Source organism: Schistocerca cancellata, chromosome 1 (genome assembly GCF_023864275.1).
Source record: "Schistocerca cancellata isolate TAMUIC-IGC-003103 chromosome 1, iqSchCanc2.1, whole genome shotgun sequence".
Lineage (NCBI taxonomy): Eukaryota > Metazoa > Arthropoda > Insecta > Orthoptera > Acrididae > Schistocerca > Schistocerca cancellata.
Window position 1 is genome coordinate 179,069,354 of NC_064626.1, and position 144,179 is coordinate 179,213,532.

The following is a 144,179-nucleotide window of genomic DNA, read 5'->3' on the forward strand; positions in this document are numbered from 1 at the left end:
TCCATCTCGATCAGTTCATCTCCTGGTGCAACCAGTGGCTCCTCAAAATCAACCCTACTGAAACACAGGCAATAATTGTAGGCCAAACCACCTGCAGCTTCCTTCCCCACGACTTTTACCTTACCATTTACGATTGTCCTATCCAGTTAACTCACACTAAAATACCTTGAACTAATACTTGACTGCTGATTAACATGGAAGTATCATCTACTAACTGATCAACAAAAAGCCCATAGTAGACTAAAATTTATGAAACTACAAAGTGGACAAACGTGGGATAGCACCCTTCAACAATCCCCCACACCTATAAAGCCCTAACCTGACCCATCTTCTGCTATGCCAGTGTGGCATGGACTTCCACTCCTTCCTCCTTTCATCATGCCCTACAGATCTCAAGCATCAAACATTAGACCTAGCCTCTCAGATTCACTAACCTTCCCCCATCCAGATCCTCTACCAACCCATCAAATTCTACAGCCTACTCTTACTTATTTAACACCTCCAAACTGCACAATCGATCAGTCATACTGGACCAAATGATTCAACCTTACGTTACTAGCTTCCAAGGGCACTGAACCTGACTGTATGTGATTATTTCTTCTGTGGGATTATAAAAGATTCTGTTTATATGCCTCCTTGACCAACAAGAGTGAATGAACTGAGACATCGCATAACAGCAGCTGTGGAAGCTGTATGTCAAGATGTGCTCACTGTAGTGTAGGAACAATTTGAATACTAGATTGACATATGCTGTGCCTCTCAAGGGGAGCATATATGACACCTATTAAAGGTATTGAAAAAAACTTTTTTAAGTTTCCCATTTATCAAAATTCAAATTTCATTGTATATGTTCATTAGTTTCAGAAATTTAGGGATGCCAAATCGGATGATTCTTTTTGATACAAGCTATATTATGTTACCCATAAGATCGACATTACCTACCCCTCTGGTTTCTGCACTGCTCACTAATCCCCATACTCTACCATACCTCATGCACCACATTCCCCCCAACACTACATGCCGGCCGCGGTGGTCTAGCGGTTCTAGCGCTGCAGTCCGGAACCACGGGACTGCTATGGTCGCAGGTTCGAATCCTGCCTCGGGCATGGGTGTGTGTGATGTCCTTAGGTTAGTTAGGTTTAAGTAGTTCTAAGTTCTAGGGGACTTATGACCTAAGATGTTGAGTCCCATAGTGCTCAGAGCCATTTGAACACTACACCTACACATCTTCTCCCAACAAAACTTTAAACACCTTTCCTTACCTGACCATGAAATCCACCCTGATATACACCCATCCTACCAGATCTAAGAGATCCCTACAACCCACCCCTCATGAGGGCTCTCTTCCCCTCCAGTCCTCTCCTCTCACTCCCTAAGTTTGGGTTTGGAACCACATCCCCCTTCACTCTTCCCCCATCCCTTCTACAAGCATCCAACTACACAAACACCCTCATATGCATTGCATTTACATGCTACATCCCCCTGGCAGTCTATTTCCACTCATCTCTTCACTCATATCTCTTTTAATAAGTCACACATCGACCTTTTTGTTTTATTTATGCAACTGTCTAATCTGGTTGTATATCTTCATGTACTACACTCATTTTCCATTCAACTGTGTCTATATTTTAATAAATCACTGAATCTTTTTTTTATATTTCAACTTATGCAACTGCCAGACTGTCTTTTTATTGTGAAACTTTTATTTTTGTCAGACTCTGTGTTCAGTTTTTATATCATGTTTTTTTAAGGTTTTCCTCCCATATGGCGGATGAAAAGTATTTGTATGGAGTGTAGCCATGTATGGAAGTGAGACATGGACGATAAATAGTTTGGACAAGAAGAGAATAGAAGCTTTTGAAATGTGGTGCTACAGAAGAATGCTGAAGATTAGATGGGTAGATCACATAACTAATGAGGAGGTATTGAATAGGATTGGGGAGAAGAGAAATTTGTGGCACAACTTGATTAGTAGAAGGGATCGGTTGGTAGGACATGTTCTGAGGCACCAAGGGATCACCAATTTAGTATTGGAGGGCAGCGTGGAGGGTAAAAATCGTAGAGGGAGACCAAGAGATGAATACACTAAGCAAATTCAGAAGGATGTAGGTTGCAGTAGTTACTGGGAGATGAAGCAGCTTGCACAGGACAGAGCAGCATGGAGGGCTGCATCAAACCAGTCTCAGGACTGAAGACCACAACAACAACAACAACAACAACAACAACAACAATGGCTGATGAGTGACAAATTGTATCCTCTGACAGCCGACCTACTGCCGATATGGGATGGGGGGATGAAATAACAAAAAGAAAAAAAAATATCATTTTGAGAGTTGGTGAGCCAGACCTTAAACAAATTTTGGAAGTCAGTAATGCAAATATACTTGCAGAGCGGGGGTGCAAGGTGTGACGCAGCGTGGGTATGGACAAGGGCGAGGTTGTGGGTATGGGTTGTGGTTGTGGGTGTAGGGCAGTGGGTTCTACATGCAAAATTTGTAGAAGTGCAGGGAGGAAGCAGGAGTGAGGGTCGAAGAGGAGTTCGGAGGGTGGTGATGTCAGCGAAATATAAGAAATGTAACATTCATGTGGTGTGCAGCTGAGACTATCAGGCATGGGCGGATGCATCGTGCAAAATGTACAGAAACAGGAAGGGGTGGAGAGGCCTTCCCCTTCTTGACCTTGGCACATGGGAGGGATTCCTGGAATGACTTTGGGTTATGGAAATCTCATGCTGCTGTCAGCAAAATATTACATATGCAGTTGTCTCAGCTGTAGTATGTTACTGCAGATAAGAGAGCATTGATGCTGACATCAGCACAGTCTCTAACAGAACCTACAGTGACCTGCTACTGACGACACATTGTATCATAAAAGCAATTAATTCTTCTCCATTTCTTTTGACATTATAACGACAGATCTACCCAAGCTCTTTATGCCTCTCCATTTTTATATGGATATTGTAGACCACTGCTTGCCACTAACTGGTAATCCATTCAATGTAGGTCTCCACGTGTGAAGCCATAAAATTTCTCTTCTGTGTGAAGTAGGTAAGACACTGCTTCCTTCTTCCAATTTTGCACATAATACAAGCTTTGTTCCAATTCTCTGTATTTTTTTTATTTTTAAAATTTTTTTTAGGAACTACGGTCTTCCTAAGTGCCTGTAACGTCAATTGTAGCGTGTTAAATATATCAGTAGACCTCATTGTCCATATAGTTCTAGTTCTGACAACACCAATCGCCTTGGTCATATTATTTTAATTCAAATTTTTGCTTATTTCCTGTAGTGTGTATTTTAGGTTTGTTCTCTGCAGTCTAGAACGAAAACGGTACATGTTATAATATTGACAGTATGGTGCAAAATACAGACCCAAAATTAAGACCATACACGATAGCCCAAATGTAGACCATTACTACAACATATTTTCTGAGTGCATTACAAAACGTCTAAATTAATGATATTAAACCTAAAGATTTCCTAAAAGCTAAAGTTACTGTTAACACATACTAGAGAGAGAAGACTGATCATAAACACAGAGACTATGGGAAAAAATAATGAATACATACCTGCAAAAGTTTTAAGATGGTTGTTGACATTGACTTTATGTTGGGTACACTCACTTGTGAGAATGAACTGATTTAGCAGTTTACAGAATAGCTAATGTGGCATGCTAGACTTTTAACTGCTCACAAATATTCTTTGTTGTCTGAGGCACTAGGCACTACAATACAGGAATATATATGCACAGCGTAACTAAATTAATATGAGTGTAGCTCTGTCAACTGATGGGAACACAGAAGCAAATCCATTCTGCGCACACAGAGCTGCTGTGATGGCCACAACATAACAATGCTGATCGCAGCAGGCCTGGTGGCCTCTGTTCAATCTGCAGCACTTCATTCGACTACAGCGTGTCCACTCTGAGCATTCACACTTGAACAAGCCATGTCTAAGTGCAGTGTGCTCGAGTGAGTACAATCGAGCAAAATCCCCAAACTGCAGACCTCTACAAAAAACACCAGACAAACCAAGCAATTGTTCTGCTATCCTGGGTAGTTTCAAATACTTTCTCATAAACACTACAAAAATTTGACAGTTCAATACAATATGTCACGTTCTTCCCAAGTTAGAAATATGTCCCAAGTTAGTTCACTTTAGGCTAAATCAATCTTAGCAGACATTAGAGCACATCATTATTTTGCAGAATAGAATGTTACTCTCAGTTTTTGTAAAATATAACACAGTCGCCTCTCGATTGTGTAATTATTTATTTGTACCACCGATTAGTCCATTTTTATGTTCATGGCCATTATCAAGTGGAGATAATTGCACTTTCTCACTTGGTACTGGCCACACAATCCAAATTGCAATATTGGATTTTACAAATAAATACTTTGACAGTCAAAAGGCGATTGCTATGGCAGTTACAAAATTTTACATGACTAATCAGAACGTTAGAAAAACATTTTCCAGACACAGTCATTACCACCGGACTACGAGGCTCACCCACAAAGTGGAAAATATTGTCATCTGAATCGCGTGCTTCCAACTAAAAAAAAAGATCTTTCCGCTGTATTATCTCGCATTTAAAGTTCACCTCCAGGCCAGTTGGCATGCCGCTGTTCTTCTCTGTTTCTATATCGAACTCACCTTATATTTTGGTGTTCTCTGCAGAGTTGCCGATATATAAAAGCGCTACCTCAGAAACAATATTTGTATTTTAATTGGCAGAAAAAGAATGTTGTGTGAAACAAAATGATATGAAGATGTTTATTTAATTACATTTTGTGTCAAAATTTCGAATTTTTAAACATTTGCTGACAAGTCACATTTATATCACAGACATAGAGTGTCAGATTGTTATATCTGCTTTTAAGTATAACTGCATCCCGAAATTATTTCCCTAACGGCACAAGGCACACCTCTAAATTTTTATTCTTTGTGCTTTTGGGACCTTCATGTTTTTTAGTATATACATGTTTTCTCTCAAGCCACTGAAATGAGAGGTCATTCACACATTTAAGGTGTTATGCAAAATATTATGGAGCAGTTATTTCCTGAAGCTGTTTTGAACTTTATTACATACCTAATATGAGTAAATTATTTTTTAAGTACTTCACAACAAGAAAAAAATATTCTCTCAAAATAACATCTGTTTTCATTACATTTTGGCGTATCTGCATACAAATTTTGATCAAATGTCTAACATACTGCAGTCTTGTGTATTTCCCTCCTCCCCCATACCGATCCTTAAATAATATTCGGATACACTGCAGTAAAATATAGATCAACCACGATAGTTTATTTATTGTCTCAGGTCTTGTAACCCCTGACTGTTTGAAATGCCTTGAAAGTGTCTTACCCCTAGAAATTCTGCAAAGCGTTCCTTAGAGAGGAACAATTGGCTTGTTCAAGTTGTGAATGAGACGACAAAGGGTTACTGCAACTTGTGTCAATGTGAACTCGTAGGGAAAAGATATGATCTAACCACATTAAAACAAAAAAGAGCACTGCGCTATGAAACTGTTCTCATCTGCTCGCCAAAAGAAATTTAAATATCAGCCCATTATTAAGAATGAGAAAACAAGTCATACTGAGGGAATTTTTGCATTTTATATATACAGTGTGGTCCACTGATCGTGACCAGGCCAAATATCTCACGAAATAAGCGTCAAACGAAAAAACTACAAAGACCGAAACTTGTCTAGCTTGAAGGGGGAAACCAAAAGGCGGTATGGTTGGCCCGCTAGATGGCTCTACCATAGGTCAAACGGATATCAAGTGCGTTTTCTTAAATAGGAACCCCCATCTTTTATTACATATTCGTGCAGTATGTAAAGAAATATGAATGTTTTAGTTGGACCACTTTTTTCGTTTTGTGATAGATGGCGCTGTAATAGTCACAAACATATGGCTCACAATTTTAGAGGAACAGTTGGTAACAGGTAGGTTTCTTTTAAATTAAAATACAGAACGAAGGTACGTATGAACATTTTATTTCGGTCGTTCCAATGTGTTACATGTACCTTTGTGAACTTATCATTTCTGAGAACGCATGATGTTACAGCGTGATTACCTGTAAAAACCACATTAATGCAATAAATGCTCAAAATGATGTCCATCAACCTCAGTGCATTTAGCAATACATATAACGATATTCCTCTCAACAGCGAGTAGTTCGCCTTCCGTAATGTTCGCACGTGCATTGACAATGCACTGACACATTTTGTCAGGCTTTGTCAGTGGATCACGATAGCAAACATCCTTCAACTTTGCCCACAGAAAGATATCTGGGATGTCAGATCCGGTGAACTCGCTGGCCATTGCTTCGACAACCAATCCACCTGTCATGAAATATGCTATTCAATACCACTTCAACCGCACGCGAGCTATATGCCGGACATCCATCATGTTGGAAGTACGTCGCCATTCTGTCATGCAGTAAAACATCTTGTAGTAACATCGGTATAACATTACGCAGGAAATCAGCATACATTGCACCATTTAGATTGCCATCGATAAAATGGGGGCCAATTATCCTTCCTCCCATAATGCCGCACCATACATTAACCCGCCAAGGTCGCTGATGTTCCACTCGTTGCAGCCATCGTGGATTTTCCGTTGCCCAATAGTGCATATTATGTCGGTTTACGTTACCGCTATTGGTGAATGACGCTTCGTCGCTAAATAAAACGAGTGCAAAAAGTCCCGTAATTTCTCTTGTGCCTAGTGGCAGAACTGTACACGACGTTAAAAGTCGTCGCCATGCAATTCCTGGTGCATAGAAATATGGTACGGGTGAAATCGATGTTGATGTAGCATTCTCAACACCGACGTTTTTGAGATTCCCGATTCTCGCGCCATTTGTCTGCTAGTGATGTGCGGATTAGCCGCGACAGCAGCTAAAGCACCTCCTTGGGCATCATCATTTGTTGCAGGTCGTGGTTGACGTTTCACATGTGGCTGAACACTTCCTGTTCCTTAAATAACGTAACTATCCGGCGAACGGTCCGGACACTTGGATGATGTCGTCCAGGATACCGAGCAGCATACATAGCACACGCCCGTTGGGCATTTTGATCACAACAGCCATACGTCAACACGATATCGACCTTTTCCGCAATTGGTAAACGGTCCATTTTAACACGGGTAATGTATCACTGAAACAAATACCGTCCGCACTGGCGGAATGTTACGTGATAACACGTACTTATACGTTTGTGACTATTACAGCGCCATCTATCACAAATTGCAAAAAGTGGTCCAACTAAAACATTCGTATTTCTTTACGTAGTACACGAATATGTAATAAAAATAGGGGTTCCTATTAAAAAAACAAAAAAAACGAAGTTGACATTCGTTTGACCTATGGCAGCGCCATCTAGCGGACCAACCATAGCGCCATCTGGTTTCCCCCTTCAAGCTAGACGAGTTTCGTTCTTTGTAGTTTTTTCGTTTGGTGCTTATTTCGTGAGATATTTGGCCTGGTCACTAGCAATGGACCACCCTATACACTGTGTATTGAAATCAATCTAGAAGAAACCGATAATGGAATGAATAAAATGAAAAAAATGATGCTTCCACTTTCTAAAAGATTTATAAAATGCAGATTCCTCCTCCTCAAGTTCTTTGTAGAATGTGTGAAATTCTGCTTCTGCGCCACGTCATAACATTTTCCGGACACGCACTATTTTTGCGTTTTTTCGCACTTTCGTCTTCCTTCTATAAAATGGAAGCTATCCCTGCAAGCTGCAAACCATCCCAATACGATACAAGTCTGTCTTCTACATAGCAGTTTAGTAAACACAGACACTTTAGAAAGTACACTTCACTTGTAATGGATACTATAGGAAAAAGCGTCGTTACCGTACACTGTTTTTATATACCAAGATCAAATTTTCACATAGCTCCTTAAAATGACTCTTACGAAACATCGAAGCACTTCATGATCTTTTCTTACTAGTAGGCTAATAATAATTTGTTGGGAATGGAATCCCAAGATGTACCAGCTCGGAGAGTAATTTTTCTCTATGTTAATCGTACTTTTTGCAATCAAAGATCGAATGATTAACGTCCCCCGTATCTGAGTTGTTGCAGTCACAGATGTCCGAAGTTCTAAGATGAAGACGGAATAAATGAGCAGGAAGCTTCTGTGATTAACTCTCATTCTCGTAATTGCAAAGATCGCGCTACTGTGTGCAGGTGTATCGTGAAATCAAGGTAATCTTGGTAGGTGGGGTTGTATCCATTTATAATATTTGCCTTTAGGTGTAGATGCTTGCCATTCCTCCTCTCACTGGTATCAGATTTCCATTTTTAAGTGATGCAAAAGGAATGCACCAGAGATCGCAGCTTCCTTGGTCAAGTGGTCCACAGATTCATTGTACCTTTATGAGCTTTAATCCAAAGGAGAAAAATGTTTTTGTTACGACGAAAGCATACCGTTATTTCGTGACGTGACGTAGCAGCTAGTGTGAATACTAGGTCTGTGTTTGAACACTACTCCAACAGTTCGAACAATTTACGTCACAGTTCGGAAAATCTCGGGTTCTGTTTGATCTTTTGGACGGCCTGCGATATAGTGACTTTTGTTGGAACTATGACAACGACCTGTCTTAGCGTTTTTAATACTCTGTGCATTTTAACAATAAAAACAATTATAAAATACGCACTACAGTATTTTCTAGGGTGCAGGTCATGCGGAACGACGGAAACTAATAAACAAATAAAAGATTATATATCATGATTCTGTTTGATTCTTCGAGCTTTCGATTGTCCCGCGTTCTGGTCAGATCTGAAGGTACTATATCCAAGACAGATCATTCCGCTGTGTTTTATTCTCGCGATAAAAATTAGTCACTTCGTGATTCTTGAGTTTCTCCCGGCGTATTTGATAATCAAAATATCCACGGGTATGCTGCCGGTCTATAGTGTCCAACGGGCACAATATTTCGGCGATCAAACATGTCGCCATCATCAGGTGAACTGACGGACTGAGCTCCTGTGAACGTACCGGCACGGAGATCCGTACGCTATGGCTGCTCAGAGGGAACTGGGTTCGGTCGCGGCGGCGGCCGATTTAAATACCCTCCGCCCGCGGCGCGCTCCCTCCGCCGTCCGCGCCCAGCGCCACGGTCGCGCGGTGGAACAGATTGCGACGGCGTCTGAGATGACGTCGGTGTGATGGCTCTGTCCGCCGTGGTCGTCACAACTATACGTCTGCTCGATTTACTCTTGATTAACCCGATCGCTGGTTCCCAAGCCTTGCTAAGATTATAGCCACAGTCCCGGTTTATGAGGTCGTCATTGGTGCGAATTTCGATGGCCTCTCTAACAACGCTGTCCCAGTATCTCGACGTCTGTACCAGAATCCTCGTGCGGTCATACTCCATGGCGTGATTTTCCGACAAACAATGTTCAGCGACCGCCGACTTGCTCGGATACATCAGTCGAGTGTGCCTCTGGTGTTCACGGCATCGATCCTCGACGGTACGCATCGTCTGACCAATATACGACTTGCCACATTGACACGGAATCTGGTACACGCCGGCCATCCTCAAACCGAGGTCATCTTTGGCGCTCCCCACCAGTGCACGAGTTTTATTTGGAGGACAAAACACAGTTCCGACCCGGTGTTTCTTCAGAATGCGGGCGATTTTCCCCGAGAGTGCGCCTGTGTATGGAATAAATGCAGTGCCTACCTCCTCCCTCGTGACTTCATCCATCTCAACAGGTTGTGCTGCAGTGGTTGGGCGGAGAGCACGTTGAATCTGCCACTCTGAGTACCCATTTTTTCGAAATACAGTTCTCAGATGTTCCAATTCCTGGGGTAGACTCTCTGCGTCAGAGATAGTGCGCGCCCTATGTACTAGAGTTTTAAGTACCCCATTCCTCTGTGAAGGGTGGTGGCAGCTGTCTGCATGCAAATACAGATCAGTGTGCGTAGCCTTCCGATACACCCCATGACCAAGGGTGCCGTCAGCCCTTCTCTTGACCAAGACGTCAAGGAAAGGTAATTTACCCTCCGTTTCAGTCTCCATAGTGAATTTGATGTTGGGGTGTATGGAGTTTAGATGTGTAAGGAAGTCAAGGAGTTTATCCATACCATGTGGCCAGATGACGAACGTGTCGTCCACGTAACGGAAAAAGCAAGTAGGTTTCCATACGGATGACGACAGGGCTTCCTCTTCGAAGTTCTCCATGTACAAATTCGCTACCACCGGTGAGAGTGGGCTACCCATGGCGACTCCCTCCGTTTGTTCGTAGTATTCTCCATTAAAAAGAAAATACGTGGAAGTCAAGACATGCCTAAAAAGTTCAGTGGTCTTCTCATCAAACTTCTGACTAATCAATTCTAGTGACTCTCGCAGGGGTACCCTCGTAAACAAGGAAACGACATCAAAACTCACCATGATATCTGACTCATCCAACCTGAAGCTATCAAGGCGTTTAACAAAATCCACGGAATTACGGATGTGATGAGGGCATTTACCCACATAAGGACTTAATATTCCCGTCAGGTATTTGGCCAACAAATATGTAGGTGCCCTGATGTTGCTGACAATGGGGCGTAATGGTACCCCCTCTTTGTGAACCTTCGGGAGTCCATATAGTCTAGGCGGTACCGGACCTTGGGGTAACAATTTCTTAGCGTCACCCTCCGGTAAATCTGCGTCTTTGAGAAGCGCCCTCGTCTTGTTCTCCACCTTCTTTGTAGGGTCAACGCTGATCTTCCGGTAGGAATCGTCATTTAGCAGGCTCTGCATCTTATCAGTGTAGTCCTTATGGGAGACAACAACTGTAGCATTGCCTTTGTCAGCTGGTAAGACAACAATTTCAGAGCGCTCCCTCAGATCACGAATGGCCGCCCTCTCTTTACTGCTGATATTTGACTTCATCGGCTTGGATTTCGTCAACACACGACAAGTTTCACGACGTATTTCCTCGGCTGATTCTGGCGGAAGTCGAGCTGCAACCTGTTCAACAGCACTAACAATTTCTGCGACCGGAGTGAACTTGGGGGTGGGAGCGAAGTTGAGACCTCTCTGCAAAACCGAGACCGCATCATCACTCAACACCATGCCACTCAAATTGATGACAGTCTTGCATGGAACCTGCAGGGATGGTTTGTCAAGGAGACGTGAGAACTTAGCTGTTTGACGTCCTGTAGCCTTCTTATGGGCGGAATCAGCTGACACCCAGGTGACACCATCAATCCAATCCCAGGAACAAGAAGTGAACTTACTAGCCAGTTGCAAATGTAGTTTGAGTAATTCCTGTGAGATAAACTCAAGGCTCCGGCGGGTGAATTGCACTCTCTCACGTACCAATGCGAGGCTGGCTCGTTTCTTGATTCTTTTAGCTGCTGCAGAATCGATGTGATGCATAACCTTAACAAAATTTGGAACAATATTCTCGGAACGACATCTCTTTAGAAAGGCAAGAGTACTTAGCAAACGACATCTACGGTGGCGCAACTTTTCAAATTTCTTCATGCTGCGATACATCTCCTCCCCGTAAAGGTGTATGATGTGATTCTTGAGTTTCTCCCGGCGTATTTGATAATCAAAATATCCACGGGTATGCTGCCGGTCTATAGTGTCCAACGGGCACAATATTTCGGCGATCAAACATGTCGCCATCATCAGGTGAACTGACGGACTGAGCTCCTGTGAACGTACCGGCACGGAGATCCGTACGCTATGGCTGCTCAGAGGGAACTGGGTTCGGTCGCGGCGGCGGCCGATTTAAATACCCTCCGCCCGCGACGCGCTCCCTCCGCCGTCCGCGCCCAGCGCCACGGTCGCGCGGTGGAACAGATTGCGACGGCGTCTGAGATGACGTCGGTGTGATGGCTCTGTCCGCCGTGGTCGTCACAACTATACGTCTGCTCGATTTACTCTTGATTAACCCGATCGCTGGTTCCCAAGCCTTGCTAAGATTATAGCCACAGTCCCGGTTTATGAGGTCGTCATTGGTGCGAATTTCGATGGCCTCTCTAACAACGCTGTCCCAGTATCTCGACGTCTGTACCAGAATCCTCGTGCGGTCATACTCCATGGCGTGATTTTCCGACAAACAATGTTCAGCGACCGCCGACTTGCTCGGATACATCAGTCGAGTGTGCCTCTGGTGTTCACGGCATCGATCCTCGACGGTACGCATCGTCTGACCAATATACGACTTGCCACATTGACACGGAATCTGGTACACGCCGGCCATCCTCAAACCGAGGTCATCTTTGGCGCTCCCCACCAGTGCACGAGTTTTATTTGGAGGACAAAACACAGTTCCGACCCGGTGTTTCTTCAGAATGCGGGCGATTTTCCCCGAGAGTGCGCCTGTGTATGGAATAAATGCAGTGCCTACCTCCTCCCTCGTGACTTCATCCATCTCAACAGGTTGTGCTGCAGTGGTTGGGCGGAGAGCACGTTGAATCTGCCACTCTGAGTACCCATTTTTTCGAAATACAGTTCTCAGATGTTCCAATTCCTGGGGTAGACTCTCTGCGTCAGAGATAGTGCGCGCCCTATGTACTAGAGTTTTAAGTACCCCATTCCTCTGTGAAGGGTGGAGGCAGCTGTCTGCATGCAAATACAGATCAGTGTGCGTAGCCTTCCGATACACCCCATGACCAAGGGAGCCGTCAGCCCTTCTCTTGACCAAGACGTCAAGGAAAGGTAATTTACCCTCCGTTTCAGTCTCCATAGTGAATTTGATGTTGGGGTGTATGGAGTTTAGATGTGTAAGGAAGTCAAGGAGTTTATCCATACCATGTGGCCAGATGACGAACGTGTCGTCCACGTAACGGAAAAAGCAAGTAGGTTTCCATACGGATGACGACAGGGCTTCCTCTTCGAAGTTCTCCATGTACAAATTCGCTACCACCGGTGAGAGTGGGCTACCCATGGCGACTCCCTCCGTTTGTTCGTAGTATTCTCCATTAAAAAGAAAATACGTGGAAGTCAAGACATGCCTAAAAAGTTCAGTGGTCTTCTCATCAAACTTCTGACTAATCAATTCTAGTGACTCTCGCAGGGGTACCCTCGTAAACAAGGAAACGACATCAAAACTCACCATGATATCTGACTCATCCAACCTGAAGCTATCAAGGCGTTTAACAAAATCCACGGAATTACGGATGTGATGAGGGCATTTACCCACATAAGGACTTAATATTCCCGTCAGGTATTTGGCCAACAAATATGTAGGTGCCCTGATGTTGCTGACAATGGGGCGTAATGGTACCCCCTCTTTGTGAACCTTCGGGAGTCCATATAGTCTAGGCGGTACCGGACCTTGGGGTAACAATTTCTTAGCGTCACCCTCCGGTAAATCTGCGTCTTTGAGAAGCGCCCTCGTCTTGTTCTCCACCTTCTTTGTAGGGTCAACGCTGATCTTCCGGTAGGAATCGTCATTTAGCAGGCTCTGCATCTTATCAGTGTAGTCCTTATGGGAGACAACAACTGTAGCATTGCCTTTGTCAGTTGGTAAGACAACAATTTGAGAGCGCTCCCTCAGATCACGAATGGCCGCCCTCTCTTTACTGCTGATATTTGACTTCATCGGCTTGGATTTCGTCAACGCACGACAAGTTTCACGACGTATTTCCTCGGCTGATTCTGGCGGAAGTCGAGCTGCAACCTGTTCAACAGCACTAACAATTTCTGCGACCGGAGTGAACTTGGGGGTGGGAGCGAAGTTGAGACCTCTCTGCAAAACCGAGACCGCATCATCACTCAACACCATGCCACTCAAATTGATGACAGTCTTGCACGGAACCTGCAGGGATGGTTTGTCAAGGAGACGTGAGAACTTAGCTGTTTGACGTCCTGTAGCCTTCTTATGGGCGGAATCAGCTGACACCCAGGTGACACCATCAATCCAATCCCAGGAACAAGAAGTGAACTTACTAGCCAGTTGCAAATGTAGTTTGAGTAATTCCTGTGAGATAAACTCAAGGCTCCGGCGGGTGAATTGCACTCTCTCACGTACCAATGCGAGGCTGGCTCGTTTCTTGATTCTTTTAGCTGCTGCAGAATCGATGTGATGCATAACCTTAGCAAAATTTGGAACAACATTCTCGGAACGACATCTCTTTAGAAAGGCAAGAGTACTTAGCAAACGACATCTACGGTGGCGCAACTTTTCAAATTTCTTCATGCTGCGATACATCTCCTCCCCGTAAAGGTGTATGATGTGATTCTTGAGTTTCTCCCGGCGTATTTGATAATCAAAATATCCACGGGTATGCTGCCGGTCTATAGTGTCCAACGGGCACAATATTTCGGCGATCAAACATGTCGCCATCATCAGGTGAACTGACGGACTGAGCTCCTGTGAACGTACCGGCACGGAGATCCGTACGCTATGGCTGCTCAGAGGGAACTGGGTTCGGTCGCGGCGGCGGCCGATTTAAATACCCTCCGCCCGCGACGCGCTCCCTCCGCCGTCCGCGCCCAGCGCCACGGTCGCGCGGTGGAACAGATTGCGACGGCGTCTGAGATGACGTCGGTGTGATGGCTCTGTCCGCCGTGGTCGTCACAACTATACGTCTGCTCGATTTACTCTTGATTAACCCGATCGCTGGTTCCCAAGCCTTGCTAAGATTATAGCCACAGTCCCGGTTTATGAGGTCGTCATTGGTGCGAATTTCGATGGCCTCTCTAACAACGCTGTCCCAGTATCTCGACGTCTGTACCAGAATCCTCGTGCGGTCATACTCCATGGCGTGATTTTCCGACAAACAATGTTCAGCGACCGCCGACTTGCTCGGATACATCAGTCGAGTGTGCCTCTGGTGTTCACGGCATCGATCCTCGACGGTACGCATCGTCTGACCAATATACGACTTGCCACATTGACACGGAATCTGGTACACGCCGGCCATCCTCAAACCGAGGTCATCTTTGGCGCTCCCCACCAGTGCACGAGTTTTATTTGGAGGACAAAACACAGTTCCGACCCGGTGTTTCTTCAGAATGCGGGCGATTTTCCCCGAGAGTGCGCCTGTGTATGGAATAAATGCAGTGCCTACCTCCTCCCTCGTGACTTCATCCATCTCAACAGGTTGTGCTGCAGTGGTTGGGCGGAGAGCACGTTGAATCTGCCACTCTGAGTACCCATTTTTTCGAAATACAGTTCTCAGATGTTCCAATTCCTGGGGTAGACTCTCTGCGTCAGAGATAGTGCGCGCCCTATGTACTAGAGTTTTAAGTACCCCATTCCTCTGTGAAGGGTGGTGGCAGCTGTCTGCATGCAAATACAGATCAGTGTGCGTAGCCTTCCGATACACCCCATGACCAAGGGTGCCGTCAGCCCTTCTCTTGACCAAGACGTCAAGGAAAGGTAATTTACCCTCCGTTTCAGTCTCCATAGTGAATTTGATGTTGGGGTGTATGGAGTTTAGATGTATAAGGAAGTCAAGGAGTTTATCCATACCATGTGGCCAGATGACGAACGTGTCGTCCACGTAACGGAAAAAGCAAGTAGGTTTCCATACGGATGACGACAGGGCTTCCTCTTCGAAGTTCTCCATGTACAAATTCGCTGCCACCGGTGAGAGTGGGCTACCCATGGCGACTCCCTCCGTTTGTTCGTAGTATTCTCCATTAAAAAGAAAATACGTGGAAGTCAAGACATGCCTAAAAAGTTCAGTGGTCTTCTCATCAAACTTCTGACTAATCAATTCTAGTGACTCTCGCAGGGGTACCCTCGTAAACAAGGAAACGACATCAAAACTCACCATGATATCTGACTCATCCAACCTGAAGCTATCAAGGCGTTTAACAAAATCCACGGAATTACGGATGTGATGAGGGCATTTACCCACATAAGGACTTAATATTCCCGTCAGGTATTTGGCCAACAAATATGTAGGTGCCCTGATGTTGCTGACAATGGGGCGTAATGGTACCCCCTCTTTGTGAACCTTCGGGAGTCCATATAGTCTAGGCGGTACCGGACCTTGGGGTAACAATTTCTTAGCGTCACCCTCCGGTAAATCTGCGTCTTTGAGAAGCGCCCTCGTCTTGTTCTCCACCTTCTTTGTAGGGTCAACGCTGATCTTCCGGTAGGAATCGTCATTTAGCAGGCTCTGCATCTTATCAGTGTAGTCCTTATGGGAGACAACAACTGTAGCATTGCCTTTGTCAGCTGGTAAGACAACAATTTCAGAGCGCTCCCTCAGATCACGAATGGCCGCCCTCTCTTTACTGCTGATATTTGACTTCATCGGCTTGGATTTCGTCAACGCACGACAAGTTTCACGACGTATTTCCTCGGCTGATTCTGGCGGAAGTCGAGCTGCAACCTGTTCAACAGCACTAACAATTTCTGCGACCGGAGTGAACTTGGGGGTGGGAGCGAAGTTGAGACCTCTCTGCAAAACCGAGACCGCATCATCACTCAACACCATGCCACTCAAATTGATGACAGTCTTGCATGGAACCTGCAGGGATGGTTTGTCAAGGAGACGTGAGAACTTAGCTGTTTGACGTCCTGTAGCCTTCTTATGGGCGGAATCAGCTGACACCCAGGTGACACCATCAATCCAATCCCAGGAACAAGAAGTGAACTTACTAGCCAGTTGCAAATGTAGTTTGAGTAATTCCTGTGAGATAAACTCAAGGCTCCGGCGGGTGAATTGCACTCTCTCACGTACCAATGCGAGGCTGGCTCGTTTCTTGATTCTTTTAGCTGCTGCAGAATCGATGTGATGCATAACCTTAGCAAAATTTGGAACAACATTCTCGGAACGACATCTCTTTAGAAAGGCAAGAGTACTTAGCAAACGACATCTACGGTGGCGCAACTTTTCAAATTTCTTCATGCTGCGATACATCTCCTCCCCGTAAAGGTGTATGATGTGATTCTTGAGTTTCTCCCGGCGTATTTGATAATCAAAATATCCACGGGTATGCTGCCGGACTATAGTGTCCAACGGGCACAATATTTCGGCGATCAAACATGTCGCCATCATCAGGTGAACTGACGGACTGAGCTCCTGTGAACGTACCGGCACGGAGATCCGTACGCTATGGCTGCTCAGAGGAACTGGGTTCGGTCGCGGCGGCGGCCGATTTAAATACCCTCCGCCCGCGACGCGCTCCCTCCGCCGTCCGCGCCCAGCGCCACGGTCGCGCGGTGGAACAGATTGCGACGGCGTCTGAGATGACGTCGGTGTGATGGCTCTGTCTGCCGTGGTCATCACAACTATACGTCTGCTCGATTTACTCTTGATTAACCCGATCGCTGGTTCCCAAGCCTTGCTAAGATTATAGCCACAGTCCCGGTTTATGAGGTCGTCATTGGTGCGAATTTCGATGGCCTCTCTAACAACGCTGTCCCAGTATCTCGACGTCTGTACCAGAATCCTCGTGCGGTCATACTCCATGGCGTGATTTTCCGACAAACAATGTTCAGCGACCGCTGACTTGCTCGGATACATCAGTCGAGTGTGCCTCTGGTGTTCACGGCATCGATCCTCGACGGTACGCATCGTCTGACCAATATACGACTTGCCACATTGACACGGAATCTGGTACACGCCGGCCATCCTCAAACCGAGGTCATCTTTGGCGCTCCCCACCAGTGCACGAGTTTTATTTGGAGGACAAAACACAGTTCCGACCCGGTGTTTCTTCAGAATGCGGGCGATTTTCCCCGAGAGTGCGCCTGTGTATGGAATAAATGCAGTGCCTACCTCCTCCCTCGTGACTTCATCCATCTCAACAGGTTGTGCTGCAGTGGTTGGGCGGAGAGCACGTTGAATCTGCCACTCTGAGTACCCATTTTTTCGAAATACAGTTCTCAGATGTTCCAATTCCTGGGGTAGACTCTCTGCGTCAGAGATAGTGCGCGCCCTATGTACTAGAGTTTTAAGTACCCCATTCCTCTGTGAAGGGTGGTGGCAGCTGTCTGCATGCAAATACAGATCAGTGTGCGTAGCCTTCCGATACACCCCATGACCAAGGGTGCCGTCAGCCCTTCTCTTGACCAAGACGTCAAGGAAAGGTAATTTACCCTCCGTTTCAGTCTCCATAGTGAATTTGATGTTGGGGTGTATGGAGTTTAGATGTGTAAGGAAGTCAAGGAGTTTATCCATACCATGTGGCCAGATGACGAACGTGTCGTCCACGTAACGGAAAAAGCAAGTAGGTTTCCATACGGATGACGACAGGGCTTCCTCTTCGAAGTTCTCCATGTACAAATTCGCTACCACCGGTGAGAGTGGGCTACCCATGGCGACTCCCTCCGTTTGTTCGTAGTATTCTCCATTAAAAAGAAAATACGTGGAAGTCAAGACATGCCTAAAAAGTTCAGTGGTCTTCTCATCAAACTTCTGACTAATCAATTCTAGTGACTCTCGCAGGGGTACCCTCGTAAACAAGGAAACGACATCAAAACTCACCATGATATCTGACTCATCCAACCTGAAGCTATCAAGGCGTTTAACAAAATCCACGGAATTACGGATGTGATGAGGGCATTTACCCACATAAGGACTTAATATTCCCGTCAGGTATTTGGCCAACAAATATGTAGGTGCCCTGATGTTGCTGACAATGGGGCGTAATGGTACCCCCTCTTTGTGAACCTTCGGGAGTCCATATAGTCTAGGCGGTACCGGACCTTGGGGTAACAATTTCTTAGCGTCACCCTCCGGTAAATCTGCGTCTTTGAGAAGCGCCCTCGTCTTGTTCTCCACCTTCTTTGTAGGGTCAACGCTGATCTTCCGGTAGGAATCGTCATTTAGCAGGCTCTGCATCTTATCAGTGTAGTCCTTATGGGAGACAACAACTGTAGCATTGCCTTTGTCAGCTGGTAAGACAACAATTTCAGAGCGCTCCCTCAGATCACGAATGGCCGCCCTCTCTTTACTGCTGATATTTGACTTCATCGGCTTGGATTTCGTCAACGCACGACAAGTTTCACGACGTATTTCCTCGGCTGATTCTGGCGGAAGTCGAGCTGCAACCTGTTCAACAGCACTAACAATTTCTGCGACCGGAGTGAACTTGGGGGTGGGAGCGAAGTTGAGACCTCTCTGCAAAACCGAGACCGCATCATCACTCAACACCATGCCACTCAAATTGATGACAGTCTTGCACGGAACCTGCAGGGATGGTTTGTCAAGGAGACGTGAGAACTTAGCTGTTTGACGTCCTGTAGCCTTCTTATGGGCGGAATCAGCTGACACCCAGGTGACACCATCAATCCAATCCCAGGAACAAGAAGTGAACTTACTAGCCAGTTGCAAATGTAGTTTGAGTAATTCCTGTGAGATAAACTCAAGGCTCCGGCGGGTGAATTGCACTCTCTCACGTACCAATGCGAGGCTGGCTCGTTTCTTGATTCTTTTAGCTGCTGCAGAATCGATGTGATGCATAACCTTAGCAAAATTTGGAACAACATTCTCGGAACGACATCTCTTTAGAAAGGCAAGAGTACTTAGCAAACGACATCTACAGTGGCGCAACTTTTCAAATTTCTTCATGCTGCGATACATCTCCTCCCCGTAAAGGTGTATGATGTGATTCTTGAGTTTCTCCCGGCGTATTTGATAATCAAAATATCCACGGGTATGCTGCCGGTCTATAGTGTCCAACGGGCACAATATTTCGGCGATCAAACATGTCGCCATCATCAGGTGAACTGACGGACTGAGCTCCTGTGAACGTACCGGCACGGAGATCCGTACGCTATGGCTGCTCAGAGGAACTGGGTTCGGTCGCGGCGGCGGCCGATTTAAATACCCTCCGCCCGCGACGCGCTCCCTCCGCCGTCCGCGCCCAGCGCCACGGTCGCGCGGTGGAACAGATTGCGACGGCGTCTGAGATGACGTCGGTGTGATGGCTCTGTCCGCCGTGGTCGTCACAACTATACGTCTGCTCGATTTACTCTTGATTAACCCGATCGCTGGTTCCCAAGCCTTGCTAAGATTATAGCCACAGTCCCGGTTTATGAGGTCGTCATTGGTGCGAATTTCGATGGCCTCTCTAACAACGCTGTCCCAGTATCTCGACGTCTGTACCAGAATCCTCGTGCGGTCATACTCCATGGCGTGATTTTCCGACAAACAATGTTCAGCGACCGCCGACTTGCTCGGATACATCAGTCGAGTGTGCCTCTGGTGTTCACGGCATCGATCCTCGACGGTACGCATCGTCTGACCAATATACGACTTGCCACATTGACACAGAATCTGGTACACGCCGGCCATCCTCAAACCGAGGTCATCTTTGGCGCTCCCCACCAGTGCACGAGTTTTATTTGGAGGACGAAACACAGTTCCGACCCGGTGTTTCTTCAGAATGCGGGCGATTTTCCCCGAGAGTGCGCCTGTGTATGGAATAAATGCAGTGCCTACCTCCTCCCTCGTGACTTCATCCATCTCAACAGGTTGTGCTGCAGTGGTTGGGCGGAGAGCACGTTGAATCTGCCACTCTGAGTACCCATTTTCTCGAAATACAGTTCTCAGATGTTCCAATTCCTGGGGTAGACTCTCTGCGTCAGAGATAGTGCGCGCCCTATGTACTAGAGTTTTAAGTACCCCATTCCTCTGTGAAGGGTGGTGGCAGCTGTCTGCATGCAAATACAGATCAGTGTGCGTAGCCTTCCGATACACCCCATGACCAAGGGTGCCGTCAGCCCTTCTCTTGACCAAGACGTCAAGGAAAGGTAATTTACCCTCCGTTTCAGTATCCATAGTGAATTTGATGTTGGGGTGTATGGAGTTTAGATGTGTAAGGAAGTCAAGGAGTTTATCCATACCATGTGGCCAGATGACGAACGTGTCGTCCACGTAACGGAAAAAGCAAGTAGGTTTCCATACGGATGACGACAGGGCTTCCTCTTCGAAGTTCTCCATGTACAAATTCGCTACCACCGGTGAGAGTGGGCTACCCATGGCGACTCCCTCCGTTTGTTCGTAGTATTCTCCATTAAAAAGAAAATACGTGGAAGTCAAGACATGCCTAAAAAGTTCAGTGGTCTTCTCATCAAACTTCTGACTAATCAATTCTAGTGACTCTCGCAGGGGTACCCTCGTAAACAAGGAAACGACATCAAAACTCACCATGATATCTGACTCATCCAACCTGAAGCTATCAAGGCGTTTAACAAAATCCACGGAATTACGGATGTGATGAGGGCATTTACCCACATAAGGACTTAATATTCCCGTCAGGTATTTGGCCAACAAATATGTAGGTGCCCTGATGTTGCTGATGTTTATCTCACAGGAATTACTCAAACTACATTTGCAACTGGCTAGTAAGTTCACTTCTTGTTCCTGGGATTGGATTGATGGTGTCACCTGGGTGTCAGCTGATTCCGCCCATAAGAAGGCTACAGGACGTCAAACAGCTAAGTTCTCACGTCTCCTTGACAAACCATCCCTGCAGGTTCCGTGCAAGACTGTCATCAATTTGAGTGGAATGGTGTTGAGTGATGATGCGGTCTCGGTTTTGCAGAGAGGTCTCAACTTCGCTCCCACCCCCAAGTTCACTCCGGTCGCAGAAATTGTTAGTGCTGTTGAACAGGTTGCAGCTCGACTTCCGCCAGAATCAGCCGAGGAAATAAGTCGTGAAACTTGTCGTGCGTTGACGAAATCCAAGCCGATGAAGTCAAATATCAGCAGTAAAGAGAGGGCGGCCATTCGTGATCTGAGGGAGCGCTCTGAAATTGTTGTCTTACCAGCTGACAAAGGCAATGCTACAGTTGTTGTCTCCCATAAGGACTACACTGGTAATATGCAGAGCCTGCTAAATGACGATTCCTACCGGAAGATCAGCGTTGACCCTACAAAGAAGGTGGAGAACAAGACGAGGGCGCTTCTCAAAGACGCAGATTTACCGGAGGGTGACGCTAAGAAATTGTTACCCCAAGGTCCGGTACTGCCTAGACTATATGGACTCCCGAAGGTTCACAAAGAGGGGGTACCATTACACCCCATTGTCAGCAACATCAGGGCACCTACATATTTGTTGGCCAAATACCTGACGGGAATATTAAGTCCTTATGTGGGTAAATGCCCTCATCACATCCGTAATTCCGTGGATTTTGTTAAACGCCTTGATAGCTTCAGGTTGGATGAGTCAGATATCATGGTGAGTTTTGATGTCGTTTCCTTGTTTACGAGGGTACCCCTGCGAGAGTCACTAGAATTGATTAGTCAGAAGTTTGATGAGAAGACCACTGAACTTTTTAGGCATGTCTTGACTTCCACGTATTTTCTTTTTAATGGAGAATACTACGAACAAACGGAGGGAGTCGCCATGGGTAGCCCACTCTCACCGGTGGTAGCGAATTTGTACATGGAGAACTTCGAAGAGGAAGCCCTGTCGTCATCCGTATGGAAACCTACTTGCTTTTTCCGTTACGTGGACGACACGTTCGTCATCTGGCCACATGGTATGGATAAACTCCTTGACTTCCTTACACATCTAAACTCCATACACCCCAACATCAAATTCATTATGGAGACTGAAACGGAGGGTAAATTACCTTTCCTTGACGTCTTGGTCAAGAGAAGGGCTGATGGCACCCTTGGTCATGGGGTGTATCGGAAGGCTACGCACACTGATCTGTATTTGCATGCAGACAGCTGCCTCCACCCTTCACAGAGGAATGGGGTACTTAAAACTCTAGTACATAGGGCGCGCACTATCTCTGACGCAGAGAGTCTACCCCAGGAATTGGAACATCTGAGAACTGTATTTCGAAAAAATGGGTACTCAGAGTGGCAGATTCAACGTGCTCTCCGCCCAACCACTGCAGCACAACCTGTTGAGATGGATGAAGTCACGAGGGAGGAGGTAGGCACTGCATTTATTCCATACACAGGCGCACTCTCGGGGAAAATCGCCCGCATTCTGAAGAAACACCGGGTCGGAACTGTGTTTTGTCCTCCAAATAAAACTCGTGCACTGGTGGGGAGCGCCAAAGATGACCTCGGTTTGAGGATGGCCGGCGTGTACCAGATTCCGTGTCAATGTGGCAAGTCGTATATTGGTCAGACGATGCGTACCGTCGAGGATCGATGCCGTGAACACCAGAGGCACACTCGACTGATGTATCCGAGCAAGTCGGCGGTCGCTGAACATTGTTTGTCGGAAAATCACGCCATGGAGTATGACCGCACGAGGATTCTGGTACAGACGTCGAGATACTGGGACAGCGTTGTTAGAGAGGCCATCGAAATTCGCACCAATGACGACCTCATAAACCGGGACTGTGGCTATAATCTTAGCAAGGCTTGGGAACCAGCGATCGGGTTAATCAAGAGTAAATCGAGCAGACGTATAGTTGTGACGACCACGGCGGACAGAGCCATCACACCGACGTCATCTCAGACGCCGTCGCAATCTGTTCCACCGCGCGACCGTGGCGCTGGGCGCGGACGGCGGAGGGAGCGCGCCGCGGGCGGAGGGTATTTAAATCGGCCGCCGTCGCGACCGAACCCAGTTCCTCTGAGCAGCCATAGCGTACGGATCTCCGTGCCGGTACGTTCACAGGAGCTCAGTCCGTCAGTTCACCTGATGATGGCGACATGTTTGATCGCCGAAATATTGTGCCCGTTGGACACTATAGACCGGCAGCATACCCGTGGATATTTTGATTAGTCACTTCGTTTGTTCGGCATTTAATTCTTGATCAATAGTCTTGATTGTTTCATCTGAATACTGCCGTCTGGTTCTCAAACTGATTAAAATGTGGTAAAGAGTTTTTATCTGTTATTCAAATATGTAAACAGGGATTGAATTGTTTATTTGCAACCTACTTGGTAAATCATTACCGCCTCTCATAAACAAATGAAATATTAAATTTTCCTCTGTCAAGCAATGTTTTTTGCAGGACAAAATTTTCGTCTTTGTCTATTACCTTTTTTTCTTTATTGTTATTTGTATACCTGTACAAATCAGGCAGGCTGGCAGCGGCACACTACGCCGCTCTTCAGCCATAATGTTCACAAAAGCATAAGAACGAAGAATGATAATGAACATAGTGACGGACAAAAGAGAGAGGTCACAGAGACACAAAAAACACGGAGTCGTTCACATGTGACGATAACAACACTGAAAACACGTTGACACGGCGCACAGAACACTGATGAATCCGACGGCACAAGTGAACGGAGTAGCGGGATGGCGGACACCAAAAACACTAAACGTCGTCACACACACGAGACACAGAAGGCGATGATCTCCAGCGCGCGAAAGTTCACTATGCGTGTGCGAGTCCGGGGACCTGCCAAGAGAGGAGGAGGAGAAAGGGGAGTGGGAGAGCGAGAGGGGAGAGCAGGGATGCCACGGGCAGTGGAGAGAGGGGGGTGGGAGGAAGGGGTAGGGGAAGCCCGGGGGAAGAGCGGTGGAGGGAGGGGACGGTGGAAAAGGAAAGAGAACGGAAGAGAAGAGAAGGGAGGGAGGGTGCCTAAAGAAAAGGACACCGGAAGTGGGGGGTGGGGCAGGATCAAAGTTGATAGGAGGGGTAGATGGAGGGGACGAGGACATCATCAGGGAGGGGGAGCTGGCGGAAGCCCCCTTGGGAGAGGGTAAGGAGGGTGGAGAGATGGAGACCGGGTGGGACGTGGGAATACGGCCGCGGCAGCGGGCGGGGGTGAGAGAGGATCGGGGAGATAAGCGGGTGAGGAGGATCGAGTTTACGGGAGGTGTACAGGATCCGTATCCTTTCCAGGAAAAGGAGGAGGTGAGGGAAGGGGATGAGATCGTACAGGATTCGCGTAGGGGAGGGGAGACGGATGCGATAGGCGAGGCGGAGAGCATGGCGTTCAAGGATTTGGAGGGATTTATAAAAGGTAGGGGGGGCTATTACCTTTACTTAAAAATTGACATAAATGTTTCTCACATCCACGCGTACTGTATGAGAACGCGTGTTGTAAATTTGTTCAAACGCAGTAGGCGTTTGTGGAGTGGTAGGATTTAATTTTGTTTCCTCCACCGTTTCACGAAAATGTGAAATTAATGCAGAGCCATAGCTTATTGTTTCAGCTACTTCGTAGTTTCTTGCGTATTCCTTGAGCTCGCGGCGCGCGAGTCAAATATCTCGTGATCGTTCGAACATGCTCGATACTGTATGGAGCGCTGCGGCGAATCGGGGAATATCGAGCCTGTCCGAATGCGAATATCGTTTTTCCAGCCCTAGTGAATACACTACACCATGACGTCACTATGCTGTGAATCGAACGTGAATAATACACCTTGTTTTAATTCAGATTTTGGAACTTTTCTTGTGGAAACATTTTCCGTTTTTGAAGAGGTGGGACACTGTTCTGGTCGGAGGACGCATTGGCTATCGATGTATTGTATGTGTCGTAATGTCGTTCGATAAGAAATTTTGAAAATATGGCGTGGTGATGTTTTGGACATGTGACAATGAAAATTTGCTGCTGTGTAGAAGTTATAAGCCGTTACGTCAGTTTGAGTTCCTTTACAAAAGTAAGTTCCTTGCGTATCTTTTCTGGTTGAGGTATTTGGGCATGTCAGATTGTGAAGTGCTCCAGTAGAGGATTGGTTATGGCTGTATGAAAATTAATGATTATGGAAAGAGCTGCTTTTCCTGTAGGAGACCATATGATTTGCAGATAGGAAAATATGAATCAGTTTTGAACACTACCAATTCTCAAATACATCTGCAGTATAATTTGCTTCTTCACATGAAAATATGTCGACTGTTTTGAAGAGGTACTCATTGCTTGTGAACACATGTTGTATAGCCGTAGTGTTTTACATAATGTTGATGTGTAGATATCGTTATCGTACAGATTGTTATTTACTAACTGCGTTGTCTTATTTCCAAGTTTCCTTAATTGATCTCGTACAATGTTTTACGGTTTCAGGACAGTACTCGTGTCTGCCACGTGTGTCTATACGATTATTACCTCAAATTACTGGCACGTAGTGTTAGTGTAGTATGATACAGAAAGGAACTATAGGCGATTTCGCCTTCCACCCATGTTATCATTCTCATCTCTTAGGATTCCCCTGTGTAGGTGAAGCTGTAAAATTTAGTTTCCATCCTTTATGCTGTTTCTGTAGACTTTCATGAAGTGTTTTTCCTAAAAAGTGACTCGTATTCTGTTATGACGGTAAGACTGCTCATGCACTAGACTGGTGCAAACAACAGAAGGATACTTATCACGCTTCCCCAAGTCGAATTTTACGCTCTTGTATATCAGAATACCTAGACAAGGGCACAAAGGAGTTTTACAGGGTAAGGTCTGCCATGACTTTATTGTTTGTTTTCCTTGTAGAGAATTCTCTTTGAATCCCAACATCACTGCAACTGGTAATAGTTACCTATGTTATGCCTCCTCCCGTGTTTTAACCTTCTGCAAAACATATATACATGTTTTGGTACCTTATAGGTACCAATAACATCATCTTAATTTATCTTACAGTAATGATAATGTATGAGAGCCTTAAACATGGAACAGATGTTGCCAATGACAAAAACAGGTGTTGCCAATGCTACATATCAAGTTCATACAAAACCAGCTTTATTTGGTTATTCACAAATGTTTCCTTCTCTGAATCAAACTGTCACCAATCTATAGTGAATTCAATTGACACGTAAACCTGTCGGTTACTGTTATTGAGGACTAAATTTATTAAAACGTTTTCCTTAATAGGAAGTTGTTTGTTGTTTTGAAGACTGATTGCATTCAACTCTTCATGCTATTCTCTCATCGGGTCGACAGAAGCGTCCGATCCCACGCTTCGGCTTTGACCCGTGACATAGGGGTGTTGTCGTGCGCGACGTATTGACGGCGCGGAGTTTGGTTTGAGTGTGGCTGTCTCCAGTTCTGTTTTATCTTATTTTGTTTACTTTTCTGATCTGTTTGTTCTATCTCGTGAGATTTTTTTTAAAATTTAAAAATGCTTATTACTTATTTTAATTATTTGTTTCCTCCAATTTCTGTTTTAGTTTATTATATTTATCTTTCTGATCTGTTCGTTCTATCACGTGAGATTTTTTTAAAAAAAAGACAAAAAACACTAATCAGCTACTGAATCATCTTTATCTTCTATGGGTTGCAGGGGTTACGACCCCTGGGGAGGTGGGTGGGTATTCATGCATGGCTGTCTTCACTTACACGTTGTAGCTACGCAAGGCATCTAAATTTGTTGATATTTAGTTTGCCCCCCCCTCCCCCACCCAAAACACCCCATTTCCCGCGCTTATCCCGTTAGTGTCATTAGGCTTCTTGTGAAAAGTGTGTTTGTTTGTTTTTGTTTCCGCCATATTTGTGACGTCATGGGTCAAAGCAGACGGGCGGGATCGGACGCTTCCGTATTTCCCTCTCATCAGCTGCACTGTTGTTTTCCCAGACAGTGTCCTCAGGATTTATATGTAGTCCTAAAGGCATTGTAGCAGATGTGCAATTGACAGAATATCTTTATCTTCTAAGATTCCCTGGGCTACCTACAGACCATTCACCAAATACCCCAAGCAGGTAAAGCAATACAAAACATACAGGACACATGTTATATACTCTTAACATCAGGGTAAGGAAGTAATAGTCTGCTGAGTATCTTGCCATGTGAAGATACTGGGAAATGAGCAAGCAGACACAACAAGGGATGCATGCAAGGGAAGTAAGGTACTTCCCTGTGCTATACCCATAAGTGCTATTACGTTGTTGAGGAAGAAAGTTAGGTGCAAGGAGAATGTGTGCTTGAGGTAGAAAATAACAAATTAAGGCTGGTGAAGCCCACAGTTTTGCAATGGAAAACATGATTCCAGGCTCGCAGATAGGAAGAAGTGGCTGCAACATGACAGAAAAGGACATCAACCTTAGACACAGAAGACCTTCTCCAGCAGGGTCACCCACCAGTGTGTAGTGCTTACAGTGTACCTATGTCAGAGCACCATCTCGTACTTTTTTGCATTTAACATTCTGATATAAGGACAGCAATTATTCTTGATTATGATTTGTCCACTGTTTTAAGTAACAATGAGGCAACTTGTTTGTTTTCTCAGGACCCCTTCTCAAACTATAAGGCAGGTTATTTTAATGTATCTCGGAGTGGCTGGTTCACTTCATTTGTCAGTGATCAAGCCATATGTAACTATCTGAATCAGATTTACAATTTTGACTGTGTCCATGTCTCCTTTAATACATATTGTGAAACTGAGATTTGGGTTTTTATTTAAGCAGTCTTAATATCCATGAATAGTACTGCTACCCAATATTTACTTCTCACAGTGGTTGGTTTGTATGCGGTCAGCGAGCCACATTGACCAGGGAATAATTTTTAGCACTTCCATAAGGTAATTCTCATTTTATTTAGTATTTCATGTCATGGTGGTATTCTAGTTTTGTTTCAGTGTGAGGAAAGGACATGAATGTGTATGTAACATACTAATCCTTGCACATTTTTATTACCTGTTTTAATGCATTGATAAGAAACCATGGTCTTCTTTCTGACTGCAAACAATCTTTCAAGTTTGTATTAGGTTGGTGCGTAAGTTCGTAGTGGTTTTGTTTTGCATGTTGATATTCCAGCTGCTGTGGGTTTATTTATTGTCATTTTTATTTGTAGTTTATTGTTGCTACTTGAGTTTACATATTCTCATTTTGTCATTTGGAAATAGTGAATGGGGTGGAACTAGAAAAATGAGTGTCAAGTGGAGAAATCGGAACATTTCTGACATATTATGTTCCTAGAGCTCAGTAGAGGGGTGACAGCAGCAGAGGCAGCCAGAGACATTTGCTTCATTATGGGGATAATGCCATGGGACAGAGCATGGCAAACCCCCCAGGGGGTTCACAACTCTTTTGTGGACACGTGCGTAGCGAGCACGGGACCCCGAGCTAATGTGGCCCTCCTTCCTTTCCGGGCTGCATACCTTCCCTTTCCTCATCCCTCCCCCTCCCCCATCTTCGCCCCCCCCCCCCCCATCTCTGGCTCTTTCCTTCCCTTTCTCCCCCTCTGGGAGTATGGTTTGTGCCTACGTCCGGAGACGGACGCTCTAAACTGTTACAAATTCCTTGCTTTCTATACTTGCAAGTCTTCGTCCTTCCTGTGTCCTTCTCTTTTCCTTCCCGCTTCTCTCTGCACTTTTCTCCGCTGCGGCGATTGAGACCCCTCTTCTCTTTTTTCCTTTCCCTTTCTCTTTTTTCCTCCCTGTGCGTGTCTGAAGGCCGACCCACACACTTCCATGCGTAGCCGGTGACGGGGGTAACGTGTAATTCCCTGCCCCGGGTAGACAGATAGGACACGTACGTACCCCCTGGTAACGGCCAGGCCCAGGGAGGGGTGATTACCTGTGCTGATACCTTCCGAAAGTGCCGATTGGTCCCTCCGTCCGTTTGTCGGGAGGTGTGACCTGAGGTGTGAACAATCACCTAAGGCGGGAGTGCCCTCAGTGAGGGCCCCCACAAGGGAGGAGCGCGCCATCGGAGACGCTGGTAATCATGGGGGATTCTTCCGCAATGGTTTCCTCACCTTCCACTATGTCTGCTCACAAACGAAAGTTCACTGAGTCTCAGCCACAGACAGTTCTTCCATCGTTGCCACAGTTCCTTGTTGTTTCTCGGTCTGACGAAGGTCACGACTTCTCCACGGTCAACCCTTTCATTATTCAGAAAGGTGTCGACGCAATTGCAGGTCCTGTAAAGTCTTGTTCCAGATTACGGAATGGCACCCTGTTGTTAGAAACAGTCAGTGCCCTCCAGGCACAAAAATTGCTGCGTACTTCTCTGCTCCACACCTTCCCTGTCCGGGTGGAACCGCACCATACCTTAAATTCCTCGCGTGGAGTCGTTTATACACGCTCCCTCGATGGATTGTCTGACGAAGAAATTCAGCACTACCTGTCTGACCAGGGCGTAACGGCTGTTCATAGAGTTATGAAAAGGGTTGACATGAACATCATTCCAACCCGCACTGTCTTCTTGACATTTGACAAAGTTCAACTCCCATCGAAAATCAAAGCAGGCTATGAAATAATTTCCGTTCGCCCTTATGTCCCAAACCCTACGCGTTGCTATCGGTGTCAGCGGTTCAATCACACCAACCAGTCCTGTTCCAATCCGCCCAAATGTGTTACGTGTGGCAAGGATGCCCATGAGGGTGCTTGTCCAACTCCATCCCCTCGCTGCATCAACTGTATCTGTGACCACGCTGCTTCCTCTCGAGATTGCCCCATTTTTAAGGACGAAAAGCTCATCCAGGAAATAAGAGTGAAGGAAAAGGTGTCGACCTTTGCTGCTCGAAAATTATTCGCCAGTCGACAGCCCACCGTGCCTCAGGCAGGAAAATACAGCACTGTCCTTGCTTCTCCTCGGCCAACAAAGGAGGCGGCCACGCAGACTTGCGACCTCACTTTTAGTGCCACGGTCGTCAGATCGGCCAGCGCAAAGATCGCCCGTTCAACCTCACCACTTTCTCCTGTCCACTCTATGGCTCACCCTTCATCGGGTTCTACTAAATCTCGAGCCCCAAAGTCCGTCACCAAGCCTTCCAAAAAAGAGCATACTCATGAAGAGTTTTTACGTACTGCAACTTCCCAACCATCGGTTCCTCCTTCATCTAAACATCATACTTCTAAGAAGGCTACAAAGAAACCCAGTTCCTCTCCTTCTCCGCCAAGGCGTGTCCCATCTACAGCACCACCTGGTGGAAATCGCCCTCGGCCGTCTTCTGTGTCGCCGAGGCGCACTGCTGGTGGCCGGTCAACCGGTCGATCGCTGGTGGCAGGAGCTGCTCCTGACCAACCTATGGATCAGGATCTTCTGCCTTCGGCTGAATGCCATTCCATGCTGTCGGTCGCTAGCTCCGAGCAGTCTTTGAGTTGATAGCACCTTTGGTCACATTCCTCCATTTTCTGTTCACCCCATGTCCATTATCCACTAGAATATCCGCGGCATTCGAGCCAATAGGGATGAATTGTCGATCCTCTTACGATCCTACTCGCCGGTCATCTTCTGTCTTCAGGAAACAGTTGCGTCCCCATGACCGCTTTGTTCTCCCTCATTTTCAGTCCGTCCGATATGATCTCCCCTCTGTTGAAGGCACTCCAGCCCATGGAGGACTCATGATTCTTCTCCATGATACTCTCCATTATCACCCAATCCCCTTAAACACTTCCTTCCAAGCTGTCGCCGTCCGTCTTTCCCTTTCCGGATACACGTTCTCCCTTTGTACTGTATACATTCCATCGTCCACACCAATGGCACGAGCTGATCTCCTTCATCTTCTTGGTCAGCTTCCACCCCCCTATTTGCTGGTTGGGGACTTCAGTGCCCACCACCCGCTTTGGGGATCTCCACATCCTTGTCCACGTGGCTCCCTATTGCTAGACGTCTTCCACCAAGCGGATCTAGTTTGCCTCCACACTGGGGTCCCTACATTTTTGTCTGCCTCCACGACAAATTTATCTCATTTGGACCTTGCGGTCGGTACTGTTCCGCTGGCTCGGCGCTTCGAATGGTTCGCCCTTGATGATACACACTCGAGTGACCACTTTCCATGTGTCCTTAGACTGCAGCCTCAACTGCCATATATGCGTCCGAGACGCTGGAAGTTTGCCCAGGCCGACTGGACACTTTTTTCGTCTCTAGCGACCTTCGATGACCGTCACTTTCCCAGCGTTGACGATGAGGTCACACACGTTACCGACGTTATTCTTACAGCTGCGGAACGTTCAATACCACGCACCTCCGAATTGCCCCGGCGCCCCCCAGTTCCTTGGTGGAACGAGGCATGCCGTGACGCAATACGCGAGCGGCGACGTGCTCTCCGCGTTTTCCGCCACCATCCTACTTTGGCCAACTGTATCCGCTATAAGCAGTTCCGTGCGCGATGCCGTCGCGTCATCCGCGATAGCAAGAAGGCAAGCTGGAAATTCTTTATTAGCTCATTTAACACCTTCACTCCCTCCTCGGAAGTTTGGAGTCGGCTTCGACGGTTCTCAGGCGCGCCTAGTTTCTCCCCGGTCTCTGGGCTCACTGTCGCGCATGATACATTCGTGGACCCCGTCGCAATCTCTAACTCGTTGGGTCAGCACTTTGCTGAGATTTCGAGCTCTTCCAATTACCCGCCAGCGTTTCTCCCGAAGAAACGTGCAGCGGAAGTGCGACCTCTTGCTTTCTCCTCTCAAAATTGCGAAAGCTATAATACTGTTTTCTCCATGCGGGAACTCCAACATGCACTCTCTTCTTCTCGCTCCTCCGCCCCAGGACCGGATGGTATCCACGTCCAAATGTTGCTGCATTTATCAACCCATTGTCTGCATTACCTCCTTCGCCTTTATAATCGAATTTGGACCGACAGTACTTTTCCCAGACGATGGCGGGAAGCTATCGTCGTTCCCGTTCCGAAACCTGGAAAGGACAAACATCTCCCCTCTAGCTATCGCCCCATTTCTCTCACAAGTAGTGTCTGTAAGGTTTTGGAGCGTGTGGTGAATTACCGTCTAGCGTGGTGGCTGGAGTCCCGCAGTCTTTTAACACCTGCCCAATGCGCATTCCGACATCATCGTTCTGCCGTTGACCATCTTGTTGCTCTCTCCACTTATATCATGAACAATTTTCTCCGGAAACGCCAAACAGTAGCAATATTTTTTGATCTGGAGAGAGCATACGATACCTGTTGGATGACGGGCATCCTCCGCACACTGTTCTCTTGGGGCTTTCGAGGTCGGCTGCCCCTTTTTCTTCGCGAATTTATGGCAGAGCGCACATTTAGGGTGCGGGTGAACACTACTCTCTCCCGTACTTTCTCCCAAGAAAACGGGGTACCCCAGGGCTCCGTGCTGAGTGTTGTACTGTTTGCCATTGCCATCAATCCAATTATGGATTGTCTCCTTCCTGATGTCTCGGGCTCCCTCTTTGTGGACGATTTTGCGATCTACTACAGCTCTCAACGGACCAGCCTTCTTGAACGGTGTCTTCAAGGATGTCTCGATCGCCTCCACTCTTGGAGCATCAAAACTGGCTTCTGTTTCTCTCCCTGTAAGACCGTTTTTGTTAATTTTTGGCGACGTAAGGAGTTTCTTCCACCCTCCTTACATCTAGGACCTGTCAACCTTCCGTTTTCAGACGTCGCTAAATTCTTGGGTCTTATGTTTGACAGAAAACTCTGCTGGTCCTCCCACATTTCGTATCTTTCGGCTCGCTGTCTGCGATCCCTCAACACCCTTCGTGTCCTGAATGGTACCTCCTGGGGAGCGGACCGAGTGGTCCTTCTCCGCCTCTGTCGCGCCTTAGTGCGCTCGAAATTGGACTATGGAAGCATAGTCTACTCCTCTGCTCGGCCGTCTATTCTTCGGCGTCTCGACTCTATCCACCACCATGGATTACGTTTAGTGTCTGGAGCTTTTTACACCAGCTCTGTGGAAAGTCTTTATGCTGAGACTGCTGAACCTCCGCTGTCCAATCGGCGAGCAGTCCTTCTGAGTCGTTATGCCAGCCATCTGTCATCCATGCCTGCTAATCCAGCCCATGATATATTTTTCGACGCCTCCTTTGATGTAGGGTATGCAGGCCGCCCCTCCTCCCTACTACCACCGGGAGTCCGCTTCCGTCAACTGCTCCATTCTCTTCCCTTCTGCTTTCCTAAAACCTTCTTGACAACTTGGGGTACAGCACCGCCTTGGCTCCGTCCCCGGATCTGCCTGCTCCGTGACCTTTGTCGATTTCCCAAGGATGGTACCCCTTCACTTGTTTATCGTCGGGCATTTGCTGCTCTCTGTGCACAAATGACGGAAGCCACATTTATTTACACCGATGGCTCAAAAACGTCGTTAGGTGTAGGGAGTGCCTATGATGTTGGCGACACCCCAAATCACTTTCGGCTTCCCGACCAGTGTTCGGTCTATACTGCGGAGCTTTACGCTGTTCTCCAGGCTGTCCACTACATCCGCCGCCATCAGCGGATACAGTACGTTATCTGCTCCGATTCTCTCAGCTCTCTCCTCAGTCTACAAGCTCTTTACCCTGTGCACCCTCTGGTCCACCGGATTCAGGACTGTCTGCGCTTGCTCCACCTGGGGGGCGTCTCGGTGGCGTTCCTCTGGCTCCCGGGACCCGTTGGTATCTGCAGAAATGAGGCGGCCGATATTGCAGCCAAGGCTGCAGTCTCTCTTCTTCGGCCAGCAATTCAATCGCTTCCCGTCGCCGATCTCCGGAACGTTTTAAGTCGTCGTGTTGTTCATTTGTGGCGCGCGCACTGGTCGACACTTCCCCAAAATAAATTGCGGGACATAAAAACTCTTCCTTGTGCTTGGACCTCTTCCTCCTGAACGTGTCGTCGGGAGGAGGTAATTTTAACTAGACTCCGGATAGGGCACTGTCTTTTTAGCCATCGACATCTTTTAAGCGGCGATCCTCTCCCACTCTGTCCCCACTGCTCTCAGTTGTAGACGGTAAGACACCTTTTAATTGAGTGCCTCTATTTTACTCCGTTACGCGCCCGTCTACAGCTGTCACCTGATATATCGTCAATTTTAGCAGATGACACGCGATCGGTCGATCGCGTTCTAGAGTTCATTCGTGCCAGTGAAATGACGTCAGTCATTTGAAGTTTTTTTTGGGGTACCCAACCCCTTTCTGTAATGGATTTTTAAGCCTTCCTTCTGCTTTTAGTTTCTCCAATTTTATGACTTTCGTTCCCACTGCTGCTGGTTTCTATTTTAGGTTTTTTACTGTTTCTTAAGTCCCGGACCGGGTGCTAATGACCTTAGCAGTTTTGCGCCCTAAAACCACAAAAAAAAAAAAAGGGCATGGCAAGAAAATAGTTTTCTCATTGTCAGTAGGATCACTTTGAGATTAGTGACTCTCCACTTTCACGAAGACCTTTAGGGTTTGATGAAGATTGTGTAAACACATTAATCCCAATGATCCACATCAGTGTACTCAAGAACTGGCAGATGTGAAGAACTGCGGTCATTTCACCACCGTGCAACATTTGCATGCAATAGGGAAGGTTCAAAAGTCGGGCTTATGGGTACCATGTGCTCCGAGCCAAAATCATAAAAACCAGCATGTGCCATATGTGCATGTCTGCAACTGGTTCATGAACAACACTGACTATTCCCATCCTGTATTGTCACTGGTGATGAGACAGTGTCTCTTTATGCGAACATAAGAGAAAGAAAGGAATGGTTGATGCGTGCATCCACAAAAGATAATGATATGCATTCATGGCAAACGTTTACTGTATGGTGTGCTATGAATTGTTTCCCCGAGGTGTAACCATCACTGCTCTCATTTATTATCCACAACTGAGTAGTCTTGAAGTTGTACTGCAAGAACAATGACCAAAAAGACTGTATGAAGTGAACCTACTCCACAATAATGCCTGCCCGCATTCTGCTAGACTGACAAAAAGCACTATACAGAAGTTCATTTGGAAAGTCAGACTGCACTTAGGCCTACCTTATTCACCTGATCGTGCGCCCTCAGATTTCACCTTTTTCACTTTCTTTCGAACAACCTTCCGGGAACTTCCTTTCCGGGTGAAAATGCGCTGTGAACATGGCTTGATGACTCCTTTGCTTCAAAATCACACGATTTCTACAGTTACACAATCGAAAAGTTACCCCAACCTTGGAAGTCTTTTCTAAACAGTGAAGGATAATATATTATTGGTGACTAAAGTCTATGTTGTGTGTATCTGCTGTGTGTTGTAAATTTAGGGAAAACTGCTGTGAACTTGTGCCCCCAGTAAGATTGATTATGAGGAAAAACTTTATTTTTGCATAGTATTTAATTTATATTCCGCGATTTATATTCTATTTCATTGAGTGCCCTGAAATCATCATCATCAAAAACTTCACCATATTAATGTAATAATTCGCCAAAATAGAGGGCAGATTCCCACTTAAATTTGCTTCTAAGCTCTCATCGCAATATAAAATGCACTCAGTTAACATGTGCAGTATAGTGATTTGTATGCCACAGGCATTGCAAACTGGGAGGTGATCTTACCTGTGTCTGAAGCCATGTATTAGGGAACAGTCCTCCATTTGGAGGCAGCTCAGGTATACTTCATCCTGTCAGACTGACTAGTAAAATGTGTGCAACAACCAAATAATTGTCTTAATCAAGTCAGTTTATTGTCCCTCATTGTCAGCCACTCCCCTTCCCCACAGTTACAAAACTGAACAGCAAAATGATAGCACGCAGTTGAATGGCACATTGTTTCGTGTCATGTTTGCAGCAGGTCTCCTTGGCTGCTTAGTTTCCTTGCTCAGTTTCCCAGATTCCCTTATGCCTTGGTAACCAGCAGGATGGTGGGTGTCCAATTTGTTTTGTGTCTCCTTCCCATGGGTCCATTTGTTGCAATGCTGGTATGGCACCAATGGAACTGGAGCAAATGAAGTTTTGCTTTGCAAATACCTCATCTGCTCTATTGTCTTTAAGATTCCATATAACTCTGCAGTAAATATTAAACCTTGAGTACACGATGGTCTGGGAACATAACTGAACAGTTCAGGGGAATCTCCTTGCCTCAGTGTACATATTTTGAAATCCTGATAGCTCTCTGAAATATTGTAAAACAAAGATTTACAGGTTAAATGTGGAATGCAAGTCTTTCTTAAAATTTGTCATGTCTAAAATAATTCTGAACCTCCTGGGAAGATATGGTGGAGATCTGCTCCAACCTCGGTATAAAACTTTAAAATTAGCCACACTTGCTTCTAAAAGGAGCCTGATTATCAAACACTTGGATCACAAGACGCAAAAGAATTAAAGATATTAGCTGCCAGTGGTCATTGATTTGTATCAACGGGGCAAGTTGAAAATCTTTGCTGAACTGGGATTAGAACCTGGGTCTCCTGCTTACTAGGTTAATGCACTGACCACAATGCCATCTGGTCACAGTGGTAACCACAACTTTCACGATCTATCCAATCGTGCCTCCTGTCAGACCGAAAGTCTTAACCTTATACCACACACTATTGTTATAGTGCCCCTACCCGTTAGCCTCATTACTTGCAGCATCCGCCAATTCCTGGAAGATTTCAAGTGTGGTATGTGCCTGCACTGAAGAGGTCATTGGTTGTCATCACCTATAAACTGTCTGCTCCGATAGCTGAGTGGTCAACATGATGGATTGCCATCCTATGGGCCCAGGTTCGATTCCTGGCTGGGTCGGAGATTTTCTCCACTCAGGGACTGGGTGTTGTGTTGTCTACTTCATCATTTCATTCCCATCCAACCCGCAGGTCGCCCAATGTGGCATAGAATGTAATAAGACCTGCACCAAGGTGGCAGGACCTGATTCGCAAGGGGAGCCTCCCGGCCAATGACTCCAAACACTCATTTCCATTTCATCACCTACAAACTTGTATCACAGTTACTGGAATACTGTAATACAGATTCCCTGTTTCATTTGATAAAGAGGGAACCTTGCGGTATAAAAATGTTCCTGTATTCCCTAGGTGGGAGGCTACAACAGAAATTCTGAAAAACCACAATTGACAGTTCCACTCAAAGCATAACTTTGTGTGTGTGTGTTTGTTTGTTTTAGTGTAAATTAGTGAAGATGTGAGTGGAGAGTAAACAGAGATGTAAGTGGAAGGGAAGGGATTAGGAGCTGTAGTTCAAATTTGGGAGGTGGGGGGAGTAACGATTATAGGAAAGAAACTAAGAGGAGATGGTGGAAACACATTTTTAAATATCATGCCAAATTATTAATTACATAAATAAGGTAATTTAGCATTAATACAGCTTTTGTAGCCACGATTCTGATTGTGTGTTTGACTTCCTAAAATTTTCGTTGTTTATTTCCAAGTAGAGAGAAAAAGTTTCAAAGTTCTCTCAAAAGTCGATAAATGCAGAGATAGAAGTTAAAAATTTTGTTAATATACACATTCAAATTGGTTTTTCCTTTTTTAACACTAATTACAAAGATTTTGATAAGCAGAAATGCAAAACACCAACAAATGGCATTGAAATACAACACAAAATATTGACTACAACAATTCTAAACTGGAAATTTAATGTCCACTTTCAACAATGTTCTTACAAAACTTTTCTGCAACTTCTGATATGTTAAAAAGCTTTGTAAGTTTAAAGCATAGTTTTTCTTTTCCTTGCTGACTATGTTCTTTTTTTCCTAGGTGACTGTTTTCCATACTTCCTATCTGCAGTTTCTGGATTTCCATACCTCATCCTGTACATGACTTCCATTCTTTGCATCTTATACTGAGAACAAGATCCTCTTCTTAGACTTTTCATCACTCGCTGAGCAGTTATTCTGAAAGGTACCTTAGATTGTAGGGATTTTAGTGGAGTTGACTTGAGAGCCTTTGCTTCCCAATCTTTATTTAATATTTTGGCAACACCGTGTAGTTGCAGTATTTTATAGTATTCCATCATTGAAAGAATATCTTCCTTTTTGTGGTATCTTCATCCACTCTACCAAACACACCTTTGACCGTGAAAAGGAAGATAATATATGAGCTTATTAGTTTTTCTGCTTTCTTCCAAAAATAATATATGAGCTTATTAGTTTTTTCTGCTTTCTTCCATGTAGGCCTTTAGTATGAACATCATTACAGTATTTTTATGTTGACTGGTACAGGAGTCCTCAAAGCTTCTAAGCTAATCCAATAGAGCAGAGGCTACTTGGTTGCACCTTTCAGGTGTTTCAAGCCATGTCTTTCCCTTGTCTGTGCTTGGGAATGAGTCTTAATACACAAATTGTGTAATCCAACCTACTGAGAGCTTTGGTATCGACTGATACTGTTGTACATCAAAGCACACTTTAATCACATTTGGATTTTTCTCTTTTGTTATTGGACAGAACTTTTTTGCATGAAGTTTGTACAACCTATGGTTTGTTAATAATTGATACTTTTTCTCCAGATCTTGTTACTGTTGAGACTCTGTCTTGGGACATCCTGGTTTTGCTTGAAATGCTGTGGCATGTGCAGGTACTGTCTGGCCATTTTTTTCCTTATGCTGTACTTTGTTGACACGATCCTTCCTTTTTGCTTCTTTCTTCATATTCCTTCCCCCATCGGAGCCGGCTTGAGCTGTGCAATAAACAGAAGTTAATGTTGTATAAACCAATTTATTTCTGTTGTTGGTTCTGGCAGCAGTTGTCATTGACAGTGATGTTGTACATTGTTATCTTTGGGAGGGGGGGGGGGGGGTGTACTCTTCTGTGGGGGTGTGGGTGGTCATATGTGTTATAATAATTAGTGGTCATTTAAGAGTGTGTAGTTTGCTGTGTTGATTTGATCATTTATGAATTATTTATTTTCTGTTGTGTTTTTCTGAGTGTGGTAATTTTCTTTTACGGTGAGGTGTTTCCCCCCCCCCCCCCCCCATATGATTTCCATGTGTGTGTTCCTGGTGGTAATTTTATGTTGGTGTAAGTGTAAAATTCAAATGATTTGCTCTCCGCTTCTATGCTCTTACATTTCCTTTGTATCTAGTGTCAAATGTTCTCCTGGTATGAACCATTCGTCTTTTGTCATATCTATTACATTTCAGTTGCTATAATTCTGATTTGTGATAGAGATCAATTTCTTGTATTATTTCTGGAAAGTACTTTTGAATTGAATTGCTGGTTTGGTGAGCTATTTTGTATCTTGTTTTTAGAAAATATTGGACATTCTATTGGTGCATTTGTGGTTGTACATCAGTATGTACTGTGTGCACCAATAACAAAATCAAGAAAGAAAAGACCAAACACCCAGCTGTCACCAACACAAGGACAGAACGACACACAAACAGACACACAAGAAACAGGAGCAACACAAACTGAGAAAGAAACAAAAACCCAAGGTGGTGCCCAATGACATGCAGCCACACACACACAGAATATCTATTTATTTATGTATTTATTTATTTATTTAATTTTTTATATAATAGCAAGTCATAAAAATAGCTGGGCAAACCAATAATTCAGTTCAGAAGTACTTTCAAAAAGGAGTAGGAAAAACTGATCTACATGGGAAGTCAAGAATATACCAACTGAAATGTAATACATGTGATGGGAGATACATAGGTCAAACCAGGACATCATATGGCACTGAATGTAAAGAACATGTAAGAGAATGGAAGTAGAGGACAAATCATTCAACTTTTGCTGAACACTTACACCAACACTAACATAAAATTATCACCAGAGACACAGACATGAAATACAAATTCGGTTTTACAGAGAGTAGTCATCGGCATTGGCCCTTACTTAGCTTGCGTTTATTGTGAATATCTCCCCCAGTGCAAATTCCCAAGCAACTGGAAAAAGTGCAAGTTATTCCCATATACGTTAAAAAAAGAAAAAAAAATAGTCGTTCTGGTGGTCTTCAGTCCAAAGATTGGTTTGACGCAATCCTCCTTGCTACTTAATTCTGTGCAAGCCTTCTCATCTCCACATAAGTACTGCAACTTACATCTTTCCTGTATTTATCTCTTGGTCTTCTGGTACAGCCGCCCCTTTCCCCTGTCCCTCCAGAACTAAATTGGTGATCCCTTGATGTCTCGGAAAGTATCCTATCAACTGATCCCTCCTTCTAGTTGTGCTGCAAATTTGTTTTATTCCCAGTTCTATTCAGTACCTCCCTAATAGTTACGTGTCCTACCCATTGAATCTGTAGCATTCTTTTGTAGCACCACATTTCAAAAACTTCCATTCTGTTCTTGTTGAAACTGTTTATCATCAATGTTTCATTTCCATACATTCCTACACTCCATACAAATACTTTCAGAAAAGACTTCCTAACACTTAAATCTGTATTTGATGTTTCTTCATAAGTGCTTTTCTTACCGTTGTCAGTCCACATTTTGTATTCTCTCTGATTTGGCTATCATCAGTTATTCTGCTGCCCAAATAACAAAAGTCATCTAGTATTTTCAGAGTCTTGTTTTCTAATCTAATTCCATAACACGATTTAATTTGACTACATTCCATTATCCTTGTTTTCCTTTTGTTGATGTTCATCTTACAGCCTCTTTCAACATACTGTACATTCTATTCAACTTCTCTTCCAAGTCCTTCGGTGTCTCTGACAGAATTGCTCGTGGTCTAGTGGCAAGCGTTGCTACCTCTAGATCATGGGCTCCCAGGTTCAATTCCACTTAGGTCGGGGATTTTTTCCACCTGGGAACTGGGTGTTTGTATTGTTCTCATCATCATTTGGGAAGTGATGAGATTGCAACTGGAAAGATAGGGAACTTGTACGGGCGCTGATGACCATGATGTTGAGTGCCCCACAAACCAGAATCATCATCTGACAGAATTACAATGTCATTGGCAAACCTCAAAGTTTTTATTTCTTCTGCCAGAACTACTCCAGATTTTCCATTGGTTTCGTTTACTGCTTATTCAGTGTACATAGTGAATAACACCTGGTGTAGGCTGCAACCATGTCTCACTCCCTTCTCAACCACTGCTTCTCTTTCAGCCTTCTTGACTCTTTAGAACTACCATCTCGTTACTGTACAAGTTGTATATCGCCCAGTGTATTGCCCCTGCTACCTGCAGAATTTCAAATAGAATAGTCCAGTCAACATTGTAAAAAGCTTTCTATAAGTCTACAAATCCTGTAAACGTAGGTTTGCCTTTCCTTAATCTAATTTATAACATACGTTGTTGGGTTAGTACTACCTTGGGTATCCCTACATTTCCCCGGAATCCAAACTGACGTTTGCAAGGTCAGTTTCTGCCAGATTTTCCATTCTTCTGTAAAGAATTCATCTTAGTATCTTGTGACTGGATTATTAAACTAGCAGTTCAGTAATATTTACGCCTGTTGGCAACTGCTTTTTTTGTTATTGGAGTTTTACGTTCTTGTTGAAGTTTGGGGGTATTTCACCTGTCACACATCTTGCGTGCCAAATGGAAGAGTTTAGCCATGGCTGGCTTTCCCAAGGGTATCAGTAGTTCCGAAGAAATGTCATCTCTTCCCAGAGCCTTGTTTTGACTTCCAGTGCTGTATCAAATTCTTCTTGCAGTATCATATCTTCCATCTCGTCTTCATCTATTCCCTCTTGCATTTCTATAACATTGTCTTAAAGTTCATCTCCTTTGTATAGACCCTCTGTATATTCCTTCCACTTTTTAGTTTTCCCTTCTTTGCTTAGGACTGGTTTTCAATCTGAGCTGTTGGTACACATCTACTTCCGTTTTCTGGAGAGGCCCTTATATTCTGGAGGTAAAACAGTCCCCCATTCGGATATACGGGCAGGTACTACTCAAGACAGATGTCATTACCAGGAGAAAGAAAACTGGCGTTCTATGGATCGGACCGTGGAATGTCGGATCCCTTAATCGGGCAGGTAGGTTAGAAAATTTAAAAAGGGAAATGGATAGGTTAAAGCTAGATATAGTGGGAATTAGTGAAGTTCGGTGGCAGGAGGAACAAGACTTTTGGTCAGGTGAATACTGGGTTATAAATACAAAATCAAATAGGGGTAATGCAGGAGTAGGTTTGATAATGAATAAAAAAATAGAAGTGAGGGTAAGCTACTACAAACAGCATAGTGAACGCATTATTGTGGCCAAGATAGACATGAAGCCCACACCTACTACAGTAGTAAAAGTTTATGAAATGTATGATGAGATAAAAGAAATTATTCAGGTAGTGAAAGGAGACGAAAATTTAATAGTCATGGGTGACTGGAATTCGAGAGTAGGAAAAGGGACAGAAGGAAACATAGTAGGTGAATATGGGTTGGGGGTAAGAAATGAAAGAGGAAGCCGTCTGCTAGAATTTTGCACAGAGCATAACTTAATCATAGCTAACACTTGGTTCAAGATCATGAAAGAAGGTTGCATACATGGAAGAATCCTGGAGATACTAGAAGGTATCAGATAGATCATATAATGGTAAGACAGAGATTTAGGAACGAGGTTTTAAATTGTAAGACATTTCCAGGGGCAGATGTGGACTCTGACGACAATCTATTGGTTATGGACTGTAGATTAAAACTGAAGAAACTGCAAAAAGGTAGGGATTTAAGGAGGTGCACCTGGATAAACTGCAAGAACCAGAGGTTGTACAGAGTTTCAGAGAGAGCATTGGGGAATGATTGACAAATACAGGGGAAAGAAATACAGTAGAAGAAGAATGGGTAGCTTTGAGAGATGAAGTAGTGAAGGCAGCAGAGGATCAAGTAGGTAAAAAGACGAGAACTAGTAGAAATCCTTGGGTAACAGAAGAAATATTGAATTTAATTGATGAAAGGAGAAAATATAAAAAATGCAGTAAATAAAGCAGGCAAAAAGGAATACAAATGTCAAAACTGAGATCGACCGGAAATGTAAAATGGCTAAGCAGGGATGGCTAGAGGACAAATGTAAGGATGTAGAGGCGTATCTCACTAGGGGTAAGATAGATACTGCCTACAGGAAAATTAAAGAGGCCTTTGGAGAAAAGAGAACCACTTGTATGAATATCAAGATGTCAGATGGAAACCCAGTTCTAAGCAAAGAAGGGAAAGCAGAAAGGTGGAAGGAGTATATAGTGGGTCTATACAAGGGTGATTTACTTGAGGACAATATTATGGAAATGGAAGAGGATGTAGATGAAGATGAAATGGGAGATACGATACTGCGTGAAGAGTTTGACAGAGCACTGAAAGACCTGAGTCGAAACAAGGCCCTGGGAGTAGACAACATTCCTTTAGAACTACTGACGGCCTTGAGAGGCAGTAATGACAAAACTCTACCATCTGGTGAGCAAGATGTATGAGACAGGCGAAATAACCTCAGATTTCAAGAAGAATATAACAATTGCACCCCAAAGAAAGCAGGTGTCGACAGATGTGAAAATTACCAAACTATCAGTTTAATAAGTCATAGCTGCAAAATACTAATGCAAATTCTTTACAGACGAATGGAAAAACTGGTAGAAGTCGACCTCGGGGAAGATAAGTTTGGATTCCGTAGAAATGTTGGAACACGTGAGGCAATACTGACCTTACAACTTATCTTAGAAGAAAGATTAAGGAAATGCAAACCTACGTTTCTAGCATTTGTAGACTTAGAGAAAGCTTTTGACTGGAATACTCTCTTTCAAATTCTGAAGGTGGCAGGGGTAAAACACAGGGAGCGAAAGGCTGTTTACAATTTGTACAGAAACCAGATGGCAGTTATAAGAGTTGAGGGACATAAAGGGAAGCAGTGGTTGGGAAGGGAGTGAGACAGGGTTGTAGCCTCTCCCCGATGTTACTCATCTGTATATTGAGCATGCAGTAAAGGAAACAAAAGAAAAATTCGGAGTAGGTATTAAAATCCATGGAGGAGAAATAAAAACTTTGAGGTTCGCCCATGACATTGTAATTCTGTCAGAGACAGCAAAGGACTTGGAAGAGCAGTTGAACGGAATGGACAGTGTCTTGAAAGGAGGGTATAAACTAATGAGGAGGTATTGAATAGAATTGGGGAGAAGAGGAATTTGTGGCACAACTGGACATGAAGAAGGGACCAGTTGGTAGGACATGTTCTGAGGCATTAAGGGATCACAAATTTAGCATTAGAGGGCAGCGTGGAGGGTAATAATTGTAGAGAGAGACCAAGAGATGAATACACTAAGCAGATTCAGAAGCATGTAGGTTTCAGTAAGTACTGGGAGATGAAGCAGCTTGCACAGGATAGAGAAGCATGGAGAACTGCATCAAACCAGTCTCAGGACTGAAGACAACAACAACAACAGGTACTATCTATCTTTCCCAAAGTGAGATATGCTTCTAAATTCTTATATTTGTCCTCTAGCCTGGATGACTGACTGATCTTGCCTTGTAACATTAACCAAAATGGCCTTGCTGTGCTGGTACTCCGAACAGCTGAAAGCAAGAGGGAACTACAGCTGTAATTTTTCTGAGGGCATGCAGCTTTACTATATGGTTAAATGATGATGCTGTCCACTTGGGTAAAATATTCCGGAGGTAAAACAGTCCCCCTTTCGGATCTCTGGGCGGGGACTACTCAGGAGGACATCATCAGGAGAAAGAAAACTGGCATTCTGTGTATCGGAGTGTGGAAAGTCAGATCTCTTTATCGGACAGAAAAGGTTAGAAAACGTAAAAAAGGAAATGGATAGGTTAAAGTTAGTAGGGCTAATGCGTGAGTAGGTTTAATAATCAATAAAAAAAAAAAATTAGAACTGCGGGTAAGCTGCTATGAATAGCATAGTGAACGCATTATTGTAGTCAAAATAGACACGAAGCCCACACCTACCACAGTAGTACAAGTTTATATGCTAACTAGCTCCGCAGATGACGAAGAGATTTAAGAAATGTGTGATGAGATAAAAGAAATAATTCAGATAGTGAAGAGAGAGGAAAATCTAATAACCATGGGTGACTGGAATTCGATAGTAAGGAAAGGAAGAGAAGGAAAAGTGGTAGGTGAATATGGAATGGTGGTAAGGAATGAAAGAGGAAGCTGTCTAGTAGAATTTTGCACAGAGCATAACTTAATCATAGCTAACACTTGGTTCAAGAATCATGAAAGAAGGATGTATACATGGAAGAGGCCTGGAGATATTAGAAGGTTTCAGATAAATTATATAATGGTAAGACAGAGCATTAGGACCCAGGTTTTGGTTATGAACTGTAGATTAAAATCGAAGAAACTGCAAAAAGGTGGAAACTTAACGAGATGGGACCTGGTTAAACTTTTTAAACCAAAGGTCGTAGAGAGTTTCAGATAGAGAATTAGGGAATGATTGTAAAGAAGGGGAAAGCAAGAAGAAGAATGGGTAGCTAGGAGAGATGAAATAATGAAGGCAGCAGAGGATCATGTCGGTAAAAAGACAAGGGTAGTAGAAATCCTTGGGTAACAAAAAATATTGAATTTAACTGATGAAAGGAGGAAATATAAAAAATGCAGTAAATGAAGTAGGCAAAAAAGAATAAAAATGTCAAAAATGAGATCGACAGGAAGTGCAAAATGGGTAAGCACGGATGACTAGAGGGCAGATGTAAGGCTGTAGAGGTGTATATCAGTAGGGATAACATAGATACTGCCTGCAGGAAAATTAAGAGACCCTTGGAGAAAAGAGAACCACTTGCATGAATATCAAGATGTCAGATGGAAACCCAGTTCTAAGCAAAGAAGGGAAAGCAGAAAGGTGGAAGGAGTACATAGAGAGTCTATACAGTGGCGATGTTCTTGAGGACAATATTATGGAAATGGAAGAGGATGTAGATGGAGTGGGAGATATGATATTGCGCAAAGAGTTTGGCAGAGCACTGAAAGACGCAAGTCGAAACAAGGCCCCGGGTGTAGACAACATTCCATTAGAACTTCTGATAGCCTTGCGAGAACCAGCCCTGACACAATTCTACCATCTGGTTAGCAAGATGTATGAGACAGGTGAAATACCCTCAGATTTCAAGAAGTATATAATGATTCCAATGCCAAAGAAAGCACGTGTTGATAGCTGTGAAAATTACCAAACTATTAGGTTAATAAGTCACGGTGCAAAATACTAACACGAATTCTTTACAGACGACTAGAAAAACTGGTAGAAGCCGACCTCGGGGAAGATCAATTTGGATTATGTTTAAATGTTGGAACACGTGAGGCAATACTGACCTTACAACTCATCTTAAAAGATAGGTTAAGAAAAGGCAAACATATGTTTCTGGCATTTGTAGACTTAGAGAAAGCTTTTGACAATGTTGACTGGAATACTCTCTTTCAAATTCTGAAGGTGGCAGGGGCCAAATACAGGGAGCGAAAGGCTATTCACAGTTAGTACATAAACCAGATGGCAGTTACGAGCTGAGGGGCAGGAAAGGGAAACAGTGGTTGAGAAGGGAGTGAGACAGGGTTGTAGCGTGTCCCCGATGTTCTTCATTCTGTACATTTAGCAAGCAGTAAAGGAAACAAAAGAACAAATTTGGAGTAGAAATTAAAATCCGTGGAGAAAAAATGTAAACTTTGAGGTTTGCCGATTACATTGTAATTTTCCCCCCTGCGGGTCCGGGGGTTAGAATAGGCCCGAGGTATTCCTGCCTGTCGTAAGAGGCGACTAAAAGGAGTCCCTCCCCCTCAAGGGGGTAGTTAGCACCTGTGTCCGGAGACGGACGGTTCCACGACCTACATTTGTGGTCATTTTGGTTTTTCACTTCTTCTCATTTCTTTCTTCCTTTGGTTGGTTCCTTTCTTTGTTCTTTTCCATCTCACTGTCTTCCTTACTCTTTCCCTTGCCTTCTTCTCCTTGCCTTCTCTGGTCTCCGCCTCGGCGTTTGAGACAGTCTGTCCTCTCTCTCTTCTTTTTCCTCTTCTTCCTTCCTCCCTGTGCGCACCTGTAGGCCGACCCATGCTTTCGCACGCGTAGCCGGTGACGGGGTAACGCGTAATTCCCCGCCCTGGGTAGACAAGTAAGGCACGCACGTACCCCCTGGTAAAGGCCAGGCCCAGGGAGGGGTGATTGCCTGAGCTGATACTTTCTGACCATGCCGATTGGTCCCTCCGTCTGTTTCTCGGGAGGTGTGACCTGAGGTGTAAACATTCACCTAAGGCGGGAGTGCCCTCTGAGAGGGTCCCCATAAGGAAGGAGCACGCCATCGGAGACGCTGGCAATCATGGGGGATTCCTCCGCAATGGATTTCTCTTCTTCTCTCTCGACTTCTGCCCACAAACGGAAACTTGACCAGCCACCAGTGACAAAAGTACTACCGCCTGCCCCACAGTTCCTCGTCGTTTCTTGATCTGAGGACGGAAAGGATTTTTCCTCTGTCAACCCTTTCGTTATCCAGAAGGGCGTAGATGCCATAGCCGGAACTGTTAAGTCTTGTACCAGGTTGCGTAATGCTACCTTGTGACTAGAAACTGAGAGTGCCTTTAGGGCACAAAAACTACTTCGAGCTACACTCCTGAACACGTTCTCAGTCCGGGTGGAGGCTCACCGAACTTTGAATTCATCTCGTGGTGTGGTATGTACTAGATCGCTTGACGGATTGACTGACGAGGAGATTCAGTCTTTCCTCGCTGAGCAGGGTGTGACGGCTGTCCATAGGGTCATGATGAAAAAGGTCAACAATGACGTTGTACTGACCCGGACACTTTTCTTGACCTTTGATAGTGTTCAGCTGCCATCGCGCATCAAAGCGGGCTACGAGGTTATTTCTGTTCGCCCCTATGTCCCGACACCTACGCGCTGCTGCCAGTGTCAGCGTTTTAATCACACTTGCCAGTCTTGTTCCAATGTGGCTAAATGTGTCACTTGTGGCAGGGATGCCTATGAGGTTGACTGTCCACCTCCGTCTCCTCGTTGTGTCAACTGTCAGGGTGACCATGCAGCGTCCTCCCGCGACTGTCCCATCTATAAGGAAGAACACTGTATCCAAGAAATTCGGGTCAAAGAGAAAGTGTCTACCTTAGCTGCTCGCAAGCTATTTCCTAGTAGGAAGCCCACGCTGCTCCCAGCGGGGGAATACAGTACTGTCATCACCTCTCCTCGGACTACCAGGGAGGTGGCAACCCAGACATGCGATCTGACCTACAGCACCATGGTCGTCCGTTCGGACAGTGCTAAGATCGCACGGTCGACGTCTCCTCTTCCTCCCGTTACCCCACAGACACAAGCCCCTTCATCAGCTTCTGCCAAGACGAAGACCCAGAAGTCAGATGCACGGGCCTTCAAGAAGGAACCGTCCCGTGCAGACTTCCTACGTACCTCGAACTCCCAGCCATCGACCAGTACTTCCACTAAACGACCTTCCAAGAAAGCTCGTAGGAAGCACAGTTCTCCTTCTCCGCCACGGCGCATTTCTTCTCCTGTGCCACCCAGCAGTTGCCGCCCCAGGCCGTCATCCGTTTTGCCTGGCCGCACCGCTGGTAGCCGAACATCTGGCTGGTCACCGGCGGAGGAAGCTCCCCCTCCCGGCCATCTTACCAAGATAGCCGATGAACCTATAGAACCAATGGACGATGACTGTCCGCCTACTGATAGCGGCGGCAGTGCTCGCTCGAAGACGGGCCCTCAGCGGCCTTAGAGGTGACCCCTTCTTTCATCTTCCTTTTCTTCTCACGATGGCACTTATTCACTGGAATATTCGCAGCATTCGCTCCAACCGAGAGGACTTGAAGTTGCTGCTCCGCTTGCACCGTCCGCTCATCGTAGCCCTCCAGGAAACGAAGCTACGCCCATGCGATCAAATTGCCTTGGCACACTACACCTCTGTGCGTTTTGACCTACCCCCTGTGGTAGGTATTCCGGCTCATGGAGGGGTTATGTTGCTGGTCCGGGATCATTTTTGTTAACTGGAGACTTCAATGCCCACCATCGCCTTTGGGGCTCTCCAGCATCCTGCCCGAGGGGCTCCCTGTTAGCAGACCTTTTCAACCAGCTCAATCTTGTCTGCCTCAATACTGGCGCCCCTACTTTTCTTTCGGACACATCTCACACCTATTCCCATTTAGACCTCTCTATATGTACTAACCAACTTGCACGCCGGTTTGAGTGGTATGCACTTTCTGATACATATTCAAGCGACGACTTCCCGTGTGTTATCCATCTCCTGCAGCATACCCCCTCTCCGTGCTCATCTTTGGAACATCTCCAAGGCAGACTGGGGGCTCTTCTCTTCCAGGGCGACCTTTCAGGATCAAACCTTCACAAGCCTCCAAGGAGGTCGCACACCTCACAGAAGTCATTCTCACTGCTGCTGAATATTCCATCCCTCACCCTACTTCTTCTCCACGTCGCGTACCGGTCCCGTGGTGGACCGCAACATGTAGAGAGGCTTTACGTGCTCGTCGGCATGCTTTACGCACCTTTAAACGCCACCCTACAGTGCCGAATTGTATCAATTATAAACGATTACGTGCACAGTGTCGTCGTATTATTAAAGAAAGCAAGAAAGCCAGCTGGGCTGCTTTCACAAGCACCTTCAACAGTTTTACTCCTTCTTCTGTTGTCTGGGGTAGCCTGCGCCGACTATCTGGCACTAAGGTCCACTCACCGGTTTCTGGCTTGACGGTCGCGAATGACGTCCTTGTGGCCCCTGAGGATGTCTCCAATGCCTTCGGCCGCTTTTTCGCAGAGGTTTCGAGCTCCGCTCATTACCACCCTGCCTTCCTCCCCCGAAAACAGGCAGAGGAGGCTAGGCCACCTAACTTCCGCTCCTCGAATCGTGAAAGTTATAATGCCTCATTCACCATGCGGGAACTCGAAAACGCACTTGCCCGGTCACGGTCCTCCGCTCCAGGGCCTGATTCTATTCATATTCAGATGCTGAAGAACCTTTCTCCTGCGGATAAAGGTTTCCTTCTTCGTACTTATAATCGCATCTGGATTGAGGGACATGTTCCCGCATGCTGGCGTGAGTCTATTGTTGTACTGATTCCTAAGCCGGGGAAGGACAAGCACTTGCCTTCCAGTTATCGACCCATCTCGCTTACCAGCTGTGTCTGTAAGGTGATGGAGCGAATGGTTAACTCTCGTTTGGTTTGGCTGCTCGAATCTCAACGCCTACTTACCAATGTACAATGTGGATTTCGTAGGCACCGCTCTGCTGTTGACCATCTGGTTACCTTGTCGACCTTCATTATGAATAACTTCTTGCGGAAGCGCCCGACCGCGGCTGTGTTCTTTGATTTGGAGAAGGCTTAAGACACCTGTTGGAGGTCGGGCATTCCTCCGCAACATGCATACATGGGGCCTTCGCGATCGCCTCCCTCTTTTTATTCGTTCCTTTTTAATGGATCGACAGTTCAGGGTACGTGTAGGTTCTGTCCTGTCAGACACCTTTCGCAAGGAAAATGGGGTGCCACAGGGCTCAGTTTTGAGCGTCGCTCTCTTTGCCATAGCGATCAATCCCATAATGGATTGCTTCCCAGCTGATGTATCAGGCTCCCTTTTCATGGACGATTTTACCATCTATTGCAGCGTGCAGCGTACATGTGTCGCCAATGGCTTCCATTTTTCTGCCGAGAAGACGGTCTGTATTAACTTCTGGCGCTACAGAGTTTCTCCCACCGTCCTTACGACTCGGTCACGTTGCTCTCCCATTCGTGGAGGCAACAAAATTTTTAGGTCTTACATTTGACAGGAAACTTAGCTGGTCTCCACATGTGTCATATTTGGCTGCCCATTGTACCCGTTCTCTAAATGTCCTCCGTGTTCTCAGTGGTATGTCGTGGGGAGCGGATCGAACCATCCTACTTCGCCTATATCGGTCGATCGTCCGCTCCAAGCTGGATTATGGGAGCTTCGTATACTCCTCTGCACGGCCATCCATCTTACGCCGCCTCAACTCCATACAACATCGGGGTTTACGTCTTGCGATCGGAGCGTTTTGTACTAGTACCGTCGAGAGTCTTCATGCTGAAGCCGGTGAATTGCCACTCACCTACCGGCGCGATATACTGCTGTATGCCTGTTGGCTACTGTCAATGCCCGACCACCCGTCTTATTGTTCCTTTTTTGACGACTCTCTCGACCGTCAATACGGGTTGTATGTATCTGCCCTGCTACCCCCTGGAGTTCGCTTTCGTCGCCTCCAACACCTTGATTTTTCACTCCCTGCAACCTTTCAAGTGGGCGAGAGCCACACGCCACCTTGGCTCCAGGCTCAGGTTCACGTTCACCTTGACCTCAGCTCGCTCCCGGTTCGGTATACCACTCCCGTTTTGTCGAACTTCGTTCGAAGTTCATTAATATGACCTTCATTTATACAGATGGCTCTAAGACCAATGACGGGGTCGGGTGTTCTTTTATTGTCGGGGCACAAAGTTTCAAATACCGGCTGCATGGCCATTGTTCGGTCTTCACAGCTGAGCTCTTTGCCCTCTGCCAGGCTGTTCTTTACATCTGCCGCCACTGACATTCTGCTTATGTCATCTGCTCCAATTCCCTGAGCGCACTCCAGAGCCTCAGTGATCCGTATCCGGTTCACCCTTTCGTGCACCGGATCCAACGCTCTCTTCAGCAGCTGGTGGACGACGGTTCTCTGGTTAGCTTTATGTGGGTTCCTGGCCATGTCAGTATCCCTGGGAACGAAGCTGCAGATGCCGCAGCCAAGGCTGCGGTCCTCCAGCCTCGGACAGCTTCTTGTTGTGTCCCTTCATCAGATTCTAGCAGGGTCATTTGTTGGCTCATTTTATCGCTGTGGCATGCCGATTGGGCTGCACTTACGGACAACAAGCTTCGGGCCTTGAAATCTCTTCCCGCGGCTTGGACGTCCTCCTCACGCCCTTCTCGGCGGGAGGAGGTCGTTTTGGCCCGGTTACAAATTGGACACTGCCGGTTCAGCCATCGCCATCTGCTGACGGCTGTGCCGGTGCCGTTCTTCCCATGTGGGCAATTGCTGACGGTCTGCCACATTTTAACGTCCTGTCCGGATTTTAACACACTGCGTCTTGATCTTGGCCTGCCATGTACTCTAGATGCCATTTTAGCGGATGACCCACGAGCAGCTTCTCGCGTTCTTCGTTTTATCAACTTGACAAACCTCTCTAAGGACATTTGATTATGCCTGTCAGTCTGTCTTTTATCGTGTTTTTCCTTTTAGTTACTGCTTTAAACTTGTGCCTTGCGGTGCATTCCTCACGTAGTCTGGGTGCTAATGACCATTGAAGTTGTGCGCCACATTGTAATTTTGTCAGAGATAGCAAAGGACCTGGAAGGGCAGTTGAACAAAATGGACAGTGCCTTCAAAGGATGGTATAAAATGAACATCAACAAAAGCAAAACGAGGATAATGGAATGTAGTTGAATTAAATCAGGTGATGGTTAGGGCATTCGATTACGAAATGCGACGCTTAAAGTAGTAGATGATTTTTGCTATTTGAGGAGCAAAAGAACTGATGATGGTCCAAGTAGGGAGGTTATAAAATGTAGATTGGCAATGGCAAGGAAAGTGTTTCCGAGGGAGAGAAGTTTGTTAACATTGATTATAGATTTGTGTCAGGAAGTCGTTTCTGAAAGTATTTGTATGGAGTGTAGCCATGTATGGAAGTGAAACGTGGACGATAAATAGTTTAGGCAAGAAGAGAATAGAAAACTTCCTGGCAGATTAAAACTGTGTGCCCGACCGAGACTCGAACTCGGGACCTTTGCCTTTCGCGGGCAAGTGCTCTACCATCTGAGCTACCGAAGCACGACTCACGCCCGGTACTCACAGCTTTACTTCTGCCAGTATCTCGTAAAGTTTGGAAGGTAGGAGACATGTGGATGGCTCAAAGACTTCAGCATCCTGCATCCTGTACAACGGATGTTCATTGGAGACAAAGGTATCATCAGGAGTGTTCCTGGGAAGTGTGAAAGGACCACTCTATCCCTATATATGTAAAAAATGAAAGATTGTGTGAGCAGCAGTCTGTGGGCATTTTCTGATGCTTCTGTGGGGTACAAGAAATTGTTGTGATCGGGTGCCTGTAGGTTGATGCAAGATGAAGTGGATATGTTATAGAGCAAGGTGGAACCATTCCACTTGTTGAATCATTCCTGAAAGTAACATAATTTTTTTCCTTTATTTGATCTCATTTTGTGTATGACGCCTGTATGAGTGTTATACATAACTAGCTACTTTCTAGTTCAAGCAGGGATTCATAAAGCATTACTATGCACTGTGTAAATTCCAAATACTGATGACAGTACCATTGTTATTTGACCTAGAAATAATTTTTATAAATAAATATCTATAATTTAATATTTGTACGGAAGATATAGCGGAGAAATTTTAGTGAGCAAATAGATGTTCCTTCTGATGTGATGTATGGCATCCAAAAGCAGTCATTTTCATCTTCTCCAAACACATTTCACTTTTCCCAAAACTTTCCTATTTCAAAAATTATTTGTAAGTAAATGTGTCGTTTTCCAGGTTATTTGAAGTTTAAGTATGGTTATTTCCCAATCTGAGTACCATAGTTTTGTAACCCTCATGCCAAAATTTTAAATTTCAATTATTCGATTTAGAAAATCTTGTGTTTTAGAAACTTTTGGTAGCCAGTAAGAGTCCCTGTGTAAATAGAAATAATATCCATAAAGTATTACTTATAGTTTTGCATTATTTTCTGTTCATCCTGGTTATAGCTAAACAGACTATCTGTTCAGCTTACTCTAATTTTGGGCCCTCTCCCCCCTGCGGGTCCGGGGATTAGAATAGGCCCGAGGTATTCCTGCCTGTCGTAAGAGGCGACTAAAAGGAGTCCATCCCCCTCACGGGGGTAGTTAGCGCCTGCGTCCGGAGACGGACGGTTTCACGACCTATAATCGTGGTCTTTTTGGTTTTTCACTTCTCGTTTCTTCCTTCCTTTTGTTGGTCCCTTTCTTTGCTCTTCTCCACCTCACTGTCTTCCTTACTCTTTCCCTTGACTTCTCCTTGCCTTCTCACTGCCTTTTTCTCCTTGCCTTCTCATTGCCTTTTTCTCCTTGCCTTCTCATTGCCTTTTTCTCCTTGCCTTCTCATTGCCTTTTTCTCCTTGCCTTCTCATTGCCTTTTTCTCCTTGCCTTCTCATTGCCTTTTTCTCCTTGCCTTCTCATTGCCTTTTTCTCCTTGCCTTCTCATTGCCTTTTTCTCCTTGCCTTCTCATTGCCTTTTTCTCCTTGCCTTCTCATTGCCTTTTTCTCCTTGCCTTCTCATTGCCTTTTTCTCCTTGCCTTCTCATTGCCTTCTTCTCCTTGCCTTCTCTGGTCTCCGCCTCGGCGTTTGAGACAGTCTGTCCTCTTTCTCCCTCTCTCTCTTCTTTTTCCTCTTCTTCCTTCCTCCCTGTGCGTGTCTGAAGGCCGACCCACGCGTTCGCACGCGTAGCCGGTGACGGGGTAACGCGTAAGTCCCCGCCCTGGGTAGACATGTAAGGCACGCGCGTACCCCCTGGTAAAGGCCAGGCCCGGGGAGGGGTGATTGCCTGAGCTGATACCTTCTGACCATGCCGATTGGTCCCTCCGTCTGTTTCTCGGGAGGTGTGACCTGAGGTGTAAACATTCACCTAAGGCGGGAGTGCCCTCTGAGAGGGTCCCCACAAGGAAGGAGCGCGCCATCGGAGACGCTGGCAATCATGGGGGATTCCTCCGCAATGGATTCTACTCCATCGCTTTCGACTTCGACCCAAAAACGGAAACGTGACCAGCCAACAGTGACAAAAGTACTACCGCCTGCCCCACAGTTCCTCGTAGTTTCTCGCACTGAGGACGGAAAGGATTTTTCCTCTGTCAACCCTTTTGTTATTCAGAAGGGCGTTGATGCCATAGCCGGATCTGTCAAATCTTGTACCAGGTTGCGTAACGGTACCTTATTACTAGAAACTGAGAATGCCTTTCAGGCACAAAAACTGCTTCGGGCCACACTCTTGTACACGTTCCCTGTCCGGGTGGAGGCCCACCGAACTTTGAATTCGTCTCGTGGTGTAGTGTATACTAGCTCCCTCGACGGATTGACTGACGAGGAGCTTCAATCTTTCCTCGCTGAGCAGGGCGTGACGGCTGTCCATCGGGTCATGAAAAAGGTCAACAACGACCTTGTACCGACCCGGACACTCTTCTTGACCTTCGATAGTGTTAAGCTGCCATCGCGCATCAAGGCGGGCTACGAGGTTATTTCTGTTCGCCCCTATGTCCCGACACCTACGCGCTGCTACCAGTGTCAGCGTTTCAATCACACTCGACAGTCTTGTTCCAATGCGGCTAAATGTGTCACTTGTGGCAGGGATGCCCATGAGGGAGACTGTCCACCTCCGTCTCCTCATTGTGTGAACTGTCAGGGTGACCATGCCGCATCCTCCCGCGACTGTCCTGTCTATAAGGACGAACGTTGCATCCAAGAAATTCGTGTCAAAGAGAAAGTGTCCACCTCGGCTGCTCGCAAGCTATTGGCTAGTAGGAAGCCCACGCTGCTCCCAGCGGGGAAATATAGTACTGTCCTCGCCTCTCCTCGGACTACCCGGGAGGTCGCAACCCAGACATGCGATCTGACCTTCAGCACCACGGTCGTCCGTTCGGCCAGTGCTAAGATCGCGCGGTCGACGTCTCCTCTTCCTCCCATCACACCACAGACACCAGCCACTTCCTCAGCTTCTGCTAAGTCGAAGACCCCGAAGTCAGATGCACGGTCCTTCAAGAAGGAACCATCCCGTGCAGACTTCCTCCGTCCCTCGACCTCCCAGCCTTCGACCGGTACTTCCACCAAACGTGCTTCCAAAAAGGCGCATAGGAAGCACAGTTCTCCTTCTCCGCCACGGCGCATCTCTTCTCCTGCGCCACCCAGCGGTTGCCGCCCCAGGCCGTCATCCGTTTCGCCTGGCCGCATCGCCGGTAGCCGTACATCTGGCCGTTCACCGGCGGAGGAAGCTCCCCCTCCCGGCCATCCTCCCGAGATGGCCGATGACCCTATAGACCCAATGGACGATGACTGTCCGCCTACTGATAGCGGCGGCAGTGCTCGCTCGAAGCCAGGCCCTAAGCGGCCTTCGAGGTGACCCCTTCTCTCATCTTCCTTTTCTTACGATGGCACTTATTCACTGGAATATTCGCAGCATTTGCTCCAACCGAGAGGACTTGAAGTTGCTGCTCCGCTTGCATCGTCCGCTCGTCGTAGCCCTCCAGGAAACGAAGCTACGCCCATGCGATCACATTGCCTTGGCACACTACACCTCTGTGCGTTTTGACCTACCCCCTATGGTAGGAATCCCAGCTTATGGAGGGGTTATGTTGCTGGTCCGGGATGATATTTACTACGATCCCATCACGTTGCACACCGGCCTGCAGGCAGTCGCCATCCGCATTACTCTCCCCACTTTTACGTTTTCCTTTTGTACCGTTTACACTCCCTCGTCATCTGCCGTTACCAGGGCAGACATGATGCAACTTATTGCTCAGCTACCTGCACCGTTTTTGTTAACTGGAGACTTAAATGCCCACCATCCCCTTTGGGGTTCTCCAGCCTCCTGCCCGAGGGGCTCCTTGTTAGCAGACCTTTTCAACCAGCTCAATCTTGTCTGCCTTAATACTGGCGCCCCTACTTTTCTTTCGGACACATCTCATACCTATTCCCATTTAGACCTCTCTATATGTACTCCCCAACTTGCACGCCGGTTTGAGTGGTATGCACTTGCTGATACTTATTCGAGCGACCACTTCCCGTGTGTTATCCATCTCCTGCAGCATACTCCCTCTCCGTGCTCCTCTAGTTGGACCATCTCCAAGGCAGACTGGGGGCTCTTTTCTTCCAGGGCGACCTTTCAGGATCAAACCTTCACAAGCTGCGATCGTCAGGTCGCACACCTCACGGAAGTCATTCTCGCTGCTGCTGAATATTCCATCCCTCACCCTACTTCTTCTCCACGTCGCGTACCGGTCCCCTGGTGGACCGCAGCATGTAGAGACGCTTTACGTGCTCGTCGACGTGCTTTACGCACCTTTAAACGCCACCCTACAGTGGCGAATTGTATTAATTATAAACGATTACGTGCTCAGTGTCGTCGTATTATTAACGAAAGCAAGAAAGCCAGCTGGGCTGCTTTCACAAGCACCTTCAACAGTTTTACTCCTTCTTCTGTTGTCTGGGGTAGCCTGCGCCGGCTATCTGGCACTAAGGTCCACTCCCCAGTTTCTGGCTTGAAGGTCGCGAATGAAGTCCTTGTGGCCCCTGAGGCTGTTTCCAATGCCTTCGGCCGCTTTTTCGCCGAGGTTTCGAGCTCCGCTCATTACCACCCTGCCTTCCTCCCCCGCAAACAGGCAGAGGAGGCTAGGCCACCTGACTTTTGCTCCTCGAATTGTGAAAGTTATAATGCCCCATTCACCATGCGGGAACTCGAAACCGCACTTGGCCGATCACGGTCCTCCGCTCCAGGGCCTGATTCTATTCATATTCAGATGCTGAAGAACCTTTCTCCTGCGGGTAAAGGTTTTCTTCTTCGTACATACAATCGCATCTAGATTGAGGGACATGTTCCCGCCTGCTGGCGCGAGTCTATTGTTGTCCCGATTCCTAAGCCGGGGAAGGACAAGCACTTGCCTTCCAGTTATCGACCTATCTCACTTACCAGCTGCGTCTGTAAAGTGATGGAGCGAATGGTTAACTCTCGATTGGTTTGGCTGCTTGAGTCTCGACGCCTACTTACCAATGTCCAATGTGGATTTCGTAGGCGCCGCTCTGCTGTTGACCATCTGGTTACCTTGTCGACCTTCATTATGAATAACTTCTTGCGGAAGCGCCCGACCGCGGCTGTGTTCTTTGATTTAGAGAAGGCTTACGACACCTGTTGGAGGGCGGGCATTCTCCGCACCATGCATACATGGGGCCTTCGCGGTCGCCTCCCTCTTTTTATTCGTTCCTTTTTAATGGATCGACAGTTCAGGGTACGTGTGGGTTCTGTCCTGTCCGACACCTTTCGCCAGGAGAATGGGGTGCCACAGGGCTCAGTTTTGAGCGTCGCTCTGTTCGCCATCGCGATCAATCCAATAATGGATTGCCTCCCAGCTGATGTATCAGGCTCTCTTTTTGTGGACGATTTTACCATCTATTGCAGCGCGCAGCGTACACGTGTCCTGGAGCGCTGTCTTCAGCGTTCTCTTGACCGTCTTTACTCCTGGAGTGTCGCCAATGGCTTCCGTTTTTCTGCCGAGAAGACGGTCTGTATTAACTTCTGGCGCTACACAGAGTTTCTCCCACCGTCCTTACGACTTGGTCCCGTTGCTCTCCCAATCGTGGAGACAACCAAATTTTTAGGCCTTACCTTTGACAGGAAACTTAGCTGGTCACCACATGTGTCATATTTGGCCGCCCGTTGTACCCGTTCTTTAAATGTCCTCCGTGTTCTCAGTGGTATGTCGTGGCGAGCGGATCGAACCGTCCTACTTCGTCTATATCGGTCGATCGTCCGCTCCAAGCTGGATTATGGGAGCTTCGTATACTCCTCTGCACGGCCATCCATCTTACGCCGCCTCAACTCCATACAACATCGGGGTTTACGACTTGCGATCGGAGCATTTTATACCAGTCCCGTAGAGAGTCTTCATGCTGACGCTGGCGAATTGCCACTCACTTACCGGCGCGATATACTGCTTTGTCGGTATGCCTGTCGGCTACTGTCAATGCCCGACCATCCGTCTTATCGTTCCTTTTTTGACGACTCTCTTGACCGTCAATATAGGTTGTATGTCTCTGCCCTGCTACCCCCTGGAGTTCGCTTTCGTCGCCTCCTTCAACACCTTAATTTTTCACTCCCTGCAACCTTTCGAGTGGGCGAGAGCCACACGCCACCTTGGCTCCAGGCTCAGGTCCGCGTTCACCTTGACCTCAGCTCGCTCCCAAAAGAGGTCACCCCCAGTTCGGTCTACCACTCCCGTTTTTTGGAACTTCGTTCGAAGTTCATCACCATGACTTTCATTTATACAGATGGCTCTAAGACCAGTGACGGGGTCGGGTGTTCCTTTATAGTCGGGGCACAAAGTTTCCAATACCGGCTCCATGACCATTGTTCGGTCTTCACAGCTGAGCTCTTTGCCCTCTACCAGGCTGTTCTTTACATCTGCCGCCACCGACATTCTGCTTATGTCATCTGCTCAGATTCCCTGAGCGCCATCCAGAGCCTCAGTGATCCGTACCCGGTTCACCCTTTCGTACACCGGATCCAACGCTCTCTTCAGCGGCTGGTGGACGTCGGTCCGCCGGTTAGCTTTATGTGGGTTCCTGGCCATGTCGGTATTCCTGGGAACGAAGCTGCAGATGTCGCGGCCAAGGCTGCGGTCCTCCAGCCTCGGACAGCTTCTTGTTGTGTCCCTTCGTCCGATTTTAGCAGGGTCATTTGTCGGCGCGTTGTGTCGCTGTGGCATGCCGATTGGGCTGCACTTACCGACAACAAGCTTCGGGCCTTAAAACCTCTTCCCGTGGCTTGGACGTCCTCCTCACGCCCTTCTCGGCGGGAGGAGGTCGTTTTAGCAAGGTTAAGGATTGGACACTGCCGGTTCAGCCATCGCCATCTGCTGACGGCTGCGCCGGCGCCGTTCTGCCCATGTGGCCACTTGCTGACGGTTAGACACATTTTAATGTCCTGTCCAGATCTTAACCAACTGCGCCTCGATCTTAACCTGCCTAATACTTTCGATGACATTTTAGCGGATGACCCACGAGCAGCTGCTCGTGTTCTTTGTTTTATCAATTTGACACACCTCGCTAAGGACATTTGATGAAGTTTTTTAATCCTATGCCTGTCAGTCTGTCTTTTATTGTGTTTTTCCTTTTAGTTGTTGTTGTCAACTTGTGGCTCGCGGTGCATTTTTAGAGTAGTCAGGGCGCTAATGACCATTGAAGTTGTGCGCCCTAAAACAACAACAAAAAAAAAAAAAAAAAAAAAAATTGGGCCCTCTGGTTTTGCTTTCTGCCACTTTATAAATTAAAATATAATAACAAATTTTGATTTTTATTGTTATAAGTAGCATGCAGAACGATGCTTGTTAGTCCGGGGTTAGCATTTAAAATGTGTGCTTCATTGTGTGAATGAGTCTGTGGTAGTCTTTCACAATGTCAACATCATGTGTTTGGTTTCCCGTTAAAGTATATAAGAGTTTTTGTTTAGCCTTCAAAATAGCAACAAGTCTGTGTTGTTAGCAGTCAGTCCAGGGTTAATTATCAAAAAGTATGCACTGTATTCTGAGTCTGTAATTTGCATTCTTTTGATAAGTTATTATGAAACAGCACTTTATTATCAATTGCTTCCAACAATAATTCTCAATAAAAAAAAAAAAGACGACGAGATTGAAAATGAATAAATACAGAATAACCCTCCTCTTCGCCACAAATAAATTGGGCAGTCATAAACTGAAACCTCTTTGTATAGGTAAAAGTAAAAGCCCAACAATTCACTTACAAGCATTCACAGAACTCTTGGATGACGTGACATGTTCACCAGTTAATTTCAAGAAGTTCGTTCCATCAGTGAGATAGCACCTATGGTTACTCAAGATGAGAGAAGCAGCCCTTCTAATCATTGATCACTGCCCAGCTCATCCATCTCCTGATTTATTGAAATTAGAAGATGGTGGAGGGGGGGGGGGGAGATGCAACACCATTAATTCAGCAGCTGGTACAGTGCATGATACAGGCATTTAAGACTCATTATTGCCATTAATTGCTCACACAAACAGTAAATTCAGATGAGGAAATGGCATTGCTATTTAAAACTGACCTGGTGTGGCAAAGCATCGAGCCAACCACTATTAGGAATTGCTGGAAAAAGAAAATGCAAGAGATGAATGCTGTAGTGACATAGATTTTAACAGTAGTGACATCCAGTCCACATATGATATTCTGTAGTGCAGTATTGATCTTGAAGATTAGAGTCGTCAACAATGAAGAACCGACTTTGGAGATCATAGATGACAAGGATATCGATGATGCTGTTTGAAATGAGAGTAGTGAAGCAGTAGAGGATGAGGATGAGGATGAGGATGAGGATGAGGATGATGATGAGGATGAGGATGATGATGATGATGATGATGATGATGATGATGAAGCCGAAGAAGAAAGTACAGATGACATTCCCAGTACAGATGAAATGTTGGATAATATAAATAAAGTGATTATGTGAATGGAGCGACAGAGTAAACCAACAAATTGAGTTGTTGCGCATTATGGTCATAAAACAACACACTCTAAAGAAACTGTGTGAAATGTCCTTTCAAAGAAAGTTAACTGACTAGTTTAAAGCAGTGGAATAATGACCTATTGTAATTTACAGGCAGTGTTGTAAATATCATACTGTATTTGATGGTGTACTTTAGGTACTGTATTGAAACTCATTTTATTGTTGGGACCGTTTTTTGAGTGAAGTTTGTCTGAGTGCTGTACCTTATTTGGTTAGTTTCTGAAATGTTTTAATTCTAATGTTCTTTAAATTTAATACAACAGAGTACAGTGTGGATAATATTGCATTATTTGTTCTTCTTAACTTCCTATGTGTAGTTTGTCACTACACAGATCATTGTCAATTTACTGCTGGTACATTATAATGCATGAGCAAAGCTTGTCTCCCAACAACTGCATTAAATCGGGCTTCTACTGTATGTTGTGAGAATCAGTCTGCATAAACTCCACATAATGAGTTAATGGCTGGCATCAGTTTGAAGTGCGAGACCAGCAAACCAATATAGTGTCCATACATGGAAGAAGACTGTGTGCACAATCAAACTCAACAATTTATTTTAATTAGACATAGTGTGGCATAAATCTAACACAGTGAAAGGAAAAAAATTATTTTTAATTAAGTGCAATTAATGTTAAACATAGTCATGATTAACAAACGATCAAAAGTAAAAAAAATTAACTGCCAGCACTACTTGCAGCTGGTGCACGAACTAAGCTGATATTTTGAAATCAGCTGATTGCTAGCTGTCAAGTGCGAGCTGATCGCAAACTCTGACAGTCTGTATACATTCCCCCTGGAGCGAGCACAGCGTTGTCCTCTGTGTTGCCCTATGCGTTGTCCATATACTTCTCTAGGAAGCACACACTGCAATCAGAGCGCGTCTCAGTAGGCATCGTCATCAAGGATACTGGGGCGGGTTGCTCTGCAACAGCCAAGAGGTGTGGCTTGGTAGGATGGTGGTGGATACCGGAAGGTTCTTATACGACAAACGCAGGTTTGACTCTTGTCATTGACCATGATCTCCGATAACTTGGTATGGGCCTGTATACGGAGGTGTTAATCCTGGTTTAATTCCGTCCCTGCATAATTCCTTATGTGCAAAAGTTGTGTGTTCACCCTGTCAGGATACAGTGCTCAAAGTAACAAACTCGCCAGGTAGGAATAATGTTTCACTAGGCACTAATTTAGCTCCTCCCAGGGGGCTCGCCGCTCTTTGACGGTTTCACGCTTGGGTACCACGAGGCCCCAGCCTTTGCAGCATCTTTTCAGTCCATGCTGCAAGTCTATCCTCTTGCTGTTCCTTGAGAATAAGTCTGTGCTGTTTTTGGAAATGTATTCTGCGTTTTCATTCCCCCTTTTTTTCTTCCTTTCTTCCTCTGCTTTATCATTTGAGGTTCCTTTTTTTCTTCTTTCCCCTTGTGTGCTCCTGCAGGCCGGCCCATGTGTCTAACCGCCCCCCCCCCCCCCCCCTGCCCTCCGCCCTGCATGTCCTGGGGTTAGAATAGGCCCGAGGTATTTCTGCCTCTCATAAGAGGCGACTAAAAGGAGTCTCTCATATTTCAGTCTTTATGTGATGGTCCCCTGTTGGGTTTGATCCCATCAGTTCCTCGCTTCCTGTCACCTCTCAGAACCAGAAGGGCACACCTGCCCCCTTGATGGTATGGGACACTTTCCTCCCTGTTGCTCCCGCACCACCTGCTTCGGGAACAAAGCAACCCCCCCCCCCCCCCCCAAAAAAAAGAAAAAATTAAAAAAAAAATCTGGAATATTAGTCCAAACTTCTGAACCTGAGAAGCGTAAGTCTTCTTCGGTTCGTCTCCCTAGAAAGGGGTCCCTTTGGTCACTCTGTTCAAAGGTTTCTGCTAGTGGGAAAGAGGGCACCCACTAGTGGCTGAAGAGCCCAAAAACAGCTCATTGTAGGGCTTCACACTCATCCTCAGTCTCAGAGACTGAATCAGTGAAGTCCTCTCAGCCAGGGAAACCCAAGGAGCAGCGAGAGAAATCCAAAAAGAACGTCCCCAAGACCAAGGGAATTGCAGTGGCACCCACACCACCGCTACCTGCAAGCTCTGCGTCTGCGGATGAGGTGGAGATTCTGGCATCTGCTGAGGACCTAGATCTCGCCGGACCCTCAGACACAATGGATATAAACCGCTCAGGCAATAAGTCGGTGGCAGCAGGTGACCCTGAGGTGTAAACTGCCTCATTGAATGTTCTATGCCTTCCCAGTCTCATGACGATGTCATCCTCCAGTGGAATTGCGGCGGTTTTTTTCCACCGCCTAGCTGAGCTACGGCAACTGTTAAGCTTTACATCTGCTATCTGCATTACCCTCCAGGAAACCTGGTGCCCGGCAATGCAGTCCCCTGCGTTCCACGGGTATAAGGGATACTACAGGAACTATAGTGACTGTAATCAAGTGTCAAGTGGAGTTTGCGTTTATGTCCTAAACTTGGTCTGTAGTGTACCCGTGCCCCTTCAAATCCCTCTTGGAGCTGTGGCTGTCATAATAAGGACAACGCAGGAAATAACTGTCTGCAATGTATATCTTCCTCCAGATGGTGCAATATCCCTAAACGTATTAACTGCACTGGTTGACCAGCTCCCTGAACCTTTCCTACTTTTGGGAGATTTTAACGTCCATAAACTCTTGCGGGGTGGTACTGTGCTTACTGGCTGAGGCAGAGATGTCGAAACTTTACTGTCTCAGTTTGACCTCTGTCTTTTAAATACTGGGGCCGCCACACATTTCAGTGTGGCTCATGGTAGTTACTGGGTCATTGGTTCATCAGTTTGCAGCCTAGGACTTCTCCCATCTATCCACTGGAGAGCACATGATGACCTGTGTGGTAGTGACCACTTCCCATCTTCCTGTCACTGCCCCGGTGTCAGACCCATGGACGCCTGCCCAGATGGGCTTTAAACGAGGCAGACTGGGTAACTTTCACCTCTGCTGTCACTGTTGAATCTCCCCCACATGGAACATTGATGTGATGGTTGAGTAGGTGGCTACAACAATCATTTCTGTGGCAGAAAGTGTGATCCCTCGCTCTTTAGGGTGCCCCCGACAAAAGGCAGTTCCTTGGTGGTCGCTGAAGAATTTAAGGAGCATCGGCGAGCTCTACAGCGGCATAAGCGGCACCCTTCCCTGGAGCACCTCATAGTCCTTAAACGGCTCTGTGCGTTCGCCAACTTATCAAACGACAGAAGCAGGAGTGTTGGGAGAGAGATGTCTCAGCATTGGGTGCAGGTGCCATACATCACCTTCCCAAGTCTGGACAAAGATCAAACGTGTTTTTGGGTACCAGACCCCAACAGGTGTTCCCAGTGTAACATAAATGGCATGTTATCTACCGATGCAAACGCAATTGCCAAGGACTGCTGAGTAGTATGCTAGAGTCTCTGCATTGGAGAATTACGCCCCAGCCTGTCGCACTCTCAAATGGCGACTGGAAGGGAAAGTCCTCTCATTCACTACATGCCACAGTGAATCCTGTAATGCCCAATTTACAGAGTGTGAGCCCCTCAGTGCCCTTGCTGGCAATGGTGAGGTATTTTCTCGCAATGAGCCAATCACCTTCACAGTCAACGGTTACAAAATGTAAATGGAATGAGGCTAACGATTCAAAGACCCTCCCAGCTACACCAAGATTCCTGACATGGCTGCTTGTCCTGTTCCAGAGGTTGCCCCTCAGTCTGCAAGATCCGGGCAGTCGCAGAGGGTGGGCTTACTGGTAGTTGGAGCTCCAACGTCAGGCGCGTAATGGGGCCCCTTAGGGATATGGCAGCAAGGGAGGGGAAGAAAACCAAAGTGCACTCCGTGTGCATACCGGGGGGAGTCATTCCAGATGTGGAAAGGGTCCTTCCGGATGCCATGAAGGGTACAGGGTGCACCCATCTGCAGGTGGTCGCTCATGTCGGCACCAATGATGTGTGTCGCTATGGATCGGAGGAAATCCTCTCTGGCTTCCGGCGGCTATCTGATTTGGTGAAGACTGCCAGTCTCGCTAGCGGGATGAAAGCAGAGCTCACCATCTGCAGCATCGTCGACAGGACTGACTGCGGACCTTTGGTACAGAGCCGAGTGGAGGGTCTGAATCAGAGGCTGAGACGGTTCTGCGACCGTGTGGGCTGCAGACTCCTCGACTTGCGCCATAGGGTGGTGGGGTTTCGGGTTCCGCTGGATAGGTCAGGAGTCCACTACACGCAACAAGCGGCTACACGGGTAGCAGGGGTTGTGTGGGGTGGGCTGGGCGGTTTTTTAGGTTAGGTGGCCTCGGGCAAGTGCAGAAAGGGCAACAGCCTCAATGGGTGCGGGGCAAAGTCAAGGCATGCTGGGACCAAGCAGCAATCGGTATTGTAATTGTAAACTGTCAAAGCTGCGTTGGTAAAGTACCGGAACTTCAAGCGCTGATAGAAAGCACCGAAGCTGAAATCGTTATAGGTACAGAAAGCTGGCTGAAGCCAGAGATAAATTCAGCCGAAATTTTTACAAAGGCACAGGCGGTGTTTAGAAAGGATAGATTGCATGCAACCGGTGGTGGAGTGTTCGTCGCTGTTAGTAGTAGTTTATCCTGTAGTGAAGTAGAAGTGGATAGTTCCTGTGAATTATTATGGGTGGAGGTTACACTCAACAACCGAGCTAGGTTAATAATTGGCTCCTTTTACCGACCCCCCGACTCAGCAGCATTAGTGGCAGAACAACTGAGAGAAAATTTGGAATACATTTCACATAAATTTTCTCAGCATGTTATGGTCTTAGGTGGAGATTTCAATTTACCAGATATAGACTGGGACACTCAGATGTTTAGGACGGGTGGTAGGGACAGAGCATCGAGTGACATTATACTGAGTGCACTATCTGAAAATTACCTCGAGCAATTAAACAGAGAACCGACTCGTGGAGATAACATCTTGGACCTACTGATAACAAACAGGCCCGAACTTTTCGACTCTGTAAGTGCAGAACAGGGAATCAGTGATCATAAGGCCGTTGCAGCATCCCTGAATATGGAAGTTAATAGAAATATAAAAAAGGGAGGAAGGTTTATCTGTTTAGCAAGAGTAATAGAAGGCAGATTTCAGACTACCTAACAGATCAAAACGAAAATTTCTGTTCCGACACTGACAATGTTGAGTGTTTATGGAAAAAGTTCAAGGCAATCGTAAAATGCGTTTTAGACAGGTACGTGCCGAGTAAAACTGTGAGGGACGGGAAAAACCCACCGTGGTACAACAACAAAGTTAGGAAACTACTGCGAAAGCAAAGAGAGCTTCACTCCAAGTTTAAACGCAGCCAAAACCTCTCAGACAAACAGAAGCTAAACGATGTCAAAGTTAGCGTAAGGAGGGCTATGCGTGAAGCGTTCAGTGAATTCGAAAGTAAAATACTAGGTACCGACTTGACAGAAAATCCTAGGAAGTTCTGGTCTTACGTTAAATCAGTAAGTGGCTCGAAACATCATGTCCAGACACTCCGGGATGATGATGGCATTGAAACAGAGGATGACAAGCGTAAAGCTGAAATACTAAACACCTTTTTCCAAAGCTGTTTCACAGAGGAAGACCGCACTGCAGTTCCTTCTCTAAATCCTCGCACCAACGAAAAAATGGCTGACATCGAAATAAGTGTCCAAGGAATAGAAAAGCAACTGGAATCACTCAACAGAGGAAAGTCCACTGGACCTGACGGGATACCAATTCGATTCTACACAGAGTACGCAAAAGAACTTGCCCCCCTTCTAACAGCCGTGTACCGCAAGTCTCTAGATTAACGGAAGGTTCCAAATGATTGGAAAAGAGCACAGGTAGTCCCAGTCTTCAAGAAGGGTCGTCGAGCAGATGCGCAAAACTATAGACCTATATCTCTGACGTCGATCTGTTGTAGAATTTTAGAACATGTGTTTTGCTCGAGTATCATGTCGTTTTTGGAAACTCAGAATCTACTATGTAGGAATCAACATGGATTCCGGAAACAGCGATCGTGTGAAACCCAACTCGCTTTATTTGTTCATGAGACCCAGAAAATATTAGATACGGGCTCCCAGGTAGATGCTATTTTTCTTGACTTCCGGAAGGCGTTCGATACAGTTCCGCACTGTCGCCTGATAAACAAAGTAAGAGCCTACGGAATATCAGACCAGCTGTGTGGCTGGATTGAAGAGTTTTTAGCAAACAGAACACAGCATGTTGTTATCAACGGAGAGACGTCTACAGACATTAAAGTAACCTCTGGCGTGCCACAGGGGAGTGTTATGGGACCATTGCTTTTCACAATATATATAAATGACCTAGTAGATAGTGTCGGAAGTTCCATGCGGCTTTTCGCGGATGATGCTGTAGTATACAGAGAAGTTGCAGCATTAGAAAATTGTAGCGAAATGCAGGAAGATCTGCAGCGGATAGGCACTTGGTGCAGGGAGTGGCAACTGACCCTTAACATAGACAAATGTAATGTATTGCGAATACATAGAAAGAAGGATCCTTTATTGTATGATTATATGATAGCGGAACAAACACTGGTAGCAGTTACTTCTGTAAAATATCTGGGAGTATGCGTGCGGAACGATTTGAAGTGGAATGATCATATAAAATTAATTGTCGGTAAGGCGGGTACCAGGTTGAGATTCATTGGGAGAGTCCTTAGAAAATGTAGTCCATCAACAAAGGAGGTGGCTTACAAAACACTCGTTCGACCTATACTTGAGTATTGCTCATCAGTGTGGGATCCGTACCAGATCGGGTTGACGGAGGAGATAGAGAAGATCCAAAGGAGAGTGGCGCGTTTCGTCACAGGGTTATTTGGTAACCGTGATAGCGTTACGGAGATGTTTAACAAACTCAAGTGGCAGACACTGCAAGAGAGGCGCTCTGCATCGCGGTGTAGCTTGCTCGCCAGGTTTCGAGAGGGTGCGTTTCTGGACGAGGTATCGAATATATTGCTTCCCCCTACTTATACCTCCCGAGGAGATCACGAATGTAAAATTAGAGAGATTAGAGCGCGCACAGAGGCTTTCAGACAGTCGTTCTTCCCGCGAACCATACGCGACTGGAACAGGAAAGGGAGATAATGACAGTGACACGTAAAGTGCCCTCCGCCACACACCGTTGGGTGGCTTGCGGAGTATAAATGTAGATGTAGATGTAGATGTAGTTTCACATACTGAAGACTGTCAATCCTTCGCTACGGTAAATCCGTTTATTATTGAGAGAGGTGTTGATGCAGTTGCTACCGCTGTAAAATCCTGCTCTTGTTTATGCAATGGCACTTCGCTTTTGGAGCCTACTTCGGATTTTCAAGCACAACTACTGCTTGCAGCTTCGCTCCTCCATGGCTATCCTGTTTGTGTTGAAGCGCAATGAATGCTGAATTCTTCCCATGGTATTATTTACACTAGGCTGCTTGATGGTTTGTCGGAGGCAGAAATCCAAGTGTACCTCTCTGATTAGGGTGTCATTGCCATCCATTGCGTGCTGAAAAAAATAGATGCCCCAATAGTGCCCACGCACACTCTTTCTCACTTTTAATGGAATGGTTCTTCCATCAAAGATCAAAGCAGGCTATGAAGTTATCACAGTCAGACTGTATATTCTGAACCCGATGCGCTGCTACCAGTGTTATCATTACAACCACACTCAAGAGTCCTGTCACCACCCAGCCAAATGTGTAACCTTTAGTAGGGATACTCACAAGTGCGATTGTCTGCCTCCTTCTTCTCGTTGCATCAACTGTAATGGTGACCATGGTGCCTCCTCCCATGATAGTCCTGTGTGTCTTGACGAGAGGGCTGTCCAGGAGATCCGGGCAAAGGAAAAAGTGCCTTACCTAGTTGTTCGCAAGTTGTTTCCTAGTCAAAAACCCTGCATTCTACCATCTGGCACGTGCAGTACTGTTCTTGCTACATCTCGCTCCACGAGGGACATGGCCATGCGGATATGTGACCTAAATTTAGTACCATGATTGTGATATTGCCCAGCATCATGGTAGCATCCCCGTCTCCTCCTCCAGCTATGCAACACACCACCCTACTTTCACCTCATGGGGTGAAGTCACCAGCTACACAACCAGCAGGCCAGAAAGGACAGAAGGAATAGTCCTGTGAAGACTTCCTACATCTCTCCAGCCAACCAACATCTGAGTCTTCCTCTGCCAACTGGAAAGGCTCAAAGAAGGCCAACAAAGGCAAACTGTCCTCTCCTTCACCGACTCGAAGAGCCTCTTTAATGGTATTGCCATGAGGTACACTTACCCGGCTGACCTCCATGTCGCTGGTGCTCACCACCACCCATTTTTCTGCCCTGGACTCTGCAGGCTGACAGAAGGAGAATGCCTATGTTTCAGTAGACCTCATGGAGCATGATCCTCCTGTCTTGGTGCCCTGTAGCATCAAGTCATCAAAGGCTGGCACTCCACAGCTGCCGAGGTGACATTCCTTCGTTTTTTCTTCGTCAGGACTCTCCTCCAATGGAACATTTGCCATCTTCCGTCCAACAGAGGATTTGGGGCTGCTCTTAGAATTTGAGCGTCCACTTGTTCTCTGCCTTCAGGAAGCAAAATTGCATCCTCATGACTGCTTTGAGCTCTCACGTGTCTTACCAGTTCATTTTGACCTTCCCCCTGAGACTTGCATACCATCTCTTGGGGGAGTCATGCTGCTCAAATGGGATGACGTTCATAGTCAACCCATCTCCTTACTACCCACCTTCAAGCTGTTGCAGTTTGCATTTTTCTTCCTCACTAGACCTTTTCCCTTTGTACTTTTTATGTCCCTCTGACATTTGATATCACCAGGGCAGACTTCCACCAGTTTGTTGGGCAGCTACCTCACTCCTTTCTGCTTATTGGTGACTTTAATGTACACCATCCCCTTTGGGGTTCTCCCAGAACCTGTCAGAGAGGTGCCCTCTTTGCTGACCTTCTCAATCAACTTAACTTCCTCTGCCTTAACACAGTAGCACCCATGTTTCTTTCAGACTCCATGCACACCTATTCCCATTTGGACCTATCCTTCTGCACCTGCCCAGCATGCCCACTGTTTCAAGTGATCCGTTATCTCTGACACATGCTCAAGTGACCATTTCCCGTGTGCTATCTGTTTGCTGACTCCTGCACCACCTTTGTGCACATCCAAATCACAGCTCACTAAGGCCGTCTGGAGGCTTTACCCCTCCCTGGCAACATTCGACGAACAACATTTCCCCAGTTGTGATGACCAGATAGAATATCTGACAAATGCAGAACATTCTATTCTTCGCACTTCCTCTTTAACACATCATGTTGCGGTCCCTTGATGGACTGAGGCGCGCCGCGACACAATTCATGAACAGAGACGTGCTCTCCATGTTTTTAACCATCATCCTACAATGGCAAACTGCATTCATTATAAATAGTTGGGTGCACAGTCATTGTCTTCCTTGAGATAGCAAAAAAGTTACCAGGATTTAATTAACCAGTTCTTTTAATAGTTCCACTCCCTCTTGCGTCTTGTGGGCCAACCTTCGACAGCTCTCTGGGACCGAGATCCAGTCCCCAATTTCCAGCCTGACAGTAGCAGATGTCATCATGGACCTTACTGCTATCTCCAACACCTTGGGCTGCCATTTTGCAGAGATTTCGAGCTCCTCCCACTATCACCCTGCCTTCCTCCATCGGAAATGCGGGTGATACTCTTCTTCTCTTCTCAGAATTGTGGGTGCTACAATACCACCTTTACTATGAGGCAGCTCACTCCATCCCGATTCTCCACTACAGAACCAGATAATATTCACATTCAGATGTTGCAGCATCTTTCTGTTGTGGGCAAGCACATTCTCTTTCACATGTACAACCACATCCAGGCAGAGGGCAAGTTTCCCAAACACTAGCGTGAAGCCACTGTCATACCCATACATAATCCCAGTAAGGACAAACACCTTTCTTCAAGCTACCACCCTATTTGTCTCACCAGCTGTGTTAGCAAAGTGATGATCATATGATTCTTGCCTGCCTGGTAAGGTGGCTCGAGTCTTGCCCTTTACTAACCACTGCACAGTATGGATTTTGAGTGCGCCATTCTGCAGTTGACCATCTTGTCGTCACTTTGTCCACCCATGTCATGAATGGTTTTCTGTGGAAATCCCAGGCTGTGGCTGTGTTTTTTGATTTGGAGAAAGCCTATGACACCTGCTGGAGAACTGGTATCCTCTGTACTCCCTACACATGGGGCTTCCGTGGCTGCCTGCCACATTTCCTTCAGGAATTTTTAATAAGACTGAGTTTTCAAGGTACATGTGACTTCAGCCTTCTTGAACACCTTTTTCCAGAAAAACGGTGTTCGTCAGGGTTCCGTCATGAGCGTCACCTTTTTTGCTATCGCCAGTAATCGTATAATGGCCTGTCTCCCGCTGGGCATCTCCAGCTCCATTTTTGTTGATGGTTTTGCCACTATTGCAGTTCTCCATGACCGGTCTCATTGAGCAGTGTCTTCAACAGTGTCTCGATCGTCTTTACTCCTGTAGCATCGATAATGGCTTTTGTTTTTCCACTGACAAGACCGTTTGTATGATCTCTGGCAGTGCAGTTGGTTTCTTCCACATATTTACATCTTGGGCCTGTTGCTCTTCCATTCGTTGAAACTACAAAATTCCTGGAGCTGATGCTCAATGGGAAACATTCTTGATTTTTCCCATGTGTCTTACCTGGCAACATGCTGTACAGAGTCCCTCAATGTCCTGTGTGTCCTCATGGTACTGCCTGGGGTGCAAATCAAACCACCCTCCTCCATTTATATCGGTCCCTTGTCCATTTGAAACTAGACTATGGGTGTTTTGTTTATGCATCTGCACATCCATCGTTCTTATGCCGTCTCAATACTACCCATCATTGTGGCATCCGTTTGGCCTCTGGCACCTTTTACACTAGGCCGGTTGAGAATCTGTATGCAGAAGCTGCCGAAGTACCGCTGTCCTACCGCCGTGACTTTCTACTCAGCAGAAATGTGTGCCGTGTGTCTGCCATGCGTGGCCACCCATCCTATGCCACCTCCTTTGATCGCCGGCATGGGGCACATCCTTCTTCTCTGTTAACTCCTGGAGTTCGCTTTCGGCTCTTGCTGCGACAACTTAGCTTAACATTGGCTGCAACATTGTCAGTGGGTGTAAACCCTTCACCACCTTGGCTTCATGTGGCGGCTCCTGTTCACCTTGGCCTTCATTTGCTTCCAAAGGATACCACTCCAGCCTCACTCTATCGCCTTCAGTTTCACGACGTTTGTATGGAACTATACAATAGTACCTTTTGTGTACATTAATGGCTCTTGGACTGTCTGTGGTGTCATAATGTGTTCGTTTGTCATTGGCGCCGATGTTTTTTGGTATCTGCTTCCGGAACACTGTTCAGTATTTGTAGCAGAGCTCTCGCCCTGTATCAGGTCATGCAGTACATCCGGCGACATAGGCTTTTCAATTGCATCATCTGCTGCGACTCTCTCAGTACCCTTCAAAGCCTCTGTGTGCTATACACTGTCCACACCTTAGTGCAACGGGTCCTGGAAAGCTGCCACTCGCTCTTTCTTGATGGAGCCATTGTGATGTTAGTGAGTTTCTGGTCACGTCAGCCTGACACAGAATGAGGCCGCTGACTGCTGCCAAGGCTGCAGTCCTTGTACCTCAGCCCACTAATTCTTAGATTTCCTTTGATGATCTCTGTGTTGCCATCTGTCAGCAGGTGGTGTCACTTTGGCATCACTTCTCTCCCTCCCTGGGAACAAGCTCTGGGTTATTAAGCCTCTCCCAGCAGCTTGGATGACCAACTCTCGGCACTCTCCCCGCAAGGAGATCATCTTAATGAGATTGCGTATTGGGCACTGTCTATTTAGCCGTCGTCATTTGTTGAGTGGCGCTCCTCCACCACTTTGTGCACATTGTGTTCAGCTTTTGACGATATGCCATTTCCTGATGGAATGCCGCTGTTTAACCATTTATGTTCTCATTTGTGTTTGCCATCTGAGTTACCAGCTGTTACAGTGAACAGCGTGCAGGCTGTCGACCGCATTTTATGTTTTATCCATCGTAGCAATATGGGTAAGGCCATTTAATTTTTAGTTCTGGACCTCCGTTTCTCTGTGGCGTATTTTATAGACCTTTCTCCACATCCTTGTTTGTAGCTGTCTTCTCTTCTGTCAATTGGGATTGACATGTAGTCATTTTTAACTCCTCTCTTTGTCCTCGTGTTCTACAGTTTTGACATGGGCACATGTGACCCCAGTTGCTTTTGCGCTGGCGAGGCCGACGTCCAGTTCGTCTCGTGACACATCAGAGCTGCCTTAAGGGAACGATGCCTCTTTTCTACCATGCCATTGCTGGCAGGGTGGTAGCTAGTAATAGTATGTTGAAATGCTCCACAGAAGTTGCTCAGTATCATAAATAAATCAGATTCTAATTGTAGCACTTTGTCCGTAGTCATATGGAATGACCATCCAAAACCTGCAACCCACTGTGACATAAATGTAGCCGCTAGTGTTTCTGTGGAGGTATTATCAACTGGCATCACCTCCAGCCAACATGTAAATCTGTCCATGACGGTTAACAATTAACGTTGCCCTTCAGACAGAGGTAGTGGGGAGTGGTGAAAGCAATGGCCCGATGACATCAGTGTGTATATGTGCAAATCTTGTCTGTCAGATCAGGGATGATACCCACAGGTCAGTGCACGTGCCGTGTTATTTTACTATGCTGACCTTGCGTGATCATGCTGGCCACTGTCTGCAATCCTTCTCCACTCCTGGTCAGATGTGATGGCTGCAGACTAGTTTCACCGTCGTCTTAATTCCCGGCTGGCACAGACAATACAAGAGTTTCAAACATTTGTGTATAGAATGCTGCTGGCATGAATGGGCTGGTTTCTTCAACAAACTTGAGCTGTAAGTCCAACACATCACCCAGGCAATCACGAAGCTCCATGTCGATTTCTTGGGCTTTGGCCAGCCATTTTTGTAACAGTGCTGATGCTGGATAAACAGTCTACGACCACATTATCCAGACGCAAAATGTGCCAAATGTTTGTAGAAAATTGTCAGATAAAGTCCACCTAATTATACTGTCATGCAGAACTCTCACCATTATCGGCCGAAATGCAAATGTTAGGGGCTTATGGTTTGTATATACTGTAAAGGCTGTGGCCTTGAGTTATGTACGCATCCCCCTGCGGGTTTGGGGGTAAGAATAGGCCCGCGGTATTCCTGCCTGTCGTAAGAGGCGACTAAAAGGAGTCTCAAACGTTTCGGCCTTAATGTGATGGTCCCCTAAGGGGTTTGACCACTACCTTTCAAAATTTTCTGTTAGTGCGTACCATTTGGGGAAGGACGCCTTACGTGGTGTATTATATATCCATCTTGCCCTAAGATCTGGCACACCCGATATTGTCATGGAGTTGAACTCCCATCGAGCTTCTGGCCACATTGGCTGCAGTGTGTTCCGGATAGCATACATTCCCTCCATTGTGCACTTTCATCTTTGCCCTCGTGATGTACATGGATATTTCGACACCCGACATCCAGCACGGTAGCCAGTCCGTTGTGGTGGGGTTGTCATGTACCCTCTTGGTGGTAGCCCCCTGACTACACAAGGATCGCACTGCTGATGCCTGAGCTGAGACCTCCCCACGTATGCCGAGGAGTAGATGCCTATCCCTCTGGGACATCGGGACTCCCGGCAAAGGCCATCCTGCCAGGTGGTCTTTGCTGCGTCTGGGTGGCGCCCGTGGGGAGAGCCCCTGGTCAGAGTGGATGGCATTAGGGCGGATGACCCGCAATGAAGCGTGGTACATCATCTCTCGCTGGTGGGCCTCCACCAGCAGTCTCTAAGCGATCGAGGTCTAACCTCAACGGGAAGAAATTTGATCAGAGATCGTTTCCCTCCCTGGCTGCTCCATGGGAGGAACGCCTGGCCAAAGAAGGCAGTGGAGAATATTCACCCCGTACCTCGTGTGTACGCGGGTTGATGGGGAATCGTTTATGTCGACCAAGCCCCAGTTTTTTGTGGAGCATTTAGAGGACAAGTTCGGGGAGGTGGAGGGTTTGTCCAAAATGCGCTCTGGTTGTGTGCTCATCAAAACGGCATCCTCTGCCCAGTCACGGATGTTGCTCAATTGTGAAAAGTTGGAGGATGTTTCAGTTAGCATCATGCTGCATAATAGTCTCAACATGGTACAGGGTATTATATTCCACAGGGATCTTCTTCTGCAGTCCGACGATGTACTACGCGCCAACCTAGAACGACGAGGTGTTCACTTCGTCCTGCGCGTCCATCGGGGTCCGAGGGATAATCAGGTAGCCACCGGTGCCTTCATCTTGGCCTTTGAGGGTGATGTCTTACTCGAAAAGGTTAAGGTGATGGTTTACCGTTGTGATATGAAGCCATATATCCCTCCTCCGATGCGATGTTTTAAATGCTGGAAGTTCGGGCACATGTCATCTCGCTGTACTTCCAGCGTCACGTGTCGGGATTGTGGACGTCCTTCGCATCCCGATACTCCATGTGCCCCGCCTCCTACCTGTGTTAACTGCGGAGAACACCATTCCCCCTGCTCGCCGGACTGTAGGATATTCCAGAAAGAACGGAAGATAATAGAATATAAAACCCTGGACCGCCTGACCTACTCTGAGGCTAGGCGGAAATATGAGAGGCTCCATCCTGTGCCAATGACGTCAACGTACGCCGCTGCTGCAACGACGGTTCTTCCATCTCCTGTGTCATCCCGTACGGTTGGTTCTATGATTGGTCAGAATCCAACAGCCCCCTTGATTGTGGGGGGGCACTTCACACCCTGTTGCTCCTGCTCCATCTTCTTCAGGAGCAACACCCTCCCAACCACCGGGGATATCAGTTCCCCCTTCCCAGCCGGAGAAGCGTAAGACTTCTTCGGTTACTCTCGCCAGGAAGGGATCCCTTGGGGACCTCCCTTCACAAGTTCCGACCGGTGGAAAAGCGGACACCCGCAAGTGGCTGAAACAACCACCAGTCCCTGGTCGTAGGGCCTCACGGTCGTCGTCTGTCCCTGAGACTGACCCAGTGAAGCCCATGAAGCCTGAACCACCGAAGGCACAGCCCGACATACAGAAAAAGAAGAAAGTCCCCAAGACCAACGATATTGTGGTGGCACCTGTCCCACCGTTTCCTACAAGCTCTGCCTCTGAGGATGAGGTGGAGATTCTGGCGTCCGCTGAGGACCTCAATCTCGCCGGTCCCTCGGACGCAATGGATAGCATTTGCACAGGTGCTCCATCGGAGGCAGCAGGTGACCCAGCGGCGTAATCTGCTTTCCCAGTCCCGTCATGCCTTTCACAGACATGGAAAATACCATCCTCCAGTGGAACTGCAGCGGTTTCTTCCACCATCTAGCTGAGCTCCGGCAACTTATCAGCCTTCACCCTTTCTTCTGCATTGCTCTTCAGGAAACTTGGTTTCCAGCAATGCGAACCCCCGCCCTCCGAGGCTATCGGGGTTATTATAAGAACCGAGCAGCTTATGAAAGGGTGTCTGGTGGCGTCTGCATCTATGTCCTTAACTCTCTTCACAGCGAGTCTGTCCCTCTACAAACAGCTTTAGAGACTGTCGCTGTTAGGGTGTGGACGCCACAGGCTATTACCGTCTGCAGTCTACCTTCCACCGGATGGTGATGTCGCGCAGCATGAGCTGGCTGCGCTGCTAGCCCAATTGCTGTCACCTTTCTTGTTACTGGGCGACTTCAACGCCCATAACCCTCTGTGGGGTGGGTCAGTGGCAACAGGTCGAGGCACCACCATTGAGCATTTATTGGCACAGCTCGATCTTTCACTTCTAAATAATGGTTCCTTCACACACTTCAGCGTGGCGCATGGCACGTACTCCGCCATCGACCTTTCGATCTGTAGCCCTCGCCTCTTACCGTCTGTCCAATGGAGTGTGCATGATGACTTGTGTGGCAGTGACCACTTTCCGATCTTCCTGTCACTGCCACCACGTCACTCTTCTGGGCACCCCAGCAGATGGGCTATGAATAAGGCTGACTGGGACTTGTTTTCCTCCACTGCCGCTATTGAGCCTCTCTCTATTGATGACATTGATGCGGTGATTCAATCGGTCACCACCGGCATCGTTACTGCCGCCGACTCTGCCATTCCCCGTTCTTCTGGGTCCCCTTGGCGGAGGGCTGTGCCTTGGTGGTCGCATGAGATCGCTGAAGCGACTAAAGATTGCTGGCGGGCGCTCCAGCGTCACAAGCGACATCCCTCCATAGACCACCGTATCGCCTTCAAACGGCTGCTTGCGCGGGCCCGCCTCCTTATCCGCCAAGGCAAGAAGGAGTGCTGGGAGCGGTATGTGTCCACCATTGGCCTCCATGTCACTCCATCGCAGGTCTGGGCCAAGATCCGATGCGTCTACGGCTATCGGACCCCCGTCAGCATCCCTGCGCTCTCACTGAATGGAGCAGTTTGTACTGACTCCGACGTCATTGCAAACCGCTTAGCAGAGCATTTTGCTATGAGTTCCGCTTCTGCGAATTACCCCCAGGCCTTCCGCTCCATTAAAGAGCGGATGGAACGTCGGAGCCTTTCGTTTCGCATCCACCACCCAGAATCATACAATGCTCCATTCAGTGAGTGGGAATTTCGCAGTGCCCTATCCGCTTGCCCTGATACCACTCCAGGGCCAGATGGCATCCACTGTCAGATGCTGAAACACCTTTCAGTGGACTGCCAGCGACGCCTCCTCGACCTTTATAACCGTCTTTGGGTCGAGGGGGAGTTTCCATCGCAATGGCGGGAGAGCATTGTCATCCCCGTTTTGAAACCTGGAAAGAACCCTCTGGAGGTGGACAGCTACCGTCCCATTAGCCTCACCAACGTTCTTTGCAAGTTGCTTGAACGGATGGTGAGCCGGCACTTGAATTGGGTACTGGAGTCTCGGGGCCTTCTGGCTCCGTCTCAGGGTGGGTTCCGTAAAGGCCGCTCCGCCACCGACAATCTGGTGAGCCTGGAGTCGGCCATCCATACTGCCTTTGCCTGCCGTCAGCACCTGGTCGCTGTCTTTTTCGACATGCGGAAGGCGTATGATACGACATGGCGTCATCACATCCTTTCTACGCTTCATGGATGGGGTCTTCGGGGTCCTCTGGCGATTTTTATCCCCAATTTTCTGTCGTATCGTACCTTTCGCGTGCAAGTCGCGGCCTCATATAGTTCCTCCCACGTCCAGGAGACCGGTGTGCCACAGGGTTCTGTTTTAAGTGTCTGCCTGTTTTTAATAGCAATTAACGGGTTCGCTGCAGCCTTGGGAAATTCTGTCTCCGCTTCCCTGTATGCTGACGACTTCTGCCTTTACCATAGCTCTAGTGGCATTGCAGCTGCTGAACGCCAGCTGCAGGGCGCAATCCGCAAGGTGCAGTCTTGGGCTGTAGCGCGTGGTTTTCAGTTTTCGGCTCCCAAGACCCGCGTTATGCATTTCTGCCGGCGACGTACTGTCCACCCAGAGCCGCGTCTTTATCTTGCCGGCGAACTTCTTTCAGGGGTGGAATCACACAGGTTTTTGGGGGTGGTTTTCGATGCCCGGTTGCCTTGGCTGCCTCATATCCGGTAGCTTAAACAGGCATGTTGGCGGCATCTAAACGCTCTGAGATGCTTGAGCCACACCCGCTGGGGCGCCGACCGATCTACCCTGTTTGGCTCTACCAGGCATTAATCCAGTCCCGTCTGGATTATGGGAGTGTGGCTTATGGCTCAGCATCCCCATCTGCGTTGCGGGTGCTGGACCCAATTCTCCACAGCGGGATACGCCTTGCTACTGGTGCTTTCCGCACCAGCCCTGTGGACAGCATACTAGTGGACGCAGGTGTCCCTCCACTGCGGTTACGACGCCAGCAATTACTGGCATCTTATGCTGCCCATGTTTTTAGCTTGCCCAGGCATCGAAATTACCGTGTCCTGTTCCCGCAGTCAGTCGTCCATCTGCCAGAACATCGGCCCCGGTCGGGTTGTCCGATCGCCGTACGCGTCAAGGAGCTTCTCTCCGGGTTTGGGTTTTTCCCTGTTCCACCTCCTTTCCGGGCACCTCTGCGTACACCCCCGTGGTGTGTGCCTCGCCCTTGCCTTCGGCTCATCTTGGCACAGGGCCCGAAGGCCTCAGTCCCTCCAGAGGCCTTCCGCCGTCGCTTTTATTCCATCCTGGCCACGTATCAGGGCTCTGGCATTGTTTACACTGACGGCTCGATGGTTGCTGGTCGTGTCGGTTATGCTCTGACTCTAGGGGATCACTATGAACAACATTCATTGCCAGCTGGCTGCGGCGTTTTTACTGCTGAGCTGGTCGCCATCTTTCGTGCCCTAGAGTATATCCGCTCCTGCTCAGGTGAGTCCTTCGTCATCTGTAGCGATTCCCTGAGCGGTTTACGAGCTCTCGACCAGTGTTTCCCTCGTTCTCGTCTGGTGATGGCTATCCACGAGTTCCTGCATTCTCTTGCCCGTTGCGGCCACTCTGTGGTCTTTGTGTGGACCCCCGGTCATGTCTGTATCCCGGGCAATGAACATGTTGACCGCCTGGCCAAACAGGCCACCAGTGAACCCACCCTGGACATTGGCCTCCCAGAGACTGATTTGCGGGCAGTCTTTCGCCGCGAAGTTCTCTCGCTTTGGGACACTGAATGGCGCAATCTGCCCACGCCAAACAAACTCCGTTCTCTCAAGGCAACGACGCGTGTGTGGCAGTCATCCATGCGAGCCACTCGCAGAGATTCGGTTGTTCTTTGTCGGCTCCGCATTGGCAACACCCGACTGTCTCAGTTATTTATTGCGTCGTGAGGACCCGCCTCTCTGTCGCTGTGGGGCGGTTTTGACGGTGGTGCACATTTTATTAACTTGTCCGCTTTTAACTGTGCTCAGGCAGACATTTGCGCTGCCTGATACGCTCCCTGCCCTTTTACTAGATGCCTCTGCCATGGTGTACTTAGTTTTGCGTTTTATTCGGGCAGGGGGTTTTTATCGTTTAATCTGAGTGTTTGTTTTTTTAGTGTTGATTCTGGCTTTTAGCCTCCGATTTTAAACTGAGTTTTTAATGTGTTCTTGGTGGTTGGCTTTTCCTCTTTTTTTCTCTATGGTCGACCAACCACCGTCACACTCTGTGTGTTTTAATTTGTTTTGTCTGATCTCTGTCGGAGTCTTTCTTGTCCCGTGTCGTCTACGTCTTTCCTGCTGTTCGTTTTTATTCTCTTTGGGCGGTTTTAATTTTTTGGAAACAGGGACCGATGACCATCGCAGTCTGGTCCCTTTAATCCCACAAACCAACCAAGTTATGTATGCAAGTTTTTGATGGGACTATAGATGGCCTCATCAAAACTGTAGCTTGTTCTGACATCACAAAACTCTTATTAGCTATAAGGCAAGTAGCATTGCTCTTTGTTTTTGTAACTATTATCTTTGGAAACTACCAATGAACTCATGTAAATATTAAACCATTAAGGTGTCAGTAAAAGATAACCTTTTTATAATCCAGCTTGTACATAGTTGTAAACAAACATCTTTGAAAAAATCTTAATATTTAAATACATCATTTATTCTCCATGGACAAATACGACGATTTGTTTTGGATAGATTACATATTGGTCATTTCCCCTTATAACATTGAGGGGAACAATTACATAAAATAGGTCTAACAGATAAAATATTGTTTTTATGCAAATGAAAGTATTCTTCTCCTCTGAGAGGAATTCCTTAATGCCATAAAAACACTTATTGCTGAGGAACTCCTTCTAGGCAATTTCAAGGCAGCTTCCACTTAAAGCTTTTTAATCTTTTTGGAAGTTTGTTATAAAATTTGATCCCTATGTAATAGGGACTCTTGTCTGCACTTTTGTATTATTTCTTTCCAGGTGACAATCATCGTCCCTTCTAGTATTGTACATGTGCACTTGTCTATTTAGATTATTGTACTGCTTGTATTTTAGCATCACCTGAACCGTTTTATAAATATGTAGTGATGGGAGTGTTAGTAGTTTCTTAATTTTAAAAATTGTTTTGCAAGGCTCATTATATCTTAGCTTACACATGACCCTATTTACATGTTTGGCAGCAGCACATCCCCATACTTCAATTCCGTATGTGAGATATGGATACACTAAAGCATAGTAGATTATACTCATTTGCACATATTTAAGAAATTGTGACATTGTCACACTGCATAAATTGATTTGCTAAGTTTTTGGCATAAGAAATCTATATGATGCTCCCAAGAGAGATGCTGATCTAACATTACGCCAAGGAAGTAAGTTTTATCTTTCAATTTTATTTCTGAATCATCATCAGACACAACACTCCATTGCGTTTCATCTTGTTTGTGGTGTATTTGAAATTCCATTAGATTTGTTTTATTGATGTTTAAGCTTAAGTGATTGTTTTGGAAGTAGTTCTCCAATCCAGGTAAGACAGAACAATTTTGGGCCAAATCATTCTCGTTGGTTCCCCAGTTAACAACGGTTGCGTCATCCGCATAGTTAAGTATCCTGCTGTTGTGTTCTGTGGGCAGATCATTAACATATATTGTGAACAATAAAGGACCCAAAACTGACCCTTGGGGCACACCATACTTTACTATAGCTGGACTGGAGCTGTACTTCTTAATAACATTGCCCACTTTGTGTGTGACATGTGTGACCTGATATGTCTTGTAGGAATGACTGTATGAGACTTTTGGCTATTCCTCTAATACCATAAGTTTCCAGTTTCTCAAGTAGCAGCTCATGAGATACTGTGTCGAATGCATGCAATAAATCTAGGAACAAACATGCCACCCTTTCTTTTTCATCTAATTTCATAAGTATCGTATGTACTACATCACATATGTGATGTTGATGGTGTTGAATAGCCTTTCCTAAAACCATGTTGGGTTTCTTGTAGCACTTTTTCTTTGACAAGAAAGTTTTCTAACTGTAGTGAAATAATCTTTTCTAATACATTGCTTAGGATTGGAATTAAGCTAATGGGTCGGTAGTTATCGACTTTGTCGATACTACCTTTTTTGTGCAATGGCTTGACTGTTGTATATTTTAATTCAGATGGAAACACACCTTTATGCAAACTTTCATTGAAGAGGTGGACCAGAACAGGTATGAGTGAATGTTTGCACCGTTTTAATATAATGAAGGAGATTTCATCCCATCCTGTAGAGAATTTGTTTTGAACTTTATTTATTATTTCCTCTACTTCAGTTGTATCTGTTTCATACATAAACACTGGTTTTTTGTACCTGGTAAGGAGTTCTGTAGTCATCAGTGTCAGAGGTCACACACATGTTACCTAACTTTATAAAGTGGGTATTAAAAACATTGCTGATCATATATGGATCTGAAATATTTAAATTATCAGTCGTTAGTTGGATATTGTTGACACAAGGCTTTGGTTTTCTGCTTTCTCTCATTTACACAGTTCCATACTGATTTGCTTATGTTATTTGAGGTAGCAATTTTTTGCTGTATAGTTTCCTTTGTGTATACATTCAGTGCTTGTTTATAGGCTTTTCGACATGTTTGGTAGTTGTCTCTAGTAGATGTGTCCTGCAACTCTTTATATATTTTCCAAGTAATAAACATTTTCTTCTTCAGCTGTTTTACTTCTGAAGGAAGTCTTATGTGGTTTTGAGTATATTTCTTTTTGAAAGTAACTGGACATGTTACATTGAAATGGGGAAAGAAAGTGTTATAAAAGTTATTCCATTTGTCTGCAACATTTTCTGCACAGTATATGCTATTCCATGTCTCAGACTACAGTGCGGACCCCAACTTCTCTAAACATTTTTCATTTGTACATCATATTTCAATCGTCTCATATGTACTTTTTGAATCATACATATTCAGTATTTCCATTGTCTGGCAAAGATGATCAGAGAGGTGAAGGTTCATTATGTCAACTCTGCAGTTATCTAAGTTGGTGTAAAAGTGATCTATACAGCTAGAGGAGTCCTTAGTTAGTCTGGGTAGCCCATTAACCCTGTCTGATAGATTATAGCTACATAGAATATCATTTACTTTTTCATAATCTTTAGTATACTTTAAGGAATCTATATTAAAATCATCAGCTATAACAATACCTATGTTCTTATACTTACTACATACAATTTCTATCATTTTTTTTCATGTTTCGTAAGAAATTGTCCACAATACTACTAGGAGGTCTGTACAGACCTATAACAATCAGGGGCACTTTCTTTACCAACAGCTTTATTGCTGAAATTTCAAATGTTATTTCCACACAAAGTTCTGTGATAAAATCTAGTTTCGTGACACGTAGATGGTCATTACAATATATGGCAACTCCCCCACTTTTATGTTCTGTTCGACAGAAGTTACCACTCAGAGTATAGTTGTCGAATTTAGTCATTGTAATTAAAGTATTGGACAATCCATGTTCTGTAAGAATAACTACGTCTGCATTTTCCTCACTTAGTGCTTGCTGTAACTGTGTGCACTTTTTGCTTCGGTACTGAATGTTTTGATGTAACACTTTGACTCCTGTTTTGTTTTTTGTTTCTTCAGGACATTCCTCCTGAAAAACTGCCTTTTCACAACTTTGTGATGTCTTTGGTGCAGAAATGTGGACTTTTTCTGTTTAAATAGTTTACTACCCCCATCAGGATATATTAGTTTCCCTCGTTTATGATTTTGCAAACATCCATATACATTGTACTTACATGTCCATTCAAAAGCCACATATTTATATAACATTTTCCTCCAATTAATGCAAAGAATTTAAATGGTAAAGAGAAAACATTTTACACAACATTCCACTTCATTACAATAGGTCAAAGACATTACATAGTGAAAATTACATTCTTGACATTAAACAGAATTAATCAGTACAGAATATGTACAGAATTAATTATGGTGTTACAGTGTCCTACAAGGCAGGTTGTTTATTAAAAAACCTAGGGTGTAAAGTTTCTTACTCTACCACCAACTACTGTAAAAAGAATTTAGTCCATTATCTTAATAAAGGTACTGATAAATCATCCCTGTAAGGTGTATATAAGATCACTTGTGCTGAATGTCCCTGTTATTACATTGGCCAGATAGGAACAGCCCTGTCTGTTAGGTTTAAAGAGCATCTACCGACTAAAAGCGGTGGTGGAACACGAGGATCTACGTTTGCTGAACGTCTTGTCCAAATGGCCCATACTCCCAAGCCTCTAAAAGATGCAGAACTTTTGCATAATGAAGTCAAAGGATGTAAGTTAGACACCTTGAAGAATTGCAAATTCTTATTATTGATAGAGAATTCTTATTAATTGAATATAATTCTTATTGATAGAGATATTGTATTATTGATAGAGAAAATTTACTTAATGATTAGCTGCAACTAAAAAATTGAAATTATTTTTTAGGATTTCAACCTTTACTCCAGTAGAGTTGACCCATGGTCCACGAATGGCCAATGCTGTTTCCTATCTGCTTTGCCCCTTTATTATAGTGCATTTGTACATTGTGTCTCCATATATTTTGTATTATATTGGTAATGACACCAGTTCCAAAGGTGTTTCCTAATTGGCCTGTTTTATGTTCATGGTATTTCATGCTTCGCACGCCTGTCTCTCCCATGTTAATTTATTAGTTACTGTAGTGGCGTTTTGTCCTCGTATTATAATATTTGAATGAAAATTTTCTTGCCCTGACTTAGTAACTAGTTCTTAGGGATATTGTTTAATGTACTGTACCATAGTTAGGCATTTGTCCATTTGCAGGACTGTTTCCTGTCACATTTTGTTTACAATTTATATTGCTCTAAGTAATTTTGAGACAGCTTGTCTCTAGCGCATGCTCTTTGGCCGCTGGCCAAGCCTCGCCGTGGAACTGCTCGCAAAGCCTAGTTCCCATGTTGCTTACGTGTGACCCTTATTCCAGGCCCCCTGTAGCTCTGTCTACATTTTTCCTATTGTTTTTAGTATTGACAGACATAATCTTATGATTATGTGTCTTTATTCTGTATTAGTTTTATTCTGTGACATGGCCAACGTTTGGACCTCAAAATAATTTAATTTTTGTAAGTATCACGATTTTCCTTATTATGAAATCTATTAGATTGATGATGTATTTCAATGTTTAATATATGTCTGTATGGGTTAACTTATAGGTTCTGAAGAAGATACCATTATTGGCACCGAAACCTAGGTAAAAAAAAAAAATCCTTGCAGCTGAAGGCTGAATTTCTTATTGTCTGAACAATTCACGGTTGCTGAAGCGCTGCATTATGTTAAAGATTTGCATTTCCATAACTTATCACATGTATCTCTTTACAACTTCTCTCTGTTGCTCATATCCCTAAGTAAACATTCAAAGTGTAATGGTTGGAAACTGTTCCCTGTAGCCTAATGTCTGTGAACAAATTAAAATATCTACTTTATATTTGTTATAGATATCAGAACTTTTTACAATTGAAGACAGTATATTTATTTTGTTCTTGTTTATTCCAGGAAAATAAAATTCAACTTTGGTGACAAAATTTAAGGGCATGTTTCAAGAAGGAAAATAATGCCCAGAGGGACCTAAGATCTGGACAAACATTGAAGAAATGCAAGAAATATGAATGAATGCTCTGATCAGCTGCTGTTCCTTTTACCATCCTTGAACAAAAGGCAAAATAGCAACAGTGTTCCAGAAGACTATAAAACCCCACTGGAACAATCAATTAGGTGTACTACCAGTATTTTAGAATCTTCAGAGGAACTTTCTGAGTCATTAAACATTGATGAAGGTACAGGAATCGGCCACAGCCACACAAGTACTTGTCGACGGTCTTCAGTGTCATCAGTGCCCAGGGAAAAAAAACGAAGGCAAGAAGTTGTTACAAAGAACACCTACTACAGATTTTTAAAAAAGAAAAAAAAAACGAAGTAGTTGACTACATGGATTTTATACTATCTTTAGTGCCTTCATTACAAAGGCTGAATCAAGTGGAAAAATTAAAATTAAAAATTACAGTCCTGCAGGCAGTTGCTGATGCAGACCGGTCAAGTGGATCTCAGTCATCAGTTGCAGAAGAGATGTCTTTGAGGCCCACTTGGTTGAATTAGAATAAGAGGTGGGATCCAAAATTTTCGGGACTGGTGCTGCCATCTGGAAAGTAGGAGTAGTAGATCTTTGCACTGCTAGGTGGCGAGAGTTGCATATGTGATGAATCAGTGTGCGGAGTGGCATTCAGCTGGGAGGACGTGTTGTGTGTCCACAGTGATTTCCGTAATACTCTGTTTTTGGTGTGTGGCAATTTTACGGTGGATCCGTGAACAGAACAGTGCGTGTGTATCAAATTCTGTACGAATCTCTGGAAAAGTGCTACGGAGACCCTTGCAACGATTCAACAAATGTTTGGGGGACAGAGCATGAGCCATACGCGTGTGTTTGAGTAGCATGCTTGGTTCAGGGCCGGCTGTACAGACGTTGAAGATGATGCTCACACTGGAAGGCCCATTAACTGCACAACACCAGACATTGTTGCCAAACTTCAACAACTGGTTCATGCGGATCGACATCGAACCATTCAAGACCTTACGGATGAAGTGGGTATTGGTTGTGGGACATGTCAACTAATGTTGACTGATGAATTAGGCATGCATTGTGTCACTGCAAAATTTGTGCCAAGGATCTTGGCTGCCGATCAGAGGGCACAGCATGTTGAAGTGTGCACGGTCCTTTGTCAGACCGCATCTGATGATCCGACATTCTTGTCACGGGTTTATGACTGGCAGCGAGAGCTGGATTTACTGTTATGACCCAAAGACAAAGCAACAGTCGTCCCAGTCCGGGCTCCCGAAGACCCAAAAAAGCGAGAAGGTGAAGAGCAAAGTGAAGAACATGATAATTGTTTTCTTTGATACCAAGGGAATTGTGCACAAAGAATTCATCCCACCCAACCAAAAGTGAATTCCGCATACTACTGTGACATTTTGCGACGGCTCTGTGAAAATGTGCGGCGACAACGGCCCGAACTTTGGTGTCAAGGGAACTGGCTGCTGCATCACACCAACGCACCCTATCACACTTCCTTGCTCACCAGGACATTTTTGGCAAAAAACATGGTGGATGCACCTCACCGACCATACTCTCCAGATGTGGCACCTTGCGACTTCGCACTATTCCCAAAACTGAAACTCAAGTTGAAAGATCGTCGGTTAGACACTCTAGGGAGGATTCAAGAAGCATTGCTGGCAGTAATAAACACCCTCAAAGAACAGGACTTCAGAAAACGTTTGACCAGTGACATAAGTGCTGGGACCAGTGTGTACCGGCAGATGGGAACTACTTCGAGGGCAATGGTGACCATTAGTCCAAAGGTAAGGTTTTCAACAGATGGCAACACCAGTCCCGAATATTTTTGATAGCACCTTGTATGCCAATCAGATGACATTTTCAGCACATATGTCAACTTCTAAATAAATCAATTTTTAATACACACTTGTATTTCTTTCTTAAGTATATTTACCTTGTAGTAACCAAAAGCCTTTCAGTACTTGAAATTCTCCCATGAATGACATTCTGACACGTATTATGAGGTGAAGCAATTGCAAGTAACGTGTCAAAACTGTTGATAGACATTCTGGTGTACTCCCAAAATTTTGAGGGTTGTGACCTCAGTTCTTCATACAATGTACAGAACTGTCTTTTTGCTGTATTTGCACTTACTATGGCTGTACCCAACATTTTGCCGCCATCTCTTCTGTCTCGATTTTATAAGATCGTGAACACTTGCAACCATTTCAGAGTCCATGTACTGGAAAGATTGTCATCTAACTTTAAAAACCTCAATACTACCTATTGGCCAAGTAAAATCGGTCGGTCGGAAACTTGTTCATGCATGCCTACCCGTATAGGCCACTATCCTTTGCTGTCAGTGTTGTTGAGGGTTTTTGAGAAGGCCTTGTATAAGACAATAGTAATATATCTCTGTACAAGTAATTTGTTGTCAGACCTACAGTTTATCTTTAAGAAAAAAGATGTCTGTAGAAAATGGAATTTCTTTTGCATGTGAGGCTCTTATAGAGCTAAATGGTGAGGACAGTGAGTATCGTCATTGATTTATCAAAAGCATTTGTGTAAGTCAGAAAAGTGGAATGAGGAAGAAATCTGAATACTGGTTCAATTAATATCTAGAAACCAAGAAATACAAGAGTCCACTTCATTTTTCCAAACAGATAACAGATTTGAACCTGATTGGGGTGTTGTAAAGTGAGGCACACATAGGGTTCTGTTTCTGAATCCTATGTTTTTTTTAATATGTCAGTAATGTGACATGAAACACCACAAGTGATGGAAAATTTTTTGTGTGTACTGATAGTGTACTTGTCACTGTGAAGAATGTGGAATGCCATGTAAATTATTTTTCATACAAAGCAGTGGATAACAGTTGCTCATGGTACATTAATCATATGAAATTGTGTGTTCTAGAGACATATTAAGTTGTCAACTATGATAATGAATACAGGCCAAAGCAATTAACTAAAAATTGTTCCAAGGCCAGGATTTGAATCCCAGCCTTAGTACAAATTTTAATTCTGGTTGTATTCATTATAGTTGCTTATGGGTTACAGGGTACAAATTGACATTTAACTGAGACAAAATGCAATGCGCTGACTGAAGTCCACAACGATGCACCTATGCAGTGATTAGGACCCAAACACATCCCTGAAGATGTCCACCATAGATGGCAGAAAAATTGGCTTACCAGAAAATACATTGAATGTGGCATAATAACAATGAAAAATGAGATTATTGTAGGTGTATCAACATAATACTGCAAAAGCAGATAAATGAGGACCATACACTACACTACACTATCTATCTATATCCGGATCCCGCTCCAGCTACTGTCGGGTCTGGGTGTTGACGAGTCCTCTCCATTTGGCTCGGTCCTCCCACCACGTTTCTTCCTCCACTTGCCAGGTCACACCTCTCCTTTCCACCAATATTCTCACTCCCATTTTCCACCGTGTTCTTGGGCGCCCTCTAGGTCTTTTCCCATTCATCTTTAGCTCTTCCATAATTTTGGGGAGTCTCTGCCCATGCATCCTCTTAACATGCCCTTACCATCTTAATCTCTCTCTCTCTCTCTCTCTCTCTCTCTCTCTCTTTCCAGTTTCATCTCTCATACTTTCTTGTTTAAGGTCCTTTCTAATCTCTACATTCCTTACTCTGTCCATTCTTGTTTTTCCCTTAACTGCTCTGAGAAATTTCATTTCCCCTGCTTGTGGTCTGCTCCAGTCCCTTTCTGTCATTGTCCATATTTCTCCACCATAGGTGACAATAGGGAAGTAATAATTCTTATATGTAAGGAGTTTTGCTTTTTCTGAAACTTCCTTATTCCAAATCAGGTGTTTTATTGTTTGGTAAAAATTGCCTCCCTTCTGTAACCTCCCATTAATTTCATTAATTATTCTTCCATCCCTAGATATTTCACTCCCTAAATAGGTGAAACTTTCTACCACTTTGAGGGGTTCTCCATTCAAGCTAGTATTTCCGTTGATCCCTTTTTCTCACTTCACTCTTATCTTTATTTAATTTTAATCCATACCTTTTCATTATTTTCTACCATGCATCAAGTTGTAACTGTACATCTACCTCTTTATCACCCCATATTACCATATCATCTGCAAAAATCATCTTTTTGCCTTTTTTTTACTATATATTTAACTGCTCTGTTCATTCCCTCCATCCCAACATTAAAAAGTGCAGGAGATAGAATACTTCCTTGCTTAGTTCTTGTCTTATTTCGAAGTATTCAGAGTTTCCCAATGGTGTTCTAATTCTACAATTGTGTTCTCTGTACATTGTCTTTATTACATTAATGTATCTATCTTCTTCATTTCTTCCCCCCAGAGTCTTCTCCTGTTAACTGAGTCATATGCCTTTTCTATGTCTGTAAAAACCACGATCACCCTTTTGTTATACTCCCAACTTTTTTTCATTAGTTAACGTATAGAAAATATCAGGCCGATTGTGCTTCTTCCTTTCCTAAACCCATGCTGTTCTTCACTCAGCTCCTTTTCTATCTTTTCACTTATTCGATTTAGTAAAATTCTTTCAAAAATCTTGGCTGTATGACTCATAAGGGTTATTCCTCTGTAGTTTTTACAAAGTCTTTTATTGCCTTATTTGAAGATGGGAACAATGTCTCCTCTTCTACAATCGTCAGATATTGCATTATTTCTCCACACACTTGATAGTGCTCTATACAGCCACTGCATTCCCACTAGACCTGCTGCTGTTATCATGTCCACTGAGACTTCATCAGGTCCTGGGGCTTTCCCCCCATTCAACTTCTTCGCAGATATTTCCATTTCTTGCAGAATAATTTGGCCTAATTCTGCTTCCTAACTTCTCTCAATTTCTCCATTATTTATTGTTTCCTCGTGTGCCTGCTCCTCAGTGTGTAACGGTTTCTTAAAATGTTTTTCCAGAGATCTTTTATATTCCCTGGATCTTCAGTCACAGTACCGTCCTCTGTTTCCATCTTTACTGGTACTTCAGAAGCCTTCCTTTTATTTTTCATCATTTTATAGAACATTTTCTTGTTGCTCTTTGCATCTTCTTCAAGTTTTCATACACTACACTAAATGTGAAAAATGTTATATGGCAACTTCATAAAGAAATTGTTTTTTAGAACTATTCATGTCTGACAAATATAGGTACCTAACAATGTGATCAATATGAAACTAAGTAAAAAAATATTTATGAATTATGTACCTCCATCTATGTGTGTCCTCATCCCTGAATGATCTGTGACACAGGTTTAACTAGAATGATCTTTTGTCAGATTTGATCCAGGTCCCAGGAAAAAAGGCAGTATTACATTATAAGAGCAGATAGTGCAGCTACACTTTGTCATTAAATTCTTAATTAGTGGTGTTGTGCCCATTGCATTTATCGCTGTAAGAATTGCATAGTCATTCTATTTTACATCATACCAAATCACCACACTTCATTATCTATGTGATGTCTCCGACTAGTGATCACTATACAGGGTGAGCCAGAACTCTACTGACACAATTCCAGCAGTCGTTCAGGGATGTTTTCTGAATATTTTAGCGGAAGGGACCCTAGGTCTCAGATGGCTCATTGAGAACAATTGCATTTCATTTGATGTATTACCCCAATTTATGGTTGTATCTGCTTTGCAGTGAAAATATCTGCACAATAGTGCAAGTGTCAGTTGTGTGCACTGTGTCTTGTTTGAAAATAAATGTGTTCCATTCATTCACAGTACAAGCTGTTGACAACTGTAATTTCTACTATATTCTTGGCTCTTGAGCTTACATTCAGTACTGCTCAGGTCTGTTTTGGGTTTGTTTTTTCAGCATGTTAGTTCTGTAGGAAGTGATACTGACGAAAAGACAGCTGATACGCACCTCGTGTATGGGTTTACTGAATACCATGGAAGAGCATAAGCTCAGCTGTTCTGTCAAATCTGAAAACATTGCATTACTCTCTGTTCAGCGTAGTTTGTTTCAGTGATTGCATATTACAGGCTTTTTCTCTGTTGTGAAGGTATTTTAACAGAAACAAAGGTGACAGTGGTAAGAAACAGTGTAAGTCATAATTAAATTGTTATTCCTTAATGAGCTGCAGAAGACCATGGGTACCCTAAACTAAAATACTCAGAAAATATCCCAGAACAACATTCAAAAGTTTGTCAGAGTTCTGGTTCACCCTGTAGTTTAGTTGTGCTGATTACTTTGCAGGTTATGAGTTGAAGTCACTACACCAAACATGGACCTTCTACAAACTCTCCTGCAAGTCATGTAGTTTGTACAAAAAATTACAGGAGCAGCATTTATCAGGTACAATCGTATGGGGATACTTATCATTTGTATGTCTCATAAATAGGCATGCTTGATTGAGTTCCAGTGACAAATGGGAATCCAGAACTACATATCATGTTTGATCTGCAAGTGATTTGTGACAAGTTGTTGGTAATGAACAGCAGGCTAACTAGATATCCTAGAATGTATTGTAATTACTTACTGAAGGTTGTTTATCTAAGCTGAACTAATGGGAAGTCTGGTCTTTTTAGAATAGGGATAAAGCATATTGTCAATAGTTTGATGAGTTTTCATGGGAAGCTTTTAGAAAAACCAAATAACGAATTGGCAGAAGCTTGAATAAAGATGACGATTACTCTACCACTTCTTGCAAAAAAATTTTATTAGTCCCTGAATGTTGTCCTGGCTTACCTGGTTACTGGCGGATTGTGAAGAAAGGGAGTGACACTAAATTTATGCAGTATACAAACCATTTTCATTTACTGAGTACTGCTGTAGTTGTAGTTATATTTTCTCTAGCCTTGTACAGCCATTCTGCTTTCTCCAGGACATGTTCCTTAGACTTCTGTCATCTCAATATCGAACAGAAGAGTCATACTTCAGTGGGAAGACAAATCTTCGGAGATGGCAAACAAGACACTGCAGTTAATAAATTTGATCTCATCGCGTTAAGATAAAGAGACTGTTGTTGATAGTTTCCTCCTCTGGAGGTGTGATGCACCAGTATGTGAAGCTTGTGGAATACTTTACCTACTTGTGTTTTGTATGCTGAAACAAAAACAACTCTGCTTGGCTGGAGATATGTCCACCACCATATCTGACAATAACCACATTTTAAGACAGATTTTAATAGCTAGCAATGTGTGGAGTAGTGTGGGTCATTGTGCTCAGAGTTTATTGCACCCCTCTGTTCTTTATTAAGTAGTCAACCATTCACATACAACAGGCAGTCCTAGAAGTTTTATGCAGATGATTCTTGTTCCATTAAGTAGTATCTCAAGTAGAGAAACAGTACGGTTTTATTCAGCTATGAAGACACCATTGTAAAGGGGGATGCTAAAATTTCCATTAATTTTTGTTGTAAACTCATCATTTATACAGTGATTAGCAACCTTTCAATCACTCTGGCTCATTGTTAACCATAGTGACATACACTAAAACATGGAGCTATAATAAGGAGAGATGCCATTACAGACTGATGGTGTATTGATTTGAAGCTAGTGTTGCCATGTTTGGTGCCCCAAAGCTTCAGCAGACTACTGCTTCTTCTTCTTCTTCTTCTTATTCTTATTCTTAATTTCTGTCCTGTGAATACAACATTTGTTTTAAATAGAAAAAAATTACAGTGCTTTTGTGAATGACAGTACACCAGGAAGGCATTTGCAAACATTTTTCTGTCTTAACCCATTAAGTCCCAAATTATTTTTTTTAATTGAATTTTTTATTCCTTAATTATAATGTACATAGTGTATGAACCACAATGAGTACAAAAATAGCCAAAGAATATTTATACATGCTGATATGTCCTCAAAATAGGACACTGGGATCTAACAGTATCATATAGCATACTAAACTGTATTCAAGTCTTAACTACACTCCTGGAAATGGAAAAAAGAACACATTGACACCGGTGTGTCAGACCCACCATACTTGCTCCGGACACTGCGAGAGGGCTGTACAAGCAATGATCACACGCACGGCACAACGGACACACCAGGAACCGCGGTGTTGGCCGTCGAATGGCGCTAGCTGCGCAGCATTTGTGCACTGCCGCCGTCAGTGTCAGCCAGTTTGCCGTGGCATACGGAGCTCCATCGCAGTCTTTAACACTGGTAGCATGCCGCGACAGCGTGGACGTGAATCGTATGTGCAGTTGACGGACTTTGAGCGAGGGCGTATAGTGGGCATGCGGGAGGCCGGGTGGACGTACCGCCGAATTGCTCAACACGTGGTGCGCGAGGTCTCCACAGTACATCGATGTTGTCGCCAGTGGTCGGCGGAAGGTGCACGTGCCCGTAGACCTGGGACCGGACCGCAGCGACGCACGCATGCACGCCAAGACCGTAGGATCCTACGCAGTGCCGTAGGGGACCGCACCGCCACTTCCCAGCAAATTAGGGACACTGTTGCTCCTGGGGTATCGGCGAGGACCATTCGCAACCGTCTCCATGAAGCTGGGCTATGGTCCCGCACACCGTTAGGCCGTCTTCCGCTCACGCCCCAACATCGTGCAGCCCACCTCCAGTGGTGTCGCGACAGGCGTGAATGGAGGGACGAATGGAGACGTGTCGTCTTCAGCGATGAGAGTCGCTTCTGCCTTGGTGCCAATGATGGTCGTATGCGTGTTTGGCGCCGTGCAGGTGAGCGCCACAATCAGGACTGCATACGACCGAGCACACAGGGCCAACACCTGGCATCATGGTGTGGGGAGCGATCTCCTACACTGGCCGTACACCACTGGTGATCGTCGAGGGGACACTGAATAGTGCACGGTACATCCAAACCGTCATCGAACCCATCGTTGTACCATTCCTAGACCGGCAAGGGAACTTGCTGTTCCAACAGGACAATGCACGTCCGCATGTATCCCGTGCCACCCAACGTGCTCTAGAAGGTGTAAGTCAACTACCCTGGCCAGCAAGATCTCCGGATCTGTCCCCCATTGAGCATGTTTGGGACTGGATGAAGCACGTCCAGCACGAACGCTGGTCCAACTGAGGCGCCAGGTGGAAATGGCATGGCAAGCCGTTCCACAGGACTACATCCAGCATCTCTACGATCGTCTGCATGGGAGAATAGCAGCCTGCATTGCTGCGAAAGGTGGATATACACTGTACTAGTGCCGACATTGTGCATGCTCTGTTGCCTGTGTCTATGTGCCTGTGGTTCTGTCAGTGTGATCATGTGATGTATCTGACCCCAGGAATGTGTCAATAAAGTTTCCCCTTCCTGGGACAAAGAATTCATGGTGTTCTTATTTCAATTTCCAGGAGTGTATTTATTTCTTGTGAAATGTTACACAACTCTTCACACACAGTGTCACACGGCATTTAACACAATATGTTTTTGGTTTCCCATTGCAGGTAGCCCTTTCACATCTTCTTTGCATGCTTATTTTGTCAATCATATGACCAATTCCATCAAACCTGATGTCTGGTATCACTCTTAACTGACTTGATGGGTATTCCATTGGACATCCAATATTTGGTCTTCCAGTGTCCAATTTCAGGTTATGTAACTAACAGCACATCTGAAATCCAGTAAATCCAGTGCATTTTGCCTACGTACTAGTCTGTAGAAGAGCCAGATATTTACAAGGGCCATTCTTCAATTTACTTCTGGAAACTTGGGATGTACTTGGCAGTGAAGTTTTACATACAGTTTCTTCGTTATTCTCTGATGCAACATCATGTAATTCAATAGCCCCTGGCACATCTGAGACTTCCACGGTTCCAGTAACATCGTCTGGACCTTCTTCTTCGTTGGTCGTATAGTCTACTTCAGGAGGACATACGGTGATATCAATAGGGTCCTGATCATCTGACACCACATTATAGAATGCGTCACTGTTTATTATTTCTTCGTTATTGAGGTATCTTATCTCATCTGAAGGCCATTATAATCTATATAAAATGAAATGAAATAAAATGTAATAAAATAAAGCGAAATGAAAGAATAATACATTATCACAAACTACAAGGAATGTGTAAATACCTCTGTCCATCTGGAACTGTATTATTTACTAATGGGTAAATGTACTTACATAATACATTGTAAATTTCAAAGTAACTTCTTATCCTGTAATATATATTTATAAAAGAGGGGTCGTTACTTACCTCAGCAACAAAATCTGGTAAAATTACCATGTTCTAAAAAGAAAATACATCCACAGTAGCAGAGTTTCATATTCGATTGGGCAGCAATACAAATAACTGAAATGATAACACCAAGTCCCAGTGTCCTATTTCGAGTACACCAAATTTTATAACAGTGGAAAACAATGAATATAACTCCAGTTGAGCTAACAATGCAAGTAGTTTAAAAGACACATTGTTGACTATAAATAATCACAAAAAGATCTTCGCCACATATTTCAAATATTACTAAATTGTCGATAAAGTAAATACCTATAATAACGGAAAGTGTGCCTTAATATTCAATAATCAATTAATGGTAGGATTTATTGCTTTTAATTTCCTTTAAGCATACATTTGTTATATAAATCATCAACAAATGACGTTGAACAGTAATAGTTGCAAATTAATAATTTATTGTGTATTTATAAATAAATATGTGCTCTGTCCTCAAAATAGGACACTGGTACTTAATGGGTTAAATGCATATTTGATTGAGTAAAAGGACAATTTTGCATTATTAACATAACTTTGTATTTGTAATATGTTTTGAATAATCAAGATAAGAAGTATACTATGTGAAAAGCTACTGTCGTAGTTCAGCATTTTCCTTTCTACAGACTGACCAAACTGATGTTTGGTCTGTGGTCTCTTCCCAAAATGCTGAGAACATATTTTGCAGTGTTTGGTCAGTTTCCAATCTTTCCTTATCACATCTTTCACCCAAGGAGCTTTTTGAGTTGGATTGATAGGAAATCTAAAGTCAAATGACAGAAATAAAATCATTACATTAAGAGTAAAAAGCACAACCAAAATGTTCATATATAAAAGAAAATATTGCTTGAATGAGTCCACTTATCTGTACACCGATAAACGACATGTCATTTTTGATCAAAATACTTCCACTAGAAGCTAATGTTTCGGGCAGCTAACATGACAGATGTCGGCTTCAAGGTTGTGACATCGTGACAGTGCACCATATACCTCCATGCACTAAATTCTCCACTACTTAAGGCCCATTATGGAAATGGTAATATGAATATTTTCATTGTGCCCTTAATATGCCTGTGGGGCTGGTGCTTCCTGACCATTTATATTTCTACTGTCTAAATATTTAATTATGTAGTTGTATTCAGTATTATTGCACTTTGTATGAAAGTTCTTTTGAGAGTATTCTGTACTTAATATCCAGATAACCGCTTTAGAATCGTAGTTGCTTTTCGTAGCTATAGTATTTGCATAGAGAATTTTTCCCTTTACTCCATTGTTGCGATAACATCAGCTGGAGAAGAAATTTTCTTTCACTAGATATCCGGTACATTTATTCTGTAACGTTTGTATTTGTAACTCATAATACTAGAAAAGGCTTTGCATTAAGCAAATTTTTAATATTTCAAAAACTCATGTGTAAGTCAAATTTGTTCATGTGGTCACTGAGCATTCTTACAATTAGGCCTACATGAAACAGTTCATTTGATGAAACCATCACTAGATCTTCCAATAAGATAGGATAATGATTTTTCTAATAAACTTTTCAGACAGCATAGTTTAATTTTAATGAAATATTTATTGCCTCTCCAGTAAGTAATAAAACATCACAATTACAAAAGCATCTTGCAAACACAGTTATACAGTCTAACAGAAAGCCTTTCTTTATGAGGTGCAACATACTAACTGAACATTTACAAAGGTAAATACAAAAAAGGTTTTGTCTTCTTCTTTTTTTTTTTTTTTTTTTACAATTAAAATAATTATTGGTGCAGTTACTATGAGCAAAATGGTAGTATCTTTTAGTTGTCATTGGGAATCCTAACTGTCACCTAATGATTTCACTTTCACTCTGCCACTGTGATGGTGAAGTATACTTGGCCTTGTTGCTCCAACCCCCATTCATACATGTAATGTAAGAAATACACACTTTGTAATTATCTCACATCATAGTAATGAGAGAAACTTGTTAATTACATTAAAAAAAAAAATCTGTACTTCACTCAGCCAGCAAAGGCAGCGCTCTGCACGAAAGTTCTGTCGCATTACAAGTATTATAGCTTAATAAGTTTCCAAATGGTTGTTGGTTTTAATACATAACACAATACCTATTAAACTGGTTCTCATCCGTATTGAACCACGTATTTATGTCAACAGTAGGCAGACAGCCTGACGAAAACTGCTAATGTGTTTTCCTGAGGAATTGTCACTGCAACTGTGCTTTAGTGAACTGACATGGCCTAGTTCAAACCACGTGGTATGCAGTAAGAGAGCCGATGACCTTGGTTTTGAACACCCCAAATCCGTCATCAACATAATATTAATCTGTAATTTCTTTTTCATGTTCAGAGACATCCGTTTTTATATACACATTCCTTCTGATTTCATGTCACTGTACCTTAGTTAAATTAAATATAGCATAGTGCTGCAAGTGAACTAGTATTGAATTATGTCTCAGTGAACCATGTGTCTGAAAAGTCTCTCTCTTATTTCAGGATTTGACTCAATAGTGTTCAGGACCAGTAACTTCAGCAGTTCGACACAATGAGTTACGAGGAAACAACAGAAGATTTAAATACACCAGTTGGTGAATTGACCAACTTGATGAATGATACTTTCACGTGCTGCATGAGGAACTATGAAGCATTACTGCCTTACCTTGAGAAAAATGAGACAACACCTAAAATATATCATAGATTAGTGCATGTTAATAAATTGTTGAACAAGTTAAATGAAGAACTCGTAGGACTGAGAGTTGACTATTTAACTCTGTCATCATATGAGCGAAAAAGGGAGCCTGTTCTGTCTGAGGGAACTAGGAAGAGAAGAGTCTCTGAGGTAAGCAGAAGTGGGGCCAAAACTATAAAGATGGAAATACCAGTTTCCAGTAATACTGAGTGTTCAGTTACATTACTTTCAGAGACTGGAATCGATAAGCAATCAGGGAATTTTGTATCAGTGGATACTGAAGAAACAAAACACACAAACGTACAGAAGCTAGATGTGCACTGTGCTAAAAATATAAAATCAGAAGTACGTGACTCGGATGAAGTTGTAGATTTACTAGAATCCATTGCAAGCAGTAGTTGTACTCCAACAGTTCAGACAGCATGCGATATTATAAATAATGGAATGACAGTACATATTGCTGGTGATGGGAAAAATGCATTTGTGTCAGGTAGACTTGTGGGAGATAATTCATGTGCTAAACCTGCTCACAAAATTACTCAGAATAAAAGTAATGAAGAGTGTGTTCGATTGCAAAATGTCAACAGTGAGACTAGCAAGCAAAAGGAATGTGAATCCAGTTGTGGTGATGATAGTAAAGATTACGACATTCACAGAGGACTACAAGGAGAAGTTAGTTGTACAACTTCCGTGTCTTGCCAAGCAGAGAGACCATTTGATGATAAAAAATCTCCTGTTGCTTTCACTACTTCTGATACGGAATCTGCTATGTTGGTAAAAGAGAGAGAAAGCAGTTGTAACAAGGGGGGAAAAGGAGCTCCTCATTCTCCTAGGAGAGATGAAAGAGCTGATATACCTGTTCAGAGAGCAGAGGAATTGTGTAATACAGAACTTGATCTATATGGTGTCATAAGGCACAAGAAAAGGCAATTTAAGTGTACAGTGTGCAACTGTGTACTTTGTAGTAAATACGCACTGTATGATCATTTGAAAGGAAAGAAGCATAAAAAGAAACTAGTAACTGCCAAGAACAGTTCTGCTAAAGGGTCTGGAAGTTCAAATAACAGCTTTGAAAATACTGCATCTGTTTCGGCGTGTTCTGCAGTTGCCTGCTCACTTGCTGATATTGTTCCAAGTTACAGCTGTGAAAGTACAGCATCTATTCCTTTGTCTTCTGCTGTTTCCTGCTCACCTTCGAATACTGTTCCAAATAACAGTTGTGAAAGCATAGAATCTGTTTCTGTGTATTGTGATGTTTCCTGCTCGCTTGCTGACACTACTACTATTGTAGAGAACACACACCAGATAATATCAACAAAACATGCAGTCAGATTAGATGATATATGGACATATTTTCGTGCACCATTTCACATTAACAAAAAATTCTTCAGGATTCATTCAGGGAAAGTAGTTTGCTCCCTTTGTAATGAAAAGATGGAGAGATACTTACTCGGTGTAAAGACACACATTTCTAAATTAAGTCACCTAAATCGGATAAATGTATTACAAAACATAGAACTGGCAAATAAGTCCTCAAGTAAACGGCTGTTAAATATACCAGGTATTCTAAACAATATTATTCCTAGAACTCAGTTTAGTTTGAGAGACAATGGTTTTTTTTGTAGTGTGTGCAAATGTTTCTGCGAAAATACAATTGTATTAAGTCATATGACAGGTGCAAGTCATGGTGAAAAGCTAGAGGAAATGAGAAAATCAATGGAAAGCAAAATGGAAGCAACTCGGGCAAGAAAAAAAAGGAAGAGAGGATTACATCACTTAAGAGCTATACACAACTGTCACCAGCAAGCAGGTGTTTAAAGGGACACCATGTGGCAAAGTGAAATGAAAATTAGCAATGTGATGAGTGTTTAAGATTAAGTGAAAGCATCAAAGTGAAGTAGGGAAAAAGTAAATGAAATAAACAGATATTTAACGAAGAGTGGTGGACTGGGATAAAGTTTTCAAATAGGTTGCTTTGGCAGGAGCAATTTTGAACTTGTTGGGAGGTCTTGACAGTACATTTTGGATTTATGTGCTCCTTCCCTACATAATATTTATTTACCTGTTCCCACATACTTTTAAAGTAAATATTATTTTTTGTTGTTTATATTAGTTTGTAGTTTTTGTTGTTATCATGTGTAAGATTTTGCTTTAAAGCTGAATTCATCATTCATTTCGTTGTAGTAACGTTTTCTCTTTCTTATACATTTACATGCCAGCTGTTTACTCATATGTCTTGTACATATAAGTCTGTTGTTATCCATTCAAAATTTCGCTATGATAAAACCAGCTACTTTAGAAAAGAATGCACTGGTTCTCTCACACCACGCGATGCCATTTTTATATACTATTGAAAATAAACCATTTACTTTAGATAGCCATGTCAGTTTTCTGTTGACTTACAAAGCAAAGACCTGTTTAACACACACATTAGAATTGTGAAAAATTAAATCTTTGAATCCAGATATTCTCATTAATTGTGAGAGGAGTGACTAATCAGATATTCTTTACTTAGTGTTTGCTTAGCTGGGATTTTCAGTTTCCTGCCTTATTCGTGCCTTCAAATATTTTTTTTTCAACTCTTAGTGTTGTGGTTGTGACTTAGCGAGTTCAGGCCTAACTCGCTTTTCAAATGTTTAGTGAGTAAATGGTTTGGCACACAACTGCCAGAATCCTTAAGTTTGTGAAGAGGCTACTACAAGATGTTCATTTATAGACTTCATGCAATGTTCTTATTGCACACTTCTGTAGAATAAGTACTCCTTTGATCTTAGCTACACTCCCCCGGCAGCTTTTGCAGCAGGACAGTACTGAGTGGAAGTGTGTTGGCAATCCTGTTTGCAGTTAAACACAGAGTGAACTCCATAAACAGGGTGTATACGCCACGTAACAACCGGGAGATTCGAGAAAAACCTGGGAATTTTTTCATCTGGGAAAAACCCGGGAATTTTTTAGAATTCCGGGAATTTTTCATTGTTTTAGTTTTCAGTTAAATTTTCGTAATTTTGACTAGTAAGAACCGATACTCTAACAAAACATATTACTGTATCCCGCTACTGCAGAATAATACTTCAACAATAAAACATGAATGAGAGAAATAATGAAAATAACTTAAATTGCAAATACAACAATGACACACAGTGCTCATGCAAGCATCTGCCAACAGCAAAATGTGTCAAAGGCTTTTAATGCGATCCTGTCTGTTTCAATTATTCTTGAGTTGACCGTCTGGTTTTAAACTTTCTTTGCTTTTTGCGTTTAATTTGATTTGGAAACCGTTGAGATTGAACTTAACATATATATGGATGGACATGAGAAATGAAAGGTTGCAATAAATTTTTCATCTGTGATTATTACTTTACGTATGAAATATTCTGTTGCAGATTAATAAAAATGAATTTCTTTGAATATTCCCAAAATAATGATTCAAGTTTTACTTTTATTCAAGTACTAAAACTTTTTGTGTAAGAATGAAAATATTATTGTCCATCGAACTTAGCAAACATTTTCACATTGCAGTGGATTTTTGTGTACCGGATATATCCCGACTATCTTTACTATATGAATTTATTTATTTATTTTTTACATTGCTAAGCTCTCCTGAAAAAATATCCACTTTTTAATACACTTTACAATATGTTCAGAATTTATCACTTTTTGAATGAAAATTTACAATAGCTGCAGCTTGAATCCACCTGTGTGTGCACAAAATAAAATCTACTATCTCCTTTTATTCTGCGTCTGGAATGCTGTGAAAAGAAACACATTATTATTTTCATTCACCTCTACCTGTACCCTTTTTAGGATGTGGTCGTTATTGCGATCGTATATTTAAATCTGCTGCTGCAGACTGCTCGCTCGCAGCGCAGCTCTGCACCGCCAGCGATATCCCTTAACATGCTGAAATTTCTTAAATAAAATGGGTAATGTCCGGTGCGAACTTTGCAGTAATTGTGACAATGCAGTAATTGTGACAAACAGATTTTACTAGATAAATATATTTTAACAGAAACAATTAAAATCTTTACACACCTTTTACAATCCTTGGTACAAATGGCGTCCATCATTGACTTACGACAAATGAAGACTACGTAAGAGCCTAATGCAACGTCACGGGTTCCTCTCCTATTCAGTCCGTGCAGAAGACAAGCGATTCTATTACAATATATTGCCCATTTATATCTTAACTAATTCTTGTACAGTCTTTGTCATTTCGCAATAACATATTGTTTCTTCGGTGGCAGTTTTCACATCCTCCACCACAGATAGTATTTCACACTCTTTCAATAATCATTTATAATAGCAAAATTCATAATTATCTTTTTCCTCACAAAATTAAGTGCCCTTTGAAATTTAACTAACAGAAATACATATAAATTATTACCGCGGGCATCGACCTCAGCAGGAGCCGACGCGACGTGACTCGTCGAGCTTCGTGCAACAATTACTTCATGCCGTTCGACGAATGTCATTGTCGATGTGTAAATAAACATTTTCCAAAACTATCCAAATAAAATATCACGAGAAACATTTGTATGAACACGATTTATGCAAAAGACAATTAACATTTGCTGTGTTTAAATTCTGAAAACATTGACTGTATATAATATACGTAAATGATTTGGCTTTGTGTCGTATGAATAACATTTATGAACTGATAGGTCAAAAGATATGCAAAACTGAAGTAATATCGTGACATAGTAAGTACAAGAGAGACGTTTACACAATGAACTATAATATCAATGTATGTGACAATGTTATTATGTGACATTTCATTATAGACTGTTAATGTACATAAAAGTGCTTAAGGGGCTCCGGAACACCCTATACTTGCAATGTTAAAATAACGCTTATAAATTACATCTTTCCTCACAAAGTATTTGAGGTAGGAAGTTGAACTTTTTACAGATTATTTATTGGAATATGGGCTACAACTTAACACAGGGATTTTACAAAATTTTAGTTCAGTTATTAAAGATGATTTTTTTCAATTGTAATGAAAATTCACAACATTTTTTTGCCATTTTTTATTTATATATTCAAAAATATACAGTTTTTTGGAAAAAGGCTGTGTTAAATTATGCAGAAGGTACTGTGTAACATTTACTGAAAGTTTGAAACAAATATGTTTGGAAGATCCTTAGAAAACATGTAATTAGTATGAGAAAATAAAAGTTTTGGGAATCGAGCGACAAAGATTGGATTAACTTTTAAGTGCATTCCAGGTCCATAGGATGGATTATCTTCATCCTCTGCAAACTCCTCATCCAGCTTCCTCTTGTTCCTCCTCCTGTTTACTCTTGCTTGGAATTCTAGACTCTTTACAGCCCTGTCTGCAGCCCGAAGGCGTTCCTTGTCTAAAGCAAGCATCGCTCGTACCATGTTAGAATGTTATTATTTACAGTAATAACACATACCTTTGGCTTTCCAACATTTCTCCTTTTCTTAAAAGCCTTCAGAGGATTTCTAATAACTTTACTTTTACTCATTATTATACTTCAACAAAACAGAGACTCAAGAAACAGAATTAATTACGAATATTTTCGAGATAACGACAGAGTAAATAAACATGAAACAATCGACAATCACACCAGCGATATATATTGAACCATCACAGGTTAGCTACAACACATACTTTATCTCACATCACTAAAATGTACCTGATGAACACGGACGTTAATAATAACACCATTTGACAGCAGTTTAACAGCGCCACAGTGGGGTCACGCCCATGTAGAACACATTTCAAAAAAAATTTAAAAATAGTTGTAGTCTTCGGAATTGAATAAATTATATATCTATTAAAAGGTAATAGTCTGCAGATTCAGAAAACGCAAAAAAGTAAAAATCGAACTTTCATGATTTTGAGCCTTTCCGCAGCCCCTTAATGGAAAAATGGCCAAACCCAATTATGAACCAGATGGGATGGCTGGGCTCCGGCAAAGTTTTACCCAGGTACGACTGAGAAGCGTGGCTGAAGTTACTGCAGACGCGTGTTGCAGTCCAGACTTCCAGTGTGCCCTCTTCTTGTGGTACTCCATCAAACATGGAAAAAATTCACACACAGTGTACTATTCTTACTGACATAAGTTTTAGCTGTGGGAGAGTATACACACGGTTAGTGGTAGTTATCACTCATTAGGCCTTCACTGATCTGGTTTGCACAATGTCGTTTGGGTATGATAACATGTTTCACTGGGCACACAATATCCCTACACTATGTCACAACTCTGTCGTCCGTCACACGCAAGTCTGTATCACACTATAAATATATCTCCGCAGTCAATGCGCTTCCACAGCGTCCCTTGACATTCAAATACTTTTTTTTTTTCCCCACAGACACTGTAAACGTTGCTGTTAGACACTAATTTGTTTCACTGATTCTTCGTGGATTACTGTTTGTGTCTTGTGGATTACTTATTTTCCTATGAACACTGCTTTTGTTTGCATTAATAATCTAGCAACGCATTGTTGTAGTCTTAACAGTCACTATATGTCTGCTACATAATACTTCGTTCGTTCTCATATATTTAAATGTCTGCTTGTGTCTGTGTATATGCGGATGGATATATGTGTGTGTGTGTGTGTGTGTGTGTGTGTGTGTGTGTGTGTGTGTGTGTGTGTGTGTGTGTGTGCGCGAGTGTATACCTGTCCTTTTTCCCCCTAAGGTAAGTCTAACCGCATGTCAATTTTATCATCATTCAAAGAAGAAAAACACAAATAATCATAGAAAAAGGGAAACACTAACATATCGTTGTTGTTGTTGTGGTCTTCAGTCCTGAGGCTGGTTTGATGCAGTTCTCCATGCTGCTCTATCCTGTGCAGTGCAAGCTTCTTCATCTCCCAGTACATACTGCAGCCTACATCCTTCTGAATCTGCTTGATGTATTCATCTCTTGGTCTCCCTCTACGATTTTTACCCTCCACGCTGCCCTCCAATACTAAATTAGTGATCCCTTGATGCCTCAGAACATGTCCTACCAACCGATCCCTTCTTCTAGTCAAGTTGTGCCACAAACTCCTCTTCTCCCCAATTCTATTCAATACCTCACTCATTAGTTATGTGATCTACCCATCTAATCTTCAGCATTCTTCTGTAGCACCACATTTCGAAAGCTACTATTCTCTTCTTGTCCAAACTATTTATCGTCCATGTTTCACTTCCATACATGGCTACACTCCATACAAGTACTTGCAGAAACGACTTCCTGACACTTAAATCTATACTCGATGTTAACAAATTTCTCTCCCTCGGAACACTTTCCTTGCCATTGCCAGTCTACATTTTATATTCTCTCTACTTCGACCATCATCAGTTATTTTGCTCCCCAAATAGCAAAACTCGTTTACTACTTTCAGTGCCTTATTTCCTAATCTAATTCCCTCAGCATCACCTGATTTAATTAGACTACATTCCATTATCCTTGTTTTGCTTTTGTTGATGTTCATCTTATACCCTCCTTTCAAGACACTGTCCATTCCGTTCAATTGCTCTTCCAAGTCCTTTGCTGTCTCTGACAGAATTACAATGTCATCGGCAAACCTTAAAGTTTTTATTTCTTCTCCATGGATTTTAATTCCTATTCTGAATTTTTCTTTTGTTTCCTTTACTGCGTGCTCAATATACAGATTGAACAACATCAGGGATAGGCTAAAACCCTGTCTCACTCCCTTCCCAACCACTGCTTCCCTTTCGTGCCCCCTCAACTCCTATAACTGCCATCTGGTTTCTGTACAAATTGTAAATAGCCTTTCTCTCCCTGTATCTTATCCCTGCCACCTTCAGAATTTGAAAGAGAATATTCCAGTCAACATTGTCAAAGGCTTTCTCTAAGTCTACAAATGCTAGAAACATAGGTTTGCCATTCCTTAATCTAGATTCTAAGATAAGTCGTAGGGTCAGTATTGCCTCACGTGTTCCAACATTTTTACAGAATCCAAACTGATCTTCCCTGAGGTCAGCTTCTACCAGTTTTTCCATTCGTCTGTAAATAATTTGCGTTAATATTTTGCAGCTGTGACTTATTAAACTGATAGTTCAGTAATTTTCACATCTCTCAACACCTGCTTTCTTTGGGATTGGAATTACTATATTTTTCTTGAAGTCTGAGGGAATTTCGCCTGTCTCATACATCTTGCTCACCAGATGGTACAGTTTTGTCAGGACTGGCTCTCCCAAGGCTGTCAGTAGTTCTAATGGAATGTTGTCTACTCCAGGGGCCTTGTCTCGACTCAGGTCTTTCAGTGCTCTGTCAAACTCTTCATGCAGTATCGTATCTCCCATTTCATCTTCATCTACATCCTCTTCCATTTCCATAATATTGTCCTGAAGTACATCGCCCTTGTATAGACCCTATATATACTCCTTCCACCTTTCTGCTTTCCCTTCTTTGCTTAGAACTGGGTTTCCATCTGAGCTCTTGATGTTCATACAAGTGGTTCTCTTATCTCCAAAGGTCTCTTTAATTTTCCTGTAGGCAGTATCTATCTTACCCCTCGTGAGATAAGCCTCTACAGCCTTACATTTTGCACTTCCTGTCGATCTCATTTTTGAGACGTTTGTATTCCTTTTTGCCAGCTTCACTTACTGCATTTTTGTATTTTATCCTTTCAGCAATTAAATTCAATATCTCTTCTGTTACCCAACGATTTCTACTATCCCTCGTCTTTTTACTTACTTGATCCTCTGCTGCCTTCACTATTTCATTCCTCAAAGCTACCCATTCTTCTTCTACTGTATTTTTCCCCCCATTCCTGTCAATTGTTCCCTTATGCTCTCCCTGAAACTCTGTACAACCTCTGGTTCTTTCGGTTTATCCAGGTCCCATCTCCTTAAATTCCTACCTTTTTGCATTTTCTTCAGTTTTAATCTACAGTTCATAACCAATAGATTGTGGTCAGGGTCCACATCTGCCCCTGGAAATGTCTTACAATTTAAAATTTGGTTCCTAAATCTCTGTCTTACCATTATAAAATCTGTCTGAAACCTTCTAGTATCTCCAGGGTTCTTCCATGTATACAATCTTCTTCTATGATTCTTGAACCAAGTGTTAGCTATGATTAAGTTATGCTCTGTGCAAAATTCTACCAGGCGACTTCCTCTTTCATTTCTTAGCCCCAATCCATATTCACCTACTACATTTCATTCTCTTCCTTTTCCTACTGTCGAATTCCAGTCACCCATGACTTAAATTTTCATCTCCCTTCACTACCTGAATAATTTCTTTTATCTCATCATACATTTCTTCAATTTCTTCATCTGCAGAGCTAGTTGGCATATAAACTTGTACTACTGTAATAGGCATGGGCTTCGCGTCTGTCTTGGCCACAATAATGCGTTCACTATGCTGTTAGTAGTAGCTTACCCACACTCCTATTTTTTTTCTTCATTATTAAACTTACTCCTCCATTACCCCTATTTGATTTTGTATTTATAACCCTGTATTCGCCTGACCAAAAGTCTTGTTCCTCCTGCCACTGAACTTCACTAATTCCCACTATATCTAGCTTTAACCTATCCATTTCCCTTTTTAAATTTTCTAACCTACCTGCCCGATTAAGGGATCTGACATTCCACGCTCCGATCCATAGAACACCAGTTTTCTTTCTCCTGATAGTGATGTCCCCTTGAATAGTCCCCACCCAGAGATCCGAATGAGGGACTATTTTACCTCCGGAATATTTTACCCAAGATGACGCCATCATCATTTAATCATACAGTAAAGCTGCATGCCCTCGGGAAAAATGATGGCTGTAGTTTCCCCTTGCTTTCAGCCGTTCGCAGTACAACAACAGCAAGGCCATTTTGGTTAGTGTTATAGGCCAGATCAGCCAATCATCCAGACTGTTGCCCCTGCAACTACTGAAAAGGCTGCTGCCACTCTTCAGGAACCACATGTTTGTCTCGCCACTCCAAAAATAGCCCTCCGTTGTGGTTGCACGTACGGTACGGTTATCTGTATCATTGAGGCACGCAAGCCTCCCCACCAAAGGCAAGGTCCATGGTTCATGGGGGGGGGGAACATATCCTTATAGCTAAATATTTATACACTCTAGTATATTCTCTGTACACATTATATGTTACTACTGGTCATTCATTATACAAATAATTTTACATCCTTTTGAAGGTACAGCCCCCGCACTTTCCCCGACTGAGGACCTGCTAATAAGTAACTACACTCATGTGGCACTCTGATTATTATAAAAGGTCCAGCAGTATAAACTAACTGCCACCTGCTGTTTAGTTCGCCCCCCCCCCCCCCCCCCCCTCTGACTACATCTCTCTTGGACCAAGGAATGGAATACAACGCACGACAGTATCACAAAACACTTCTGTGTAGTCCAATAACAATTGTACTAAATCTCGCTGCTCTGCTAAGTTTAAATTCTCTGATTGTGTCACTTTATCCATAAGTTCATCTCCATTTGCACTGAATAGACCACATTGTACATCCAGATAATAGAGATCCCTTCCTAATGAATGATTATCTAAATGTAGTATGCATTGATTCCCACATTTGACATTAATCGCATTAAAGCTGGGCACAAGTACCTCCTCAGATTTCAGCATAGGCAATTCCACTCTTTTACCTGAATTCATTAAACTTAATTTTCCTGGAGAAAGGTCAATAATTGCGTCCCTTTCTCTCAAGAAATCTACACCTCAGATGCAGGCTACCTTCAAACCCTTTACTATTAAAAATGAGCATGCTTCGCTTCGTATATACATTTCCATCCGCGCTTGGTGTTTGATTATCTGTCCCTGTGCACTAGTGGCTCCAGTGATTCTGCAATTATTCAGGGGAAAAGTCGGCATATTCCTTTCTCTTCCCAGCACCTTGAATAACTCCATGCTCCTAACGCTGATAGTGGCACCTGTATCCACTATAGCCTTCATCTCAATGTCATTGATTTTTGACCTCTAATATCGCCTGTACCTTTTCATTGTGTTCTCTTAAACATGTGTGTGCTTCAGTCGATAGCTCCTGCCCCATCTGTGTTCCATCATTTTACCTTAGCATATAGATTTCAGATATGTCGAATTTTTGTTATTGTCCTGCTATTATCGAATCTCTCACCGTTTTGCCGCTCCGGGCTAGGCCTGTGATTCTCTTGCCAGGTTCGGTTTCCGTCATTGTAATGTTATTCCATGGACCTCTGGAATTTTTCCATCGGCTATTTCCTGGGTATCCAGCTTCGTACCGGTCATCGAACATCCGTTTCCTATCGTCATTTAATGGTGGACCATTGCCGTTTCGGTTCCTCCCATTATTCTCGTTCTGCACAAATTCTTGCCGGTTGTTGTTTCCTTCCCCATTTCCAAAATTGCTGAAATTTGTTCATCCTAATAGCGGGTTTTATTTATATATTTTTCGAAATATTTCCTTCAATTTCCTAGGCGTGGGGAATATGGCTCCGGATTGTATACTTCTTTTCGCAATCGTTCTTGTATGCATGCTGACCAGTATTTAGCCGAAAATGCTTTCTCAAATTGTTCGTAGGTTGTGCAGTTGTCAGCTGCTTCTGTCGCCCACAATGCGGAATCCCCTTTTATATATGACATCACGTACTGTATTTTTTGATCATGGCTCCATTCACTGGGTTGGATGTTTCTAAATCCCTTTATAAACACGACGGGGTGGACAGATTTTTAGTGTATGGTAAAGATCTTAAACTGTCTATTCTTTATGAGACTTTCTACGATCACCATTTTTGAATGATGCTTGTTTACTTCATCCGCGTCAGTCGCCTGCTCCATCTCGCAGTCATATCTTTTCTTTTCAGTACTTAAATGCTTGTAATTGTTGGGCCCGGCAAACGTTCGTGCGTTTCCGTTCTTGTCGAAGTCACTGACCTCCGCACGGTGCGTCTGTCACTCTGTGACAGTGCTTCCTCGATTTCCGCCCATACGTCTGCTGATATTCCGCTGCTATTGTGGAATATCATTGTGCAGTATTCGTTTAAGGTTCTGCACTTCTTTATTCGACCCTAAGTCTTTTCCTTCTACTACTGCTTGTACCTTTTCATCAATTTTTTGGCAATGTCAGTATCTTTCGTCTATGACTGCGTATTAAATTCCTTTTCAGTTTTAGTGACTTGTTCACACAGTTTTTCTATGACTTGTGTCGTGTCTATTTCTAGTTTCTCCATTCGGTTGGCCAGTACACCTATATCATCAACAATGCTGGTGTTGGCCACCTGTAGGTTATTAACCTTTTTTCGCTCAGTTCTTGTACGGCTTTCGTGGCCACCTGTAGGTTATTAACCTTTCTTCGCTTAGTTCTGGTACGGCTTTTGGGATTGCTTCATAATTCTGCTCTAAGCTAGCAGTCTCGCTCTGTATAACTTCTAGCGACTGCATTAGTTGCAGGTCTCTCTCTTGTTGTTTCCGATCACGTTCTGCCTGCTTAGTGTCACGCTCTGCCTATTGTTGGACAAACCTAACCTGAAAATTGAGCATGCGTTCTAACACTGCTTGTACCGACCGCCCCCGACACCTCACCACTCTCTGGTTCGTGTCCTATTTGCGTGGGTGGTACAGTTTCTTTACTTCCCACTGGAGCACTGGTAGGCAGTGGCACCGTTCCTAGCACCTCTGCCCCCAGCTTCTCACATTGTATATCCTTGAATAAATTGCTAGTGCTACTCAGAGCCCCACCTTCTGCTTCAACATCACTGCTTACTGATTGGTGTTCCGAATCCACACTGATGTTTCTTTGGCTACGCAACTTAACCATAGTCAGGCAAAAATTAACTTAAATATTCTGTCATCCAGATTTGAAGTGCCTAATCAAACACAAAAATGGTCATTCCTTGTAAACACACTACACACTAAGATAACAAATTACTTTCACTTGGTCCTGTTGTATTCACTAGTCACAAACAACAAGCACACCATTAATGATTTGAGAACACTGCACTGGAGCTACTCCACTACCAACAGGACAACTACTGCATAGTCTTACCTTTAGTTGATTTATCTTGGGGTGCAGCTGCCCCCTGGTACTGTGGTAGGTACTATTTCTTAATGGTATGTGATCTTGTCTTCAGCCTCTCTCTCGGTGTTGAGTTTTCTCATGTAAAAGATGGTTTGCACAGATTATCACACAGTATGGATTGTATAACACACAGAACACATTTGAAAGTGATTAATTTTTCTACAATTTTTACAACAAAGTTCAATCGCAACGATTCCCAAACTATTTCTCAGTTATTGTGGCCACTGCATATTCGGGCTGAACGTTGGGCACCAATTTATTCGATTCTGTCTGTTTTAATTATTCGTGAGTTGACTGTCTGGTTTTAAACATTCTTTGCTTTTTGCGTTTAATTTGATTTGGAAACCGTTGAGATTGAACTTAACATATACATGGATGGACATGAGAAATGAAAGGTTGCAATAAATTTTTCATCTGTAATTATTACTTTACGTATGAAATATTCTGTTGCAGATTAATAAAAATGAATTTCTTTGAATATTCCCAAAATAATGATTCAAGTTTTACTTTTATTCAAGTACTAAAACTGTTTGTGTAAGAATGAAAATATTATTGTCCATCGAACTTAGCAAACATTTTCATGTTGCAGTGGATTTTTGTTTACTGGATTACACCGACTAGCTTTGAAGCATAAGACTATCATTACTATATATATATATATATATATATATATATATATATATATATATATATATATATATATATATATATATATAGCTAAGCTTTCCTGAAAAATTATCCACTTTTAAATACACTTTACGGTATGTTCAGAATTTATCACTTTTTGAATGAAAACTTCCAAAAGCTGCAGCTTGTATCCACCTATGAATGCACAAGATAAAATCTACCATATCCTTTTATTCTGCATCTGGAATGCTGTAAAAAGAAACACGTTATTTTCGTTCACCTCTACCTGTACCCTTCTTAGGATGTGGTCGTTATTGCGATCGTGTATTAAAATCTGCCGCTGCTGCAGACTGCTCGCTCGTGGCGCAGCTCCGCACCGCCAGCGATATTCAATAACATGCTGAAATTTCTTAATTAAAATGGGTAATGTCCGGTGCAAACTTTGCAGTAATTGTGACACACAGATTTTACTAGATAAATATATTTTAACAGAAACAATTAAACTATTTACACACCTTTTACAATCCCAGCTACAAATAGCGTCGATCGTTGACTTATGACAAATGAAGACTACGTAAGAGCCTAATGCAACGTCACGGGTTCCTCTCCCATTCAGTCCGTGCAGAAGACAAGCGATTCTATAAATATATTGCCCATTTATATCTTAACTAATTCTTGTACAGTCTTTGTCATTTCTCATTACATTTCGTTTCTTCTGTGGCAGTTTTCACATCCTCCGCCACAGATAGTATTTCACTTTCTTTGAATAACCATTTATAATATCAAAATTCATAATTAATTTTTTCCTCACAAAATTAAGTGTCCTTTTGAAAATCAATTAGCAGAAATACATATAAATTATTTTTTACAGTGAGCATTATACATCGAAATGTTCTTTTAACTTTCACTTTGGATGCGTGCAGCCAGAGAACGTTACAGGCTTTAGGAAGACTATGCAATGCTTCATAACAACAAATTGCCTCCGATGAGTGTGAAGTCAGAACTGTTTACATTAGATTCATTTTAGTTACGAGCGGGCTTGTGCGGATGCGCAGGTGAGTCGCGTTTGAATCGGAGATTCTTCCGCTTCTGGCTACAGGAATGTGCTGTTGGCTGTGCAAGTAGCTAGATGCTACCGGGTAAAGGGGGCACCAAATTCATATTTTTGAGGAAAAGAACTTTTTTCACAAAGAGCCTAGCACGTTTGTCTGTCGATTATTCATATGATTTTGAAACGCTTCCCTGTTGGTTTTTGAACACATTTTAAGTTGATTTCTGAATGCGTGATGTCTGTCATGAGAATCCTCGTCGCATCTAGAAATAAACTTTCCGCAGACAAAAGGGGACGGGGCTATACGAGCTGAGCAGAGTAAAGCCGAACGGATGAATGCCAATCGCTGTCTGATTAGTGGTTGATTGGGTTTGTGAATGATCAGCATTGTTATAATTAATAGCGAAATCTATAGATTCAGACTACCAGAATGGAAATAAACGACTGAGAAGAATAACAGGTGGGAAAGATTACGTATTATCTTCTCGATATATCCAAGAAAATTAAATTTTGACAGAAAAGTTTTGGCCAGATCGCTATACTAGTAAGGACCAGTTGTACAGTCCCCGGCTAGCAGCCGCTTAAGTTCTATTTTGGAACTAACACGGAAAAAGTGTTGTATGAACACGTAATAGCGCCTAACCGGAAAACAATCGCGGGATAACTAAACCTGTGATTCTGGCAGGGTTGGTGAAGTTAATCGTCGAACAAATTTTGACAAGGGCAGGAATAGCTACAGAATTGCTGATGACAAGATTGTTTGTTAGAACGAGGATGGAGAAGAAAAGGGGACATCAGAAAAATAATGGAAGAATAAGACGATTCCAAATTTATATAAAAATTTCGTAATACTACTTTTCGATCTCATGCTTGAGAAATTGATGTGTATGAATGAAATGTGAAACTATTTCCTAACATAAAGCTTTTTGCTTGTAGTAGGCCTAATAGGCATTTGTTATAGGTACTTTGTGAATTATATTCTGTCTTGTTATAAAAATGGCCATTTGTGCCAAAGTAGTCTCATTTATTTGGTGTGTGTTACAAAACTGCTGCAATATTAGAAAGGCCTATGTTGTTTTAGCTAGCAGAATGTGACAAAATAGACGTAATCAGATCGAGAAACCACACTGGTCTTGGGTATTATTTGTGTTAACAGCTTTTTCAGTATTAGATAACGACATTTCGATTTTTCATGTAGCAAAACGTTTGACGAGCTTTGATGAGGTAATAGATTCTTTCACAGAAAGGAAAGAACGCCATGTAAAGCTGTAGCAAGATTAGAGAGAAAAAAATGCTAGGAGCTAAGGATTGAAGAAATGTGTAATTTCTTGCTCATCTATTGTCTTTATTGGTTTTAAGTATGTATATTTAATTTTATATCACACAAAACAGCAATTTTTAGCTATTAGGCAACAAAGAGTGCAAATTTTCTGAAGAGTTCTTATTCTCCCGATTACACATGATCCTATACGGTATTAATTGCGAGATTTTTTTTTTTTTTTTTTTTTTTAAGAGGAGCAGGAGAGGCACCACAGGACATTTTAATTTCCACTATCCTGAATATAATTTGATGCCATCCACTACAAAATATACACGTTTCAATTCCACAGAGCAAAATACATAAACGTTCGGCATGAAGGGCGTGGCACTGTACTTTGGCGTACTTAAGACCAAATAATATGTCTTAACATTTCCTCGAACACGTGTGTTTTATGTTTCAGAGTTTTCAGAAATATATACGCTACAAGATTAACATATTTTTAAAAATTCGATTTTTTTAGTATTGACCCAGTTCGCAAATATCGTAGATCAGGGGCTGATGCGCAGAGCAGTCTGAGTTATAGTGGGTAGTCTCCACGTGACACGTGTTTACATTTAGTGATTTTGCTGTTTCCCCCTCGTTTACTCTCACGTCAAATGAAAACAAAACGGGTATATGTGGCCGGGAGCTATCGAGTGAATTAAAATGTATTAACATAATTACGGAAGGCTAAAATATGTAATCAGTTTCAGATTTTATTTTATTTCCACTTTTCTGACAGTCCAGCATTAATTGCCTTGCAGAACAATGAAGTTATTTTGGTCTGTTTGCTAAAGAAATTTGACTTTTATAAACTTTTTCCGCTGAGACAGTGAATGTATTTGAAACGAAATGTTTAATTCCACAGTACTGGTTAGTTTCAACTGTCCGCTGCATTTCAAGTGCACATTTCCATCTTCTAGCACATATGGCATTTTGCCGCAATAAAGAACCAAACATGATATAATAGAGTACTGGTGCTCCTAGAAAATTTACATACCGAAAACCACATTGAAAAGCTTAATATCAGGTCGAGGTCGAGGTGTAATTCATTGGGAATCTGGACATACAAAGGTGCACTTACGTATGCACTTTAAATGTGCACATTTTAGCATGGATCATGAAATTCTGATGCTCTGATGTTTTGTTTCTCTTATGACATAATGTATGCTCTTTTAATATTTTACATGTACGTACATATGGGCTTCCTACGTCATGATAGCTGCGCAAGAGCGGTGTCACCTGTTATCTGTGCTCTCTGGCAACTGCTGAAACGAACCTATTTCTAACAGGTCACGGGAAAATATTGCGAATGGTGGTTCGAAAAGCGTTACTTTCAAAGTAAATATCCTTTTACCTAAGTTGAACTGTGTGTGTGAATGTACCATGAATTTATTAAATCACAGAACGTTTGACTCTCATTTAAAAATCAACTATTTGATGACGAGCCATTTAGAAGAATTTTGAACCCTGAAGATCAGACATTTATGTCATTATTAAAAATTTTACTGGCACATTTGTGTGATATATCTTAAGTGTAACACGCGCAAAAAAGATCAACATTATATGCGAAAGCTTAGCTTCTCTTGCAGCTTATTAACCTTAGAGACCAATATTATACTTGAAAGCTTTGCTTTTATTGTAGCAACACTATGTATATTAATTTAAATTATTAACTTTCCCTGTTTGTGTGCTCGTGCTACTTAACAGTTATGCTGCTGTTGACTGACTATGCTCTGAATATCCGCTGCCATCGGCTGGCGAGATCACGTGACATGAGCAATGACTGGCTTACAAATGCGCATCGCTATTTCGATTTCAATGTTTCGGAAAGCAGCATGCGGTGTTTGGTGAAATTCCAATGTATACTTTCGTAATACGAAAATACGCAGCGTACATGTTGCTGCACATCAAAGAAATTTCCAAAACATGTCTTTTTTTCCCCTGAGTTTCGTTTTCTAAAGTGCCGGGAAATTCTACACCTGTGTATAAAACGATAACCATTCAAAGGATTGACAAGGGAAAATATACTGTCGCTTATCGCGGAAAATGCGGGTTTTCACCTGGGAGAAAGTGTTTTTTAACCAGGAAAAATCCCGGAATTTTTTTTCCTTGATAAAAACCTCCAAACAGTCAAGGTCACTAGTAAAGTATTTATTTAAATGACCTTTTTCAGTAAGATTATCTTGCCATTCTGTATTCAGCTGTGTTATGGGCATGAACACTGGCAGTCTGGAGATTAATCTTATGTTTTTGTATATTCAGTTCTTTTAATTAAGACATGCCAACATCCAGTGCGTCCCACAATACTTACACATACATTTGCAATGGGCATGATACAATAAACATAAATGGTGGAGACTATATGAATTGTAAAGTTGAAAGTCCAAAGATGGTAATAGTCTTTCAAAACTGATAATCCAAATAAATATGTCAGGAATATAAACACACGGTGATTTATTAGTGCAAAGTACGAAGATTTTAGTTTTTTGTTAACTAACCCTCTTGCTGGTGCCATCTCAGTTCATTATCATTTCTGATAGAACATGTCGAATCAAGTACCAATTAAGAAAGCAGACTAGTCCACAAAAGTAACAAACACTTCTCATTAAAAGCGCGTGTTGAACACATATGAAGTATGCACATGGTTGATCTGCCTGCCTCCATGAAGAGTGCTCTTTTCATATGTATGTAGAAGGTTCTAGGAAATTCTATAAATAAGAAAGTAATGAAATATTCCAGAAATCACAAACATAGAATCATAAATTGTGCAAGACTCGTGAATTATTCCAGCCACCAACAATAACTGCTAAATCATGATTGGTGATGCACGTGCACGTAGCTCACCCTCCTCGCAAAACAGTGACGTGCTGCTTTGGAGTCAACAGTAGCTCTCTAAAACTGGGTGTAGTCAGTCATCTTTCATACAATTTGACAGGTTGATTCTCACGGCTCCTAGTGTTGTCACATCATTGTGGCCAGTGACAATGGAGTTACAACTTGAATTAATTTCATTGAATCAAAGTGATAGTCATGTTTCTTGTATGGGAAACTGTTTTTGTTGATCTGCATTTTAGGACTATGATAGTGCTTCATAAAAAGAACATGGATGATGTCTGTGCTTTATCAATGTAGGGCCACCATATTTGACTTAGTAGGTGACAGTGGACGAGTGACATATGATTTGGCACAGGTCAAAGTAGCACTTTAATATATTTTTGGTAGACCAACTTCTGTACTGATGTAAAAGTCCACAGTAGATGATTTGGGTTGTATCATGTAGGTCAGTGTTAGACATTACTGACGAAATTACTTCTGACTCCAGTCTTGACTGAAACACTTTTCCACTAACCAAGATCATTACACATGTTGCTTGATTGCTTCAAAATTATATCTTCTACAAGAAACATTGCAATTTTCAGATGTTTAGATATTGGCACAGCCTTGATGACAGTTTAGTGGGTTAAAATGAAACAATGGAAACTCCAGGTAAGAATACCAACAATGTAGGAAAGCACAGATTGCTACTGACAATAAAGAATACACGGTAAATTCCATACAGGCTCAATTAAATGACACTTATATAAACTTTCAGCCACAGCCTTCACCAGCAAAAGAGATGCACACACGATTCATACTCACAAGCAATGATTAAAAATTTTTATTGCAGCATTGCGCACCATTTTTGTGCTAAAGACAACCTTAAGGTGGTGTGATGAATGTAATTTTTCCTTCTGGTATTGTAATTATGTACCTCTTTGTTCCTCTTGAATTATCATGAATTATTTACAACAAACTTCGTGAGGGAATAAATGTACTGTGAAGTGGTGGTCAGAATGTCCAACCCCTTGAACAGACGTCTACAACATGATCGTGGGTGAGCACCACATATTATTCCCACAGCACCTGTTTGCAAAATGAAGACTTTCTCTCTTAAAGGTGAGCTACTCCAGAACATTAATCCATAACATGTCACTGAATGAAATTATTCAAAGTATGTCAACTTACTGATTTGTCTCCCCCAGTATTTACAATGATTCTATGTGCAAATGGGACTGAACTGAGTTGTTTTAGGAGTTCCAAAACGTGTTTTTTTTTCAATTTAAATTCTCATCAGTATACATCCCTAAGAATTTTGAAGTTTCCTTTCTATTTATTATTTCATCGCTATGTTTTACAGTTATCATTGGTGCAGTACCTCTAGGGAGCAGGATTTTAAAAATTGAGAGTGTGACATTTCACAGAAAACCAGTCAATGATACTTTTAAGAGCTTTATTTACCATTTCTTCGGTTTCTGTATGTATGCTTGGATTACCATCTGCAAACAGAACTGATTCTGCTTGTTGTATACTGGATGGAAGATCGTTCACGTCATGAGGAACAGTAGTGGACCTAAGATTGAATCTTGAGGAATCCCATTCGTGATTTCTCCTCAGTCAGAATTATATCCCAATACTACATTTCTGGCACTACTAAGCACAACTTTCTGCATTCCTTTGGTTAGGTATAACGTTACTCATTGGTTATACCGTCAACTCCATAAAATGTTAATTCATCTAGGAGAACACGTGATTCACACAGTCAAATGCCTTAGAGAGATCACAGAAAATATCGACTGCGCTATTTTATTATTTAATGTTTGTAAAGTCTGGTTAGTGAACATGTAAATGGCATTCTCAGTAGGGCAATGCTTCTGAAACCCAAACTGTGATTTGCTAATTATACTACTGTTCCTAAGGTGAGATACTATGGTAGAATACATCACCTTTTCAAAAATTTTGGAGAATGTCAGCAATGAAACAGGTCGGTAATTATTGACAGCTCTCTTATCACATTTCGTACAGAGGCGTTTAACAATGGGACATTTCAGTCTCTCTCGAAAAATGCCTTGAGCTAATGATGCATTACATATTTCAGATAAGACTGGGCTTATTACATGGGAAGAAATTTTTAGTAGTCTATTGTAAACACCATCAAAACCAGATGAGCTTTTATTTTTGAGAGAATGTATAATTTTCTTAACTTCAGAAGAAAAGGTAGATGATACATTCATATGATTTAATTTTATGAAAGTTACATTTTTAACATATCGCAGTAACTGTGCTCTTAAAGTGTTAAGAAATGATTGTTAAATGCATTTGCTACCTGTGACTCACCATTTACAGCTCTCTCATTCAGTTCAATAGTGCTGTTATGATGTTCTGTGGCTTGTTGTCTTGTCTCTCAGTTCATTACATCCCATATTGCATTAAGTCTGCTGCCACAAGTAATGATTTCTGACATTATGTGAATGTTCTTTTGATTTTGTAATAATCTTTCTTAGTAATTTTGAATAATTTTTGTAGTGTGCAACTACTGCAGAATCCATACTTGTTCTTTCCAGAAAATACATTTCTCTTTTCCTTTCACAAGATACTTTAATCTCTCTAGTGATCCATGGTTTTTTATCTGGTTGTTTAGTGTCCTTTCTGACTAGCTTATGCAGAAACCTATTTTCAAATACTGATATGAACTTACCATAGATAGATTAAATTTTATGTTAGCATTTTGTTCATTGTAAATTACATCCCATGTCATTTGTAAACTATTCTTAAAAACATTTGTGCTGGAGTCATTAATTATTCTAATTGATTTGCCCTGAGGAGTATCCATACTGTAAGGCGCTATGTTATTTATTCTAACTAACAGTGTATCATGATCAGAGAGATCATATGTTACTGGGTAAAAAATTATTTTCTTACTTTCAGCTTCATCAAAGAAAAGATTATAATTAAGGTCCTGCTGTTTTTATCCACCTGTGTTGGAAAGTTAATTACTGTGACCAAACTGTAGGATCCAAATAAACTTTTCATATCATTTTTCCTATTGGAATCCCTTAGAAAATCTACACTGAAGTCACCTTAGACTATTAACTGCTTGCTACTGTCTGGCAGATAGTACAGCAAGGAATCCTGTTTCCGCATAAGTAGTTCAAAATTTCCTTGTTGGGATCTATATAAAGTTACAATGAAAAGTGAACTGTTCTTCAGCATTAATCCACAAGCACACATCTGTGTGTTGATCACGACAGTCTACCTGTCTCAGCGTTTTTGCACTTGTGTTCCGTCTTAATGTATGTAACAACTCCTCCTTTTTCTATGTTATTTCTGCATGACTAAGCTGCAATAGTATGATCTTTTATATGTAACTTATCTGACCCTGCGGTTATGTAGTGCTCAGACAGGCACGGGTCTTGCCAGATCTCTGTAAATTTTCCAAACAAACAAGAAGCTCTTCTACCTTACTACTCAGTCCTCTAATATTTTGATGAAACAACCTAACCTTATTGTTCTCTGCTTTATTAAGCATTTTTTGGGGGTTTTCTGTTATTTTCACTTGTTTCAAAACAGGGTGCCTGAATCATAATTCTAACATAAAAAAGTTGTCCATTTGACACCAGTAACAACAGGAATCTTGCTATATGTGATGGTGGGCCCTTGTATATTATCTGCAAGTAACTCAACCAACCTATCTTTCCTTCTCATCCCATACGGTAAGTCTCCCTTGACCCGTGGTTCTGGGGACTTTCTTGAAATCGTCCCTTTTTCCTACACCTCTCCAGTCGTTTTCCTTCACCCTTCTTCCTTCCCCTTCAACCCTTCCACCTGAAGAAGGAGCCACTTGCTCTGAAAGTTTGCCAACCGCAGCAGTCTTTTATGACTGTGTTCTGCCACTGCTTGGTGAATAGATATTTTATCTATCCAATTAAATAATTCTGTCTTTCCCTCTGGTATTCAGGTGTAGGCCATGTCTAGTAGATCCCCATTCCCCAATTGTGGCAACAAAATTTCGTTTTAGTCGGCAGCAGTCTGCTCAACTCAATGTTCACATGGCTCACAGCAGTATTGATACAGGGCTGGTCATGGAGCTGCAGGACAAAACTCACATTTGCTTGTGTAGTTACCACTCCTATTTCATCCCGTCACCCTTAATGCAGTAAATACTCGCCTTAGCCAGGCTGTTCCCTGCTCCACCAACCATAAGAACCTGATCCTTCTTGCCAAAACCTTTGCACAAATCACCTGTGTCCTCTCCTCTGTCACCTAGCTAAGGCTAGCACTTGACTTCAAAGGACTTGTGACCTGGTACCCTGACTGTCATTTGTCATGTATCACCTGGCCTACACCCCTCCCACAACTACTACCTAGCAGCACTGCTGTCCAGTGGGAGTGCCTTGACAAGTGGTTGGACTAGCCAAGTACTGTCATTTGCCCAAGTCCCCAGAGAACCAACTGAAGGATTTTCTCATTCGCACCTAACTGACATAATGTTCAAACAATGGCGTTGTCAGGATATGTACCAACTTTCATCATTGGTAGAGCGGCAGGAGTGACATCAGCTAGGTGAAGATGATGAGAGTGGTCTGTTTGTGGGCAGTGATTCAGACATGAAGCGGATATGAAACGAAGAAACAGTCATATAACAAAGATTAGATATATAGAAATCCAGTGTTCGTCCTGAAACGAGAATTCATTGGTTAAAAGATAGTCTCCTTTCAACAACGCTTGGTCTCACAAAACAAGAAGTTAATACAACTCACTTTTTTGTCTACATATATTAAGTTTATTTATTTATTGATCGAAAAATCCTTTAATATTGTGAGATATGTTATTGGTTTACAAATACTCCACCCCTCCCCCCCCCCCCCCCCCACATACACACACACTGTTGCAGAAAATCAAACATTAGTTGCAGTTCTTGTAGTTCCAGAAGCTGTGAAAGTGTATCTACTGACGACTGTTTTCACTTTTTTCAGCAATAAGATGAAAATACACTGAACTCGAATACAGTACAGCAACAATTACTCCACAATAACTGTAACAGAAAGCTCTTATTACGAAATACTGCCAGCAGTGAGCAAAGTGATGCAACAAAGTACAACCTAGTTGAACCTTTTGTGGCATGACAAAAGTTGCATCTCTTAAGATGTGTCACTAAAAACTGGAAGTTCATACAAGCAATTGCAGTATGTCACTAGCTATGGTGATATTTTTGTTGTGTGGGTGAACCTACTTCATCCCTAAACCACGGCCCTTAGGCAGGCCACTCTCATCATCTTCAAGCAGTGGAACAGTCAACTTAGTTGTCATTTACTGAAATGTGGCATCCAGCACATGTGCTCCTATGATTCCTTGTTACTTAAAAACCTGGAAAAGTTCCACCTGAAAACATAGATTGCATGTTGGATAACACATCACACATGCTTTTCGCTGCCTATGGCAGCGACAAGTGGGGAGTAACTTCAGGGGTTTTACTTGCAGCAACACAAAACTTGCACATAGCACATTGTAAAACGAAACTCTAGACCTCCTTTCAGCACTGTCAGTAGTTTACTTAGGTAAACACGTTATGATATGTCACATAGATGTCCTGACTTCAATCATAATTAATCTGTACACAAAGTTCATCTCTAAATGTCATGAGACAATTTGCTGCACAGAATGTTAGGTCTCTAATTTTGTTAACTTTAGTAGAATGGATATTAACATTTCTGTACATACAGCAAATCTATTGAATTCACTCAGGTTATATAGCAACACTTACGTATGCACCTCTGTATTTACCTACAGGTTAGCTCAGACTACAAATAAATGCTCATGCACTCACCATAACTAACTGATAAATGTCAGTAGCACACGCGTCCTGAACTGAAAATGGAACATAATAGTTTCCTTCATCAACAAGTGAAATCTCTGCATAGAGATAATAGCTTCTGTGAAAAGAAAGGTGTATCAAAGTAATAAAACATTCATGGTATTTGGAAAAAGGAGAGTGGTTGTTGATACAAATATAATGGGATCAACAATCCTATTTTCCTATTTCTAACAACATTCACTGAAGTTCCTCATTTATAGAAACAATTGTTTCTGGTAAATAGTGTGACTACTAAATTCATAGTAAATGTACAAAACATTCAGTATTATGTGTCATTGAAATGTATACCATCTGCATGGAACATAATAGTTTCCTTCATCAACAAGTGAAATCTCTGCATAGAGATAATAGCTTCTGTGAAAAGAAAGGTGTATCAAAGTAATAAAACATTCATGGTATTTGGAAAAAGGAGAGTGGTTGTTGATACAAATATAATGGGATCAACAATCCTATTTTCCTATTTCTAACAACATTCACTGAAGTTCCTCATTTATAGAAACAATTGTTTCTGGTAAATAGTGTGAGTACTAAATTCATAGTAAATGTACAAAACATTCAGTATTATGTGTCATTGAAATGTATACCATCTGCATAGAATAAAAATTACACACCACCCACCCACCCACCCACCCACCCACCCACCCACACACACACACACACACACACACATATATATATATATATATATATATATATATATATATATATATATATATATTTAAAAAGAAAGATGATGAGACTTACCAAACAAAAGCGCTGGCAGGTCGATAGACACACAAACAAACACAAACATACACACAAAAATCTAGCTTTCGCAACCAACGGTTGCCTCGTCCGGAAAGAGGGAAGGAGAAGGAAAGACAAAAGGATATGGGTTTTAAGGGAGAGGGTAAGGAGTCATTCCAATCCCGGGAGCGGAAAGACTTACCTTAGGGGGAAAAAGGACAGGTATACACTCGCACACACACACATATCCATCCGCATATACACAGACACAAGCAGACATATATATATATATATATATATATATATATATATATATATATATATATATATATATATATATTGTACAGGGCAGTCAGGAACAGTCAGAAAAGCTTGTAAGGATGTTGCAGGATACATTGTGCTGAAGAATAATTATGAAGAAAAAGATTCTGTAGATTGAACCATTTCTGAGTTAATTAGCAGTGAAGTTAGTCAGCAAGACCGTTGCATACATCAATTCAAGCAGCCAACGAAACACAATTAGTGACAGCTGTTGTCATAGTATGGATGATAGCACACAAGACTGCGCAGGCTTTGGCTCATATTCGATCCTCACTGTCAACCCATGTCCAATTTCTGTATCACTCTCTTGTTTGGTTTTAAGAAACCTAATAAGGATCATTTTTGGCAACACTGTCACTGATAGGCCACTTGAGTTTGCATGCACAATGGTCTGAATCGCTAAATTCAATGCTAATTACATGGGAACTGCAGCAACATACCAATTTTTTCTTAACAATCGCTTCTGGGCATAACCTATCCAGCAGCTCTCTTAGCTTTCCAGACTGTTTCCGACCACCCTGTATAGTTAAACCTGTGTACAAAAAGTACATTACATGTATACACACACACACACACACACACACACACACACACAGGGTGAAGCGAAATTTGTGCACTTGGGCTTCACAGTGCGACTCCCCACATGCCAGCAATAAAACAATGTCTGTCACAAAATTGGTTCCAGCAAGTATATGCAGCAGGAAAAGGACTTCAAAATATAGCAATCTGGCAACACTGTAACGACATGTATTGTAACTACCTCTATCATCGTGTATTAGTTGTGCTCTACAGTTGGTGCAGTGGTAGGGTTTCTGGTTAGTATGCAGGAAGTTGATGGTTCAATCCTTGGTTTTTTATTTGGTAAATGTAGTCCCGGTGGTATTGTATCTGGCATATTAATCGTCAACAGCGATTGCAGCCGGTCTTCTAGAAAACATTTGCATTTACTACTACAATCGTAGATATGTAGGATTGGTTAACTCTCAAAGAAACCCCCTCCACATCGTGGGTGTGAATTTATTCGCACCACTTCATCTACTAGCTGTAAAACCTGTGTTTTTTGTACCCTCCTCCAATGTACCATAGATCAGTACCAACTATTCTTCTTGCCTCGTTCAGGTCCATTACATTTCATTAGGGCCTTACGTTAGCAGTAGGACTAGCAATGTGCTTTGGGAATAATGTACAAACTCGGTTTCTGTTTGTATGTGTTATCACCATGGTCCCACTAATTATGCCTTTCAACATTGAGTCTGCTAACCACATGCTGTTTAGTAAATATCTTGATGCATTATTATTATTGGTATTCTATCGATGGGATTGTGGAAACATCACGTCTATTACCGTTAGGGAAACAGTGAACCGAACATTTCACAATTAGCGATGTTGGGATGAATCATGCAGAGCAATATCTGTCAGAGGGGTAATGCGCTTCAGGTGGAACAGTGCGCAGGACTAACGGTGTGTTTATATTGTATCCACTCTCCACCAAACAGGGACTAGTTGCAATTGGAGTAATGCGCCCATGACAGAGCCCCATGTACATGCTTACATGTATCTAATTTTCTCATTTTAAACCTCTAAACCAGTGTGGCGGACGTATGGCATACACAAATGATGAAGATGTTCATATGCTTCTGGTCCTTCGTGCATCTGATAACTGGGCTGCGGTTGCCTCTCGTTGATATGCTACTAGATATCTTCGTCGGCGCCATCCGGATAAAAATGTATTTCATCTTCTGGAGCTTCACCTTTAGGACTCGGGTTCTCTCCTTCCACCATCGTGTGGCAGTGATCGCCCACAGCTACTGAGGAAGCTATTCTGAAGGTCATACACCAAGAACCTCATCGAAGTACACGTAACATAGCAAGGCAGCTGCATGTCTCACAAGGCGCTGCTCTATACCTGGCTCAGCACATTGCATGGAAATACCAGTAGGTCCAGACACATTGTTTACTGAAATAATAGATGAGTTATCACTCTCTGTTATCTATTAATTTTATCGTATGGTATCTTGTTTTGTTGTGCTAACCTCTTTTACCACAGATTCCCGCCATTCTTTGATTCCTTTGGCGACATTTCCACAACACTAACGTCCACTGTTGCGGTTTGCACTCGTATTTTCGCTCCATATCTGTACGTTTAAGTTGTTTGGAAGTATTTTCGCCGACACATTTGCTAGTTTTCTCCATAAATTCATGCTTCTTGTTCTCGCTCCCAATGGGAGAGCTTATTTTCTGTTGTCTGATCGATTTTCTCCCCTTTTTCGTGCAGCCATTTGGCCATTACTTCCTTCACTGATTGCTGGTGGCGATTAAACAGTTCTGTAATTAATTTTTCTTGCTCAGTGTTGAGAATTTCCAGATTTCCTACTAATTCAGCCTGTGCCTTTGAATTTTTGGGTATGATTTGTTTTTGAGCATTTTCAGTTTCTTGCTGCAGGAGAGAAATTTCGTTAACTTGTTCTGCTGTGTTTACCTGCGCTATTAAGTTTGCTTGAGCCATGGACGATTCATCATGAGTGTCTACGATTTCATTAATTTATGTTAACAAGTTTGTTTGCGCCATGGACGATTCGTCCTGAATGCGTGCGATTTATTGCTGAACAAGAGAAATTTCTTTAATCTGCAATACTAAGTTCGCTTCCCTTGTGGATGATTCGCCCTGGATCTGTGCAGTTTTTGTTACTAGTTCTGTTTTTGGCTGTTCTTGCGTTTGTAGAAAAGTGCTCATCATTATGTCTGATTTTTAAGTTACCTTACCATCTTGTCAATCTGACTAGCGGGATGATAACTTGTTTGTGATCGTCTAGCTGGGTTGATAACTTGTTTGTCATCATGAGAATCAGACACCATTATGTACATTTATTAAAAATAAAATGCACAGAATAATAATTAACTGTCTAACTCTGCAAACATACTAATCTAAGTTACTTTGTTTTTTTTATGTAAGAAATATTCTCGCTGTTGCCAAATACTACATAATAGTGCCTGGTTATAAAATGAAACCAATTAGTGGCGCCTCATTTGTTGCAAGCTTAGCACACTGGAATGTCACCATTATACGTGCTACCGTTATTCATAAGCAACACAGCCACGACTTCCATTTACACGAAATTCGGTGCACAGAATAATTGGGAAAAATTCCTTCTGTCTGTGCAGAAAGGTGACTGGTGGTAAGAGGAAAATTCTGGATTTTAAAATCCTACGAAAATTTTCTTGTGGCTCATCTGAAATATCCTCTCTTCCTTTCGCCCTGGTATATCTCTGTCCTCTCAGTATGGTTAGAATTGGGATTTTATGCATGAAAAAGAAAGTTATAAATGGATTATTACACAATATTCGAGTACTTTTATATGGTCGCCAAAGTAGCATCTCTGTAAATACAAAGAAATGGAAAATGTATCCGAATTAAGTTATGTCATCAACAGTCGCAATTGACAATGGTAGGGTAATAAATGCTACATTAAGTTGAATTTATGGCAAATAATTATTAAAAGATTTAAATTGGTTGTAATAATATAAAACAAAGATATCACCAAAGACTGCTGACAAGGCCCCTTCATAACAATAATAACAATAAGTAACTTCATAGAGTTACGTATTTTGAGATTATTATCTTTCCAGATGTTTGTGTCATACATTGGTATTTATACTTGTTTGTGTATGTGTAAGATTGCATCTTAAACATTTTCGAACAGACAAATTGTAAATATATTCAGGTATTAAATAGTTATAAATGAACACACAAGAAATATAATTTTCCTTATCTTTTAATAGATTCTCAGATGTGGTTCTCTATACAATAGGCTTTTTATCTCAGCGCCTGTGCTTCTGATCTAATTGTATAACCTCAATTGAAAGTTCATGTACAGTTAAATAATAATACAGAGTAATGTCAGAACTATGCCGTTCTCTCCTAATCCTGTCCCAGAAGAAAATCAAAAAGGAGACAGAGATAAACTGAACATCAAGTAAAAAATCGAGAACCTAATATGACCGACGATTACATAAAAACTATTTATCTATCCTCCTGCTCTGAAGATGTATCTCTGGACACAGAAAAGAAGTTTAATACTTTTTTGTTAATGTTATAGAATCCATGGGAAAAGAATAGATTATTGCTGAGAAGCGGAGACATGCCACAGAAAGAAAGGAATATACTACAGACACAAAGCAGTGTAAGTTAATTTTCACTACATCAGCATCAAAAAAGGCAAGCAAATAGTTCAGACAGCCAGCTGATTAGTTTTTAGAGTCTTAAATGTGCAGGGAAAAACCAAAATACAATATAGAGAGAAGAAAGCTATGAAGGTGTGTTATTCAAGAAAACTTGCAGGAGCCTTCAGTTTTCTGAGACACAAGAAGAGTTATTCATTCACACTAACAATGTGATTATGACATTCTCGGAACCCACAGGGCTGAACACAGGATGGTTCCACAACACAAAAACTTTTTCAGATGACCTAACGGGGTACACTATTTACAACATAACTAGATAGCTTACCTTCAGTCACTGAACTCTTTCAGGTTACCCTCATTTCATGGAGAAGAAAGTATTATTTTTGTACAAGTTTTTTTATGTGTATCTTCAAGTTTGTGTGATACATAAGTTCAGTGTTTTACTGGTTAACTTTGCTACGATAAAACAATGTTACAAACAGCTTTTTCCAATTATTTTTATTATGCAGTCTTCATTTTTGGTTGATGTTTACCTCAAATGGGGAAAAGGTCTGCACTTCACCGCATTTTGTAGGGTAAAACACCGAATTTTTTTTGTAAATTCTGAATTTATCAGACAAAGCTGTTTTTTGGTTGGGTTATAGGTAACGCCCCAATCTATGAGTTCAGTTTGAAACAATGGGAAAATCAATCTTTCATTGACCACAATGTTAGAAAAACTGAAAATTGTGTGGCTTTACTGCCACCTACACTAAATTTCTGAGAAAGAAAACAACACTTCATGACATTGATATTCATTACCTATCAAAATATATACATACAAACACATCAAACAGCTTTATGAGGGAATGAATGTATTCTGTTTACTGTATCTTACCCACTATGTTTCTTCTCCCCACATAGCAAATAACACAGTGAACAATTTCATTTTTCTCTTTTATTAGAGGTAACTTTTTCGTTTAGAAAAAGGTTATTTAATGGAAATTGCTTCATCAGTTAATGTTCTTTAATGGAAATTGCTTCATCAATTAATGTTCTTATAAGTGCACAGAGTAGCCTACATTATCTCTCGCTTTCAGATGTCTAGCTCTCTTGTGGAAGAACACTCAATGAGAAAATACCCAATTCATTATGGAGCATTTGTGAAGAGGCATGAAAGAAAGTTTCCGAGTGCTGTTTCATGGGGCAAATCTCGGGCAAAGTACAGACAGATTTTGATAAGCTTTCCAACACGAATTTTCGAAGAAGATATTAGAATATTTAATTACTGGCATATCATGTGGAATAAACGAATAATTAGTGTTTCAACAGTGAAGACATCAATCCAACTAGCATAATTACAAAATAAATTTTACGTATTTTTATGGCTAGTAGTCCAAGCTGTGTAATTTTTAAGTTCATTAAAAGCCGCACTCTCTGGCTGGTAGATACTGATAACATATATGATAACTACAATGGATAGCTAGGCCAGAGATGATTGTTAATGAGCAGTCAATGGCACACTAATTAATTAGGAGTGGCCTGTCTGTATCGAGATCTGTAAGAGACTAAATGCATATGATGACTTGTGTGAAAAAAATGTACGCTCGTCAAGTATTATTAACCTTGTGAATGTATTACGTAAAGGTTGTGTGTGAAAATGTATTTGGTACAGTTTTAAAAAGGTGTTTGAATATTTATTCATTAATCCATGAAATTACATCGTCATAAATGTTGAGGCGATCGTGAGGACCTGCAAGGACACTAGTACTAATGAAGGGAAGGACCAAAGGCTCACTGCAGCGTTGAAGTAGTCTAAGAAATCATTTTAAGAAGCGATATAAGAACATTTTTTATTTTTTTATCTGTGTATTCATAACGAAATCTTATTGTGCAATTTTTCTTCATTAGCTATGGTGACTGCTCAGATAGTTGAAATCCCTCGTTTATCTGAAAATCAATTCCAAAATAATCTTAAAAAATTTAATCCTCTAAATAATATTTCCCTCATCATTTCGAAATCCTTTTCCCATAATTTTACAAATGGCGCCCTAACAGTGCCCGCGATCTCCTAAAATTTTACATGTAACTACAATAAAAACTAGAATCCATTATTGGAGATGTACAGTGTACTAATAATTACTTTTTGTTGTATATTTATCGTATATAAGGAAGAAAGACCGAAAAGACAATTAATAATTACTGAAAACAAGAAACATTTAAACACTCCAAATATACTGGAAATTACAAAATTCTGAATTACAAAATCTGACAACGTTCAAGGCAGTATCAAGAGTATTGTTGAAATTTAAGCATGTGAGAGGAATTCCACCATGATGTCATCCTTTGTTCAATTTCCCAACCTTTGCAGCAAGCAACAAAGTCCAACCTTGTAACATGTATTGTTGTAGTATTTGTTACATAACAGTACCACAATTGTGTACCATCTTGTTGCGAGGAAAAAGTAATTTCTAAAGATGTATAAAAAGTTTTATGTAAGAATTTGACATTTTTATATATTCGAATATTATGTATGTTACTGTAGTCAAAAATGGAACCCAAAAACACGCAACAAATAACTATTAATAATAGTGAAAGTGTAAATGTCTAAGTATTGACAAATTTGCCAATAAGAGCTCACAATAATGAATCGCAATAAGGCAGTAATTTGTGTACATACAGAAATTGATGGTATACATTCAAATAACACAAAAATAACTACAGAAATTGCTGGGGTGCTATCAGATAATACGAAATTAGCGAATAAAATCAGTAACTTGGATACAAAATTAACTTCAAAAATCTAGACTATTGCAACAGAAGTCGATAATCTCAATCAAAAACTTGCTAATGGTGTCAGTGTGGTAGAACAAAAAGTCAATACATTTGCAAAATGAGTACAAAAATCTGACTGGATTGGTCACGACTGGACAAACAAACGTAGCCGAAATTGTATCTACTTGCAGAGAATTGCCAGAGGACGTACGCAAACTCACACAAGATGTTGGTCTTTTAAAACTGGGTCAGTAATTTCTAAGATCCGAATGTGGAAAGCTTAAGAAGGATGTAATGAAATTAAACGAAAGAGCCGAAGCGGTAATATTGGACAGTGACACCACGCTCCCAGAAAAGTGGATCCAGGAACACAGAGCTTATGTCGAAGTTGTAGAAGAAATAATTAGTGTGCGTGAAACAAAAATGTTTGCTAAAATTGTCAATGACATGAAAACGATCGAAGACAAAATTTGCTCTGAGCTAATAAACGAAAAGAATAGTTCAAACGGTCAATCTGTAGCTACAAATCAGAATCAGTCAGCTATAGAAAATAATCGCGCGAACAGGGTTTTGCCATGATCAGGGTATGATACAGGCGAACCAGAACAATTTGCAAATAATTACGCGAACGTGCCAGTGTTGTCGAACACTGCCACACCGTCAACGAAGAGGCGGAGAACTATATCACAGTCAGCTGAAACAGCACAAGGAATATCGTCAGTTCTTATTGATGAAGATTTGCTCAAACACAATTTCTGATCTTTTCACAGGAATCGAAAAAGACAAACACAGTTATATTTATGCGAGCACTTAGGGAAATATTACCCAGACATAGGTCCGAACAACAAAAAATCCAGTTCATTGTAGGATGCATTCAGGATGACGCTCGTTTATGGGCAGCGGAAGAAGCGACAGTTGTCCCACATACCAAGAATTCGGGCAAGCCTTTTTAGAGAAATACTAGTCACAGGGAATACAAGAGAGCATGCAAATGGAGGTCTTTGACCCGTAAACTTTCGATGCAAAACACGACGGGTTGCAAAAATATTTAAATAAGACAAGATATTGGAATAACCGTCCGCAGCTCGTGGTCTCGCGGTAGCGTTCTCGCTTCCCGAGCACAGGGTCCCGGGTTCGATTCCCGGCGGGGTCAGATGACTGGGTGTTGTTGTGTCGTCTTCATCATCATCATTCATCCCCATTACGATCGGAGGAAGGCAATGGCAAACCACCTCCACTAGGACCTTGCCTAGTAAGGCGGCGCGGGTCTCCCGCGTCGCTCCCCTATGCTCTGTAAAGAAGTATGGGACTCATCAATTGGAATAACCCAATGTTACATGTTGACATGTTAAGAATATTAAAAGGACCGTTACCCACAAATATACGTGAAAAACTGGTAGCAGTTCCGACTGAAGACTCTGAATATTTTTTAACCGTGGTCGATTCCATTGATCTCACATATGAAAGCAGCCCTAAGACAAACGATTACAATTGTGATCAATCCAGCTCGTCTGGATATGGAAATAAAACTACAACAGTAATGGCAATAATGACAGTGGACCAAGCGATGTGGCACAGTGGTTAGCACACTGGACTCGCATGCAGCCATCCTGATTTAGGCGATCTGTGACTTCCCTAAATCGCTTCAGGCCAATGCCAGGATGGTTGCTTTGAAGGAACATACCCGACCTCCTCCCCATCCTTTCCTAATACGATGGGACCGATGACGTCGCTGTTTGGTCCCCTTCCCCAAGTCAAGCATTAAACTAATGACAGTGGGGGGCAGCTACAACAACCATAAAGGTAGGAACCACTGCATCAAATATAGTAATGTGCAACCAATGTATCATCCATACGCCCCACCTCAGGGGTACAGTGAGAACTGCAATTTCGGAAACAACCGAAGAAACGGTGACAGAGGCCGTAACAGCAGGGAATACAGTCAACGAAATCGCGGTCCTAAACACCGTAATAACCAGATGGATGGAATAAAGCATATGGTCCGAACGGCAACCCACAACAAAATTTTGATATTAGTAATAATCAACCACCGAGTAACTACAACAATAACAGTGGTTATGGAAGCGGGAGAAACCCAGAACACGGTCATGCTGCTCCTGGTCAAATAAAAGGCCGTACGTGAAACACTTCTGAACCCATGATACACATAGATGTGATGGATGGAGGGATTAACCTTCAACCTCCGCCCCAGGGAAACAGCGACTGATCATGCCAAGCCCCCGCCAAAGACTGTGAACTGAAGCGGGAGCCTAAGGCTTTTGAATAACTATTTTGTAAGATATAATAAGGAAAATGACACGAGGGGTGATGTTCATACCGATAAAGACATTGTAAGTAGGCTGTTTATGTTTTCTTTATGTAAGTAGGCTGTTTATATTTTCTTATTGGCAACGTTACGTAGCGCTCTATATGAAAATCACTGGCTGTGCTGTGTGCAGTCTGTGGCTAGTTTGCATTGTTGTCTGCCATTGTAGTGTTGGGCAGCGGCAGCTGGATGTGAACAGCGCATAGCGTTGCGCAGTTGGAGGTGAGCCGCCAGCAGTGGTGGATGTGGGGAGAGAGATGGCGGAGTTTTGTAATTTGTCATGAACTGCTATATATGTTATGACTATTAAGGTAAATACATTGTTTGTTCTCTATTAAAATCTTTCATTTGCTAACTATCCCTATCAGTAGTTAGTGCCTTCCGTAGTTTGAATCTTTTATTTATCTGGCAGTAGTGGCGCTCGCCGTATTGAGTAGTTCGAGTAACGAAGATTGTTGTGAGGTAAGTGATTTCTGAAAGGTATAGTTTAATGTTACTCAGGGCCATTCTTTTACAGGTATCTTTGATAGTCAGATTGCGTTGCGCTAAAAACATTGTGTGTCAGTTTAAGCACAGTCTTGTATAAATTGTTCTAAGGGGACGTTACATATGTCGACCCTATTGTTCTAAGGCGACGTTACAACATGAGTAATATTAAAGGATTCGAGGAGGAAGTACAAGTTATTATAAATGTCAAAATTGGAACACAGAGTTACAGGCTGTGCTAGACACTGGCGCCATGGCGAATTTAATTTCGTAAATTCTGTTTGACGAGCTGCAGAACAAACTGAATTTGCTACCTCGAGAGATTACAGGGCACTCTCACTTTTCATACAGTGTCATGCTCCTTAATGTTCATAGGAATGGTGATCTTCATTACTTGGTTGCTATATTTGATATGATCTGACTTCATTCATATGATGAAATGGTTCGCAGTAGTTAACGCTCTTGCTTGTGTGGTGTAATGAAGGCGTAGTGGTACGCTTTACCTGCGTTAGTAGGAAGAGGGTGCCGACTGCAGTAAAAGAGTACGGCGGCTGAGAGCCGAGGGGAACTTTTTTCTGTGGAACCTGGTTAAAACGTTTGCTGACAGCCAAGTCCCCCGGTCTCACTGTGCAGACACACTGGGTAGCGCCAGTCGGTCGGCGGCTGCATCCAGGAAGGTTGACAAGGGTCAATGGCTGGCAATAAAGCAGAGTATGGGCCCTTGTTAGGTAGAAAGCGGATGAGATGGCTGAGAGTTCCCTCCGAATTCCGTGGGGCAGGGCAGTGGCGCCCAGGCTTCCAGACTCTGCTACAAAACATATTTGTGAAGGCACAAGGCTTCTAGCGAGTTAATGGTCATTCTTTGGAAAGTTCGAAATGGATGCAACAGGGGAGATAACGATCTTTTTATGGAGAGCTGTGGTTCCATGCAATTCATGCTTTTAGCAAAGACACGGCGTAAATGCGTGGGGGGAGGGCGCGAAGCTTCTTTTTTCAGGGTGTCTACGACCCGGGACAACCGGGAAATCCGGGAAAAACCCGTGAATTTTTTCATCCGGGAGAAAACCGGGAAATACCCGGGAATTTTTCGGAATTCCGGGAATTTTTCATTGTTTTAGCTTTCAGTTAAATTTTTGTAATTTTGACTCCAAAATTGATTCTCTAGCAAAGAATGTTATTGTATCCTGCTACTGGAGAATGATACTGCAGCAAGAAAATATAAACGAGAGGGAAAAAAATAAAACTTCAGTGGCAAAGGAAATGTGCAATTTACAACAACAAAACACCGTGCACGCACAAGCGCCTGCAAATAGCAAAAATATGTGAAAGGCCGTAGAGCGCAGACTGTAATTCTTCGTAACAATAAACGGCTTGCTATGAGCATGACGTCACAACTGTTCACGTAAGGTTCGTTTGACCAATTGCCAGCGGTCTGTTGCGCATGCGCATTTGACTCGCGTATAAGCAGTATCTTCTCCCGCTATTTGAAGTTTGGCTGTTAGCTGTATCGGTAGTAGCAGCAAGCAGCCAGATGCAAACGAGAAAAATTTTTCTCCCGCGCCCTAGCTGCCAGATTCACGCTTGCACAGAGGTGTAGTGGGGAGGGGGTTCTCCACGTGTTCTCCACGTGACCCGTGTTTACGTTAAGTGATTTCGCTGCTTCTCTTCGTGTAAAGCTCCCACATCAAATGAAAACAAAACGGATTTCTGTGGCCGGAAGTTGTAAAGTGAATTAAAATACATTCACATAATTACGGAGGGCAAAAATATATTATTAATTTCAGTTTTCGGATTTTATTTTATTTCCAAGTTTGTAGCAGTCAAGCATTAATCGCCTTGCAGAACAGTGAAGTTAATTTTGCAAGTTTGCTAAAGAAATTTGGCTTTGTTAATCTTTCCGCTCAGGCAGTCATTTTATTTGAAACGAAGTGTTTCATTCTACAGTATTGCCTAGTTCCAAGGGAAGCTAATTTCAAGTGCACGTTATCATCTTCTGCCATATATGGCATTATGCCACAATAAAGAACCAAAAATGAGATCGCAGAGTACTAGTACTCCAAGAAAATTTACATCCCAAAAACCACACTGACAAGCTTAATACACACGAACATGCGGGCTTCCTACACCAATACAGTTGCACACGCACAATAATGCCTGTTTTTCTGGCGCTCTCTGGCAACTGGTAAATCGAACCTATTTCTAACAGTCTCCGGATAGTATTGCGAACGGTGGTTAGAAAAGCGTTACTTTCAAAGTAAATTTCTTTTTACGCAAGATGAATTATGTTACGTGTGAGAAAGTGGGATGGATATCTAAATCACAGAGCATTCGAAACTGAACAGTTTGAGGACCAGCCACTTACAAGAATTTCGAGCCGAGACATTTATGTCAGAATTTTAAATTTACTGGCACATTTGTGTGATGTATCTTAAAGTATAACACACGCAAAAAAAAAAAAAAAAAAAAATTACATGTGAAAACTTAGCTTGTGTTGTAGCGTGTATTAATGTAAACCGTTAACTTTTCGTCTTGCATGTTCGCTCTATGTAACCAGTGATCTGGCTATTGGCTGACTATAACACGTGTCCTATGCTATGAATAGCTGCTGTCATCGGCTGGCGAGATCTCGTGGCTTGAGATAAGACTCGCTTACAAAAGGACATCGCAACCACGGTTTCAACGCTCCAGAAACTAACGCGCTGTGTTTGGTGCAATTCGAATTTATATTGTCGTAATACGAAAATATGCAGCGTATATGTTGCTGCAAATCAAAGGTCTTTCCAAAACTTCTCTCCTTTTTTTTAATTAAAAGTCTCTCCAAAACTTCTCTGCCCCGTCTTTTCTTTTTTTCCGGGAAGTTCTGCGCGATTGTATAAAACGTTAACCATTCAAAGGATTGATAAGTTTTGCAGTTCCGAGGGAAAATCTACGGAAAACCTACTGTCACTCAGCACAAAAAAAGTGTATTTTCGCCCGGGAAAAAGCATATTTTTTAAACGGGATATCCGGGAGAAATCCGGGAATAATCCGGGAATTTTTTTTCCTTGTCCCTGTATACACCCTGTTTTTCCTTTTCTCCCAGTTAATTTTTAAAGTCTCTGGTTGGTCAAATCTGTGTATGCAGAGCAGGGGGGCGGTCTCCCAGCTTCGAATGCCGAGCCCCAGCTCGTGATTGGCTTGTGCCTAAGTGGGTGTAGTCTAAGCATGTAAATGTGGTATGCTACCAAGCTATGGAGGAAAGCTGTAGCGAAAGAGAAGCTCACACTCTTGTATTGGCACTTCACTAGTAAAGCATGGAAGGTCTCTACCTAGATGGTGAGACTTGTGTCTTTTTGCTAGTGTGCCACTTAGAGCCGGTGCCGGTCACCATCTGAACAGTCAAAGGTACTGCTTCTTGCATAACGCACACAACAGGTTATGTGTGGGTGTACTTATTTGCTTTGAGTTGGCCGTCTAAAAGTTTGACATATTCTGTCACGTATAGTCGTGTCACGGAGTCAAATTGGTTTGGCAGTCCAGCAAGCGGATCCACCTGCACACTGGAACCCACCGGGGTTTCAGAGGCCCATTGAGAAGTATCTGCATTCTGAATCAGGCCGTGTACTTTTCCGGGCGCGCGCCGTTACTAACAGATTGTCGGTGTCCGTGACTGCAGTCAGTGAGCGTCGCACTGTGCCGCCCTCACCTGCAGAAAGGTAAAGTACTGGCTGCTACGCCGCAGGGCTCCAATATATTCTTCTCAGCACCCTGTTCCTTGGAACCATATTTTCCTTTATGGAATATTAGAGTATAGATACTTGATAGTAGTGTAGTTTTTAGGCCATACCACGGATTCACATTTATGAAAGTCAGATAAAGCGATTAGTTCTTGTTATAGTGGTGTGTTGATCCCCAGCTGATCACTTTGGTAACCATAGATCGCATATTATTGAAAGTGTCTGTCCAATAAAAATGTTTGTCTGGCGTTTCTTTAGTCATCTTTTGTCATGTGATGTTAAGAATGAAGACCACAACTCCTCCCAGTGTTCTGATTTACATTACATTTGCCATTTTATGAAAGTCTTGGTTGCCATTGAAAGACTCGGAAGCTTGCAAACTTACCAGTACAAAATTGTCAAATTATAACTGCACTGGGTAGTAAATCAAAAGCTGTCAGGCTGCAAACTTGGATAGCTATTAACATAAATGAAAACATATTTACATACACATTTTCAGCAGTCGAAAATTAATAGTTAACTGTTTGTTAGCCATCAATTATTCAGAAAGTACCAGGTAAAGATTGATCTAGTCAAAGGTAAGTGATTTTTGTATGTTGACGAAAAACCTATTTCAGTTGATTTGTTGAAAGCAAAGGCAAATGTCCAAGGTCATTTGGCAAACAAGATAAATATTCAGTTGTTGTGGCCTGAAATTTTATATAAACACGAAATATTTAGCGACATGTATAAGGGAAGAAGGTGAAGGAACCAAGTGAAAACACTCACTTTTATATAGATTGAGGTGTAAATATAATTTAACGTGAGGTAAGTAAGATAATTTGAAAGGAATTAGTTTGTAAGAGAATTTATGTTTGTAATACTATTTGAAAAGTTAAACATTCCTAATGCTCTGCACACTGAACGTATTCATCGACAGTATGTATATGTATGCAACAATACTGTCTGCACTATGTACGTATGGCGGAGCAGAAAAGGGGACTGCTTGAAAGGTCATTCACCCTCCCTCCACACACACACACACACACACACACACACACACACACACACACACACACATACACACACACACACGCGCGCGCGCGCGCTTCTTCTTCTCATTTAATTACAGGAGAATACAGCAATCATCTCGCACATGCGCAGAACTGCTAAATACTAGCAATATACTGTTCAGCTTTCTATGAAGCGGTAAGAATTACCACGTGCAACTAAAAGGAAAATTAATCTGATCACTCATATAAAGATTTCGTAATTCATTTCAGAGTAAATGGTGTAAACAGAACTTTTGGTGGCTAATGCTAACACATTCTCCTGTGGTATTAAGCAGCGGTAAGTACTCTAAATAGTAAGGACCAAATCATGTGCATATTTCTTGTAAGGAATAAGACACACTTGACAGCTTGACTATTTGAATGAATAAATGAGCACCAGTGTTGTTATTCTTTATGACCTTGTAGGTAAAACAGGAAATAGATTAAGATAGTGCGAAGCAATATTATAGAAAAAGGAGATTGAGAATATTTACAAAAAGAAAAATAAATGCTAAAAAAAGGAATATATAAAAGAGGAAAGGAAACACACACACACACACACACAAGCTACACAGATCAAAAAAGTTTTGCATCACCTCGGTTCCAAGAGTTCCGGAACTTGTACAGAAAATTGGAATAGAGATCAACATATACATCATTTCCGCCCTTTTTATTGCTCATGAAAACCAGACATTGCAAATTGTACCATTATACATCGAGACCTTCAGAGGTGGTGGTCCAGACTGCTGTACACATCGGTACCTCTAATAAACAGTAGTATATCCTCTTTCATTGATGCGTGCCTGTATTCGTTGTGGCACTGTTGATCCAAATTGTCCCACTCTTCAATGGCGATTCGGCGTAGATCCCTTAGAGTGATTGGTGGGTCACGTCGTCCATAAATGGCCCTTTTCAATCTATCACAGGCATGTTTGATGGGGTTAATGTCTGGAGAACATGCTGGTCACTCTAGTCGAGCGATGTTGTTATCCTGAAGGAAGTCACTCACAAGGTGTGCAGGATGGGGGCGCGAATAGCCGTCCGTGAAGACGAATGCCTCTTCAATATGCTACCGATATGGTTGCACTTTTGGTCAGAGGACGGCATTCACATATCATACAGCCATTACGGTGTCATCCATGACCACCAGCAGCGTAAGTCGGCCCCACATAATGCCATCCCAAAACAGCAGGGAACCTCCACCTTGCTGCACTCTCTGGGCAGTGTGTCTAAGGCATTCAGCCTGACCAGGTTGCCTCCAAACGCGTTTCCGACGATTGAAGGCATATGCGACACTCTTCGATGAAGAGAAGGTGATGCCAATCCTGAGTGGTCCATTCGGCATGTTGTTGGGCCCGTCTGTACCGCGCTGCATGGTGTCGTGGTTGCAAAGATGGACATCGCCATGGAGATCGGGACTTTTGCGCACAGTTTGAGTCGTAACATTACATCGTGTGTCTGCACGAAAAGCATTATTCAACATGGTGGCGTTGCTGTCAGGGTTCCTCTGAGCCAAAATCCGTAGCGGTCATCCACTGCAGTAGTAGCCCATGGGTGGCCTGAGCGAGGCGTGTCATCGACAGTTCCTGTCTCTCTGTATCTCCTCCATGTCTGAACAATATCACTTTGGTTCACTCCGACACACCTAGACACTTCCCTTGTTGAGAGCCCTTACTGGCACAAAGTAACAATGCGGACGCGATCGAACCGCGGTATTGACCGTCTAGGCATGGTTGAACTGCAGACTACACGAGCTGTGTACCTCCTTCCTGGTGGAATGACTAAAACTGATTGGCTGTCGGACCCCCTCCGTCTAATAGGCTCTGATCACGCATGGTTGTTTACACTTTGGGCGGATTTATTGAGATCTCTGAACAGTCAAAGGGACTGTGTCTGTGATACAATATCCACAGTCAACGTCTATCTTCAGGAGTTCTGGGGTGATGCAAAACTTGTTTTGAAGTGTGTCTTTATGAACAAAGAAACACACAGAGGAAGCAAAACTATATACAACGGATTATTAAACGAACAAAAGAATGAGTTATACTAAAACTAAATGTGCTTTGCTTTCTGCTAGGTACACCTACTTAAACTAAGGACGCTTTATGCTAAGTTTGCTACGAACTACAACCGATTAAATTACTCAGTTACAAACTGCACGAAACTAAAGCTAGCAAAACTACTATGCTAGAACGCTGAAAAGAATGATAACTATACACATGAACGGATTCGACGCAGCACAGTGAGCAGGAGCAAGCTACAAGGTAAGTTAAATCGTCACAACACAAAATGTGATCCTGTAAACACGTCACTGCAGGTGAATTCACTGACAAATATTAAAACAAGGATGTAATAGGGCGATTTGTTCTTAGGAAAGCAAATAAACAGAAGTTTCTAGCAATCTGCAGAAATACGATTAATATTGGATAGGGTATGTTGCGAATGCATGACCCAATTGAAATAAATACACTACTGGCCATTAAAATTGCTACACCAAGAAGAAATGCAGATGATAAATGGGTATTCATTGCACAAATATATTATACTACAACTGACATGTGATTACATTTTCACGCAATTTGGGTGTGTTGTAATTGTGTGAACAATATATTTCGTGTGTGACGGAGCAAAGTGCACTGTGTAAAATAGACCTTTTTGGCATTAATACTTATTCAGCTGCGCAAATTCCAATAGGGTGCATAGATCCTGAAAAATCAGTACCCAGAACAACCACCTCTGGCCGTAATAACGGCCTTGATACGCCTGGGCATTCAGTCAAACAGAGCTTGGATGGTGTGTACAGGTACAGCTGTCCATGCAGCTTCAACACGATACCACAGTTCATCAAGGGTAGTGACTGGCGTCTTGTGACGAGCCAGTTGCTCTGCCACCATTGACCAGACGTTTTCAATTGGTGACAGATCTGGAGAATGTGCTGGCCAGGGCAGCAGTCGAACATTTTCTGTATCAAGAATGGCCCATACAGGACCTGCTACATGCGGTCGTGCATTATCCTGCTGAAATGTAGGGTTTCGCAGGGATCGAATGAAGGGTACAGCCACGGGTCGTAACACATCTGAAATGTAACGTCCACTGTTCAAAGTGCCGTCAATGCGAACAAGAGGTGACCGAGACGTGTACAGTGTGTAAACTGCAAGACGGCAGAGTTGTGCGGGGAGAGGAGGAAGCAAGGAGGAAGCCCATACAGGACCTGCTACATGCGGTCGTGCATTATCCTGCTGAAATGTAGGGTTTCGCAGGGATCGAATGAAGGGTACAGCCACGGGTCGTAACACATCTGAAATGTAACGTCCACTGTTCAAAGTGCCGTCAATGCGAACAAGAGGTGACCGAGACGTGTACAGTGTGTAAACTGCAAGACGGCAGAGTTGTGCGGGGAGAGGAGGAAGCAAGCATTGGCTGGCGAGGGGGAGGAGCCGTTGGAGGGGGGACAAGGCACGCCTACCAGTTGCAGTGCTGGCACTACAAATTGCGCGTCATGCTTACACGAAAGCAGAAGAAAGGCTTGGAAGTAAAACTCGCTTTAAATGTTGTTCGTAAACGAAACTGAATTCGTCATGAACATTAAGAAGAAAGTTCACCACAAAACTGGCTAGTAAGGTGATGCTAAATGGGACCTCTAATTTAACTGTAAAAATTACATGATTTAAAAACTTCAATCCTTCATAAAAATGGCTATATGTACTTTTGTAATTAGCTTTAAGTTTCATGTATTTGTATCTGTAAGTAAATGTTATATGAGGAAGTGCAAATATGTCTGATCAAAACGTGTGAATCAGAAAAAATGATAATACAGTGAATTAAGTGTCCCAAAGGTGCTATGATAAAGTGGCAAAGTGCAATGCAGTTGAAGTGTTGCATAATACCTCAAACAGTGAGGCACCCAGTGAAAAACTAACGTGCTGTGCATAATTAAAGGTATGCTCTTCGAATATACAGATTCCATGGCCTGCAAACCTGGAGAAGGAATTCGTTTAATAACGATGCCAAACTTTACAAGCAGAACAATCACACATTGTTGGCGAAGGCATGTGGTACTCACATCATGTACTGGTACAATTTCGTTGGATAGTGATGTTCTGGTGGGTTCTTAAGGTTATGCACATCTGTGCTGTCATCAGAGTCTGCATATTACGTAGACAAAATTAAGAAGAACCAGTCTCGGACTCCCCAAAAAAATTCCTGTTGTGTAAATCATTGCTTGGAAACAGCTTTAAGTCATTTGAGAGTGGCAGTCATCTGAATACTTTGACTCTGATGCTTTAAGTATTAATTTACTTTCTGGTGTAGATCTAGTGTGAAGCACATTAAGCCGCTTCCTTTCCCCACAGGAACCTTCAGGCCTTCAGCATCCTCACTTGTCTTGTAGAACCACGGTCTTGAATGGTTCTGATACATGTAGGTTTCATTCAGGTAATAAATACGTGATTTTTCCAGTTTGTTTTGTCTCGTGCATTGATCTCAAGAAGATACCACTTCTCTTCAAGAACAATTTTCTTCCGTCATTGGTCTTTCTGTATTTACATGTCATTTCCCTTAATATTCCAAGCTTGATAGATTTGCTGCCGTTGTAAAAGTCAGCTTCTTTCATGTATGGACATAGTTCGTAGGATATTCATCTGTACTATACATGTCAAATATTTTGCGTCGTATTATATTCTTGCTGAAATCGTCAAGCTCACGTAGGAATTTATTTCATCACTTACCAGGCGACTTACAAATCGGCAATCCGTTGTCTTCAGCAGACGCGTTGGCTTCAGTCGTGACCCGTTGAAAATTTCTCAACTCGATACCGCATGCCTAAGCTGTCCATTCTTGGCACTTGGCAACATCAGGAGACGCTTTATGGTCGGACGTGGATGCCGCTCCTGACTCCCCGTCTGAAGAACTAATACACACGAAACATTATTTCTCTCGCCTGCTTGTGTAACACTGGGTGAGATTTCTTTTGCCACTCATATTGGTCACATTGCCTCGAAATAACTTGCGAAAGAACACAGTGCAAAGTGCTAAAATCAGTCGTGAACTCGCTCTGCACAGCACAGTAAGAAATGAACTCGAGCGCACGCTACGGG

The 144,179-nt window shown here is 43.1% G+C and overlaps 1 protein-coding gene across 2 annotated transcripts; it reads left to right on the forward strand.

The window, feature by feature from the left end:
* Window positions 1–25,192: 25,192 nt before the first annotated feature.
* LOC126168284 (uncharacterized) lies at window positions 25,193–101,247 on the forward strand. 2 transcript variants are annotated; one of them, XM_049920543.1, is made up of 3 exons: window positions 25,193–25,460; window positions 86,002–86,361; window positions 98,678–101,247. In XM_049920543.1, exon 3 carries the CDS (start codon window positions 98,727–98,729, stop codon window positions 100,686–100,688), a length of 1,962 nt encoding a protein of 653 aa, XP_049776500.1. In that variant the 5' UTR covers window positions 25,193–25,460; window positions 86,002–86,361; window positions 98,678–98,726; the 3' UTR covers window positions 100,689–101,247. The 2 variants fall into 2 exon arrangements, with proteins under 2 accessions (XP_049776500.1, XP_049776501.1); XM_049920544.1 differs by lacking the exons at window positions 25,193–25,460; window positions 86,002–86,361 and adding an exon at window positions 87,721–87,858.
* The last annotated feature ends 42,932 nt before the right edge of the window (window positions 101,248–144,179 follow it).

Bases quoted from the DNA above. Each gene is read 5' to 3' on its own strand.
- LOC126168284 (XM_049920543.1), top strand. From the start codon at position 98,727: ATGAGTTACGAGGAAACAACAGAAGATTTAAATACACCAGTTGGTGAA.